The sequence below is a fragment of the Brassica napus genome, chromosome C1, assembly GCF_020379485.1.
Source record: "Brassica napus cultivar Da-Ae chromosome C1, Da-Ae, whole genome shotgun sequence".
NCBI lineage: Eukaryota > Viridiplantae > Streptophyta > Magnoliopsida > Brassicales > Brassicaceae > Brassica > Brassica napus.
In genome coordinates, this window is record NC_063444.1 from 6,640,286 (window position 1) to 6,784,464 (window position 144,179).

At 35.7% G+C, this 144,179-nt stretch overlaps 10 protein-coding genes, 1 non-coding gene and 1 pseudogene across 13 annotated transcripts; 6 read left to right on the forward strand and 6 right to left on the reverse strand.

Annotated features, from left to right (window-relative positions):
* The first annotated feature begins 2,335 nt into the window (after positions 1 to 2,335).
* Positions 2,336 to 4,313, forward strand: LOC125579759. The gene is made up of 3 exons (XM_048743600.1): positions 2,336 to 2,650; positions 2,851 to 3,183; positions 4,173 to 4,313. The coding sequence occupies exons 1-3, from the start codon at positions 2,336 to 2,338 to the stop codon at positions 4,311 to 4,313; spliced, it is 789 nt and encodes a 262-aa protein (XP_048599557.1).
* A 29,098-nt stretch (positions 4,314 to 33,411) lies between these two features.
* LOC106427253 (peroxidase 41-like) lies at positions 33,412 to 34,882 on the forward strand. The gene has a single exon (XM_013867982.3). It carries the CDS (start codon positions 33,518 to 33,520, stop codon positions 34,559 to 34,561), a length of 1,044 nt encoding a protein of 347 aa, XP_013723436.2. The 5' UTR covers positions 33,412 to 33,517; the 3' UTR covers positions 34,562 to 34,882.
* A 723-nt stretch (positions 34,883 to 35,605) lies between these two features.
* On the reverse strand, positions 35,606 to 38,689 carry LOC106427214 (probable transcription factor KAN3). Its single transcript, XM_048745450.1, has 6 exons — positions 37,896 to 38,689; positions 37,675 to 37,751; positions 36,791 to 36,836; positions 36,589 to 36,682; positions 36,307 to 36,364; positions 35,606 to 35,946 (listed from the first exon to the last, which is right to left on the reverse strand). The coding sequence occupies exons 1-6, from the start codon at positions 38,428 to 38,430 to the stop codon at positions 35,818 to 35,820; spliced, it is 939 nt and encodes a 312-aa protein (XP_048601407.1). The 5' UTR covers positions 38,431 to 38,689; the 3' UTR covers positions 35,606 to 35,817.
* A 22,660-nt stretch (positions 38,690 to 61,349) lies between these two features.
* On the forward strand, positions 61,350 to 61,445 carry LOC125581185. The gene has a single exon (XR_007318892.1). It is a non-coding gene; the product is annotated as a small nucleolar RNA R20 (small nucleolar RNA).
* Positions 61,446 to 63,804: 2,359 nt separating this feature from the next.
* Positions 63,805 to 65,681, reverse strand: LOC106427203 (binding partner of ACD11 1-like). Its single transcript, XM_048745455.1, has 4 exons — positions 65,536 to 65,681; positions 64,844 to 65,023; positions 64,699 to 64,779; positions 63,805 to 64,632 (listed from the first exon to the last, which is right to left on the reverse strand). Exons 1-4 carry the CDS (start codon positions 65,539 to 65,541, stop codon positions 63,982 to 63,984), a joined length of 918 nt encoding a protein of 305 aa, XP_048601412.1. The 5' UTR covers positions 65,542 to 65,681; the 3' UTR covers positions 63,805 to 63,981.
* Positions 65,682 to 66,409: 728 nt separating this feature from the next.
* On the forward strand, positions 66,410 to 68,140 carry LOC106427267 (syntaxin-23-like). Its single transcript, XM_048745456.1, has 7 exons — positions 66,410 to 66,793; positions 66,855 to 66,921; positions 67,000 to 67,139; positions 67,224 to 67,298; positions 67,367 to 67,524; positions 67,601 to 67,701; positions 67,825 to 68,140. The coding sequence occupies exons 1-7, from the start codon at positions 66,579 to 66,581 to the stop codon at positions 67,888 to 67,890; spliced, it is 822 nt and encodes a 273-aa protein (XP_048601413.1). The 5' UTR covers positions 66,410 to 66,578; the 3' UTR covers positions 67,891 to 68,140.
* Positions 68,141 to 68,256: 116 nt separating this feature from the next.
* On the reverse strand, positions 68,257 to 70,012 carry LOC106427266 (heat stress transcription factor A-1a). The gene is made up of 2 exons (XM_013867997.3): positions 69,575 to 70,012; positions 68,257 to 69,449 (listed from the first exon to the last, which is right to left on the reverse strand). The coding sequence occupies exons 1-2, from the start codon at positions 69,863 to 69,865 to the stop codon at positions 68,427 to 68,429; spliced, it is 1,314 nt and encodes a 437-aa protein (XP_013723451.2). The 5' UTR covers positions 69,866 to 70,012; the 3' UTR covers positions 68,257 to 68,426.
* A 4,169-nt stretch (positions 70,013 to 74,181) lies between these two features.
* On the reverse strand, positions 74,182 to 83,089 carry LOC106388281. 3 transcript variants are annotated; one of them, XM_048745452.1, is made up of 5 exons: positions 81,887 to 83,089; positions 81,235 to 81,290; positions 76,521 to 80,650; positions 75,869 to 76,424; positions 74,182 to 75,284 (listed from the first exon to the last, which is right to left on the reverse strand). In XM_048745452.1, the coding sequence occupies exon 1, from the start codon at positions 83,080 to 83,082 to the stop codon at positions 82,027 to 82,029; it is 1,056 nt and encodes a 351-aa protein (XP_048601409.1). In that variant the 5' UTR covers positions 83,083 to 83,089; the 3' UTR covers positions 74,182 to 75,284; positions 75,869 to 76,424; positions 76,521 to 80,650; positions 81,235 to 81,290; positions 81,887 to 82,026. The 3 variants fall into 3 exon arrangements, with proteins under 3 accessions (XP_048601409.1, XP_048601408.1, XP_048601410.1); XM_048745451.1 differs by having other exon boundaries at positions 81,235 to 81,790; XM_048745453.1 differs by lacking the exon at positions 81,235 to 81,290.
* An 18,558-nt stretch (positions 83,090 to 101,647) lies between these two features.
* Positions 101,648 to 103,281, forward strand: LOC106427254 (annotated as a pseudogene).
* A 218-nt stretch (positions 103,282 to 103,499) lies between these two features.
* Positions 103,500 to 105,768, reverse strand: LOC106427247 (transcription factor MYB39-like). The gene is made up of 3 exons (XM_013867977.3): positions 104,972 to 105,768; positions 103,818 to 104,564; positions 103,500 to 103,701 (listed from the first exon to the last, which is right to left on the reverse strand). The coding sequence occupies exons 1-3, from the start codon at positions 105,235 to 105,237 to the stop codon at positions 103,665 to 103,667; spliced, it is 1,050 nt and encodes a 349-aa protein (XP_013723431.2). The 5' UTR covers positions 105,238 to 105,768; the 3' UTR covers positions 103,500 to 103,664.
* A 19,176-nt stretch (positions 105,769 to 124,944) lies between these two features.
* Positions 124,945 to 126,406, forward strand: BNAANNG13520D (uncharacterized membrane protein At4g09580). Its single transcript, XM_013867946.3, has 3 exons — positions 124,945 to 125,355; positions 125,524 to 125,965; positions 126,055 to 126,406. Exons 1-3 carry the CDS (start codon positions 125,150 to 125,152, stop codon positions 126,178 to 126,180), a joined length of 774 nt encoding a protein of 257 aa, XP_013723400.1. The 5' UTR covers positions 124,945 to 125,149; the 3' UTR covers positions 126,181 to 126,406.
* A 4,028-nt stretch (positions 126,407 to 130,434) lies between these two features.
* LOC106427252 (AT-hook motif nuclear-localized protein 23) lies at positions 130,435 to 131,976 on the reverse strand. Its single transcript, XM_048745457.1, has one exon. The coding sequence runs from the start codon at positions 131,602 to 131,604 to the stop codon at positions 130,726 to 130,728; it is 879 nt and encodes a 292-aa protein (XP_048601414.1). The 5' UTR covers positions 131,605 to 131,976; the 3' UTR covers positions 130,435 to 130,725.
* Positions 131,977 to 144,179: the final 12,203 nt, after the last annotated feature.

Sequence of the window (144,179 nt, forward strand, 5' to 3'; positions counted from 1 at the left end):
CTTTCCATATAACCTATCTTCTGCAGAAACAGAGTTTCCAGCCTTGAACTAAGAAAAAGATAAACAAGTGCCAAGAGTGACCAAATGACCATGTTACAACAAACTCTTAGACTGTACCTTTTTCAGGTTATTAACTTCTGATCGCAGATCTGCTTCTCTTTTTTTTTCCATTGAGCGTCTTTGCTACTCCAACGAGCAGTCTACAAGACATTTAAGAATAGAGTGTAAATACTATACTAGTATAAAGTGCTACACACATACGTTACTATCGAATGACAGAAGCCATAACCAACATAGATGATATAATGAAGCAAAAACATAAAGAGGTAGCAACATTAATGTGTTTTGCCTTCTGCTCGATTGAATTCAATTTGGCCTCGAGGAATAAGATTCTCTGTGAGAAAATAAAATAAATAAATGTACATCCGGAAGGAGGAGTGTAAGACCATCTTTAACCGGGGTGCTTAAGCCCAATACTTAGCTAATTAATGATTTAAAAAAAAGAAAAATGTGATTAATTAGAAAACACGGTGCTTAAAGAGGGAGTAGAAGAATCGGTGCTAAACGGACATGTGTTGGGCATTGGTTAAATCTCTCTCTCTCTCTCGCACAAAACGCATCGGCTTCTCTCTCTCCTTCCCGTAGACGAAACCGCGTCTCTCCACCTCTCCTCGTCGAATCCGCCGGTGTTTCTCGTTTTCTCACCGACGGTTGGAGCCGTCAGCATCTGTCTCGGTGGAAAGCTCGTATCTGTCGGTGGTCTCGCCGATCGTGTCCTATTTGATCGCCGCCGACGCATCTCTCTAGCTTTCCTACACCACACCACCTCTCTTTCTTCATCTCTCCTCGGCGACGAATCGCGGCGTCTCCCACGGTGGCTCAATCTCTCTCCACGGCTGAAATCGACGAAGCGAAAGGTAAAGTAGAGTAATTATCTGTTTATGTCTTAATCTGTCAATTGATGCATGTGTTAGATTGTGGTCTTAGACTGTCTTAATCTGTGAATTGATGCATGTCTTAGATTGTGGTCTTATTACACTGTCTCTATTTAGTTCTACTTGATTTGTTTGCTTCATATAACCGGTCACCTCTGATCCATTTTGATTTGGCTTTTTTCTTTGTGTGCTGAGATGGTTCGGATGAAGAGGACATATGTTCAATGAAGATGGTTCGGGTCAAGAGACATAAAGGTGTGACTACAATGGCAATAAAGGTAACACACAGCTTATGTATATAAGTTTACATTGATTCACAGAATGATAAAAAATTTATTAGTCTCAGATTGATGTTGATTTCGTTTGTGTGTGTGAACTGCTTGTGCATTTGGTTTGAATTGAATAGATTGAACTCGATTTTATGCTTTTAAATTGAACTGATTGTGCTTTTGGTCTGAATTGAATTGATTTAACTCAGTATTATGCTTTTGGATTGAACTGATTGTGTTTTTGATGTTGATCTCGTCTGTGCATGTGAACTGATTACTTTTGCGGTTTGAATTGAATAGAGTTAACTCGGTTTTATTGCCATTGTAGTAATAAATAGATGTGTTAGATAAATGTGTTAGTTGATGTGTGATTAATGCGTTAGATAAATGCCATGTTCGGGAACTCGCTAGGCGCTGTACGTACGCTCGGGTAGCGCCTAGCGATTTATGAAATAATCGGAGATTAATCGGGAATTAATCGGGGATTAATTTTATGTGTTTTTATTAGATATAATTAATGTGTAAAATTTTCAAGAATTTACCATATTCTAGTGATTAGGGAGAATTTATTTCACCTAGATCAAGCGGGTTCGAGTTGGTTGGGGGGGGAGTTTTGTTATGTTTTTTACATTTTTCTTTAATAAACGTTAATTTACGAAACTACCTCCGTCTTCTTCCTTTTACTTGTCGAGAACAAACCTTCATTTTGATGTTCTCTGCCTTTTTTTTCACGATTCTTACGCGTTTTCACTGTTATTTCTTATGTTTATGCTCAGTTATGATGGATTTGCAAAGAAAACTATAATTTTGAGCTTCCAATTTAGAAAAAAATCGAACTTTTGCGAAGGATCCGAGTTTTAAGGCGAATTGGGGCAAAACGCCACAGTGGTTCCCCGATTTACATTTATTCGCCGAGTAATCGGTCCCAGGCGGCACGTTTTAGAACAAGGGATAAATGTGTTAGTTAAGGGTCTACTCGACATGGTTGGGTGTTGAATTCGTTGATCAAAGGTGATCAATGCTTCTTTCCTTCTTCTCTTCTATAAAAATATATCCTTCTTCTACTTCTTTTTCTCATAGCTTTCTTCTACTTCTACTTCTCATTACTTTCTTCTCTTCCATCTACCAAATATGGATTCCAATTCATATATACCGGTCTCAAACTTTGTAGACCTTCTGAATAGTCAGCAAGAGACTGTCTTTGGCTTTGTTCAAGACAGTGGTGAAGTTTCTTCCTCCCAAGTCCCTCTCTTTAGCAGTCAAGTAACGGAAGCAGAGACTCCTGGAGAGCGTAAGGAAAGGAGGTCTTGGACGCCTGTAGATGATGTTGCTCTCATTAGCGCTTGGCTTAACACAAGCAAAGACCCGGTTGTAGGTAATGAGCAAAGAGCCGGTGCGTTCTGGAAAGGGTTGCTGCATACTTTGCGGCTAGTCCCAAGGTTGCAGGTTATGAACCGAGAGAGTCATCGCATTGTAAGAACCAATGGCAGAAGATCAATGACCAAGTGAACAAATTTTGTGGGGCTTATGACTCTGCAACAAGAGAGAAGAGTAGTGGCCAAAATGAGAACGATGTTCTCAAACTTGCGCATGAGATCTTCTACAACAACCACAAAAAGAAGTTCAGTCTTGAGCATGCATGAAAGGAGTTGCGGAATGACCAGAAATGGTGTGAATTGCCAGCAGCTAAAACCGCAGGAAGCAGTAAAAAGAGGAAGTGTGATGAGAGTGCACAATCATCGAGCTCTTACGTATTTGAAACCACCACTGGTGAAGAAGAGCAGACCACCATTCGCCCACCGGGTGTTAAGGCTTCAAAGGGCTTTGGTAAGAAGACGATGGTAGAGGGTAAGAGATTAACTGAGTTTCACAGTCTGTGGAGTATCAGGAAGGAGGATATCGCTGCAAAAGAGAGGCTGACAAAGATGAAGCTATTTGAGTCATTAGTAGCAAAACAAGAACTAGCTGACTATGAGTCGGTATTTATCCGAAATGGACAACTTTTATCCAATCTATTCCAATACCACAAGGGCCGAAAGCGAGATTATTTGCTCAACATCAAGAAGTTGTACGAAAAGATGTCGAGCATGCTTTTGGAGTCTTGCAAGCTCGCTTTGCCATTGTTAAAAATCCAATGCTTTTTGGGATAAAGTCAAGATCGGAAAGATTATGAGAGCATTATCATACTCCATAATATGATCGTGGAAGACGAACGAGATGGATACACTCAGTATGATGTTTCAGAGTTCCAACAAGGAGAAGACACCGGAACTTCACATGTTGATCTCGATTTTTCTACGGACATGCCTACAAATATCGCCAATATGATGGGTGTTTGAACAAGAATTCGTGATAGACAAATGCATCAACAACTCAAACATGATTTGGTCGAACATTTATGGAAGATAACAACTGAGTTGGGCATGTTTCTTTAAAATTACTCGGCTCGTTTATTTTATTAATCCTTGTTTTTTTTAAATATTTTATGTTTAAAATGTTCTATTTTATTATGTTTTATTTTAATTTTATTTTTAAAGAAAAAAAAATTTAAGAACTCCTTATTAAGATCCTTCCATTGGAGGACACATCGTAATGAAATCTTAACTAAAGTGATTAGGTACAATCAAAGTTCAATTAATTAATTAAATACTCATTAAGCAACCCATATGGGATTTATGGTTAATCATCCTCTAAGGAGGTCCATTGATAGTATTACCGAATGGATTGCGGAGGAGGACACGAGGACGATTGACGGTAATGCCCTTCTTCCTAAGGAAGAGAAGGCGCAGTAGTATGAAGAACGGCGTCGTTTGGGTTTTATATCCCGACATCAAAATCTAGTCCGATGCAAGGCTACGGAGAGAGAGAGAGAGCGAGAGGCAAGGCCTTGGGAAAAAAAACACCAGACCGTTTTTCTTTTTTAAAGAATCAACTATGTGTAGTTTTCGAGTCGTCAAACGGTATGCAGTGTAAATGTTACGGCGTTGAGGCGGCAGAGCTTGATAGTGACAGTGTGGGGTCCAGCTACGGTAAACGGAACTCGATTACTCTAGCGTCACGTGCGGTTATTTATAAGCTGCGTGTTGATTATGAGCAATTTGGTGGATAACACTTTCTTGGCTGAGTTATGTTATACACAAGACTTGAGAAGAAAGCACAAGACTTGAGGAAAGCACAAGACTTGAGAAGCTAAGTTATGGGAAATCTGTTTATGACTTGTTGGGCTTTATTATGGTCGAAAGTCCATTAGTGATTAGGTTTAGGGAGACACTAAATATAGTCTCTAAACCTAATTTCTTGCCTACTAACACTCATTGAACATAAGGAGAGATTAGAGAAGGAGAGAGGCAAGAAGCAAGAGTAAAGAGAAGAGTTAGAAGGAGTATCTACAAGGAGAAGCCAAAAGGGAGATCTGGTCAAGAGTCTCAGGCTGTTTCTTCTCCAGTGAGTGTGGGTTTCATCTCTTATACACACAGGTTCAGTGAGCTTAGGTCTTTAGCTCATTGTTGTGTTGTCTCTAGGTGAATAGAGAGACACAGAGGTTGTTGTGTAAAGAAAGCTCTTGTAAACACTTGATACTAGTGAATCGTTGAGAGTGCCGTCCTCTCCCCAGATGTACCGAAAGGGAACTGGGTCAAAAATTCTCTTGTGTCTTTAACAAACTCAAACAACATCAGGAAATGTGCTAGGTTAAATTAGTCAAGTGAGATATAAACCGGTTAATTGGTTTAAGGAGAAATATCTCAACAAGTGGTATCAGAGCATCAGGTTCAGCAGAGGAGAGGTTGTGGTTTTCAGTTTCTGATCTGCTATTGGTGTTTGGCTGCACATGTTCAGGGGTTTCTGGTTCTGTTCAGTGTTTGGAGTTGTTTGAAGAAGTTACGGATTTCTGGTCTGAGTGTTCAGTTTTTTTTTAGCAGAAGTTAAAGTCTTGAGTCATGGAGCCAGCTCAAGGTAAATTTGAGGTGGAGAAGTTTGACGGTCAAGGAGACTTTGGGTTATGGAAGTTTAAAATGCTTATGCAGCTTGAGCTTCAGGGTTTGGATTTTGTTCTTGAAGAAGATGGATCCAGCAGTTCTGTTAAAGGGAAAGAAAAGGAAGGTGAGGTCACAGAAGCTATGAGTTCTCCGGTTGATCCGCTGAAAAAGGAGAAGGATAAGAGAGCAAAGAATCTGATATGCTCTGCTCTTAGCAATATGATCTTACGGAAGGTTATGAAGGAGACAACAGCTCTAGGAGTGTGGAAGGCTCTGGAAAGGGATTATCAAACCAAGTCCTTACCTAACCGAATTTATTTGAAGCAGAGGTTTGCCAGCTTTAAGATGGAAGAGCACAAAAGCGTAGAGGAGAATCTTGATGTGTTTCCGAAACTGGTAGACGATTTGGCGAGTTTGAACATTAATGTGAGTGATGAGGACCAAGCTATCCAGGTCCTGTCGAGTCTCCCAAGGCAGTTCGACTCACTGGTTCATACACTTAAATACGGTAATGGGAAGGAAACACTGACTCTGAATGAAGTAACCAGTTCTGCATATGCCAAGGAAGTTGAGCTAAAGGAAAAGGGGCTCATTGGAAAGGTTAAGTCAAATGCAGAAGGTTTGGTTGTGTCCAGGGGTAGACCTGAGAGGAAGAGTTCTGGTCAGTCGAGTGGAAGATCCAAGAGCAGGGATTCAAGGTCTAAATCTAGACCAAGGAATCAACAGAAAGCTAGAGAGTGTTGGGTATGTGGGAAGGAAGGACACTTCAAGAAAGATTGTCCTGAAAGGAAGAATGGGAGAGCAACTGATTCTGCAAATGTTGCTCAGGAAAAGGAGTTTCCTATGATCTTGACAGCAAGTGAAAAGGACCCCAAGAGTGAGTGGGTCATGGATTCTGGTTGTACATTACACATTACACCAGATAGAGATGCTTTATTTGATTTCAAGGAGTTTGAAGGTGGAAAGGTATTGATGGGTAACAATACTTCAAGTGAAGTCAAAGGTATGGGCAAGCTGAAGATCATAAACTCAGAAGGAGCTACAGTTATCTTGACTGAGGTGAGATATATGCCAACCATGAGCAGGAATCTCATATCTTATGGCCAGTTAGAAAAGAGCGGTTGCAAGTATGAAGGGGAAGACTTCATGGTTACTTTCTACAAGAATGGTCAAAAGGTGATTTCTGGGAAATATCAAGATGGGCTTTATTATTTGCAAGGGTCGGTGGTGAAGGGAGAAGCATCTGTAGTCAGAGCTGAAGTGAACTTGACAAACAGATGGCACTCAAGGTTAGGACACATGAGTCTAAAGAACATGAATCTACTGGTCAAAGGAGGTTATCTAGACTCAAAGGAGGTCCACACATTAGATTTTTGTGAGGAGTGTGTACTTGGAAAGTCCCACAAGCAAAGCTTTCCAGAGGGGAAACACACTACTAAAGGTATTCTTGAATACATTCACAGTGATCTATGGGGCTCGGTTTCAAATGAGCCAACTCTGTCGGGATGTAGATACTTTCTTACATTCATCGATGATTACTCAAGGAAGGTCTGGATCAGATTCTTAAGGAGTAAAGATGAGGTGTTTGAGAATTTTTCAGAGTGGAAGGCACTTGTGGAAAATCAAACAAAGAAGAAGATCAAGTGTCTAAGGACAGATAATGGATTGGAGTTCTGCAACAATCAGATGGATAAGCTTTGTCAAGACTCAGGGATTAAACGGCACAGGACTTGCGTTTATACTCCACAGCAGAATGGAGTGGCTGAAAGGATGAACAGGACAATAGCGGATAAGATCAGGTGTATGTTGGCAGAAACGGGGTTAGAGAAGAAGTTCTGGGCTGAGGCAACGTCGACTGCGGTTTATCTGATAAACAGGTCTCCTAGTGAATCTTTGAGGTTTCAGATTCCAGAGGAAGTATGGTCAGGGTCAAAGGTTGATTACAGTCATCTCAGGCGGTTTGGTTGTGTTGCTTATGTACACAGAACAGAGGACAAGCTAAGTCCAAGAGCTGTTAAGGGATTCTTCATGGGTTATCCACATGGTACTAAAGGTTACAGGGTGTGGTTACAAGATGAGGAAATGTGTACTATCAGCAGGAATGTAGTCTTTGATGAGGAGAAGCTGTATAAAGATCGAGATCAGAAGGAAGCGACTAAATCTAAGAAGAAGAAGAAAGTCACTTTTAGCACTGATCTGATCCAAGGACCGACTACAACTGGTTCAGTTCAAGAGTCTACCGGTCAAGGTGGAGAAGCTTCAGGAAGTGGAGAATCTACTGGTCAAGGTGGAGATACTTCGGGAAGTTCACAATTAGAAACTGAATCAGAAGAGGAAGAGGAATCTGAGGAAGAAGAGGAGGAAAATCAGAGCCACGTGGAGTCTTTTGATGATTATCTGTTAGCAAGAGACAGAGAAAGGAGAGTCATCAGACCACCATCGAGGTTTGAAGGATCTTATTTTGTAGCTTATGCTTTGGCAACAGCAGAAAGCTTGGAGATAGATGAACCAAAGTCACTAGCAGAAGCTAGAAGGAGTAGAGACTGGGACAAGTGGTACAAGTCTATGGGAGAGGAGAAGCAATCTCTGGATGAGAATGATACTTATGAGCTCGTCCCAAAGCCGGAAAACCAAAGGATAATCGGGTGTAAATGGATTCACAAGATTAAAGAAGGTATTCCAGGAGTGGAAGATCGCAGGTATAAGTCGAGACTTGTTGCTAAAAGGTATACACAAGTTGAGGGAGTGGTCTACAATGAGATATTTGCTCCGGTGGTCAAGCATGCTTCTATTCGAATCATGTTATCAATTGTGGTGAACTTCAACCTGGAGTTGGAGCAACTGGATGTCAAGACTGCTTTCTTACACGGTACACTTGATGAAGTCATCTACATGGAGCAGCCAGAAGGTTTCATAGAGAAAGGAAATGAAGACAAGGTTTGTCTTCTGAAGAAGTCTCTCTATGGTTTAAAGCAGTCACCTAGGCAGTGGAACAAGAAGTTTGATGATTTTATGAAGTCTCAAAAGTTCCAGAGGTGCAGGAAGGATCCATGTGTTTACACTAAGGGATCAAGTATTGATGATATGGTATATCTCTTACTATATGTTGATGACATGCTTATAGCTGCAAGGGATATGGAGAAGATCAAAGCGCTGAAAGCAAGTTTGAAGGAAAAGTTTGAGATGAAGGATCTAGGGCCAGCATCTAGAATCCTAGGGATTGATATCATCAGGGATAGAAACAAGGGTATTCTGAAGCTATCACAGGAAAGGTATCTTAAGCAGGTGCTGAGAACTTTTAACATGGAGGATTGCAAGGCTGTTGTAACTCCATCTAATTCACAGTTCAAGCTTAAGAGTTTGACTCCTGAGGAGTTGGTTGTGGAGACACGGATGATGAGTTCAGTTCCTTATGCAAGTGCAGTGGGAAGTCTGATGTATGGCATGATTGGTACTCGTCCAGATTTAGCGTATGCGGTCAGTTTGGTCAGTAGATTCATGGCAAATCCAGGAAGATGTCATTGGTCTGCGGTTAAGTGGATTTTTAGATATCTTAAGGGAGCTTCAGATGTGTGTCTAAACTTCAAGAGGTCAGACAAGTTTGAGATTGAAGGGTTTTGTGATTCAGATTACTCTGCAGATCTTGACAGGAGAAGGTCAATATCTGGTTATGTCTTCAAGGTTGGTGGTAATACTGTGAGTTGGAGGTCTACTCTTCAGCATGTTGTGGCTCTTTCAACTACTGAGGCAGAGTACATGGCACTCACAGAGGCAGCTAGAGAGGGAATTTGGTTGAAGATTTTCTGCAGGGAATTGGGGTTAAAGTCAGAGAGTTTCAAGTTAAATTGTGACTCGCAGAGTGCAATTTGTTTGGCGAAGAATCCAGTTCATCATGACAGGACCAAGCACTTTGAGAATAAAGTGCATTTCATCAGGGACAAGGTGGAGGATGGTTCAGCTAAGGTGCAGAAGATTCATACTTCTCTAAATCTTGCAGATATGTTGACAAAGAGTTTACCAGGCAACAACTTTGAGAGGTGCCTGGTGACACTCAATGTCACCAACTGAGTTGAGACAGGGGAAGCGCGAGATGGTTTGTCGGTTATCACCTCGCAGAAGCAAGAAGTTCAGATAGTCAAGTCTGGAAAATCGACAAAGGGTTCAGATGGTCAATTCTGAAAAGGAAGCCAAGGGCAGTTTAAATAAGTTGAACAAGAGGTTGTGTCGAAAGTCTTCCTAGCAGTGAGTTAGGCGGCGTGTTCCATTATTACTGATGGCGGTACATGTTGAGTTCAAGGATTGATCTGTTAGTGCTGTGGGTCATCGGTAAAGGTGATATGACTGTTTATTTCTGGTGGTGGAGCTGGAAGGGTTGCAGGAATGATTCACTAGTTTGAGACTATGACGGAAGTCTCAGGTTCATCTTACGTTGAGGAAAATCGACATAGAGATGATATTTCAGTTACAGATTTCGTAAGCACAGGTGACCAAAAGCTCAAGGTGGAGATTTGTTGATTATGAGCAATTTGGTGGATAACACTTTCTTGGCTGAGTTATGTTATACACAAGACTTGAGGAAAGCACAAGACTTGAGGAAAGCACAAGACTTGAGAAGCTAAGTTATGGGAAATCTGTTTATGACTTGTTGGGCTTTATTATGGTCGAAAGTCCATTAGTGATTAGGTTTAGGGAGACACTAAATATAGTCTCTAAACCTAATTTCTTGCCTACTAACACTCATTGAACATAAGGAGAGATTAGAGAAGGAGAGAGGCAAGAAGCAAGAGCAAAGAGAAGAGTTAGAAGGAGTATCTACAAGGAGAAGCCAAAAGGGAGATCTGGTCAAGAGTCTCAGGCTGTTTCTTCTCCAGTGAGTGTGGGTTTCATCTCTTATACACACAGGTTCAGTGAGCTTAGGTCTTTAGCTCATTGTTGTGTTGTCTCTAGGTGAATAGAGAGACACAGAGGTTGTTGTGTAAAGAAAGCTCTTGTAAACACTTGATACTAGTGAATCGTTGAGAGTGCCGTCCTCTCCCCAGATGTACCGAAAGGGAACTGGGTCAAAAATTCTCTTGTGTCTTTAACAAACTCAAACAACATCAGGAAGTGTGCTAGGTTAAATTAGTCAAGTGAGATATAAACCGGTTAATTGGTTTAAGGAGAAATATCTCAACACTGCGTACATGTCGAATTATGAGAGGGTTAAAGTGTAACTTTTGTCACTGCGGGGTATCGTTAGCAGCGCTCCTTGCACACTCCCTCTCCCTCGATCACTGTGAGCTTTTAACCTTCTCCATGCTCTCATGGCGTGTTAATAAAAAGAGCTCTAAACATATTGTAAACGCTTTTCTTCTTCAGATTCCAGAAACGCAGACGAGTCGATTCTCTGTGTATGTGGGGGAGGAGCTGAAAAATGTCTTACTCTCATCAGAAACGCGGCGGAAAAGCTCGGTTAGAGTAGATATGGTGAGTCAAGCTTCAATCGCTACTTTTATTTGAAATTTCTGTGTTCACCAGTGAGATACAAAGATTGTAATCACAATCTGGTTTGTTTTTGTAATGCTGTAGCGAATCTTCGAGGAAGGCGGCTGCGTTGCACGCGAAGATCAATGGGAAGGAACTGGATAGGCCCGATATCACTCAAATCTGGTGAGCAAACATCTATTATTTTTATGTTTATTCAAAACTATCGATGAATGCTATTGTTTTCTCTCAACCCGTCGGTTCCAGTGGCTCTCAGTCTCACTGAGATTCTGATGGGTAAACAATTTAGAATCTCTTGGTTAGGTGGGATCGTTGACGAGAGGAAAGTAGTAAAGCAGCATCTATTAGGTAATTTTCGGATTCAAATCATATTTTCGATTCAACTTGTCTTCTCCTCTAACAGGGTTTTCTTTGATTGGTTTTCAGAGGACGTAACTAGCCTTGGGGGTAATCAAACTAATTTCTTTTGGTTTCTGTTATAAATCATGGAGTGGATTGCCATTAACCAAGCCCGGCCCAAGACCGGTCCAATATATAGAAGATAGAGAGAGGTTCGGAAACCCTAGAGAGAGGAGAGAGAGAGCCGACTTCAGGAGAGAGAGAGGCGGCAACAAGATTAGGAGAAAAAGAAACCCTATTTCTTTTTCCTTATAAGTTTATGTTTTATTAGTTTTCCTAAATCTAGATGGATTATGATATGTACTCTTTTCATTTATCTTTATCTTGTAATCTTTATATAAAGGAACCCCTATTGATCATTAATTAACACAGAAATATTCAGTCTCTAAACTCTCTAATTACAACACGTTATCAGCACGATAGACTCCAAAACCCTGAGACAAAACCTAACCTAAAATCCGTCACAAATAAACCCTAAACCAGGCGCAACTTAAAATCGATCTATCTCTCAAACCCTGATGAACCAGACAACGAGCCACATATCATCTTGAAGCTCTTGATGAGACGAATCCATCAGTGCAAACCGTTTGTCGATCCGATCTCAGACGCGCCGTCACTCACAGAAACAATACGCGGCGCCGTCTTGGTCTTTTGGAACCCTAATCCGAACCAACAAGATTTTCTAGCCAAATTCAAATCCTGTGAAAGATAAGTTTATCATACCTTAGTTGTTTGATGATATCTTGTTCAGATTATGGTGTTCATGTAATCTAATACTCCTTGTTTTTATTTTATGAGCTGAGAGGAGTTGGTGCAAAGATCTAATCCCGAAGAACCCTAACTTGTTCTTGCTTCCGTTCCGGCTTGCAAACATCCGATCAGCTAAAGCCCTTAAGCATTCCTGATCCTAGACATTCGCAGCTTCCTGTTCACAACAGAGCTAGTCCAGTTTGCATCACAGCCAGCTTGAGTTCCCAATCAACCAACTCGCGAACTAGATAAGAAGAAGACGCGTCCCGATCGCGTCCGACGACCTCAGCACACATCCGTGACCAGACGCAAGACCGTTCCAGACAGCTCGCGTCTCGTCCCATCTTGCGACCCGATAAAGGAGCCAGCTCGCGTCCGTGTGCAACTAGAGGTTCATCTGACTTTGGTGGTCCGGTTCAACCCTACAAAATAAAGGTAATTCGAAATCTGAAAACAAGAATCGAATTTGGTTGTTTTGTAAAGATTGAAACCATAAAAGATAATCTCTAAAACTAAAAACCATAGGTTAGATCAATCCCCTATGAGTAAATCGAAGCTCTATAAGTTCGATCTAAACCTAAAAACGAGATTGATCCATTGATCAATTAAAATCAGAACCTTAAAGGTTTTTGAATCTCAAATCAAATCCCCTTGATCAAAGATCAAAGTTTTCGAAATCCCCTAAAACCCTAATTTTGGAAAATCGGTTTTAATTTTGATTTGAAACTTGAGTGTTTGATTGATCGCCTAGAGCTATGATTAGGATTGTTTTAAAACTTGAATTTGAATCTTGTTTAAAATGAAACCCTAATCTCGAATTTAAAATCCTAAAGGCCTTGAAACCTTAAACTTTAAAGATTGAAAGTTTAATATTGTTTTGAATGAGAGTTAGGTTGCTAGAGTGCTTGATTCTAAAATATAATATTACCAACCTTGAAATTGGTAAAACTTAATAGATATGCAACTAAGAAATAGAATTGAATGCATCTAGATCCCGTTTTGTATATGGCCATGTGGCCTAATACATTGTTCATACTTGCGGCCTTGTGTCCTTGATTGATTAAAAGCCGTGTGGCTTAGTGAATATCAAAGTGACCGTGTGGCCTAGTATCTGGATGGTTATATAAACCGGATTGCATCATGATCCGATCCTTAAGATCGTTGTATCACATAATAGCCGTGAGGTATAAGCATCACAATGCAAAGCCGTGTGGCCTAAGCATCAAAGATAGACTTATGAAATCATATGCACTGATTATTTAAATTGGTTGCAAGAATTCTAAATCAGAAATTGATAATATGATTTCAGATGCCGAGATTTAATCCCATGGATTATGCCATTCTAAATCTCTCTGGAGATAATTATCTAGAATAGGCAATGAACACTTCAGTTATCCTAAAATCAAGAGGACTCGGAAGGAGTATCATTCAGGGTGATTATGCAACTGAAAGTGAAAAGTTAAGAGCCATTACAATAATGTGTCATCATCTCACTGAGGAACTGAGAAATCAGTATATACATATAAAGAATCCTCGTGACCTTTGGACAGAATTAAAGTCCAGATACACTATTGTGTTATTACCAAAGGTCAAACATGAATGGATGAGTCTTAGATTCCAAGACTTTGAGACAGTGGCCGAGTTTCACTTTGCCTTGTCCAGGGTCGTGTACCAACTGAGATTATGAGGAGAAGAGGTAACAGATAATGATTGTCTATTCAAGACATACTCCACATTCCATCCAGAAGATTTGTTGTCAAAACATATCTACATAGAAAGAGGTTCTACCACTTACAATGACCTGATCTCTTGCCTAACGGTGATTGAGAATGACAAGGTACTAAAGAGGAGCAGTGAGATGAGATACCCTAATACAAATAAGACCGATATAGATCAGGATGAATCCAAGGGAGCCGTGTCCAATATAACTCAAGGAGTGGCCGGCATGTCTATTGACTAAGGGGATCTCGACATTTTATTTTTAAAGTCCTTGTTTTGTGATTTTCTTTTAACCTACTTGATGGTTCACGATTTTTATATATAAAAGAGTTTGTTTTGATTATATCTTGCCTGATCTTACTTGAACATATAAATGATTTTGAAGAGTTGCCTAAAGGGCATAAAACCAAGTAAGAAATCATGAATGAGTATAGTAAGCATAGTAAAGAAACTATGGCAAAGGCATTGCCTTAAAAGGCAGTATACACACCCAAAAGAACATGTGACCCATTGAAGTTATAATGTATGGTTTCCAAGTAGAAACAATGGGTAAGGAAGGAAACAAGTTCCTTTAGATTTTAAGAAGAAAAACGCCTAAGACCTTGAAAGAAAGTGGTCGAGACTATACCTATGATCTCTACTGATTTAAAACTATGCTATAAGATCAGTATGATAAAGAGGCAAGAGATGTGGTAACCATATTGAGATAATACCACGAAATTTTACACTATATGGCATGATAGGATTAGCCATCATAAAGTCTAAACCTGATGCAAAGATTGAAAAGGCACAGAGTTATCCCGTAAAAGATCTCACGTTATGAAACATGTACACAAAGGGAAACTCATTAGGCTTAATCGTCCCAAGCACCACGACCTTATAGTATGGTCATGAGGGGGGAGAGAGGATAAACCCATGATCAATACTACAAGTTCGTGTACCACTATGGTCTAAGACCATGTTATATGGCTCGGTCATTACCCGGCCATAAAGGACCATTCCTCGGCCGTAGAGGCCATGATACAAACAGCCAAACCAAAGAGGCCATTACCCAGCTGAAGAGACCATGAGAATAAACGGCTCGGCCATGACTTGGTCGTGACTTGGCCGCACACGTTCCATTACCTATAAAGGTTCGGCCAAGTAAGTCATTACCTATAAAAGGTTCGGCCATGTAAGCCATTATCTATAAGACTAAGATTCTAAAGTCTATAAGCTTGGAGACATTATGAATTGACATGTATAAGAATGATAATATGCATCAGGCCATATAAGTGAGCATAGATATTCCCATCTCAGATTGAATATGGGTCATAAAACCAGACATACACCATCTTAAGAGATTTTGAATAAACCACCACATACATACATGTGCCGTCTAAGATGGAACCTCAGAAGAGGATTGGGAATATATAAGAATAAGATCTTCTCCACGAAATCAAAAGGACCGAGAGCCAAAACATGGGTGATCAAATAGTGGCCAGGTACGGATTACATGAAACAAATGAATCCGTATATTAAAGGAGAAAGATTATAAGCTGGACAAAGAAAGATTAAAAGAATGATAAGAATGGTTTTAACTATCATTGTCTTGGCAAAGATCCTCGGACTAGAGATTATAATTTAAGACGTCCAAAGAAAGATTATATAAAGCTAGCTGATTGAGAAGCTAATCGAAATACCAGAGACTGGCCCGAGAAATGACTAACCAGCTTAGCACCAAATGAATGTCCTAGAAGAGACATAATCAAGTTGCTATAGAGTCTATACAAGATAGACCAAGTGTTCCATAAGATAAAGGAATCTCAGATAGAAAAATGGTGCATAGAATACATATCCGAGATTATAAGAGAAACCATACCAGACATTGAGAAAAGGCTGCGCAGCTACACATCTAAGGTACCAAACCATGTAGTCTTGGGACGCCAAGCTACTAGGTAACAAAGGTCCTAGATAACAAAATCTCAAAGTGATTAGATCATGTGTGGAACATAATGGAACCACATGAAAGTGTCGACACACACACACACATTTGTATAAAAATACATAAAGTTATAGCACTTGAACATAAAGAGATGAACGAAGGTCATGAACCCACGAAAGAGTACTCATACAATCATAAAAGATCATAGAGATTAGAAAAGATAAAACGTGGAGGTTCAAAGTATCTAAAAGAGAGATGGGCGTATTGGCCATATACATATACATAAACGCCATCTGATAAACCAGTGAAATAGATGGATCTTGTGAGATAAAGAAACCGTGAGAGAAGGCACATGATCACGAGGTCTAAGAGTGTTCATGTCTTCCTACTTAACATCATTAGATCATAGCTTGTTACACAAGGTACTCACATAAATCAAAGGAACAGATTATAAGGAGATAAACTCCTATGTGGTGGATGCTGCTACAGATTTTCGAAATTGAAAATGGTCTGGTCATAAGAAAAGAAATTAGATACAAATGATGTAGTAAGCAGCATATGGATCACTGGATAAGATGAAAAAACAACTTCGTTCCTAAGCTGATTCATGGACTGAAACATAAATCAGCTGCATATAGTATGTAAAAGAAAGTGATCACACATGATCATTGATCTTGGAGTTGTATAAAAGACAATCCAATATAGTCCATATATTTGAAATTCCTTGTGATTATACTAAACCTAAAAGAGGTTAGTAGGCATAGAATAAATCTATGTGGGTGTCCGACCAAAAGCGTCTGGCCCCGGCCCTTCAAACTAAAGATGTCCGACTCTGTCCGTCTAAGGGCGTCCGGCTCTTCAGAAAAGAACGTCTGGCTCTTCTACTAGACGCGTCCGACTTTTAAGTCTAAAAGGCGTCTAGCACTTCTTCTTGATCACGGGCTAGTAGAGACAAAAGATCAACCGGATACAAATGTATTGTAGTCCATAAGCTTGTGAGAGCCGAGATCTATGACCTAATAATATATATTTTACTGTGTGATATAATCCACAGCAACAGAGGTCATGAGACACCATCAAGAGATGGATAAAGGACTACAATGTCCGAGATAGATATGGTACTGCCTAAAGCACGGAAATATCGATGTCCACATGTGAGATACATGAGAGTGTTCGGCCACAGAGCCATAATGAGAGATTATAAAACTCACAGCAATGATCATTGATCTTGAACACTCATGAGACAAATAGTGGACATGTATAGACGAGGTCTATGACCCATACATGAATCGGCCAGATCGAGACATAGGTTCATGATACCCATGTCTAGTACATTGTCCATAAGTACTTATTTTGTCCGACCAAAGTAAAGAGTTAAGAGTAGACGATCACGTCTAGACTATGGACATATGCAAACACGATTTGCAAAGACCCAATAAGTGATCTCCGAGGACAATGTGATTCACATTGCTTAGCACATATGCTTTACCGGGACACTCGATGTCAAAGGACATGAGAAACGACCTAAGAGGTCGAAGTGGTCTAGTTACGGCTTAGTAATAAAACTGGCCGATTACTTCCCATCCTATACATACAGGAAATATCACGCACAAGATGCGTAGAATGTAGAACCTACACTGAGGTTCACATCAGTGGGAGTAGTGCGTGTTGTACTCTTTTTTCATCATCATAGTTTTGTCCCACTGGGTTTTCCTGATAAGGTTTTAATGAGGCAACATGAAGCGTACTACAGATCCTGTATGGTTATGCCATCCAAGGGGGAGTGTTATAAATCATGGAGTGGATTGCCATTAACCAAGCCCTGCCCAAGACCGGTCCAATACATAGAAGATAGAGAGAGGTTCGGAAACCCTAGAGAGAGGAGAGAGAGAGAGCCGACTTCAGGAGAGAGAGAGACGGCAACAAAATTAGGAGAAAAGGAAACCCTATTTCCTTTTCCTTATAAGTTTATGTTTTAGTAGTTTTCCTAAATCTAGATGGATTAGGATATGTATTCTTTCCATTTATCTTTATCTTGTAATCCTTATATAAAGGAACCCCTATGATCATTAATAAACACATAAATATTCGGTTTCTAAACTCTCTAATTACAATAGTTTCATATTTTTTACTTGGATTTGTGTGCTCTCTCACACGTGTTTGTCTTTTCTCAGGTAGAAGAAACTAATGGAGCTTGGCGCACAAAAGCTATTCCCGATCCCACTTTGATGCCTCAAGGAAGAACCTATGCGAGGTATCTTCTTCTTTTTGCCTTTCTCTGGTACGTAATGCTACCCTTCGGTTCCAATGAGATTCTGATGGGTAAATAGTTTAGCTCATCATTGTTCCCTTAATATTTCAGCTCCTCACATCCTTCCTTGTTTTGATGATTCTCAGTGTCTTGGTTAGGCGTGGTTTACGTTGGTTAGGTTAGTGCTACCATTGCAGAAAAGATAAGCAAGCTTGGTTTTTGCTTATTTGTAGGAAAGAAGCTGTTACGTTGCTTAAGAAAGCGGATTTTGGGAATTTTGATAAAAAAGTGGCAGCAAGCAGGTTCAGGAGGAGGTGGGCAATACAGGTGCTTGGTAAGTCCAAAAGTTTTTGTTTTTGTTTTGGCCAATGAGAAGACTATAAGTTAAATATTGTTGTGATTTTGACTCTCCCTTCTTCTTCTTTTGCGAGTTTTCTTTGTCACCTCATGACTGGTTTTCTTCGCCTCTTCCTCTCTTTTTTTCTTTCTCGTGAGACTCTGTCACCCTTTCTCACTTAGGTAAGCAAGTCTCATTCATTTTTATAGGTAGCAACTTGTAGTCTCTCACTTAGCTGACGTGTCCTGTTGATAGCAATCCCTGTATCATAATCCTCCCTCTCAAACAACCTTGTCCACAAGGTTTAAAAGATGGGAACCCTTTCTACATATGAGAGATGGTTAGAGTGCTAATCAGTTCGTGCATTATAGTCAGCTTCTCAAACTCACAGCCTGTAGTATGATCTCTGATGATGCAGCTTCTCTGCTCTTTCTTCTACTGACTGTAAAATTTTGACTCTTTATTTATATTCTCAGTCTTGCGCTTCCATCTATGCCACACTTCTGTAGTGACCTGCAACATTTCCTTGAATTTGTATTTAAAGTGCCAAGTCTTGGAACACTTCCTTTTATGCTCAATCTGTCTCCATTCTACACACTTCATCCAATGAGAGAACTCCATTAAAGAGTATCAAGAACTCAGAACAAAGATGAACAAGACTCTAACAAACTCTCAATCTATTTTCTGCTTAATCCTAAGAGGAAAGGAGCTCTTGTTTTTATAAGTAGCAACTTAATTGTAGTCTCTCACTTAGCTGACGTGTCGGTTGATAGCAATCACCATACCTAACTCTTGAGAATCTCCTTCATCATCAACTTCTTTGCCTTCTTCTCACCATAACCGATTATGCTCATGAGCTTCTTGTGCTTCACGCCTCATCTCTTGTTTTTGAGGCATCTCCTCTTATGGTTCCTTTTCCTTCTCCTTGAGCCCTGGGCTCCATCTTCTTGTTCACCACGTGAGCTTGTGTGGCTTCTTTGTCTTTGTTGTTTCTTGTTCATCTGTTTGGTTCTACTTCGATCATTGCTTATCCAACCGGTTCGTGCTCCCTTTCGTTCTTAGGTGAGCTTCATTTGTTCTCGCTTAAGTTTTGCTTTGATCATTGCTTCTCAACCAGCTTCTTCTTTCACCATCATGTGCCCTCTAATTCTTCAAATCACCACCTCGGCTTCTTTAGCCTTAGAATATTTGATTCTTTGAACCTTCACCTTGATTTCTGACCAAGGCTCTCTCCCATCTTCAGCTTTGAACATCTCTGGTTCTTCAGCTTCAAACATTGATTTAGACTTCATTGGCTTCATTGTTCAGTTGCTGTTTATCTCCTCCATATCTCTGATGGTTGAGAATATCCAGCAACTCCCACAGCTTCCTATCATCTTTGATCTCCACCATTGTCTTCTTCCTTCTTCTTTATGTTTCCCTCTGGGAGACAACTTTCTTCTTTGTTCATGTGCCTCAGGTTCTTCTCTTGTAGCCTTATTTACTCCAGCACCATGTGAAACCACTGTTCTTCTCAAGCCGCCTTTTTCTCACGTTCTCAGCTGCATGAAGAGCTCCATTATGGTTGGCTTCATCTCATTCTTCTTATCTTGTTTAGCTTTCTTCTTCTCCACCTTGACAGGGGTTCTCTGTCCCCTAATCAATATCCAGAAACACCTTTTCTTCTTCTCGCACACCTTCTTCTTCTTCTTTTTTGTAGCTTCTTGTAAGCTACTCTTCTTTGTTCTTCTTTTCTTGGATATTTAATAAGGTTTAGTCTCAACAATTATGAATTTTTTAACATGGAAGCAAACAGGACATAGGCAGCTCAAGCACCACCAAGAGTTATGTTGATTCCAAAGGGAGATTTGTTGATCAATCAGGATTTACTTGGATTGGAGCACCTGTAAGCGATGACGAATCTACACCTCCTGGCGTTAAGGAAACATAAATAGATGTCGAATCTACACCTCCTGGCGTTAAGGAAACAGAAATAGACGCTTTTGTGGATATGGAGACCTTGAAATTTACAAGTCCTGAGAAGGTTTTTCTTCTACAGCCTGAGATCTCCAGGATACTAGACGCTATGGGAGATGATACGGTCAAGTACAAGCTTGAAGTTATCCTTGCTAAAGATGACAAAATATGAATTTCATGAACAAAATATCACCAAATGCAGTTTGTATTTCCATAAAACTCAGCTTGACAAGCCATGGTTTCTTTGATGGTAGATACATTTTTGTTACCGTGCTCGTTGATTCCGAGGTTTGGACCATCTAGCACAAATCTTGTGCAGAATGAAATATTTAATAAACGTAGATTGAAAAGGTATCAAGTTATAATCATTTTGTTAAAAGATATGTAGTTTATTGATAATGACTTTTTACAATCCTATGTCAAAGTAGCAAAGATAGATGTCAATCCAATCCTAAGCGATCATAAAACAAGAGAATGCAAGTAATTCTTAATCTAAGTACAATCAAGGTAGTTAAGTGATTTCAATTCAAGAACCAAACAAACAAGAACAATATCTAAAGGTTTCAATCAAATGATAATATAGAACCCATGGGCTTAAGGCAATTGATTTAAGGCAATTAATTTCCAAGTCAATATGTTAACTTTAAGCAATCAAAAGTTCTTATAGGTCTAGAAAACAAATAAAGATCAATTATTTCCCAAGGTAAAGATCTCTATGCAATCATGAATCAAACATCAATTCCCATTGGTTCAAATCATTCAAGCATGCATTATATTCAAGTTTACTAACCATCTAGCAATCCTAACATCAAACCCCTTTGGTTATTCAAGCTAGAACAATATTAAGTTCAATCAAACATTTTAACAAATACCTTCCGGTTTAAAATGGCTTATTATCAAGATGAGAATGATCAAATCAAATCAAGCATTAAGAACACTTAATATGTATAGAAGCAAATAAATTTAATCATTAAACACCTTAACTCTTCACTAATCACCATAAATCTACCTAACCCATAGATTCAAAAGATAACTACTCACTAGTCACCATGATAGACTTTAAACCATTTAAGACTAATCATGATTAGTGATCAAGATAATCCAACAAACACAAAAGAATAAGAGAAAAAGAGACTAAAGATTGAATCTTTCACCCAAAATATCAATGTGTTTAGATAGAAAATGAGATAATCTCTAAGATTAGACTTACAATGTATTTATAGTAGCTTAGAAACACATGGGTAAAATGGTAAAATGCTCTGTTACGAACCACAGCCGCGACCTCCATTTGCCTGCGAATATAGCCCGCGAAATACACCCACAGGCCGCGACCTACTCATCCCGCGATTGTCCCGTGTGAAATCAACCGGAAGGTTTGTCGACACCTTGCCGCGACCATCACTCGTCTGCGAAGGTTGCCTGCGATCGAGAGCATGGATTCGCCGTGGCTTAGCCGCGGCTGGCTTCATCCGGCGAAGGTCGTCCGCAGTAACACCTTCTCTTTGCAGCCACCATCTGGTCGCGGTTCTCGCCTGCTACCACGCCAATCTTCATCATCTTGAACGTTTTAAGACCTCTTAAGCTCCAAAGCTTGACTAGCACTTCTCCAAACCTGCAAAACATACAAATGCAATGCAATGCAGTCTAAACAATCTTTAAATGCATCCATATGAACTAGAATGATGCTTAGAACATGTAAGTATACATGGTATCAATTATATTTACACGACGTAACAAAACTTTAGAACGATTATTTTCATTTTGAGTTGAACATTTATATCTATGTCTACATTTGATCAAAAAAGTAACTGATTGTATATCATATACAGGAATTGGTGTTCAAAAAGAAAAAAAGAATATAAACATGCAGATGAGAAACAAAGTTGGTTCAAATCATTAAGTCTTCACCAAAACTTGGGATTGAAAGAAAGTGAGTGATGGAGTTGAAGAGGAAGAGTGAGTAACGAGACACACCAAATAGAGCACTCCAATGATTTCTTTGGACACAAGTTACTGATATGTGTTGGGAATGTACACTATCCTTAGCCATTTTATTGCCATCGGTAGTGAAGTAAACACCTCACTGTTTCTACTTTCACCATTATTTCCTATATCTTCTTCTCATTCTGCGTTCCAAGAATCGAAAAAAGAGAGACTAAGTTGAGATATGGAATCAGAAAGATATAAGATTTAAGGCATTTTGTTTCTACTATTTACCTCTTTCATTACTGTCGACAAGGCGGTCTCGCACTTTCTGAAGTGTCAACTGCCATGTCAAGCAACATGTGGATCATTCTCTGGCAAATCGGCCGCTGTGTATACACTGACAATGTTTGGCTATTACAAAAAAATGCCTTCTTGAAATGGGGACACCTACACATTAATCCACTATTCAGCTGCATTTGTGTCTTTTGAAGAATCCTGTTTCTGAAAGTTTGTTTCCACATGGGCACACTAAGGCTCAAAAGATTACCATAAATTTAGATGTGGAAGCAGCAGATTTGAAAAGCAATTGAATAGCAATATCTGCAAAGCAACCAGATGGTGTCGTTCAGATATTTCCAAAGCTGGTAGAGGAAAACATGTATAGACATGTGAAGAAAAAGATAACTATTTCATTGAATCTATATATAATTAACAATTCCAAGACGAAAACAAGAACCCCTCATCCCCTTACCTGTTGGCTGTTTTCTTCTCCTGACCATTTATCATTGAGAGGAGCCATTAACCAAATGTTCTGAACGCTCTGACTGGTTGTCTCCCTTAACCGTCAAGGAAGAAAAAAAAAGTCATTTGGCGCATACTCCCATGCTTGCTGGACTGTGAGCTCCGTCCAGATAAAATACTGCATCCAAAGAAGAATGTTGGAAAGAGGATCACTTCAGAAACGAGAGAAGGTCTTAGATGCAGCCTAGAAAAAAGTTCAACAAAGGCGAGAAAGAGCAGCTTACCATCTGAGTCAGTCTGGGAACTTCAAGTTTACCAATTTGCTGAAGCCAGGTAGAGGCAAGCGAAACTTAACTGCCTTGCAGTTAGTGGTTGCACCACTTCGAGATTCACCTGTCAATACGATGTTAAAAGCTTATCCAAAAACTAATTGGTTGACGCATACAAGAATGATAAAAGTAAAACCTAAATTACTACAATCAACCAAGCAGCACAAACATTTTCTGCCAAATTTGATGTAGAGTTCAATTATTAAAAATTGGGCGTACATCTAATTCGAAAGCTTTCCCTTCAAGGACACGCATGGCTTCATCAGGTTGTTTGGGGGTACTTCGGAAGCTGGAACTCCAAGCTGAAATATGAACAAGGAAGGAAAGATTAGGCAAACCATGATGAATATTACTAAGTTACAAAAAAAGGAAGGATCCATTTTAAAGATACAAAAGTTATATTTTGTTCAAAACGGGTTTGTAACGGATCTGATTGCCCGATTTCTCGGTTAAATAAATATATAAATATATTAAAAAAAGAAAGTTATAGCCACCTTGAAACTTCCAGCCTTACTCACCACCAATTTTGCTATCCAAAGAGAGGAAAGAAGTCATGGCATAATATTAAAGAGGAAATAAAACTAAACTATGCTTGCCATTTTCATAGCAGCATTGGTATGCTATCATGCATAAGAGGCTTCCAAATTAGAAACCTAGAATTTCCATGTTGCCATCATATCCAAGTGAAGAAATACCACATGCCACCAGTGAGTCAACCTTTTATTTTGATTTAAGAAAATAAGTTGCATCTTCATTTGGATCTATGCACACTGACGACGCTACTTATCATGAAATTCTTGTAGACGCCGGTAAACCGGAATGACATAAACGATAAAATAAAAACGACGTTAAGGAAAATAGATGAATGTAAGAACGAATACAAGAACGATAAGAAATCGTATTCGCAAACAGACATGGAGTCGAGATATGATCTCTTTCCTTAACTCAAAATATTCGCTCCGTTAGTGAGACGAGACTGTACGAATATAGAGTCCCAGGATACAACCATGGCAGACGAATCACGCCTCACTCGTGATCGCCCTATCGAACTATAAACTCTACGAAACATCTCGTATTTATGACTTACGGTAAGGGATTTTTGCTGTTGATTTCGATGTGAAAAATTTGAGAAATGAAGGAAGAGGAGAGACGATATTTAAAGAGACAGAGAAGACCCACTTCTTGCAACAGCTACTGCACGTGGACGAGAACCTCGCGGAGATCGAGGGAAGTTGAGTTCCGAAACTTCTTCCTCAAGACTCTCTCTTATCTCGTTTAAAACTTTCGAGAGGATAAAAGCATGACGTTTTTATTTTCTAGACAAACTACTTGTCGTTTTAAATAAAATTGCATGCTGTTTTTTCCCGAAATAAATGGCAAAACGTTGAGCTTAACTTAGTCCAAAAAGAATAATTCTTATTGGGCCGGAGGCCCTCCACCAAGACCCAAGACCCAAGACCCAAGCCTAAGCCCACGCCGAGCCGACCGGACGGCGGCGGCGGTGCGCGCGTGGGGAGCCTTCTGTTCCTCCAAGCTGTTTAAACCAAGGAGAGTCTGATAACATATATATGCATCACAACTTCACCTTGTTTAGTCGATGTGGGACTTTGTCCATTCTCATCATTTCCATTGGCTTATCTGGGCTTTTTCATTCAACAGCCCATCTCATTTCTTTTCATAATTTTCTAATTATTGTTTAAGCCATTGGGCTAAACTAATTGGTCCAACAATCCCCCACATGAATAGAAATGACTCTAAACATATGCAAACTAAATGCAGACTCGATAGACTCTAAAAAACTATACTTATTCTAATCCTGACTAGACTAGACAGACTTATCGAGAGTGTTTGCGAAAAATTCACTGTGTTTGAGTTGGTGGCATTTTTAAGCCTTTAACCACTCATAGTTAATATCTGTCGGGTTTACTTTACCAGGAGGTGAACATGATGCCTTGAACCAACCAGTGTTTTATGTAGACCGAGACAACATGCATAACGCAGCTTCATTTTCTCGTAGAACTTAGTTCTCTATTGTGTTCATTGTGGCCCTGAACTATTCCTGGTTTTCATGAGTGAACTTAGAGAATATAGCCTTGCATTCATTCTCCTAGAAAAGGTCCCATTTCACACTCATTAGGTGATTGACCATGAAAAGTATTGTGTAATACTCCGCTTAAGAAGCTTTGGAATCATTAAAAGCTTATGCTTATCCTTCTCATATTTGTTAGCACTTTTATCATCTTAGGAGCTGTGAAGAGACTACTTGTCTCAAGTACTTTGGTTAGATTCTGTTTGATTTTGTTTTCCCTTTGAACCTACGTCTTGGGATCTCCAGTCATGATAGGTAGGGTTGCAATCAATCATCCTCATTCATTATAGGCTTTAAACCCATTCCTTTTGATGATTTAGCAACAACATCTCGTGGCAAACCTTTAGTAAATGGATCCGCTAGGTTGTCAGCCGATTTGATGTATTCTATTGTGATTACACCAGTTGAGATAAGTTGTCTAATGGTTTTATGTCGTCTTCTGATGTGACGAGATTTACCATTGTAGAGATTACTCTAAGCCCGAGCTATGGCTGATTGACTATCACAATGTATGCGTATAGTTGGCACTGGTTTCTCCTACATAGGAATATCTTCCAAAAAATTTCTAAGCCATTCCGCTTCTTCTGCTGCTTTGTCTAAGGCTATGAACTCAGATTCCATGGTTGATCTAGCTAACACTGTTTGTTTGGTAGATTTCCATGATATTGCTGCTCCTCCTAGTGTAAAGGCATATCCACTCGTGGATTTTGAGTTTTTAGAATCTGATATCCAGTTAGCATCACTGTATCCTTCTAAAACTGATGGTTCTTTACCATAGTGAAGCCCAAAATCTTTGGTGTAGCGCAAGTAATTGAGTACCCTCGTTATAGCTTTCCAGTGTGTATGACCTGGATTACTTGTATATCGACTAAGTATGTTTACTGCATGCGCTAGATCTGGTCTAGTACAATTGGTCAAGTACATGAGACTTCCGATCACACGTGCATACTCGTTTTGTGAAACCGCTTCACCTGAATTCTTTGTCAAGTGCATTTGGGGATCTAACAGAGTTTTTGCCGTACTATTAGAGTAATTTCTAAATCTCTCTAATATTGTTTGAGCATAATGAGATTGAGTTAAGATAATTCTGTTCGAATTTCTTGTGACTTTAACCCCGAGAATTACATCTGCTAATCCCAAGTCTTTCATCTCAAATGTCCTTTTGAGCATGTTCTTTGTTTGATTGATAATGTCTTTATTGCTTCCAATAATGAGCATATCATCTACATATAGACAAAGCAAAACATACGCATTTTTGGTAGTTTTGTAATATATACATTTGTGACATTCATTTATTTTGAAACCATTTTACATCATTGTATTGTCAAATTTTTCGTGCCATTGTTTAGGAGGTTGCTTAAGCCCATAAAGTGACTTTACAAGTTGACATACTTTGTCTTCCTGTCCGGGAACGACAAAACCTTCAGGTTGTTTCATGTAAATTTTCTCTTCTAAATCACCATTTAGAAAAGCGGTTTTTACATCCATTTGATGGATTTCTAGGTCTCTTAAGGCTGCGATTGCTATCATCAGTCTCATTGATGTTATTCTCGTTACTGGAGAATATATATATCAAAATAGTCAGCGCCTTCCTTTTGTCGGAATCCTTGAACTACAAGCCTAGATTTGTATTTTTCACCAGGTTTTCGTGTCATTATCCATTTATTTCCTAATGCTTTGCAGCCAGGTGGTAAATTTGTTATGTACCATGTATAATTTTGCATGATAGAATCAAATTCACTTCTGACAGCTTCGTTCCAAAATGGAGCTTCTGGTGAAGCCATGGCTTCTGCCAGAGTTTTTGGAACATTTTCGACTAAAAATGCCATTAGGAAATCTTCACCAAAAGATTTTTCCTTGCGAGCTCTTTTGCTTCTTCGAGGTTCATCTTTTTCTTCATTTTCTGAAATATCATTTATAGAAATCTCGACGTTTGTCTCAGTTTCTGAGTTTTTGTCATTGTCTCTTTCTTCTCGAGTTAGTTTTGAACCTTGTTTTTCCTTATATGGAAAAATATTTTCGAAGAAAGATGCATTTCTTGATTCCATGACTATATTTTCATGAATGTCTGATATTGTAGATTTATGTACCAGATCAATCGATAAGCATTACTGTTATGTGCATATCCGATGAAGATGCAATCTACTGTTTTAGGTCCAATAGTGACATTCTTTGGTGGCGGGATCGCAAATTTTGCCAAGCACCCCCACACTTTGAGGTATTTATACGAAGGTAAATTACCTTTCCATAATTCATATGGAGTTCTTCCAGTTACTTTGTGTGGAATTTTGTTGATGATATAATTAGTGGTAAGCAACGCTTCCCCCCACATGTTCTGGGGTAACCCAGATTCCTGCAACATTGCATTCATCATCTCTTTTAGAGTTTGATTTTTGCGTTCAGCAACTCCATTAGATTCTGGTGAGTAAGGAACTGTAGTTTGATGGATTATTCCATGTTCTTTACAAAATGCATTGAATGAACCATCATACTCGCTTCCTCAGTCACTTCTAACTATTTTAATAGTTGTTTTAAGCTGATTTTCTACCTCGAGCTTAAATTCTTTGAATTTTTCTAAGGTTTCATCGTTGCTATGTAATAAATATACATAACAATATTTTGTGCAGTCATCTATGAAGGTCACAAAGTACTTTTTACCACCTCTAGATTGTATGTATTTTAAATCACATAAATCGGTGTGAATTAAATCTAGAGGTTTGTTAGTTCTTTCAACACGAGGTGATGGCATTTTTGTGAGCTTAGCCTGTACGCATACTTCACATTTTTGTTTACTTGTTTTGCATTTAGGAATTAGATTTAAATTCATTAATCTTTGTATAGATTTGTAGTTTACATGGCCTAATCGTTCATGCCATTTATTAAAAGACTCAACCAAATAAGCAACTGCCTATTTCTTATTCATTGAAACTTTTGGAGCTACAACTTTCGGAGGAACTGTCATTACATTCAACTTGACAAGTCCACCCTTAACATACCCCTTTCCCAAATACATCCCATTCTTCCTAATCACGAGCTTGTCTGCCTCAAAACTTGTGGCGAATCCATTCTTGCTGAGCAAGGTTCCCGAGACCAGGTTCTTCCTCATGTCAGGCACATACTTCACATTCGTCAGAGTGACATCACGTCCAGATGTCATCTTCAAAATCACATTGCCGTGTCCTTCAATCTTGAAGACTACAGTGTTTCCCATCCTGAGCTTCTCCTGAATCTCGCTTTTCTGATAGGTGTTGAACATCGCCCTATCGGTGCAAATGTGGGTGGTTGCACCAGTGTCATACCACCATTCCTTGGGGTTGTTGCTTTCAACCATGTTGGCTTCAGTCACCACAGCAACGAGATCCTCCTCAGTGAGATTTGCATGAGCCTTCTCATCCTTGATCTTTTTGCGACACTCAACAGTCTTGTGCCCCACTTTGTGGCAGTAGTGACATTTTCCCTTGAACTTCTCCACAATCGCATTGATCTTAATGCATTTGTTCTTGAAGTTTTTTCCAGAAGCCTTCAGGGCTGCAACAGTTTTGGAAGGCTTGGCAGGAGAATTAGCGTGTGCCTTTCTTTTGCCTTTGTGCTCAGCTATGTTGACATTGTGCTCCTTAGAAGTGACCTTGTCAGCAGTTCGGTTTCTGGATTCCATCTGAAGCCTCGTGATGAGCTCCTCGAGCCCCATCTTCTTCTTCTTGTGCTTCAAGTAGTTCTTGAAATCCGCATAGCTTGGAGGAAGCTTTTCAATGAAGCTGAGAGTTGTGAATGTCTCACAGATGGACATTCCTTCAGCAGTGATTTCATGGCAAATGAGCTGAAACGCTTCCACCTGATCCATGATGGGTTTTGAATCCACCATTTTGAAGTCATGGAACTTTGCAACCACATACTTCTGGCAGCCAGCGTCCTCACCTCTGTACTTCTTGTCTAGTGATCTCCGTAGCTCTTTCGCCGTGGGGATCTCACAGTAGACACGGTACAATGGATCAATGAGACGACCCAAAATGTACCCTTTGCAGATGAAGTCGGAATGCACCCATATGTCAAAAGTTGCAAGACTGTGAACATCATCAATCCCATAAGGAATAAGGGGCTTGTCCTCCTGGATGAACTTGTCCAGCTTCATCGTTGTCAGGAAGAACATCTTCTTCTTCTGCCACGTTTTGAAGCCTTTGCCATCAAACTTGTCTGGCATCAGTCCTTGAGTGAACACACTAGGGACAGCCGGAGGAGTTTGAACTGCCACCGGACCACTTGCAGTTTCTGAAACTGAATCCGTCTGATAAAGACCAGCACCGAATAGACTACGGCGAGTGGTTTCATCAGCAGCATTTCCCGCAGGGAGGATAATGCTTGTTGTTGCTGCAGCGGTTGACGCTGTGATTTTTCCAGCGGTTGTCACAGTTGCATCAGTGGCTGCAACGTTGAGTGGAGTTGTTGTGACATCAGTGGTGTCAATGGGGGTGTTGTTATCGTTCGTCATTTTTCTATAGAGAAAACATGAAGACAGATTAGTACTCCAATCAACAAATAACATATTATTTTGAAGGAAAAAAATAATGGTCTAAAATCGATTTTCATTTTTGGTGTTTGAACCAAATCATATCGATATAAGTCTCGAGAAAAACGTTTTGCAAACTCGCTTAAAAGCGTTCACAGAAATCGTTTTGTATAGACTTAGAATGTTTCACAAACTCGCTTAAGAAATCGGTTATTGAAACGATTCATGTAAATAACATTTTGATAATGTATCAAAAACGTTTCGCGATAATGCTAGAAAGCAATCCGCAAAGCGTTATGAAACAAATAAGAAACGTTTCGCGGAAGGGCTATAAAGCAAATCGCAAACTCGTTTTCAAAGGAACATATAAACGTTTCGCGGAAGTTCTAGAAAGCAAATCGCAAACCCGATTATAAGATAAGAACAAATGTTTCGCGGAAGTGCTAGAAAGTAAATCGCAAACACGGTTCCAAAATCCGTTTTTATTAATCGTTTTTTCAACCCGATTAGAGCTTTAAACGTAAAGCGATTTTGAGTTAAGATTGTAGACGCCGGTAAACCGGAAAGACATAAATGATAAAATAAAAGCGATATTAAGGAAAACAGACGAATGTAAGAACGAAAATAAGAACGATAAGAAATCGTATTCGCAAACAGACATGGAGTCGAGATATGATATCTTTTCTTAACTCAAAATATTCGCTCCGTTAGTGAGACGAGACTGTACGAATATAGAGTCCCAGGATACAACCATGGCAGACGAATCACGCCTCACTCGTGATCGCCCTATCGAACTATAAACTCTACGAAACACTCTCGTATTTATGACTTACGCTAAGGGATTTTTGCTGTTGGTTCGATGTGAAAAAAGTTGAGAAATGAAGGAAGAGCAGAGACGATATTTAATGAGACGGAGAAGCCCCACTTCTTGCAACAGCTGCTGCACGTGGGCGAGAATCTCGCGGAGATCGAGGGAAGTTGAGTTCCGAAACTTCTTCCTCAAGACTCTCTCTTATCTAGTTTAAAACTTTCGAGAGGATAAAAGCATGACGTTTTTATTTTCTAGACAAACTACTTGTCGTTTTAAATAAAATTGCATGCTGTTTTTTCCCGAAATAAATGGCAAAACGTTGAGCTTAACTTGGTCTAACAAGAATATATTCTTATTGGGCCGTGGGCCCTCCACCCAAGACCCAAGACCAAGCCCACGCCCACCGAACGGCGGCGGCGGCGCGCGCGTGGGGAGCCTTCTGTTCCTCCAAGCGGTTTAAACCAAGGAGAGACTAATAACATATATATGCATCACAACTTCACCTTGTTTAGTTGATGTGGGACTTTGTCCATTCTCATCATTTCACATTGGCTTATTTGGGCTTTTTCATTCAACAGTCCGTCTCATTTCTTTTCATAATTTTCCAATTATTGTTTAAGCCATTGGGCTAAACTAATTGGTCCAACAATTCTCAGAACCCGCAACAACCAAAGGCTGATTTTGGATCTATGAACGTTACATCTAGAACTGAAAACAGAGTAATATGTTTCAACAGACAATAATAAATTAGGCTCTGAAAAACGTATTATGCTAACGAAGTATTGTTTGCAATCAGGTTCCTGTTTCTATAAAAGCACATATATATATATATATATATATATATATTTTTTCCTTTCTCAAAATTTAGATAAAATACTTACCCATCCAAACGAAATCTTTCCAGTTCGGAAGCCATAGATAGCTTCGTACAATAGACTCAGTAAAGGCACATACGGATCCCTTCAGGCCAGATAATAAGAAAGAGAATTAACATTATCTGTTGGATCAGAAAGTAATCAACCGTGTAGTAACCGTGCTACTGCTACCATGATCTAGAATATTAGGTCGGTTCACTTTATTATGGTTTGGTTCGGTGGCTCGGTGCTCTATATGCTCGCAGGAACACACGCGCACGCATCTATACAAATTAAAACTTTGAGAAAGCTTTCTTCGTCACTAGTATGAGAAAGCGACAGCTCATGGCCCGTGTATTATTGGGATTTCAATTTGGGCTCAATCGGCTTTGAGCTTATATTAAAATCCTGAGAATAGTAGCTTATAAAATGTACATTGCCAGAACCAATTTGAGTATTTGTGTTAACAAATTTGAGTGCTGTAGAAACGAAAACAAAAGAGAAACAATAAGGTAAGCATTACAATGCTAATATGGGATTTTACTTCACCAATTCATGATATGCTAATAATGTAGTCCAAACCACTTAAGGACAAAAAAAAAAGAGAGAAACTAGTTCCATCTTGCGTGATACAAATATGCATTCTTTTGTGGGTTTTTTTTTTTCATTTTAATTGGTTGTCGTTAGTTAGCTGTTTTTTTTCTTCTCCTTACCATAAAGCTTGTGCTTGAGTCGTTTGTCTCACCATGTTACTAGACCGACGCAGCAATCAGTTGATCATCCTTTATCTCATCTCAATATATTGTACATTTTTTCTTTCTAAAATAGGAAAATTCCATCGTAAGTTAATAATAGCTATTCCAAAGTATTTGTCTAAATACCAATTTTTAATATATAGTTAAAATGGCGAAATATTGTTTTCTATATATAGAGTAAATTAGATGTAGATTAAAATAGTTTTGTTTGTAAATTCTATTATAAATGCAAATATATAGATAGGTTGAAAACATGATAATGCTTTAAATATCAATCTCTTCGTCATTATTGTTATCATCCTCATCATCCCACTACCATTCTTTTGGTACACGACGTTATTAATTTTCAAAAATTGATTTAGTCATGGAATTATCACAATTAACTTTAGTTTTCATCATAAGATTTAAAAGCGTAGTAAAAGAATATGTAGTCTCATTCCGTAATGTTTGTGATTTGCATAGTGCAAAAACTAACTTTGAAAATGAAGCTAATCAAATGTACCAATATGTTAAATAATGTATCATTGGATATTTAAATATATATGTGAAATAGTTTTGATGGTGTTACAAATATTATGTAGGGATATATCACTAAACGATCATTGTTTTTTTTCTAAACGCCTGATTAGTTATGCATTACATCGATGAGAAATATTACATAGACGATTATACAGCCGAAAATTTTATATAGTATTTATATTTCTGTAAATTTACCATATTTAATATTGATTTATTTTATTTTTTGAAATAAATATTTTTTGGAGACATTGACATTTTTAGAAATAAAAATTAAAATATGATATTTTCAATAGTATATAACCTAAACTTTGAAAATCATGAGTTTAAATTTAATTTATATAATTATAATTGTTTGAAAATCTTCTATTTTAAATTAATTATTTTTGTTATTTATTTGTTAGTTTTTGAAAAAAAACTATTACACATTATGTTAACTTAATATAGTATTTATATTTTGTAAAATTACCTTATTTGATATTGATTTTTATTTTGTTATGAAATAAATGACTTTTGGAAACATTGATATTTTCGATAATAAATTAAAAATCTGATTTTTCGTATTATGATTGGTCGTTTAACATCCTACGTGGACGCCCTGAATGATTTATAACTTCAATTTTTATATAGTATATATTACAATTTTTTATTAAAGTTTTTCAACACAGTTTTTAAAAAGATTACAAATTTGACACTTTGTTGTTTGAAATAGCGCAGTCTGGCGTGCATTTTCATCGGTAAAAAATCTTCATTTGAGTTCTACCAATAAGGTTGCTATAATTACAATATAATATACTATATATAGAGCGAATACAAATATAGAAAGTAGAAAGAAAAAGGAAAGTCCAACCACACGAACACGCTTCTACTTTTCCTCGATAACAGTCAAATAGAGAGTCTACCTTGTAGATATCTCTTAATATAAATTCTATTTTAATATTCGACGAAAGTATCGTAATCGTAAATCGATATTCGTCTCACGTTATTCACAATGTCATCGTTTCCTCCCGTTATCTTCCTCGTCCTAGTCTTTGTCCCCTCCATATTATCAGCACCGGTGACAAGTTTAACCAAAGCCTATTACCAAGAAACGTGTCCTGATTTCAGTAAAATTGTTCGTGAAACCGTTACGACCACGCAAGGCCCGCAGGGGAGAACAGCTGCTGGAATACTCCGTCTCTTTTTCCACGATTGTTTCTTAGAAGGATGTGACGCGTCCGTACTAATCGCTAAAAATGCTTTAAACAAATCTGAACGCGATGATGAACTCAACCATTCTCTTACGGAAGAGACGTTTGATATCGTGACTCGCATCAAAGCAGCTCTTGAAGAGTCTTGTCCCGGTGTTGTGTCTTGCGCAGACATCTTGGCTCAGTCCACGCATGACGTTGTCACAATGATTGGTGGGCCTTCCTACGAAGTCAAGTTAGGTCGTAAAGATGGGTTTGAGTCGAAAGCTTATAAAGTTGGAGAAAACTTACCATTACCAAACCACACGGTCCACGACATGATGTCGTTATTTCAAAAGAAGGGTTTCACTCTAAAGGAGATGGTTGCACTAAGCGGCGCACACACTATCGGAATTTCTCATTGCAAAGATTTCATCAGCCGGGTCATTGGGCCACAGCCTGATCCAGATATCGAAGCACGATATGCTGAAGTTCTTAAAACTCTATGCAAGGATTACACAGTGAATGAAACGAGGGGCTCTTTTCTTGATCCGGTGACGCCAGACAAATTCGATAATATGTATTACAAGAACTTGGAAAAAGGGATGGGACTGTTAGCTTCCGACCACATCTTGTTTAAAGATAATAGTACGAGACCGTTCGTGGAGTTGTATGCGAATGACCAGACGGTTTTTTTCGAGGATTTTGCACGTGCCATGGAGAAACTAGGCATGGTCGGTGTTAAAGGCGACAAAGATGGAGAGGTGAGACGCAGATGTGATAACTTAAACAAACCTAACGGTTCAGTGGCGGAGCCAGACAAAAGTTTTACCGGGGACAATATAAGTTTTGAACTTAATTTATAAGGGGCAATAGTAGAAATTTTACCATCTAAACCATATAAATTTTGAATAATCAATGAAAATGCACAAAGAATCAATATTTTATAAGGGGAAACTGCCCCCCCTTCCTCTCTACCTCCCTCCCTCTGCCACTGACCTAACGTATAACTAACGTTAAGAGTAAAATTGAGTTCAGTTTTTGTTTTGTTTTGAATAATGTATATATAAGTTAACGTAACAGTTCCCATAGTGTAATGATATATATGTTTTGTTTTGGACTATGAATTTTTGTATGTTAATTGAAATTTCTTAGTTATTACTTTGCGGAGGAATATAAAAATTCAAGTTTCTTGACTTACCTCGCCATATATCTTTCAAATGGCTTCACGGGTTGGAGCCTTTTTTTAACACGACTACAAGAGACAACGAGTGTCCCTTCAAACTATTGCTGGGCCAAGCTTAACCCGTTAGAAATCAGGTCAGGTTTACACAGGTATTTTAAACAAGTCTTCGACCAAAAAAAAAAAAAAACAAGTCAACTTATGACTTTATATGTAGAGGCCTTCTTTAGGTCTGATCAAGTTTTCTAATTAATTTCCTTCTGGCGAAAGAACTATCAAACTTTTGTTCAACGAATGGTCTTTCACTTTATTTATCTAAAATATTATTTTTCGTCTAATAAAGTTTTCGTAAATAATTAAGAATGTATATTGATGTGTATATCATCCCTTCATTGGTAACATATTATTCGTTTATTTAAGCTATTCTGTTTGCCAAAATCCCTCTGATTATCAGGTTATTAGCATTTGGAGTTGTGGATGGATTTTATTCTCTTTCTTTGTCTTTACATAATATCGAATATATGTAAAAGTCTTTGGTGCGTCAACGTCCAAACCATCTGACACTTGTCAGACAACCATGTGTTCAGTAATAAAGCAGACCGATCTAGACACGTGAAGCAGTCGAAGCTTTGCATCGCTGTAATGATGACCAAATAATTTTATTCCATATTTTCTCTTATTATTCCATATTTTTTGGCACACGAAAACTGCCAATGCCGACAAAAAGAAGAAGAAGAAGTCTGCATATCTATATAAGCATCTCAAATTAACGACCCCGTAAACAAAAAGGCTTCTCAAGTTTACAGGAAAAAAAGAACAAATATCTAGTCGGAGAAGCAAACATCATTTCATATTTTTTTCATAACGCAGGCATAACTTTAAAGTTTAAATTTGTATATTTTAACAGTTTTTTTTTGTTTTTATTGTATATATAGTAAACTAGGGAGGAAGGTTTGGTATAGCTAAAGTGAACTCGAGATTGGGAGTTTCAATCTCTGGTCTTGTCCCTGTGAGACTTGACGAATCCGACGACAATCGTTCGTAGCTTGGACATCTTTGATCCACATTCTGATAAAAAAATTTAATCAAACAAAAATATGATAAGAGATCATATAATAAAATCTTATATACATTTGCAAATTTACAACCCCCCCCCCCCCCCCCCCCCTCCTGATTTGTGCTTGGCCATATCAAATTATTTTTGAAGATTTTAAGATCTTTTTATAAAAGCAAAGTATATATCTCCCCAAAGTCTTTCTTTTCTCTTCTTTTGAGACATAAAAGTACACTTTTTAATTGCCTAAATGAAAGACAAAAGGTAAATTAAAAGTTCTTTATACTAACTTTTTTTTTTTCCTTTTCACCCTCGAATTTTGCAGTCCCATTTCATTTCAATGCTCTTTTGTTTAAGTTTTGAATGTTTGATACCTTATTGGATGACATGTCTAGACCTGATGCTTTTGCCTTTAAGTGGAACCGAGCTTCACTGTTATACAGACAGACATCACAGTTTTATTACATTTGTAAAGAAGGAATAATGTTAAATATTTTGGACTAAACTAACAAAACAAAATATATGTTACATTTCTCATATGATGCAAATATAGAAAATAGCTTAATAGTTGTAGCGATCTGTCCGACGAAAACAAAATAACACCATAAAATAAAACGAATATAATTGAATAATATTAAGACAGATACATAACATACCTTGAGGAGTTACTCCACAGACCTTGGAGATCTCTGGCTTGTCTCTCCCTGTTTACTTTTAATTCATTCTCGCAAGTATCTGATTGCCCTATATCTACATTTATACACACACACACACACACACACACACACACTTATCATATATTTAATAATGTTTAAGAGAGAAATTAATTTAAAATCAAAACATAATTAATCAAATAACCTGATGATGTTGTAGGCTTCTCAGTAGATTTGATGGTCCGATACATCTGAAACATTATATTTGATTACAAGCCTACTAATATATATTAATGATAGTTATAAGAATAAGTTATGTCGATCTTGTGACAAAAAAAAAAGGTTATGTCGATCAATACATATACTATGCGCGCATGTATGTAACTTATTCTATTCACGTGTGTGTATACTTCTCTCTCTATATATGTGTGTGTATGCACGCACACAGAGATGAATAAAGTAAGAAAAAAGAGAGCAGAGTAAATAAGAAAGCATTTACGATTCATGAAAATGTGCAGCCATACACAGAGATGGGGTATGTGCATGGGTCTACGTGTCTTTTTCTAACCATAGTCAAAATATGCAGAAAAGTAATTTATATATTATCACTGAATAGTCATATGCATATACATATATGTGTACATATATGAATCTTGAGAAAGACATATATATCATCATTGACGAATTATGCCTTCTTTGTACTTTACTTTTTCTTCAACATCTCTTACTAACAATGTAACATATGAAAGGACCCCCTTTCTCCAAAAAAAAACATATGAAAGGACTCACTCTTGGTCTCTCGGCTATATCTAGGTTTTGATTCCTTTTCCTATGTTTTGTTGTTGTTAGTTTTAATTGTTTCACCTGCTATATATTTTCTCTATGGTAGAGACCAAACGATTTATCACAGAAAATGTTTAGTCAATTCATTAATAGTGCAGTGGGTTCGGTTCATTTGCACATACAAATACAATACAACGAAATCATGTGGTAGATTGTTGTTCTATCTACACATTTTAAAGGTTTAACTAATTAAATTAGACTAACTAGTATACATTGTATAAGCTAGGAACTAATGGATAAAATTACCTGTAGATGAGATTTAACATGAGCCAATGTGAGATCTTGAACATCCATCAACTCAAGTACTGATTTTGGAGTGGCTCCTGGATATTATTCAAAAGCACAAAATCCATAAAAATATAATCATATATTGAGATCCCATACAATAATTAGATAAAAAGGAGAGAGATATATAGTATTCACTAAAAAGGAAAAAAGAACAGGAAATAGTAAAAAAAGGACAATACTTTCATGACCACCCAATAATTGAACAGCATGAACGAAATGGGCATGGAGGGTCGTCGTCCACCGCATCCTCGGAGCCCTTACTCCTCGTTTTGCCGTTAATCTTTGCGCCTGCGGCTGAGCTTGACGATGATGACGGTGGTGAAGATTATAACTATAACTAGGGTTTGCGTGTTGACCGTTGACTTCACTGAAGAAGAAAGGAGGAGTGGGAGAATAGTAGTAGTGGTCAAGGATTTGATTTTGGTGAAGAGGGATTCCTCTTATTGGTCTCACCATAAAATTCGATCTCAAATCTTGATCTAGAGATTCCATGCGTTCTTGATTATGATCAATCTTGGTGGGTTCATTGTTTGATGTGAATTGGAGGGTGTGGATGAGATGATCAGAAGCCTTTCTGTCTGAATCTGAGGCTTTACTACCAAAGAGTAATCTCCTTTGGACTTCTTCTTGTTCCTTATAATCTTCTTCTTCTTGTTCTTCTCTTCTTCTGTTTATCTTCAAGTACAAGTCAGGTTGTGAAGGGAAAAGCTCCATAACAAGAGAGAATTGGGAATGAATCAGAGATAATATTGATGAATTTGGGGAAAGGGGAGGTGGGTGTAATCTTATTTAATTCAGAAAGTTATTTTTTCTTCCTTAATGAATGTTTGTTCTTGGTGAGAGGAGAAAATCAGTTGCAAAGGCTTAGAGAGAGAAATAGAGAGAGATAGAGGTGGCAAAAGGTATGAGGAGAATGATAAGTCTCTTTCGTCTCTGTTCCCTTTGAGAAAATGACACTGTGAGAGTCTAATAAAGAAGTTGGGTGAAACATGAATTTTCATTCTATTTTTTCTTCGTATATACAGGAAAATATTAATTTTAGTGGCATACTTTGTTACAATGTATATATCATCTATCACATATCAATATTTAATGAGGGTATAACAATAATGTATGAAAATATTCCATTATTTGTGTTCAGATTTACATGTGAAAATGACACTTAGGTTTGAAACTGAAATATGTGCGTGTTATTATTGTTATTTTTTAAATAATTATTCATGAGAATGAAAAATAAAATGTATCAAATGCTGATATTTATATAAAAACCCGCACTTAGCTACTTATTTAGTTGTCGATAAAATGGTACAATATAAATGGGAAAAAGCTATTAGGAATTCAAAAAGATGGAGAGAATTTTTTTTTGGACAAAATAAAAAGATGGAGAGAATAAGTCTCGTCTTTACTTGTTTATTTGTTTTTCTTTCAATTGTTACTTCTCTGAAGTTAGAGTTTGGAATTATACCGAACATTTCTTGCTTTACCGTATTGTGGCTGGGCCTAAGAATTTATTGATTCTTATAAAACTTGGAAATATTTATTTTCTATTGTTTGGAGTGAAGTTGATTTTGTTGTGAAACATGAGAATAGAATCAGTATATTTCTGTATTCATAAATATAAGAAACCATTTATATATAGAAAATTACACCGTCATAGAATAATGGAAAGACTAAAGAAAGAAAATACAAATATGGAAAGAGTACAAATCATAATCTAATAAAGAAAATGCAAGATGCTGATTCTTTCTCTCTCTCTCTCCTCACGGTCGACTCTCTCTCTCTCTCTAGCATTGGGCCGGTTATGAACCGGGCCGGTTAAGGATCCACAATATGATTTATAACACTCTCCCTTGGATGCCATAACCATACAGGGATTGTAATACGCTTTAGATGTTGCCTCATTAAAACTTTACCAGGAAAACCCAGTGGGACAAAACCATGGTGAAGGAAAAAGAGTACAACACGTATTACTCCCCCTGTTCTGAACAACTCGCGGCTGGCCTCATGAACGGCTAAGATCTCCGAATGGTTTGAAGATGTGGCCGCGATCGTCTGCTTCATGGAACGCCATGATATGGCCGTTCCACCATGTGTGAAAACATAGCATGTCTGTGATCGAGCATTGTGTGGATCCGAAAGATAACCTGCATCAGCAAAATCAACTAAACCTTCTTTGTTTTGGTTAGTATAAAATAAACCCAAGTCTTTCGTTCCTTGCAGGTAACGAAGAACATGTTTAATCCTATTCCAGTGCCTTTGGGTTGGGCAAGAGCTAAATCTAGACAATAGATTCACGGCAAAACATATATTTGGTCGTGTGACTAGCCAGATACATCAAAGCTCCTATGGCACTGAGATATGGCACTTCGGGACCAAGGACATCTTCATCGTTCATCTTAGGACGGAACGGATCAGTGTCCAGGCCGAGGGACCTCACGACTATGGGGCTAGATAATGGGTGAGACTCGGCCATATTAAATCTCTTGAGTACTTTTTCTGTATATGTCATTTGATGCACAAGGATTCCATCATTAATGTACTCAAGCTGTAATCCCAAACATAACTTTGTTTTTTCAAGATCTTTCATCTTGAATTCTTTCTTAAGATATTCAACTGTTTGGGAGATTTCTCCAAAGGTTCCTTGGATATTCAAATCATCAACATACACTGCTATAATCACAAAGCCATGGCCGAATTTCTTTATAAAGATACAAGGGCTGATCGGATCATTCTGGTATCCTTCTCTCTCTAAGTATTCACTTAGTCTATTGTACCACATTCGGCCTGATTGTTTCAATCCATAAAGTGACTTATTCAACTTTATACAGTGTTGTTCTCGAGTACTCGATTTGTTTTTCAATTCTATACCCTCTGGTACTCTCATATATATCTCATTATCCAGTGGCCCATATAAGTATGCAGTTACAACATCCATTAACCGCAAGTCTAATTTCTCTCTTATAGCCAGACTTATTAGGAATCTAAAAGTAGTAGCATCCACCACAGGGGAGTATGTCTCCTCATAATCTATTCCTGGTCTCTGTGAGAATCCTTGTTCAACAAGCCGTGCTTTATATCTAACGACATTACCATGTTCGTTTCTCTTTCTCACAAAGACCCACTTATAGGCGACTGGTTTAACATCATATGGTGTTCGGACTATTGGTCCAAATACATCTCTTTTCTTTAAAGAGTTTAACTCCACGTTTATACCTTCTTTCCATTTGATCCAATTTGATCGTTGAGTGCACTCTAAGATAGACGTGGGTTCATGATCCTCATTATCATCCATGATTTCAAGTGCTACATTGCATGCAAATATATCATCAATGTCGACATTCTTTCTGTTCCATTGTATCCCAGACAAGACATAATTTATTGAGATCTCATTATTATCAGGGTCTTCAGTACCTTGAAGCTTGGCGTCCCAAGCATCAGTATTAGGTACATCAGGTCCGGCCGCATCTAAGGTTTTATGATCGGCCGCGATCGCTATTAGGGTTTTGGGATCGGCCGCGGCTACGACTCGGGATTTCGGTTCGGCCACGGTCGTGTCTAGGGTTTTAACAACCTCGGTTTCATTCTCTGCACCTTTCTTAGTTTTCCGAGGGTTCTTATCTTTGGAACCTATTGGTCTACCATCTTTCAAAAGTTGTCTAGACTCTGTAGCAACTTGGTTGTGTCCCTCCTGAACATCAATTTGAATTGGTGCATTAGCAGCTGGTATATATGACTTTGTCACTCTTTTCGGATCAGCAAAGGAATCTGGCAATTGATTAACTAGCTTTTGTAAATGTATTATCTTTTGGACTTCTAAATCACATTCCTGAGTCTGGGGATCTTGCCAAGATAAGGAAGTTTGATTCCATATAATTTCTTTTACCAGCTTACTATTCTCTCCCCCTAATGTTGGATATTCAGATTCATCAAAGTGACAATCCGCATACCTGGCCTTAAATAAATCACCCGTAGTTGGCTCAAGGTATTTAATAATCGTGGGAGAATTATGTCCAACATATATCCCCATCCTCCTCTAAGGTCCCATCTTTGTTCTTTGTGGTGGTGCAATTGGCACATAGACGGCACAGCCAAATGTCTTAAGATGGGATATGTCTGGCTCATGACCCGTAGGCAATTGTAATGGGGAATATCTATGTTCACTAGACGGTCTTATACGAATCAGTTCGGCCGTGTGCAAGACTGCGTGTCCCCAAGCTGTGGCCGGAAGCTTAGACCTCATAAGCAATGGTCTGTCTATCATCTGAATTTGTTTTATGAATGATTCGGCCAAGCCGTTCTGTGTATGTACATGTGCCACGGAGTGTTCCATACTTACCCCCATGGACATACAATAATCATTAAACGCTTGGGACGTGAACTCATAATCAAGACTTTTATATCAAAAACTTTCATTCATTAATCTTTAAATAAGAAAACAAGTTCAAAGCAATCAAAACATAGAAAACACAAAGCAAAGAACACAAAGAACATAGATGGCCGAAATCAACTTTGATCTTTTAAACAATCTGAAGTTTCATAATCCATAAGATTGTCTCGTTCATGATTAAAATCTTCTTCACCATCTTGATAAGTCATATGAGCTTCAGGATTCTTCCCTTTCAAACTCTCTTGGTAGAGGTCAACGAGATGTTTGGGAGTCCTACATGTCTTAGCCCAATGATTATCCATACCACATCTATGACAAAACGGATTTGGTCGAGTTTTGTGGCTTAAATGATGTACCACGGCCTCGGCCATGTCCCGGCCTCCATAGGAGCCACGGCCATATGAGTTGCCTCGGCCTCGACAAAACGAGTTTCGGCCTCGACCACCACGTCCATGCCATTTTCCACGACCACGGCCGTGTTGGCTATCACTCTGGACATGGTTCGATTCTTTCTTAGGCTCTACGGCCGCATGTGCCTCAGGTAGTGGGGTTGTTCCAGGAGGTCTCAATTCACTGTTTCTCATCAACAGTTCATTGTTCTGCTCAGCGAGCAAGAGACAAGAGATCATATTAGCATAAGTAGAGAAGCCCTTCTCACGGTATTGTTGTTGTAACAACACATTACTTGTGTGGAAGGTGGAAAAGGTTTTCTCAAGCATATCTTTATCCGTTATATCCTCACCAGTCACCACACAGTTTCAACTTTGAAACTATTTTAAACAGGGCCGAGTTATACTCGTCCACGGACTTAAAGTCCTGGATTTTGAGATTCCTCCAATCATACATAGCCTTTGGTAATAACACCGTTCTCTGGTGATCTTATCTCGTTTTCAACTCTGTCCAAAGGTCTAGAGGATTCTCAATAGTCAAATACTGATCTTTGAGACTCTCAATAAGATGATGGCGTATAATTAATATAGCACTGTATCTATCTTTCTCACTTGAATTATTGTCCTCGGTGATACATTCACCAAGTCCCTTGGATTTTAAGATGATCTTAGCATCAAGTGTCCATTGCAAGTAATTATCTCCAGAGAGATTTAGGGCAGCAAAATCCAAATTGTTGATTTTCGACATCTGAAATCATACATTTCATAATTTAGATTTAAAAGTGTTCAAGCGAATGCAATCAATATGCTCAAGCAATCCGGATTCTAGGTATGATGCAAATAGGTCATTCATATATGATGCATACATGTTCAATGTTAGCATTCGGATTCTATATGCAATCAGTTCGTACTATTATGCATGCATGATGCAAACAAGGTGCACGTCTACAATCTTAGCAAACGGTTTCAATGCAATCAATACAATGGTCATTCGTTTTAAATCTTAGCAAACGGTTTTCTAAGAGTTCAATGTGTAATTGCAATCAAACAGTCGAGCAATGCATCAATTAGGGTTCATTCGAGATTGTATGAAAACTATCAATACTAGCCAGATCATTATCAAGACGAGAATGCATAAATCATTTAACCTAGCAAGCGATTTCTATTTCAATTCAAGCATTCGGTTTTATTCAATCAAACAAGATAGTATTCGATTTTAATTTCAAGACATTAGGGTTATCAAACAATCAATATGACTTCAATTTGAAAACCATTCAATCGGTTTTATCAATTCAAACAACCAAATTCAAGAATGAGATTATCAATCCTAGCAATCGATTTCTATGTGATCAAATTCAATACGGTTTTAATTAATCAAGGCTAGCATACTATATCCAAACATACAATTTCGATCTCAAAGATTAATTAGGGTTTGGATAAAATCGATTATGCATTAGCTTTAGGGTTTTAATCGATTTCATGCATAGCATGCATTATGCATGTATGCGGCTAAGGGTATTAGGAAACGATTTTGATCGTTAGATCAATTGGGGTTTAGGGAATCGAACTTATGATTATGAGCTTCGATTTACTCATTGGGGTTTTGATCTATTACCCTAGGGTTTCGATTAGGGTTTAAGGCTTACCTTAACCTTAAGTAGGGTTGAATGGACCACCAATGAGATGAGGATCGCGAGCTGAACGTTGAGATTGATACGCGAACAAGCTGAGGTCGTCTAGAGCTGGAACGTATCGCGAGTTGTCCTTGCTGGTATCGGGAACGCAAGCTGAAGCTGAGATCGTCTGATCACGAATGGAAACAAGATGAGTATTAGGTTTAGGGTTCGTGATCGGGAGTTCTCAACGGTTAGGGTTTATCGTCGAGGGGATTATCGATTCGCCGGCTAGGGTTTGTTTAGCTTAGGTTTTTAGAGTAATCGTGCTGATAACGTGTTGTGAAACAAGATAATAGAATATGTATATTTCTGTATTCATAAACATAAGGAGCCATTTATATGTAGGGAATTACACCGTCATAAAATAATGGAAAGACTAAAGAAAGGAAATACAAATATGGAAAGAGTACAAATCATTATCTAATAAGGAAAATGCAAGATTTCGATTCTTTCTCTCTCTCTCCTCACGGTCGACTCTCTCTCTCTCTAGCATTGGGCCGATTATGAACCGGACCGGTTATAGACATCCACAATATGATTTATAACAGATTTTAGTTTGTTTACGTGATAAATGCAGGAGCTTAGAAAAATAAAAACTGGAAACATAATATTACCTTGATTTTTTTTTTTATCTAATCATAAAATTCATGATAGAGGTCCATATATCTCGTCTGTGAATCCAGAATTAGATGATTGAAAATATCATAATACAATGCAATCCTCTTTCCTAAAAGAGAAGAAACAATCATTGACATAAAAAATACATATACGGACTATAATCTATTCTATTAATTTTTTTTGTCGACTACCCGTATAAACTAAATCAAGTGGAATCTATTATAGAATAAAATAGAAAATCCATTCTATTAATTTAAAATCCTATTTTTATCTACTATTAACAAGTCATAGAAGAATTTGTTAATATGCCACATTTGATTATTTACATTAATAAAAATCAACTATAAATTTGATTCTTTAATTATAACAAAATATATTGAAAAAAATCTAACAAAATCTTACTTAAAAATTTAAATATTTTTATAAATAACACATTAATTAATTTCTTAAATAGTAATATGATATTATTATAAATAAATGTCAACTAAAATTTTATATAGAACAGGAAAATAAAAATTATATACTATTTTTATAAATTATATAATTATATTCTATATTATATAAAAATAGAAGTGCTATATGAATTAAATATGACAAAATTACATTAAATAGTAAATTAACATATTTTCATTTAAAATTCGTAAACTATATAATATTTTATACAAAAGTAAATTTATTAACATAGGGTCACCTTTAATATCTACAACTATATATTATCTTTTTATTTATTTTGAAATTCTCAACTAGGCCTAGGCACGTGTCAAGTACCCGGCATTTTTTAGGTACTTGTTACCCGACTTTGTTTGTATAGTTGTATTTGTTACATGTATTTGACTTGTTCTGAACGAGTATTCGTTGTTTCAAGTATTCACAAATATTTTTAATACTTGTAAATTACTTGACTTGGTTTATTACTTGATTTTATCTTTTACTTGACTTGATTTGATACTTGATCTTTTCAATTACTTAACCTATTTTCCTTGACTACTTGAAGTTAAAACACAGAGTTTTACTTTTACGGCTCTGTATATAAACGTCAGATTTCTGTTTGGCTAAATCAGTTAGTACTAGCCCAATAGTTTAGTAATGTTGGGTATTGATATTTAAACACACATTCTTTTAGTGGATTTATTGGTTGTTGTATTTTAATAGATTTGAAAATCTGAACTAAATCTAGTGTTATTGGTTGTATAATTTTTAAATATGTATTAAAATCATGTGTTATTGGTTTAATGATTCATAAAATCTATATCAAATCAAGTGTTATTCAATCGTACGGATTTACTAATAAATTTGATGTTATACTGGATTTGAATGAATTTGTTTAGATTTTTTTGTTAAAAATACAAAGCTCAAATCTGAGGGAAAACCTCCGAATTTGTAAATACTAATCTATTTTTTTTTTTTAAACTGCATATTTTACTTGGATTCATAAATACTACATGGATTTCTAAGTTAATCAAAATATATAAACCAATAACATCTATTTAGTTTTGATAGACATATAATATATCAAATTTTAATTAACTAATAAACTAGATACCAAATATTTAATAAAATAAATAATATATAACAAGTAAAAGAACAAGTAAAAGATACTAAGTAACAAGCCAAGTAGCTAAAAAAAAAAAAATATACTTGTTACTTGACTTGTACTTATGAGTAATAGAATCTGTTTACTTGTTACTCGACTTGATTGTAGCAAGTACTTGTTTTTTCAAACCGAGCCGAGTCAAGTAGCAAGTATAAGCCGGGTATCAAGTAATAGTGCTCATGCCTACTCTCAACAATATATTGGTTAAAAATGTGCATATACAAAATATAATAGTATATAATAACCTTTAGTTCATATACTATTTAAAAATATGTTATTAGAAAACAATAAAATTTTAATAATTCATTAAAAATATTATTGATAAATAAAATTTTAATAGTAAATTTATTTTTATTTTTTTATTTTAATTATAACAAAATATGTTGAGAAAATTTAGAAAATATTAACAAAATTTAAATATTTTAATAAAACAATACATAAATGTGGTAACAAAAACAAATTCAAAATTCATGTAATCTTCCAAACTCAAAAAGGTAGTATAATTTTCTAAAGTTTTCTTGACAAAATATAAAATTTTGAAAATAAATATTCAAATTCAAAATGATGATATTTCAAATTTTACAAAAGATATAATTATAGATAATAAAGAATAACTTTTTGAAATGCACCACGAAAAAACAAACTATATATGTTGTAAAAATTAAAGCAATCTAATCTTTTGAAATATTAATTAAGAAAATGAAAACTTAATATCATAACATCCAAAAAATATCATGTATTAATAAAATTTACTAAAATAATATGATAGATGCTACTATGTATTAACTTTACTAAAATATTAGGGCTTTATTTAAACAAAATAGTGTTGTACTTATAAATCCCGTAAATTACTAAAATTATATATGTTAAAGCATTTTTTAAATACAACATGTAAATGATTATCTTAAACATATTTCATTCTATATTTTAAATAAATAAAATTTAAAAATGTATTATATATAAAATGTATAAACTAAGGAAAAAAATATTTTGAAAGAGAATCTCTATTTGATTATTTCAGGTTGTTATTTTATTGTACCTAATTCGAAAATATATTAGTAAGTAATAAAAATTAGTAACAAAGTAAAATATATTAAACAAATCACTACATATTAATAGTGCTGAATATGAAATATAAATAATAATATTATAGAGTTACACAATAAATAATACTAAAATTGAAATTATATATTTAAAACATTTTTAATAATATCAAATACATTTATAAAATGAAAAATATCTGCACGGACATGCGGGTTAAAATCTAATTTTTATTAAAATCGTGTATTTATATTGTTATCATGTTTCTAGGGGAATGATGATCTTTAACATACATATTAATTCTGAAATATCTTTCATTTCTGTGTGCAAGTAAAAAGGTTAGTATTTGTTGGGCCGGATATACTGTTCATGAAAGATAAATTTTATTAAAAGTTGACATCTAAGAGGTGTAGGGACCAAAAACCCCTGCAGTACCACTATGCTTTTTAAGTTTAGAAGTTTTTTACTTTTTTCATATTAAGATATTTTTCTAAACACGAAAATAAATTAAGTTTTGAGACTTCTATAAACAAGGGTTTAGGGAATTGTAATTTTATTCATTCACATAATCAATATGTAAATCCTAAACGGGTATTTACCTCAATTATTTTAGTTTTTTTTTCAAACTTAATTCGCATTTGTTCACAACAATCAATTTTTTCGCAAACTGGAGTTAAAAAGTACAACTATCAACTAAGTAATATTCAGTTTCCTCTCCGAGATGCAGTTATCAAGGCAAGACTATAACTCTTGTTTCTCGATGTCGGCGACGGCGTAGCTTGCCAACATCGCCTATGATATTTGTCAATCAAGTTCTTCTCCAATTGTTATCTCTATTTTGGCTCACATGCTACTCTTTTTGAAATATCTGATTTGTATCTCTACTCTTCCAGTCGAGTTAGCATGGTAAACTGTAGTTGTTGTCTGCTCCTCTCTGGATTTTGGATCTCCGGCTTGACTCCCCATTATTATCTCTTCTTTTCTAATTCCATTATGCCTCACAAAAGCTTGCGTTCTGTCTCGCTGGTCTTCCCCATGATGACCACTCACCATTGCTTACCGTCGTCGTGTCTCGGTAGATCTGTCAGTATTGCCGTTGGTTTTAAGTTCATTTTTAGTGTGTTCTTCCGAACATCTGCTCTAGGATTTCAAGTGGAGTTCACCAGGTCTTTTCTTTCTTTTGCCATTTTTGCCATTTTTACCATTCTTCATATCATAATGTTTTTCTTTTATCGCTTTGTCGTTATGTATCTCTGGTTGTACTCATGTATCTCTGGTTGTACTCCTCTAAACTTTTAAAACCTTTCATTTTAATATAAGAACTAACATGATGGATAGGAATTTTCAGTTTTTAATTATTTATTTTATTAAATGATGTATTTCTAATATACGTTCATATTATATTCATTAAGTAAATTTTTTTTTTACATCTTAAACTATCTATTTTTTTACGAATATGTGATATCATATAAAAAATATAAAAAAATGAGTATAGAGTTAATTAGATAATTTTAAAAACAGAAATTTTTCTTTGGTGTGCGATATCATATAAAAAATGATCCGCCCAGTTAACAAAAATCATGATTATTTTAAGTGTATTTTTTTTTATTTTGACCATTTCCTAAAACTATATTAAATTTTACATATTTTAATTAGAATATTTTTAATATCTTTACCTTTTTATTTGAAATGCAATTCAATATTTTTTAACAATTATAACAAAATATTTAAAAAATATTTTTAGAATTTGTTTGAAAAATATGAAAATTACATTTTAAATTAAAATTATCCTAAAATATGATAAGTTTTGATGTAAACGAAAACTCAAATTATGTCAAAATAATGATATTCAATGATAATAACAATTTTAACTGATTATTTTTAAAAAAATACATTTACAAAAATATTGTTTGAAAGAAAATTCATTTATCTTTCAAATATAAAATGAAAATATTTTAATTAAATAAGAAAAAATATAAATAAAAACCATAAATTTAGCAAATGACAACTGAGTTATATTATGCTAAAATTTTCTTTCTAACAATTTATCAAATGACAAATGAGTTATGAGCAAATAATACCATATAATTTTTAAAAACATAGCCATTCTTAAATATTTTTTGAATAAATAATTATTTTTAAATTTAATCAACTGAAAATAATATCCGTACAATTGTGTGAGTCAAATTCTAGTTTTTTTGATGCATGTTATATATTAGTGTTGCATGTTTTAGGTAACATTTTAATGATGCACGTTTTTAAAAATCTCCATTATTAATTAAAATTATGTACATAAGGATAACTCATGAGTTTTTTTGGTTGATTAAATGACATTATGTCCAAATTTATTTAAAGATATTTCATTAAGATAATTGAAAAAGACAAACAATAAAATATGAAGTTTAAATTCATTTAAGCATATTTCATTAATGTAACTGAAAAGACAAGTAATAAATTAGACAATTTTATTCGTTTTAGGATATTTCATAAATGCAATTGAAAAAGACAATAAAAAAAAAAGTTTAATTAATGAAGTAAGAACATTTTTAAATGGATACTTCTCTTTTAATAATATAGATTTAGGATTCGAAAAGGATTTAAAAGTCCAAGTTACCAAAAATAACAGATACAATAGTATCTACTATCTAGTTTTTGTTTTTGGAATAAACTACATATATAGATTTGAGTGTAAAAGCGAGGTGTATTTTCTTTTTACAAATAGGTATATTGTTTATTAGATAATTTCTACAGCAAGTTAACATTCAAGTTTCTTATTCAGCTCTACTACGCATTAACTCCATTTTATCAAAAACACCATACGACATCAATTTAAATTTTGGCCCTATGCCAACGATGGACAGTCCAAGATTTGATTCCCGAAATACCCTTTGATAATTCATGTCCCCTTAGCCCATACATCGACAGATAATGTTGGGGACGATCCATTGATTTGTTTAATTTTTCACCCACATATTTAATAAAACTTACTCAGAAAATCGTATAAGACAAGATATGCATATATGTAATCCAAAAATATTCGATCGTCCAGGTTAGTGCGGCACGAGGAACGATATAGATAAAGAGAAAGGAATTTTAATTAAAATCTAAAAGAAAATAAAAAGATTAAAGAGTTTAAAATGCATATCGTTACTTTATTGGAGTTGCTACCGACCGACGATGCATAAGACAAAGTTAGAAGAATTATCGATTTAAGTATTACTACTTATTCGTGTCTTCGCAGAGAAAACTAAAACAATTATAAAAAGAATTTAAAATCAAATTTATTGGTTGTTTCCAGGAATCAGCGATTGATTATTTTTATCTTTATGAATACTTCTGACTTATGATCTACTACGGATTTACTCCATTTTACTCCGCTGGGGACTAAAGGTTTTGATTGTATGGTATCTATAGCGCAACAAGGAAAGGTGGAAAATTTATTACTCCATATTACGCCGAGTTTTTGTCAATAAAGTAAAATACTTTATTCTTTATTTACTTATCCATGGATTCACCCTCTAAGGTGAACCTTTAGATTTACCAACCAATAGTATTGTGTTATTTCATATTCGATATATTTTATAAAAAACAAAATATTGTCAAGTTATATTATGTTTTTAAAATAAAAATATAAAATAAATAAATAAGAAAATAGTAATAATTACAAAAAAAAATATTTTTAACGTCGTCAGCAAAACATTAATCCCTAAATCATAATCCCTAAACCCTTGGGTAAACTCCCTGTTCTAAAAATCGGCCGCCTAGCCGCCTAGGCCCTACGCGTCACTCTTTCACTCCGATTTATGCCAAATCGGTTTAAAAAATCGGATATCCGATTTTTTCCGCCTAGACCGCCTAAATGACTGCCTAGCCGCCTAATCTATTTTTTTATTTTTTTTTATTTTTTATTTTTTTATTTTTTAAATAATATTTTTATTTGTTTATTTGATCTAAAATTTTATAAATATCATTTATATTCATAATTTTGATGAAAATTACACTATATTAAGTTTATATATTCTATTTGTGTGTTTTATACAATCTTAAACATGAAAATGTATTAATATTATACACAATTAAAGATTAACATGTTTTATAATATAGTAAACCATCTAAAAATTCCGCCCCGCATAATTTCCGATTAATCCCAGATTTTCTCTTTAGGCGCTAGGCCCAACCCGACCGCCCGACTAGCGCCTAGCACGTTCCCGAACAGAAGGTAAACCCTAAACCCTTAGATAAATCCTAAACTCTAAATAAAAAACACTAAACACTAAAACACTCATGAGTTTAGGGTTTTATGGTTTTACTGTTTAATGTTTTTGATTTAGAGTTTATGATTTATCCAAGGGTTTAGGGTTTAGGATTTAGGATTTAGAATTTAGGGTTTGGTGTTTTGCCGACAAAATTTTTTTTTCTTCTGTAACTACTATTTTTTTTATCTTTTTATTTTAAAAACATAATATAATTTGACAATATTTTGTTTTTTTTTTCTAAAAGATATCGAATTTGATATAATAAAATCCTATTGGTTGGTGAACCTAGGAGGTGAACCCAACTCTTCTTTATTTAATCTGGTTACTATTGAAACAGCAAAAAACATACTCACATTAGAGAAACCTCTAGATTCACCAACCAATAGTGTTTCAGTATTTGATATTTGATATCTTTTAAAAAAGGAAACAAAATTGAATTTCCAAATAAGATTATATTTTTAAAATAAAACAATAAAAATACATAAAATAGTTACAAAAAATAAATAAATAAATATTGTTAAACCGTTAGCAAAATACTAAATCTTATACCCTAAATCCTAAACTCCAAACCCTAAATTATAAACCTTAAATCTTGGATAAACCGTAAACCATTGGAAAATTTTAAACCCTAAATCATACATTAAAATCTAAATCTTAATAACATTAAACCCTAAACCTTAATCACTAAAACCTAAACCCTTGGATAAACCCTGAACCCTTGGATAAATCATAAACTTTAAATCAAAAATATTTAAAATTAAACCTTAGAGTTTATGATTTATCCAAGGGTTCAGAGTTTACCTAAGAGTTTAGGGTTTAGTGATTAGGATTTAGGGTTTAGTGTTATTAAGGTTTAAGATTTTCCAACGGTTTAGAGTTTATCCAAAGTTTAAGATTTAACGTTTAGGGTTTAGGATTTAGGGTATACGGTTTAGTATTTTGCTGAAGACTTAACAATATTAATTTATTTATTTTTTGTAACTATTTTTATATATTTTTATTATTTTATTTTAAAAATATAATCTAAATTAGATATTTAATTTAATTTTATTTTTTAAAAGATATTAAATATCAAATATTCAAACACTATTGGATGGTGAACCCTAGGGGTGAACCCAAGAATTTCTCCTCACATTATTACGCTCAGTTTAGTAAGCCACCTCTCTGCAAAAACAAACACAATAGTGTTATCTCCCATTGCATATAACATCACAATATCAGAGGAAACGCCATGTTACCTTCTGCACACTCTCAGTGAATCCCTCTTCTAACCATTTGTGATCTGTAATAACCTCCTTCACCGGGCGGCCATTGATTCTGGCATTCAAGAAGTCTGGCACCTGATTCACCTCTAAAAGATAAGAGAAACATCCCAAAATGTAGAGAAACAACAAATGACACTAGAGCAAGTTAAGGCAAACCTGAGTTGCGGAGTGATTTCCCCATATGTTCACCCTCCTGGGGTGACCCTCTCTAGATTCACCAACCAATAGTATTGTGTTAATTCATATTCGATATCTATTATAAAAAGAAACAAAATATTGTCAAGTTATATTATGTTTTTAAAATAAAAAAAATAAAAATAAAAAAATAAGAAAATAGTAGTAATTACAAAAAAAAATATTTTTAACGTCGTCAGCAAAACATTAAACCCTAAATCCTAAACCCTAAACTCTAGAGTCAATATGAGTATGTGCATTGTTTGCTGTCAAAAAAAAAACACCAAACTCTAAATTCTAATCCCTAAACCCTAAATCCTAAACCCTAAACTCTTGGATAAATCATAAACTCAAAAATCAAAAACATTAAACAGTAAAACCATAAAATCCTAAACTCATGAGTGTTTTAGTTTTTAGCGTTTTTTATTTAGAGTTTAGGATTTATCTAAGAGTTTAGGATTTACCCAAGGGTTTAGGGTTTAGGGATTACTACTATTTTTTTATCTTTTTATTTTAAAAACTAATATAATTTGACAATATTTTGTTTCTTTTTTAAAAAAATATCGAATTTGAAGTAATGAAATCCTATTGGTTGGTGAATCTAGGGGATAACCCAACTCTTCTTTACTATCGAAACAGCAAAAAACATACTCACATTATTACGCTCAGTTTCATTAGCGTAACTCATTTATTTCACTTTTCCTCCTTTTCTCATTTTTATATTTCTTCTCATTTCCACCTTTTCTATTTCTCACATTTACTCCAAAAGTAACCAATCACACTCAAAGAGTGAAAGAACATGCTGTCTGCTTCACGTGTAAAACTTGTAAGACATTGAAGGCCAAAATTAGTTGTACTTGTATATGCTAGTTTCTTATAATGCATTTACGTATCAGTGTTTCTCATGTATATAACAATCAATTTAATTTTGTTGCGGTTGAAGTCTATCTCTCGATGGTAGTTATTGTTAAAGAAAAACTGTGATCAAATACAGGAAACATAATTGTAACGAACATATAATTAACCAGTAGTAAAATACGCAAAGCCGCAAAGATAGAGATACGACTAACAAATACTTATATGAGTTTTAATCTATCAATCCAACATACTGTCCTAATCGCACGTTAATATCCTTACTTCTATCATAAACTACCCCGCAGCACTTGGACACAAAAAGAAACTCCACTAAAATGTGAAAAGAAGAAGTACAAACAGGAAACAGAGTGATTGTAACGAAAAGGTAGGAAGCACACTGGATCTTTTACTATAAAGGAGTAGATGAAGAAAGATTTAGAGCTTGTTAGAATAACTGGCCCCATGAATCTTTTTTGGGAGATTTGTAAGCACATCTAAACTTCGGGGGGGGGGGGTTAATCAAGACAAATGAGTTGCTTTCAAACTTTAACTCGAAATATGAGCTAACGCTACATGAAAGAAAAAGGTAAAAACCCCAATATAACTGGTTTTATACGTGTCATTAAATTTGACTGTTATAGGGATGTAAATTCGTAACCTATTTCTACAATTTTAAAATTGTATTATTATGAATTGTTATATTTTTAGTGATTTCATCTGTTATTGGTTTGGTGATTTTTTAATTTTATCAACTTTTTGTTACTGTAACTATTTTCTATATATTTTGGTAATTTTACTAAATGTAGTGGTGCCGAGATATATATTTTATACTGTTTTGTTTATACAACACAATTTTGAAATTCTAAAAATGTTATAACTAAACAAAAACAAATATTTGATAGTATTGTTAAACATAACTTTTTTCTTCATAATTCCTAAAACCAACCGACGAACTATTTTCAGTTAAATCTAGACACCATTTAACCGATACTAATCGTCCATATTTAGTTTGGCAATTGAGAGAATAAACGCAATATACAAACCCTTCTCATTCTATTCGTGTTATTACTAAAAATGAATTCAATTGGACTTGAATACGTTTTGTGAGTTGTAATTGCGTCCAACCTAGGTTTTGGCAGATAAAAGTTCAGTTTTAGAACCTAGGTAAACCAGAATCGTACTACTAGCCAAACTCGCAAAACTATTACGTAAACACAAAAAAATTCAAGTCGTGTACTTAATATCGTCTACAAAATAATTTGAAAAAAAGAACGGGATCGAACTTGTGATATAAACATATATAGAAGCTTTCTCTCTAATATACCAATATGCTATACCAGATTTTTAGACACTCGGTTTTAGCTTCTCTTTATCTAAATCTTTCTCTTGTGTTTAAAGCTTGATAGAATATCCAGCGGGAGACTTTTTCAAAAAAAAAAAAAAAAAAAAAAATATCCAGCGGGAGAGGAGCGGAGGAGATATGTTACAATTTAGACTATGTTGAAACACAAGTTAATAAGAAGTCCTTCTCTTATTCAATCAAATCAAACTCACAAGATCACAAATCACCAAAGCTCTTATGTTATGTCACAAGCTTGACATCTCCATATATATAAAATATAAAGTCCTAAACACATTCAATATAGGATAACAAGATAACTCCTAATCATCATAGACTTTCCTATTTTATATATGTAGTTTTATCTTCGAGCTATTCCAAGCTTATCCCAACATTCTCCCCTTTAAGCTTTGAATCATTTTCTCCAACATTTTGAACTCCAATCAAACTTCTCATCTCTCCAAACTTAAGTCTTCCAAGAGACTTAGTCAATATGCCAGCTCGCTGTTCATTCCCCGGAACATGCTCAACTTCTATTTGATCCTTCTCAACACATTCACGTATGAAGTGGAACCTTCTATGTATATGTTTAGAGCGTCCATGAAAGATTGGATTTTTAGTCAATGCGATCGCTGATTTTTTGTCAACTCGAATGGTTACTTGAACAATGTTTCGACCAACAACTTCACTCAGCAACTCTTGAAGCCACACGGCTTGTTCGGCTGCTTCTGTCGCCGCCATAAACTCCGCTTCACATGACGAAAGTGCAACGATCTTCTGCTTTTGTGAACACCAAGTTATGGGACTGTCATCAAGGTAGAATACGTGACCATGTGTGCTTCTACCGTCATCTTCGTCAACATTATGTGAGCTGTCGCTATAGCCTTTTATCTCACGCTTCAATGATCGAGAATACACAAGACCGAGAGAGCACGTTCCTTGTAAGTACCTAAGCACTTGCTTTAAAGCTGCTCCATGTGATTCCTTCGGTTCCTGCATGTATCTACTGAGAATCCCAACGCTGTATGAAAGATCCGGACGAGTGTGCAACAAGTAACGAAGACAACCTATACTTCTTCTGTAATCACGCTCGTTGATGCCTCTCTCGTGTGTTGCCTTTGAAAGTTTCACATTGATATCCATGGGAACAGACGTCGAGTTGCAAGAACTCATTCCAGCTTCCTCGAGAATCTTAGCAGCATATCTATCTTGCCTCAAAGAGATTCCTGTCTCATGTTGATGAACTTCAATGCCCAAGTAATAGGTTAGCTTCCCTAGATCGCTCATCTCAAATCTCTTTGACATATCTTTTTTAAACTCAAGAATGTCTTGATATGACGATCCCGTAACAAGTAAATCATCGACGTACACAACCACGATCAGAACATGCTTCTTCTTATCTTTTCGGTAGAGAGATGGCTCTTTAGAACATCTCTTAAAGCCAAGCTCTTGAAGTATTCCATTAAGCTTTACGTTCCAAGCACGAGGTGCTTGTCTTAAACCATACAACGCCTTCTTAAGTTTATATACCTTTCTTTCCTTTCCCGTGATCAAAAACCCTTCAGGCTGCGTGACGTATACGTCTTCTTTCAACTCACCATGGAGGAATGCAGTTTTTACGTCGAGATGGTGTATCTCCCAAGCATTTGAGGCTGCTATTGCTATAACAAGTCGAATGGTTTCAATCCGAGCAACCAGCGCAAACACCTCATCATAATCAACTCCGTGTCTTTGTACATAGCCCTTTGCGACCAACCGTGCCTTAAACTTACTGATGCTACCATCTGCGTTCCTCTTTATTTTAAAAACCCACTTCAATCCGATTGGCTTCACACCTAAGGGAAGATCAACAAGTATCCACGTATTATTTTTCTCAATAGAACCAATCTCATCCTTGCATGCTTCTACCCAAACCTCATGCTCCTTTGCTTCATTGTAATCCTAAGGCTCATCATTCAGAACCATTAGCAATATCTCTCCCTCTGCTTCGGCGAGAAGAACGTAATCATCAAGGTACGCCGGCTTTGAACTAACTCTCGTTGATCTTCTCAACTGAGTTTGTCCTTCATTCTCATCAATAAGTTCTTCTTCTGTTTCTTGTTCTTCTTCATCAACTTCGACTGTTTCTGTAATCTCTCGTACGTCTTGAGGCTCGGTATTTGCTTCGTCACTCTCGAAACTTTGCATATCAATAGAGAAGCTGTCGTTATTAGACCCTCTGTTTGTCTCGTTAGAGCTCCATATCCACTTCTTATCTTCCTCAAATACAACATCTCTACTCACTACAATTCTTTTGCTTGTTGGATCGAGTAATCGATAAGCTTTAGACCCGGGTTCTGTTCCTAGATGGACAAGAGCACGCGATCGATCGTCAAGTTTCTTTCTCCCTGCGGTTTCGGTTCTAGCATGACATACGCAGCCAAAAACTCTTAAGTGTCTTAGGTTAGGTTTCTTGCTGCGTAAGGTTTCATATGGGGTTCCTCCAGATAGGGATCTTGTGGAAATTTGGTTGATCAGATAAGTAGTGTGCCTCGTTGCTTCGCCCCATAGCCAACTTGGTACATCCATATGCTTTAGTATGCTCCGTGTCATCTCAAGTAACGTTCGATTTCACCGTTCAACAACACCATTCTATTGTGGAGAGTATGGAGCCGTTAGATGTCGAGTGATTCCATTCTTATTGCAGTAGAGATTGAACTCGTGTGAACCAAATTCACCGCCTCTATCGGTTCTGAATGTCTTTATTGTAGCTCCAGTTTCGAGTTCCACAACATTTTTAAAGCATTTGAACTTATCAAAAGCTTCTCTCTTCTCTTTTAGTAGTATTATCCACATGTATCGGGAGAAGTCATCAATGAGTACAAACACATACCGTTTATGTGCTGGCGTGGCAGGAGTGATTGGCCCGCAGAGATCCCCATGAACCAGTTCGAGAGGCTGAGTAGCTCAGTGTAGCGTCGCTTTTGGAAACGGAGCTCGAGCTTGCTTCCCGCGCAAGCAAGACACCATGTTTCTGTTTTGATGTCGAGATGAGGTATGCCAGTCACGAGTTCCTTGCTGATCATCAACTTCATTGTATTTAGGTTTACATGGCCGAGACGAGAGTGCCATTTGTATGACTCTGTAGTTTCAGAGATTTGAAGAACTTGAACTGTATCTGCTTCAAGGATGACTTTGTATAAGCGGTTTGGAGAGCGTGTGGTCTTGACCATTAGGTGCCCCATACGGTCATGAAGGTGTAGTTCCTTGTCCTTCATTCTTACTTCGCATCCAGCCTCTGTAGCTTGTCCTAAGCTGATTATATTGCTCCGTAGTCCAGGTATATAATAAACATCTTTTAGTATTTTCTTCTCATCACCATCAAATATGAACCGAATGGAACCTCTTCCTTTGATGTCAATTCGAGAGTCATCACCAAAACGGACTCTTCCGGTTATTCTTTCATCGAGTGTTGCAAAAAAGGTTCGGTTTCCGCTCATGTGATTGCTTACTCCGTTATCAAGGAACCATATGTTCGTTGTATCTTGTTCAGAATCAAAGACACTAGGTTTTACCTTTTGCTCATTAAGATAAACCACTTCATGCATCATTAGTTCATCGGCGTCCTGAGTGTCTTCGTCCTTCTTCTCCATTGTTTTTTGTAGCTTAAGCAACTTATCAGGACAGTCCTGTGTGTAGTGACCGAGCTTATCACACTTAAAACAAGTAATATGTGATATATCTCAGGTCTGTCCTTGTCTGTATGCTTCTCGCTGAGCATGGAAGTTGCCAAATTTTCCTCTACTTCTTCCTCTCCAATTGGATCGTCCTCCGCGTCCTCTGCCTATATTACCGCCAAAATTCTCTTGTTGAGACTCCATATTTGAGCTAGCATACATGAGCTTGTCTTGATCATCGCCATGCTGCTCATCTTCTTCTTCACATATCCTCTCTTCATATGCTTTTAGCCTACCAACAATGTCTTCAAAACTTGTGGTATTCAAGTCAAGTACATGTTCAAGTGATGCCACGATATGAATATTTTTTTTTCTTGGCAAGCTTTTCAGAAATTTCTTCACGAGTTTCGGTTCCTCAATGATTTCTGCTAATGACACAGATTTTGAGGAGATTTCGGATAACTTTCCGGAGAAGATATCAATTGTATCTGAATCTTTCATCTTGAGTCTATCGAACTCTGCCATCAAAGTTTGTAGTCTCGCTTTTTTCACACGTTCAGCTCCCACGTGTCGGGCTTTAACGGCGTCCCAAACCGATTTTGCCGTATCAAGGTCACCAACCTGCAATATCAAAGCCTCGGGAATTGATTGAAACAACAAAGCTATTGCCATGTTATTTTTCTCTTCGTGTTTGTTCCCGGGGTCAATTGTTTCCCAAACTTTGTTAACCTTGAGTGCAATCTTCATCCTCATTGCCCAGACCGTGTAGTTGGAAGCATTCAACATCGGAAGTTTTATGGAGGAAGGTCCGGTTTCCTTGGATGATGTCTCGACCTCATCCTTTACGTCACTCATGATTGATGTTTGTAGTTTCTCAAACGTTTGCTCTGTTTCTTGTAGAATGCTCTGATACCAAGTGTTGAAACACAAGTTAATAAGAAGTCTTTCTCTTATTTAATCAAATCAAACTCACAAGATCACAAATCACCAAAGCTCTTATGTTATGTCACAAGCTTGACATCTCCATATATATAAAATATAAAGTCCTAAACACATTCAATATAGGATAACAAGATAACTCCTAATCATCATAGACTTTTCTATTTTATATATGTAGCTTTATCTTCAAGCTATTCCAAGCTTATCCCAACAGACGAAGATAGCTGGATAATACTGAATTGATTCTTGATTGTTTATAAAACAAGAATCCACAACTCAGATAACTAAAGTTTAACTCGAAAATGGACAATCCAAACATAAATGAGGAACAATGAGTAATTTTCAAAATACAAAGAAAAAGAAGATACAGACGAGAGCAAGTGTCAACTATATATACTTTCATTTTGACTTTTCTTTTGATGACGTGGTTGTGGTCGACTTGGCATACTCTTTTTTTTTTTTTATGTATCGAGATACGGTTGACAAGTGTAAAATTAAGCCCCCATTGTCGGCTGGAGGCTGGAGGCTGGAGGCTGGAGCAGATGACGGGGTGCTCACTAAGACAATCAAGATAATTTCATAGTTTAAAGAGCAAGTTTAGGGATAGCAAATTTCAGAGCCTGATGCCCAATCACCAGTTAACAAAAGAGTTTCGACATTTGAAGGAACTTGATAGTTTATTTATAATAATATATAATGGAAATTATTTGTAAAATCTACATAGGAAGTTTGCGACAGTAACAATGGTTAAAAAGACAAGCATAAGCTACTTCGCCTTTTGCCTTGCAATAGTCAATGCAAGCAGCCACACCACAGTTGGAGTTGGTATCATCCGATAACACCGCTCGTCTTTTAGAGGGGCACTGACAAACACCCCTTATACACTGGACGTATTCTGTTCGTATTATTGCCTTTGGACACCGGATTCCATTGCAATCAGCGTTCGTCTTGCAAGTTTTTTCATCTCGTGCCATACTCGGTGTACCCAGGGCGGACCTAGGTGAGAAGGGGGTGTGGTACAGGCCCCACACTGATTTTTACTCTCTCAGGTTAAAAACACGCATATTAAAAAAATCATTGTTTTGTCTAGAAAATATCATTAAAAATATAAATTAATGTTATTCAACCAATTACAAAATAGATTATCAAATATGATTGGTTGCACAGTTTTTAATAAAGTAAAAAGATGCCTAGAAAAATAAAAATATCTTATATATTAGAACATCAAAATTCTTTAAAACATCTTACATTTAGGAACATAGATAGTAATTTTTTGTTTAATAACTAACCTAAATTTATTAACAAACCCCTAATCTATATATAAGTTACACTATGTGCTCCATACTATGTAAATTTCTCAGTCCGCCCCTGCATGTACCTGTACACAATTATGTATATTATCGATATATATATATATATATATATATATACATTTGTGGATGATGAGGAATATGAAGATAACCGAAAAGTAGAAAATATTAATTTTGTTTAACTCACATGTTGAAACAAGTAGAATAGCTATGACTATCAAAGTTGGTTCCTCCATTTTTGTTGTGTTTAGGTTATTTTCTTGTTGTAAAATTAAAATGATGTGTTTGGAGAGTATTTATAATTGTGAAAATACAAGTCATTTTTTTTACCATTAACTTTTTTTTTTCACTTGACAACAATATACATTATTTAGTAGCTCAAGCTTTCTTCTGTGAGAGGCCGAAATTTACATTTATTCTTAGCTATTTTTTTAAAAAAATATTACATCAATCTTAATTTAAAGAAGCTTTAATGTTTAAATCATATCCTTTGGAAAGAGTATCAATATACAATATATATTATTTTGAGATTATTTCTTAAGAATATCCTATATATTAATTGAGAAACATTTGAAAAGTTGTAACCTCAAGTTTGTATTAATTAAAAAAGAGTCTTTCTTATGTGTCACTTAATTAAAATGTCAATTTTGCTTACTTGGCGGTTTGAGAATCAATTGAGAATTTTGTTAGTCCAAAATTAAATTGCTAGAAAATGTTATATTATATAGTATGTTCATTATGGATTATTTATTGATAAAATTGAAATTTATTATATATTATTTCCTTAAATAAAACATACGGAATTACCTAATGTGATTAAGATATATATGAAAATTAATGATTTTAAATAATAAAGATTTGCTTACAATCTAATTACTTTTTTAATATTTTTGTTTAATTATTTATTATTAAATAAATTACACAATTACATTAATCATATAATAAAAATTTAGATTTTTTGTATATGTTGTATTTTGAATTTTTCAAAACGAGTATAAACTGCTAAAACTGTTAAAAGTCTCACATAAATTTTGTGATCAAAGTTAAAAAAAAATTTTCTATAATAATATACAATGATTATAAAATCATATGAACAAATAATTTTTATTTAATAGGTGTTTATGTTAATATATATTTCATATCGTATAAATTAAATTATACATCATATGGAAATACATACTTATATTTTGATATTTTCATTGAACATATATTGAAAAATTAATATTTAATTTTGAAATCTTCATTGTTTTTTTTTAAATGATTATAAATTATTGAAACCACTAAACATTTCACATTAAAAAAAATTCTCTTTTCTTTTTTTGAAAAAGGGCTTTTACATTAAAAAAAATTCTTTAGTGTTAAATTTGGTTAAAAAAATATGCAAATAATCATATAATCATCTGAGTAGAAACCTCATTTAATAAATATCCATATTAAAAATATATTATATATCTATGTTAATATCATTTAAATTTAATTATATATTATATACGATATATAATATTAATTGTTTTGATTTATTTACCCTAAAATTGTAAATAAATAAGAGCGGTCGTTTGATTTATATGTGTACACCAATTTATTACATAATAGTAACTTATTTCTTAGTTATTTGATATATAATTATTATTTTATTATTTTATAATATGCAAAATACATAAAAGTAATAAATATAAAATATTTCTCCTTCACAAGGCACATATCTTAATCTAATTATATATCTCTTTAATAATTTTAAATCTTAAATATTTTTTAAATCTCATGCCAAAACAAAAGAACGAAATGAGAATAAACTCAAAAATTAATATTTATATCGAGCAATAATCAAAATGAAAAAACAATATAAAAATAAAAAAATATTGAAGATAGATAGTATTGGCACGTGAACGTGAACGTAAACTTCTTATAACCATAATTAACTTTTAAATTGGTAAATAATGATATAACACCAAGTTGACATAGTTTCATTGTAACCAAATAGTATGCCTGAGATTCTTTGGCCTAAACGTTAGGTTCTTATGCGATAAATAATTTTTGACATAAAATATTTTTAAAAATGGAATCAGTTCACCAGTAAACAAATTATGTAATTAACAAAAAAAAATTTAAATTGTTTAAGGGTCAAAAATATTAATTCGATCAAAAATATAAATTTTATTTTTCCATACGATATTTCTTAAATAACTTTCAAATAAATTTACCTTTTGCGCATGTCTTTTCCTAGTAAATAAATAATTCGTTGTAAATTTGATTTAATTAATTCGGTAACCAAATTATCGTAAAAAAAAAAAAATATCGGTTACCAAATAATTAATTCTTGTGGCGACTACTGGTAGAGCTCACAGTTTCTTGAGTGGCATGTGGAGCGCTGTAACAAATTTCATTCGCTTTTCTTTAGACCTTTTTACTTGAGGTATTAAGTTTGTGTTTCTCGTATTATGGCAGAACACTGGAGATGTCGGTTAAAAAAAACAGATCGATTGTTATATTGGTTGACTTCAATTTTAATTTTATTTCGGTTTAAGTCTCAACCCTTGTTTCTTCACCAGTTCTTTTTTTGCACTAAGGAAAACTTTTAAGAAAAACAAGGACTACAAAATTGTTTTTTTTTTCCCAGGTCTAAGTACCAAACCAAACCATGAATCCAATGTTGCAAGAACACATGTCTTGGTCCTAAATAACAAGTTCCATCTCCAGGAGGGATTTGGCTCCAAGTATTACAGTATACAACAAGAATCGGAAAGGTCCTTCACTTGCCTGCATAGCTTAAGGTAGAGCCGGAGCCACAGGTGGAGGAGGAGCTTGCTGCACCTGCGGGGACTCCTGATGTTCAGAATTTTTCTTTGCTTCAGGAGATTCAGAGAATTTCGATTCTTCTCCCTCTGATGACGCCGCCGCCGCCTTTGGTGACTCAGACAAGTGAACTCTAGCAAACTCATCAACCACTTTCCTCTTGTCTTCTTCCTCAGCCAACCCAACTTTCTCTTTCGCCATCTGTCCAACTTCCTCCGCGGCTTTAGCCACTTTGCTGAAAGCTCCGGTGACCCACGTGGCTCCCGTGAGAACGTACCTGTTCTTCATGATAGCCGAACCTGCGTTGCTCACCGTCTGCTCCGCTGCGGCGATGGCTGATTTGGTTTTCTCGGAGACTTGGTACTTGTGATCGACTTCCCTGACTTTCTCCCCCACCGCGACGGTTCCCGTGTTGATCTTGTCGGTGAAACCGATCTTCTTGTCGAGAGACGCGACTCTGGCTGACGCAGTGGATGTTAGCTGGTGCTTCTCGTCGACGCTCTTGGCTTTGGCGATGGCGTCTTTGCCGAGGATGAATCCCTTTGCGAGCATGCTGCTGACAACGTCTTCGGCTTTTCGAAACACGGATGCACGGGGAGATTTGCTGCTGTCCTCCTTGGGTTCCTATAGAGGGAGAGGTAAGTGTCTGCATCTCAAGAGATGATGATGATGATGAAGTAAAGAGATTACCAAGGAAGATAAAGCCTCAGGGGATAGTTGGTAATCAGGGGCCATAGTGACAATGACTGAAGAATCAACGATCGTTGCTCCCTGAAAGAATCTCATAAATACTTAAAAGGAAGTGATAGAGGGTGAGAAATGAGTAAAGAAATACCGAGAGAAGAACAGCAGTTTCAGCTCCTTGTAGATCCTTGAAAGTGACATATGCCAGCTTAGACCTTTCTGTCTCGCTGTGCATCTCAAGGTAGAGAATGTCGCCGGAAAAGGAAAAGAACTCCTTGAGGTCTCGCTCGGTGGCTCCTAGAGATACATTGCTCACTTTTACACTCGTCATCTGCAATAAGAAAAGATGCAATCTCGTGAGACTTAACAGCTAAATCACAACATAGGCTTTAAATCATTACTAGTTCGATTCCACATTTTGTCATTCCTTATCGCCTAAACAAAGACTACACTACACAACTCTTTCTTCACAATTGGCATTATCGTATTATCAATAAAAGTAAGTCAAAGTTTAAAACTTTGAGCACACTGAAACAATACCCTTTTCAAATGCTGCTCAAATCATATAAAACTAAGGACTAATAATAAATCTCGTTAAAAAAAGCTAATCTTTCTGTCTCACACTAATCCTTTGACATGAATCGCGTTCTCAAGATAATGACTGCAAATCGAAATGATCTAACACCATTTTCGCACAAATATTTACGGGATAATGATCACAAACAGATCTGTACGAATCATCTTCCTTAACAGCAAAAGTAACCATCGATCTTGTCGGGAGAAAATTAAACGAAAAGCAACTCGTTTCGAACAGAGAGAGACGGGAGGGTAAGAGAGACTTACGGACATGGTGGAAATCGATCGACGCGGTCCGAGACGGAACTTTTTGCTGTTTCACCTCACGAACAAAGTTTGAAACAAAGACGAAAATTCAAAGGAAAGGAAAAAAAATCTTTGGAAGCGGATTTGTGGAGAAAGGAAAGCGGTCCCCACCTAGGAAAAACGGACGAGAAGTCTTCGGATTTGCCACGTGCTTTTGTCGGGATGCAATGCAGTTTCCCACGTGGCAAGGTAAATTACGTTTGAAAATAATCAGATTCGCTTGAAGACGTGTGAATGAATTGCACACAACGAAATACAGATTTATTTTTGTTTAAACTTAAATAAATATCAACAGTTTAGTTATTACGTATAAAACTTATTTTACTGTTTGACCCATTTTTGCACGTAAAGGTGAGATTTAATTTAATGAATTAATTAATTATATTGAGATTTAATTAATTAATTAAATAATTTTTGATCCTAACCTTAAATTTAGACTCAAATGAAGCTTTTCTTGTAAAAATATTGTATGAAATTATTATTTTATAGTTTAGTCCTCTAATTGCTGCATTAATAATTAGTAATGGACAAAATCAACTAACAACGTGGCGAAATCACTCTTTTCACCAGTGTGTATTATCCACGCGTCTCGAGCTCAGAGTATCCTTCACATCGTAAGAGCATCTTGTATTCGAGAGTAGACTATAAGATAAGATTCTTATCATAAACACACCCGTACTTTTGCCCCTAACATTCATACCCTCTTTCATAATAAACCTGGAGGAGGATATACTTGTAAGATTCTAAACTAACAAGTCACTTTCAGAATATTACAGAAAAAAGTAAGGATTAAAACTGAGATTACAAAAAAGAAAGGTAATACACTTTTTCATTCATACAGCTAATGTGACACCCACACGCTTTTCTCAATCTCTCTCTCTCTCCGGGATTCACGCTTTTCTCAATCTCACTGTCGGAGAGAGAGAGAGAGAATCTCGCCGCCGAATCGATAATCACCGTCGAAAAAGGAAGAGACTTTCGTGGAGAGAGAGAGAGAGAGAGAGATGAGTTTTCAAGATTTAGAGGCGGGGAGAGGAAGATCATTAGCTTCTTCAAGGAACACCAATGGTGGAGGAGAAGGAGGAGGAGGAGGTAGACAAGACACGACGCAAGCCGTAGCTTCCGGTATTTTTCAGATCAACACGAGCGTCTCCAGCTTCCAACGACTCGTCAACACTCTCGGTACTCCCAAAGACACCCCCGAGCTCCGAGATAAGCTGTAAGATGATTACTCTAAAGTTGTCTCCTTTTGTCTGAGTTGGCATTGTTTCTAAATTCAGTTGTGTGAAAGACACAGCAGCTAAACTTAAAGAAGCTAGTGAAACTGATCATCAGAGAGGTGTCAATGTGAGTGACTTTATGCTTTCTTCTGATGTTGGTATCTGAATTTTGATTGGTTTGTTTTATACTTTTTGGTGTGTTTAGCAAAAGAAGAAGATTGTTGATGCTAAGCTTGCAAAAGACTTTCAATCTGTATTGAAAGAGTTTCAAAAGGCTCAGCGTCTCGCTGCTGAAAGAGAAACCGTTTATGCTCCTCTTGTCACCAGACCATCTCCTCCATCTAGGTAAAAAATACTCATCGTGAAGAATCCAAAATGGTTTGTGTTTGTGGTTTTTTATATTCTGATTACTTGGCTTTGTAAATATAGCTATACAGCCAGTGAGATAGATGTGAATGCAGATAAGCATCAAGAGCAGCGTGCGCTTCTTGTGGAATCAAAAAGGTAATGTTTATACAGACAAAAGTATGAGATGGTTTATCTTTTGATTGGTTTTGTTGTTGTTGTTGCAGACAAGAACTTGTACTGTTGGACAATGAGATTGCGTTTAATGATGCTGTTATAGAGGAAAGAGAGCAAGGGATAGAAGAAATCCAGCAGCAGATTGGCGAGGTGCATGAGATCTTCAAAGACTTGGCAGTGTTGGTACATGATCAAGGAACCATGATTGGTAAAACTGATTCATACTAAAACTTTCACTTGTGTCCTCATATTTTTAAATCTAACACCTCTTCTTTTGTACGCAGATGATATCAGTACTCACATCGATAACTCCCACGCTGCAACTGCACTAGGAAAATCTCATCTCGCAAAAGCCTCAAAGACACAAAGATCGAATTCTTCCCTGGTAAAAAAACTATCCAAGCTTTTGATCATATACCATAAATGTGTTTTTTTTTTTTTTGAGGATATAGGATGATGATAAGAGCAAACCTATAAACTTCTTCTTGCCATTTGTTTTCCCTTGCAGACGTGCTTGCTCTTGGTGATTTTTGGTATCGTGCTCCTGATTGTTATTATAGTGCTCGCGGTTTGATTTTCCAGAACTCTTGAAAGCATGAAAAGAGTGCTTCATCATCATTCAACAAACTGTTGGATTGTTGGTCTTTTGTCTCTTGTTATTGAGTATATAGAGTAGTTCCCTTTGGTTTGGTTTGTGGGTGTTGGGTTTTGTAAGAAAGTGTTACTGCTTTGTTGTCTCTTCTGTTGAAGACCAGAGTGAATCATAAAACTGAAATCTTCTATTTGTGTTTTTTTCTTTAAGATGAAATTCTTAGTTTCGATTAGCTGACCATGAAGCTAAGTGAATCGTATAACCAACGACAAAGGTCGTGCAGAACGAAGTATGCACAATTAAAATTCATCTCAGTTGCTGTAGCATTGCTTCCATCAGTATCATATATATCCACAAAGTTCTGTTCACTTTCTATTATGTAAATGAAGATTTCTGCACAAAGTTTAAAACTTTTTTTATACAAAAGAGACTTAATAAAATAAAATAAAACCTCTTAGTCCCAAGCATCAAGTTAGTAGAGAAAGCCTATACAATTTTTGACACTAAAACATAATCCTTCACAGTTGCTTTGTCTCTGAAGTGAGATGACCCAACTCCTCTATAAGCTTATCCACATGCCCACCATTTGCGTCGCTGCTCTCTAGTGTTGTCTCATCTCCAAAAACTGGGCTTTGTGCCAGATACTCTTCAAAGATATCACAGTTACTCATCAGTTCATCAATATCAAGGTCTTGAGGTAATCCCTCAAGCTGATTCGGTACTGAACCACCGTCAAGGAAAGGGCTAGGAGAGATGAATGCCTCTGAAACATCCTTCTCTGCATTCATGTAGTTTTCTGTAGGTGAGTCACTGATGCTCTCTTGTGGCATGGGAGGAATCATTGGCATTAAGGAAGTTGAAGCAGAGGATATGGGTGCATATGCTTGTGATTGTCCTGAAGTTGTGGGCAGTAATACCTCTTGAAAAGTGACTCCAGAGTCCCGGTTTGGCGAAAACGGGAACTTCTCATCAGTGTTCATCATGTTCCACATCATAGACATTGTTGAATCACTTCTAATAGGCTGATACTTAACTATCTGTCCATCAGAAGCAGCAGCAGCAGCAGTGGTACCATCCTCAGTGAGTCTCCGCTTCTTACTAGCCTCGGTCACATGCATATTACCACTATCCGTCTGCTTCTGTATAAACTGAGAGAGGAAAGTTGGATTCTGAACAGCTTTAGCAAGGAAAGACATGATCTGCTGCTGCCTCTGCTCCATCGTCTGGAGACTCTTGACCATAGACTGAAGCTTGCTGTCCGTTGATTGTTGCTGCTGGCGTAACTTCACTAGCTCCTGCATCAGCACGTTCTTGTCTCTTTTAAGCTGTTCAACCTCTTCCTCGAGACCAAACTTCCCAACCTCAACGCATGAAGATAACGAAGCCATGTGACCCTGATGAGATTGTGGATTACTACTACTACTACTACCATGTCCCTGAGTAGATTTTCTCCGGCTTATCGTCTTCAAGAGATGCTTTTGACCTCTCAAGAAACCTTCGTTCGCAAACTCCCACCGATCTGGATCCACTTTCCTGAAACCCTGAATCATAAAAAAGTTTGAAACTTTCTGAAAATTGAGATCATACGAATCTTGAAAAATTGAAACTTTGTAAGATAATCAAAGAATATGAATCTAGGGTTTTTGAGAAGATGTTAACCACTTACATAGGTGTTCAACTGACGAACGAAGCTGGAGAAATTGTTGTGTTTGAAGTATCTGGGGAGAAGGGAGCGAGAAAACTCCGGCGGATCCCACACGACGAAGCTATTGTTCGCCGGGCTCCACGAGACGATCGCGTCGCTCGCCGGATCTTCCACCATGTCGTACGTCTTGCTGAGGAACGGAGGAGGTAAAGCGTTCGTGCCAAGCAACGTCGCCGGATGCGGATTTCGGAGCGGCGGCGCCGTCGTAGCCTCGCCGCTTTTTGAGTCTCCGCCGGTAACACCATCCATCATCTTGTACGGAGAGGGAGAGAGGGAGGGGGAGAGGAAGAAAAAAGAGGGTGAAAATGACTTGAGATTTACGATACTACCCTTTTTTATTTTGACCTCCTGCGATAGCCCGACGGGACACGTGTCGTTGTTTTCTGGTCAATTTCTTTTATAAAGAACTGGGCCTAACCTATGATTGAAATAATTGGAGGTGGTTGTAGATAAGACAAATTGTTTAATCGATTTAATTTAAGTAATTAACTAAAACCAGTGTTTTAACCAGACCGACGGTTGAACCAGGATAAGCCGTGAACCGAGAATATATCCAGATTAGGTAAATATAAATAATTAAAAAAATCAGTTAAAAAGTAGAAAACCCGTATCAAACTGCAAAAAAATACTGAACCAGATAACGGATGTCGAGATTAAGAATGCCTTGGATCGTATTAGAACAGATAGAGCTCCAGGTCCAGACGGATTCTCAGCTGCCTTCTACAAACAGCTTTGGGATATTATAGGAACTGATGTATGCTTGATGGTACATCGATTCTTCTAGACGGGTGAAATGGAACCGGATCCCAACCATACTAATATTTGCCTAATTCCTAAGTTTCCAGAAGCAAATGCTATGAGTGATTTTAGACCTATAAGCTTATGCTCAGTAGCTTATAAACTAATATCAAAGATCCTTTGTCTGCGATTACAAGGATGCTTGAATGGAATCATATCAGAGGCACAAGTTGCTTTTGTACCTGGGAGACAAATCTCTGATAATATTCTAGTGGCTCATGAACTGATGCACGCATTGAAGACGAAAAAGGATTGTGCAGAGAAGTATATGGCTATAAAGACTGATATAAGCAAGGCTTATGATAGAGTAGAGTGGAAATTTCTTGAAGATATTATGAGGAAACTTGGATTTCACCCACTCTGGAGTAGAATGATAATGTCTTGTGTGACATCGGTATTATATTCAGTATTGGTTAATGGTGTGTCTTATGGATATTTCAAACCTGAGCGGGGAATAAGATAGGGAGATACTCTCTCTCCATATTTGTTCCTCCTTTGTGTTGAAGTCCTGAGTCAGATGATGGATAGTGCTCAAACCATGAATCGGTATCAAGGAATGAAGTTGGTCAGAGCTTGCCCTTCAGTCTCTCATTTATTATTTGCCGACGATTCCATGTTCTTCTGTAGAGCTACAACGGAAGATGCAAGATGTATGGCAATGATTCTTAATGATTATGAAGGCATCTCGGGGCAGAAAGTAAACTTAACTAAGTCTGCATTAACTTTTGGTAAGAAAATTCCATCTCAAACACAAAGTCAAGTTCATAATATTATACAGATTTAGAACATAGGAGGATGTGGTAAATATTTGGGTCTACCTGAGCAGCTCAGCCAGAGTAAGGTGAATGATTTTCAATATGTGATCGAACAAGTTAAATCGCAGTTAAAGCCTTGGTACAATCAATTTTTATCTCAAGCGGGAAAGGAGGTTATTTCTGTTTTACAAGCTAAGTCGGTCTTCTCAATGAGTTGTTTCTTGCTTCCTAAAACAACATGTGATGAGATTAACTCACTACTCTCTGAATTCTGGTGGGGTAGGAATGATGGAAAGAGGAAAATATCATGGGTTTCATGGAGTAAGCTTTGTCTACCTAAGAGTGAAGGAGGTATGAGTTTTAGGGATTTACTTGCATTCAATAAAGCTCTTCTGGGAAAACAAGTTTGGAGGATTCTTCAAAATCCTAATTCTCTGATTAGTAGACTATACAGGGGAAGATATCATTGGTCGACGGCATTCTTACAGTCGTCGAGCTCAACTCATGCCTCTTATGGATGGAAATCCAATCATGTAGGTAAAGAGTTATTGAAAAAGGGTATTACAACCCTTATTGGTGATGGTAAATTAACTAATGTTTGGTTGGATCAATGGGTCCCTGAGCTTCCTCCGAGAACATTAGGCTATACTTCTAAAGACCCTGAGATGAAGGTTAGTGATTTGATTTGTCAGGACACTAAAACATCGAATGTTCCTGTACTTGAACAAGTTCTAGACCCAAGTGTTGTTGAACAAGTTCATGATATATTGGTTTGGTCTTATTCTAGAGATATGAAGTACTCGGTGAAGTCAGGTTATTGGGCTGCAACTCATGATCTACGAGAAGGAAACCTGATTGAACCTCCTTTGGGTTCTGTTGATTTGAAAAAGCAGTGTTGGAAGATCAATATTATCCCTAAGATCAAAGCATTTATCTGGAAAGTGCTCTCAGGAGCTTTAGCGACATATGTCCAGCTATGTACGTGAGGTATCAACGTAGATCCTACTTGCCAACATTGTTGTCTAGCAGAAGAGACTATCAACTATGTTCTATTTCAGTGTCCCCATGCTTTTGCTATATGGAGATGTTCGAATCTTCCTATAGAAAATATGTTTACACAGGATTTGGAGGAAAATATTCAAACATTGCTGCAGTTTGGGGAAACTCATAAAGATGATACGAAGATCGGACTCATGCCTTTCTGGATGATTTGGTTTGTGTGGAAAGCAAGAAATGAATTCCTATTTAATAAACGCAATGTACAACCGATTGAAGATTGGAGAAGGGCCTGGAATTCAAATGAAGAATGACATCAACATGTTCAGTCAGAAGAGTAGAAACTCAGTAAGGAGATTAAGATCAAGCCGATGGCAACCTCCCCCTGCTGGCTGGTTAAAATGCAATTTTGATTGTAGTTTTTCTACTAATAATGAATTTGCTGGAATAGGCTGGATTGTAAGAGATGAGAAAGGATCTTTTATCACTGCTGGATCTGCAAAAATCAGAGGAGTAAAGTCAAGTTTGGATGGTGAAGCACACACTTTTCTGTATGCTTTACAAAATATTTGGATAAAAAGATGGAAACAAGTCTGGTTTGAAGGTGATAGTATGGCTTTAACTTCATTGATCAACACTTCTGGAAATAACATGGAATTGGGAAATCTTTTAGTAGATATCAGACATTGGATGAGCTTGTTACCAGAGTGCTCGTTAGATCAAGTTAACCGGGAAAGAAATCAAGCAGCTGATATCTTGGCTAAGAAGGCAAATGAAGATGAAAATCTTTCCGTAATTTTTTCTATTCCTTCTGTTTGGTTGATTATGTTTCTGTATGAACCTTTTACAATCTAATAAATAATAGTTTGGTTGAAAAAAAAAACCTACTGAACCAAATCAGGCTTGTTGATAATATTCCACTATAGATCAGTTTGATGTGGAAAATGCTTCTGCACCTGAATATCTAGGTTTCAATTCTCGGAGAAAGCAAATTATGCAGAACATTAAAAAAAAGGTTTACAAAAGATTTTTAACATGACGCAAAAATTACTGTTTTTAATATTTCTCATAGAGTTTGTAGTGATATAATAAATCAATGTTAAAAAAATTTAATTGTTGATTATTCATTTTTCTTTTAAACTAATACGATAAAGTTTTCAAAAAAGAACATTGATACAAATGATTTTTAAATATTCTTAATATATTTTTGAATTTTTAAAATTTTCAATTACAAATCACCAGTGTTAAAATATTGATTTCTATATTTTTATTTAAATTGTATTTCATGACTATTTATATTGAAAATTTTAATAATAAGTTTATATAAAAAATTTAGAAGATAATAACAACTATTTAGTTTTAAATTTTATTTTGTATTTAATCACAATCGAACATGTTGAACACAATCAAAGTCTATTAACATATATGTATATAAGTAAAAACTTTTCCGATCTGATTATCAGCCTGATTTTAAAAACATTGACTACTCTAAACATATGCAGTTAAGATGCAGAATCAGCCTCTTCGTTTTCATTTTTGGTTTTGTTGCAAGCTTTTGAGAATATTCAATACTCACCAAAGATAAGAAAGAAAAATTAGCTTGTGATGCTTTTATATATTAGATCTGTTCATACCCTAAATCCATGCATTTACTTTGAGATAACAAAGCGAATCTCAGAGACCAGAGAATGAGACTACAACTTTGAGCATGCAGGAAATGTGTCACTAACTTTTACAGTAAAGGTTACATACACTACAGTAATATGTATCAGTCATGCAGTGTTGAAAGAAGTAGTAGATGATCTTGAATGGCATGGATCAAGCGTAAAGATTAGCTTCCAAACTTCCCTACTTATGGTATCTTTAGAGGAGAAGAACACGAATCCATGTTGGTCTTGTGTTTCTCATTTGATAATTTATTGGTCATGTATATTTCTTTCTTTGAAAGAATCACATTCAATGTAATCCTCTCTAGCATATTGAATGATTGATTTCTTCTTCTTAATTTTTGTTTGTGCCCTAAGAAAATAAAGTTTGCAAAGAAACCATATCCAACATAAGAAGTACACATTCAAGTTTGATTTAACTTATGTAAACAAACATCTTATAAACATTGAAATTTTACAACTATTAATATTTTGAGGTAGACAAGGATACTTTTTTGTAAACCCACTTTGATAAATCACTAACGACCTACTACACTTTTAAAACACTGTAAAGAACATAATATATATTTCTTATATTTCAGGATAAATGGGTATTGACAACGAGAATCACACCCGTTACAAACTGGCCGACTTGTATAATTATTGGGAATAACCATATATATGGACTCAGCCTCGCCTCCGGGATTAATCCATATGAAATCTCCAAACGTACATTTGATATGAAGAGTGACGCCACAATGATCACATGAATAAAACCATTTTTCTGGGTTTAGATCTTCTTCGCATACCTCGCACCAATACTGCTCCCTCGTTTTTTCTCCGTAACATAGAGTCAGAAAATGATCTTTATCATTTTTGTGTTTTACCATTTTTGGCAAAATAGAACATTTGACGTCTAAAACAAAGTCGCATTCCTCACAACTGAAAACCATACATGCCTTATCTCCACAAGCATTGCATAATTTGTCTTTTTTTGAGTAATTGATGTATAACGAATGATGAGGATGACCTTCATGGACAAAGGGCTCAGATATAGAACCACATCGCACATCAAGGTTGATAATACCATTATCACTTATGTACATGAAACCTTCAAAATAATTTTGACAAGCATCACATAAATTTAACTCGTTAGAATTTGAGACTAAAGTCATGGACATCTTGTAGAAGGAATCTATTTTCTTTTTTGGAAGATCAGCACATTTCTGATGAATGATGAAGTAATCTGTGACACCCGTCACCTCCTATATGGAGGACAGCGTGTCACCCCCGACGCGTCATCATACAACAATGTGACACCCGTCTCCCTGACACTAAGGACGACGGGCCACCAACAATATCCCGTAATATAAAAGCCCATAAACCCGACAACTCTCACCCATGCCCAAATAAAATCCGAAAGAAAAGTCCAATAGCACCAAGTCCGTCCAAATATCACATACTTGTTTGTCTCACCTGAAAGGGGGAAGAGTGAGGGGTGAGCGACAGGGGAATCGCTCAGTGAGGTATGGGATGCTACCCCGAAGTCCATGGACCCGGACATAGCACTCCGAATAAATATAATTTAATTCTAATGCATGTCAAGCACAGTACCTAAAGTACTCAAGCAACAAACAATGGTCCTAGCGAGGTGCGCACTCGCCGCCCACTAACAGGCCAAAACACTACCGAAAAGGTGCTCGGTTCATACACACACCGAAAAAGTGCTCGGTAACACACGCCCGTAGACGATTTATCGACACTTCCAGTCTACGGCTCAACCGGTCGACTAAAGTTGGCCGTGACCTCCATACAATCCGGCATACAGCAGTCCGACTCTGTATCCGTCTCCAAACAAAAACAATCCTAGCTAAGAATTTACATTAAGTGAAACAATCAATGTTGAATCCTCTAACCCCCTAGTTCCGGTTTATGCAAAGAACCTAAAACTAAACAAACAATGACAGACTCGATTTCACACAGACGAAACACATTAGAAATAAATTATACTTATTCGAGGTCCTAAGCCGAATAAGAGGAGTTTGGGAATAGACCCTCACCTTAGCAATAGAAAAGTGTTGTCTATGAACTCCAGCTGCTCAAATAGACTCCATATCTGAAATCAGATCGAAATTCTGAGTCAGAACGCCTTTCGAACGGTCGAAAACGGAACTGGTCAAGGTTTTCGGAAAAGTCAACCCGCTGGTCAAAGTCAACCCGGTCAAAGTCAAACCAGAAATCGATTTGACTAAACCGACCGGTTTACCCTAACCGAACCGAAATCAATTTAAACCGGCTAACCGATCGGTTAACCGAGTCAACCGAGTTGACTCCCTGAGTTGACTCGGCCGAGTTGACCGAGTCGCCGGCGAGTCACCGGTGTCGGTCACCGGCGGCGACGGCGGTATTCCGGCGGCGGTTGTCGGCGGCGACGGCGGTATTCCGGCGGCGGGGGACGGTGGTCCGGCGGTGGCGACGTTTTCCGGCGGCGGCGCGTGTACTTCACGCGCGCGCAGAGGCGAAACTTCCGGAGGCGCGTGAGGCTTCGTCCGGGCTCCGATTGAGGCGTGGTTGGTGTCTACGGCTTCGTCTCGACGAGAGGAACACGATGGTGGTCTTGAATGCACGAGATGATCAATAGTTAGGAAGTTATGGGCGATTTACTAAACGGAAACGAAACTGAGCTTAAGGAATGCGGTTTCCGGCGATTACCTAGGGTGTTTATCGGTGGTGGCAAGCTGAACGTGGTCATGGCGCACGGTTGCTACGGCGACGAGTTCAAAGTGAGCTTTCTCCCTTCTTCTCCTTCTTCTCTCTCTCTTTCTCTCTCTCTCTCTCTCTCTCTTTCTCAAGCTTTAAAGAAGATGGAGATGGTGGGGAAGAAGGTGGAGATGGTGGAGAAGAAGGTGGAAGTGGTGGGGTTGGAGAAAGAAGTGGAGATGGTGGGAGTGGTGGGTCATTACAATTCTCCCCCACTTATAAGGAATTCGTCCCCGAATTCAAGTCATAAGCTGACATGCCCAATGTTATCATAGCAGAACCTCCAAAACCTCGAATACTAATCCTCGCTCGGCCTTTCAGGTCTCCTCCTGAGTCTTATCTCCCTCCCAACGAACTCGGACAAGCACGGTCGACATTCTCCGAACTGTTTTCTCTTGATGATCCAAAATCTTCAATAGATGATAAGGTCCATAAAATCTTTATGAACTCACTTGATGTCAACTGCAAAATAATTATAGCGCCTTCTCAACTTTTGCAATACTGTCATATGAACTAAGTCCTAGAAGGCTGATATACTGCTGATAAAGTAACTGCAAGCAACTAATCCAATCCACTCCAGTGCAGGATACAATTCCATGTGTCTCGGTTTAAGCTCCTATATCTTCTGAGTCTTAGGCTCCTCCTAAAATGTCCTTAATTTCAGGTATATTAGGTGTCCATATGTAGCTCCAAATCCTTACGGCGCTTAGCTGCATAAATCTTTTGACGTCATGGGCTTCCGAAAGCCAATCCTTGAGTATGTCCTTTGCTCTACTGTCTCTTGAACCATTAATAGTTCTAACTCATATTGCTCCCCCACTTTGGTCCAACAAAGTGGTATACTATAAGGTCTACCATAAATCTTCTGAAATTCCATCCCACGCAATCTCTGAACATATCCTTTAAGTTCTGAGTAGTCCTCTCTGACTGACAATATGTCAACGGGTGATAAGATGTATTGTCCCAAGTGCCTTCCGAAAGGCTCTCTGAAATGTAGATGTGAACTTCGATTCCCAATCCGATACAATGTTGACATCAATGAAACTTCCCAAACTCAATAATGTAGGTCTGCTCCAATTAATTAGCTCTGATTGTCTTCTTAATTACTTAGGAAATGGGCTGACTTGGTAAGTCTATCCATGACTACCCATGTGGCATCCTTTCCACATATGGTGATTTATAATCCAATAACAATGTCCATAATCACCATGCCTCATTTCTACTCCGGCAAAAGCAAGCTCAAAAATAACATAATAGATAACTGATCCTCTGTCATTGCCATATAACATGTCTGGCACCGCGACGTAATGTAGTTACAAACATCTTCATACTACACCAATTATAGTTAACTCTTCATATCTTTGTACCCTTTGGTGTTCCCGCTGCGTAGAGAAACACGAGTGATATGTTTGTTGTAAGATTCCTTTTCTTAACAACTTATCGTCCAACACACAAACTCGGTTTCGGTACAAGTATATCCTGCTCAGAGTTGTATGATATCCAATACTCCCAATCTCGATCTGTTCAACCAATCCAGAATGCTAACTTGTGCTTGTGTATCCTCCAAAGCAAATCTGCCTGCTCCAAAGTCCCAAGGACATCTGTCTCTCCATTGATAGTAATGGCACCCAACCTGAGACTAGCAAATCTCCAACTCATGAACCTTCTTGGTTCCTGAGATACAGCTCATACGCCTACCCAAGGCATTTATCACCTGGTTGTCCTTATCAGGTAGTATGCGATATCCAAACTATAGTCTGCTACAAACTCAATCCAACTGCACTGCCCAAGTGCAATTTTTAATCAGTGAAGATAAATATCATACTCTAATGATCCCATAGAATCTGGACTTCCTTCCCGTACAATCACGATCTCCAAAACTATAACGCAAATACCACTACAGCCTCTCTGGCGTGATGCATATGAATGACTTAATCCTCATACCTCAATTTAAATCCAATCCAGTATCTGACACATCACAGTAAGCCTCAGCCTCAGTAGAACCCAAAATTGGTGTCTTCATTAGTTGTGCTTCAATTCAGTGAAACTCCTCGAACAAAAATCTATCCAACCACACTTAACGTCTTTACATGTAGACCGCGTCTTTAACATTACTATACCGATGAAACCCTTGATGAACTTCCAGTAGTAAACTATCAACCCAAAAAGAACGGCTGATCTTTGTAGCACTCTTAGGTTCCGACCTTCCCGAAACGGTATTAATCTTCTTTGGATCCATCAAAATTCTGCTTCCAAAACCATGTTACCCAAAAATACAACATTCCTCTGCCAGAAGCTACACTTCCTCAACTTAGCGAACAACTGATGCTCTCCAGGCTTATCCAACGCAATCCGCTAAATGCTCACAAATCTCCTTTCTATTCCAAAATAATCAGGATGTCGTTGGTGAATACAATCGCACACCTATCCAAATGTTCACGAAAACGTCATTCATATCTTCATGAATGCAACAGTGCCTTTGTCGACCCAAATGGTATCACTACGAACTCGTAATATCCATAACGGAAATCTGCATTCCGTACATACTCCTCAGCTATAGCAATCTGATGGTTTCTTTGATGCCAAGACAAACTTCGAGAACGATGAACCTCCATTAAGCTCTTCTAACAACTCGTCAATACGATGGTTACCATGTTCAAGTTTATGTAGTCAATATAAAATCTGAAACTCCCACCTTTCTTATTTACAACAACAATGATGCTCCCCATGGGGAAGAACTCGATCTGATAAATCCCTTATCAAAGAGTTCCTCCAATCGCTTTCTCAACTCAGTCATCCATGCTGGTGATAGACGATAAGAAACTCGTGAAACCAGTGCTGTTTGCTCCAAAATAAAATAAAATTGCAAGAGCGTCTCATGTGTCTTGTGGTGGCCTTTCCAAAGGTCACAAATATATCCTCATACTCTGCAATAACCGGAAGATCCTGCAGCCCATGCTGTCCATCATCCTTAACCATTGAAATGGTAGCCAAAAATCTCTCTGTTCTTATATCCCATAACTCCTCAGTATGTAGCATGCATGCACTAACAACTTCCATCTGCTCCAGCAATCGAAACTCTTGCCCTCAGGCAATCCAACACTACTTGATGCCGTGACAGTCAATCCATCCCAAGGATAACATCGTAAAAACGTAGCTCCATCTCTGATGAATATCCGAACAAATCGGCCCTCCAAGCATAACTGGTACACTGCGATGGATATAAATAGCTCCCAATGTCCTATGTCAGTTGTCCAAACTGACACATTTCTGAAACGATCAACACTGCCAAAATTGGTAAACATACCAAAGTGTAACTCCAACACCCACACAACGCAAGCTGCTGCACCCCAATTCAAAAGCGATCTCCACGAGTTCACAAAACAAATATATCTCCAAAATAGTCAATATACTCGTACACACAACAACACATGCCAACCAATGGCTCATACCACACACCACATAGTCTCCAGTAACAAAACTCGTGGAACGATTGCTTGAAGTGGGCTGGTGGCAGAAACGTCACATATCCACTCCTGGATAGCCTCGAAATCATGACCGAAGAACTGATAACTCCCGAGAAAACTGACGAACTTGGACTTCACGCAACTGCTGAACATCTGTCGAGAACCTTGTTAGTCGAAGGACGAATGACGATGATTTTTACTCATCGTCATTGAAAGAGACAATTGAGTTAGTAATTACTGGACATAATGGTGCTAAAAGAATTTCCAAATATATAAATAAATATATATTTTTTAAAACAAAAAGAACTTTGAAAACCGATGAAAACCGAATCCCCTGACCGCCATCCCGGGACAGAACCGGGATGGAACCCGCTCTGATACCAAATTGTGACACCCGTCACCTCCTATATGGAGGACAGCGTGTCACCCCCGACGCGTCATCATACAACAATGTGACACCCGTCTCCCTGACACTAAGGACGACGGGCCACCAACAATATCCCGTAATATAAAAGCCCATAAACCCGACAACTCTCACCCATGCCCAAATAAAATCCGAAAGAAAAGTCCAATAGCACCAAGTCCGTCCAAATATCACATACTTGTTTGTCTCACCTGAAAGGGGGAAGAGTGAGGGGTGAGCGACAGGGGAATCGCTCAGTGAGGTATGGGATGCTACCCCGAAGTCCATGGACCCGGACATAGCACTCCGAATAAATATAATTTAATTCTAATGCATGTCAAACACAGTACCTAAAGTACTCAAGCAACAAACAATGGTCCTAGCGAGGTGCGCACTCGCCGCCCACTAACAGGCCAAAACACTACCGAAAAGGTGCTCGGTTCATACACACACCGAAAAAGTGCTCGGTAACACACGCCCGTAGACGATTTATCGACACTTCCAGTCTACGGCTCAACCGGTCGACTAAAGTTGGCCGTGACCTCCATACAATCCGGCATACAGCAGTCCGACTCTGTATCCGTCTCCAAACAAAAACAATCCTAGCTAAGAATTTACATTAAGTGAAACAATCAATGTTGAATCCTCTAACCCCCTAGTTCCGGTTTATGCAAAGAACCTAAAACTAAACAAACAATGACAGACTCGATTTCACACAGACGGAACACATTAGAAATAAATTATACTTATTCGAGGTCCTAAGCCGAATAAGAGGAGTTTGGGAATAGACCCTCACCTTAGCAATAGAAAAGTGTTGTCTATGAACTCCAGCTTCTCAAATAGACTCCATATCTGAAATCAGATCGAAATTCTGAGTCAGAACGCCTTTCGAACGGTCGAAAACGGAACTGGTCAAGGTTTTCGGAAAAGTCAACCCGCTGGTCAAAGTCAACCCGGTCAAAGTCAAACCAGAAATCGATTTGACTAAACCGACCGGTTTACCCTAACCGAACCGAAATCAATTTAAACCGGCTAACCGATCGGTTAACCGAGTCAACCGAGTTGACTCCCTGAGTTGACTCGGCCGAGTTGACCGAGTCGCCGGCGAGTCACCGGTGTCGGTCACCGGCGGCGACGGCGGTATTCCGGTGGCGGTTGTCGGCGGCGACGGCGGTATTCCGGCGGCGGGGGACGGTGGTCCGGCGGTGGCGACGTTTTCCGGCGGCGGCGCGTGTACTTCACGCGCGCGCAGAGGCGAAACTTCCGGAGGCGCGTGAGGCTTCGTCCGGGCTCCGATTGAGGCGTGGTTGGTGTCTACGGCTTCGTCTCGACGAGAGGAACACGATGGTGGTCTTGAATGCACGAGATGATCAATAGTTAGGAAGTTATGGGCGATTTACTAAACGGAAACGAAACTGAGCTTAAGGAATGCGGTTTCCGGCGATTACCTAGGGTGTTTATCGGTGGTGGCAAGCTGAACGTGGTCATGGCGCACGGTTGCTACGGCGACGAGTTCAAGTGAGCTTTCTCCCTTCTTCTCCTTCTTCTCTCTCTCTTTCTCTCTCTCTCTCTCTCTCTTTCTCAAGCTTTAAAGAAGATGGAGATGGTGGGGAAGAAGGTGGAGATGGTGGAGAAGAAGGTGGAAGTGGTGGGGTTGGAGAAAGAAGTGGAGATGGTGGGAGTGGTGGGTCATTACATAATCACATACCGTGCAATCATAGAATAGAGTAGAAAATATGGGATATGTGCATGCTGTACAACGCCTACTTTTACCATTAGCATCACTCCCTTCTTTGAGCTTTAATGTATGATTCTTATGAATGAAATGCTTTATTACTCCTTCTTCGATCACTTCATATGCTTTAGAGTTTGTGGTATCTTCTAATATGCTTTCAAGTTCAATACCATCCCAGATCCCAAACCTTGTGGCACATCTCACATGAATTGCAAAATCAGGACATTTTGAGCAAGAATAAGCTCCACATGTCCAATTTATCTCTTTCAGACAGACTTCACATTTCCAATCACCGGCCTCGAGGCAATCATTGTAGGATATACGATGAACATGACGACTAATTTTTATAATGTGTGGTATGTCTATACAACTCCTATGGACCATGAAATTGCACTGAAGACATATATAAGGATTTGGATCATCATCCATTCCACAAGCATTACAAACAAAAATTCGTTGCGGCAAAAGAGTGAGTTGATGTTCATGCGCTTTGGGGTGGTCAAGAGTTAAAGGAGGTGGATTCTTTGCACATTCGACATCCACGCTGAAATTGCAAATAGAACAATGATAAAACAGAATATGAAGCTTGCTTTTGCACAAGCAACATTTTCCATTGGTGTAACTTGGAACACGAGTGAGACGCTTGAGAGGGTGTTTAGGATGACATGAGTAGCTGAGTTCTGGTGTAGATTCAGCACAATCTTTATGGAAATTCAAACCACATATATCGCATGCATAAGGGAACCGATCATCAACTAGTTGACATATATGACATGAAAACATAATCATCTTTGGAACAAGGGATAAACGATGCTTGTGTGTATTTGGAAAATCGATATTTTTGACAACTTCTTTTCTTGCACATATCAAATCGATTGCAAAATCACATATTGAACAATAATAATACATTTTTGGCAACTTACCTCTACAAATCTTGCATTCACCATGGACATCTTCGAAGTTTGAAACTACCTTGATTTTTAACATATGTTGTGGATGATAGGCGTTGCAAACATCTTGATTAGATGTAGCGCACTCCTTGTGAAAGAATAGTCCAGAACGAATGCAACGATAGCCATCACTGTAGCAGTCTTCACCAAGATTGCAGCCATCACATTTGTGCCCGCGTGTTGAGTATAGTGAATAAATTTTTTTGAGTATTTCCATTGAAAAGATAAATATAAGCTTCTAATGTTTTTATGTTTTGGTTTCACATAATGATGAGAACTTTCCTTGTATATATACACAATATGATATAAAATCACTATAACAAGTTATTCTTCTTTTAAATGAACAAGACACTCTTAGAATTATGCTTTTCGTAATATTGGTGAAATGAAGAAGGCAAGTTATTCTTTGTTTAATTAAGGGAGAGGATATTCTAATTTCAAATGGGTTTCTGACATACGAAAACAAATTTTTGCTGCAAGAAAAGAATTCATGATAAATCAATAGACAAGTTAATGTCAAATTTAAAAATGTTAATTTTTCACCTAATTGAAAAATATCATTTTTCAATTAGGTGAAATATAAGCCTCAAATACATCATTGAACAACAAGCGCGTAGGCTGTAAAATCCCAAATAGAGTTCATTCAGCTCTAAACTGCCAGAATTAATTGGCAAGAGGTCAATTATTGCGTGACTTACTGAAAAAAATCGCAATCAGCCACGATTGAACTCACAAAAAGGATATAGGATATATGGGAAAATCAAGCTAACGACACTAACAACAAATTTGTCGTGACCACGATCTTTACAGCGACATTACCATGATTTCGTCGTTAATTCATAGTAATCATAACAACCCACTAACGACGAATTTATTGTTAATTAATAATTACTTTTATTATTCATTATCAATTGCAAAGTTTTGATATTATATATATATATATATATATATATATATATATATATATATATATATATATATATATATATATATATTTATAGATGTCAAAATTACAACGATTTTGTTGTTAGTGGGTTGTTAATTTACTACGAATTAACAACACCCACAAACTTCATATCCTCGTATCCTTTCTTTTGCCTAACTCATTCTTCTTTTAGAGTATTTCCAAAAAAATTCTTGTAACTTCAAATATATGTTTTTTTGCACTCTAAAAGCAAATTGAAATTAAGTTTTTGTATAGTAAAACTTCAAATATAAAGTTTCACTGTACAAAACATTATATTTAAAATTTATTACATTTTTAATCCTTTTATTTGTGTAACTTTCAAATAATTTTACTAAACTTTGTTTAATTATTTTAGTAATTTTTAATGCAAATATTTAATTAAAATTACAAAAAATATTATAAAAAATAATATTACATCAAACAAATAAAAAATACAAAACCTGAAAAAGGAAAAATAAATAAATAAAGAAGCTTATTGACCACTTCAAAATACCTTAATTGATCATATATGTGATCATTATGGATGTAATTAAAATGAATAGTTATGTAACTTATTTAAATTTAATGACTTAGTTTGTATGTTTTTAACATTAAATATTTTACTATAATATAATATTTTATTTATTGATTTTGTTTCTGATAACTTTGTTGTATATTTTATAGTTATCGTAAAAAAATTATGATTTAGTTAAGTTTTGTTAAACATAAAGATGTTATGTAAAATATAAAAAATTTAAGGTTTTATATAAGGTTTTACTTTTGGAAAGAAACACTCTCGAATATAATTTTGTCAAACCTTAAGATAATCAGATTTTTGGAGATGCTCGTATTGTCTTTTCTGCTCACATGTCTTTCTCTCTTTCTCTCCTCGGTTCTACCTAAAAAGTTAGTTAAAAATTAGTTATATCAGTTAGAAAATAGTTAAGTTCAAAAATATGTAAGTATATTTTATTTTATTTTATTTTATGAAATATAAAAATTTTATATAAATGTATTTATTTTAATTTTAAATTAATTAAAATGATTTAGTAAAAAATTATTAGTTAGATAATTATTAAAACAAATTAGTTTTGAATTCATTGTTATTCAAACTGTTTGTTAATTTGCTGTCACTCTAACAACGAGTTCATGCATTTTTGTAACAACTACGTAACAACGATTTGACATGTCATCTCTCACAGTGGATTATTTCCTAGCAAAGTTTACAACGAATAGTGTGATTCATCTTTAATTCATCGTAAACCTTAGATAACGACGAATTAACAACAGAAATCATTGTCGTTAATACTATATTTTATTGTAGTTACTCAACAAATTTGCTTTTGTTTAACTGAATTTGTTGTTTTTTACAAGAAATTTTTAGGTTCAAATCACCAGTGTTACGTTCAGTTTCTGAAAAAAAAAAAGAAAAATAATTAGTATTTATAGCCAAAAAAGGAAAAAAAAGAAGAACTAGAAAACGTTTACGTCGGCGTTGTTACGTTGTTTCTTCTGATTCATCAATGGCTTCTATTCTTTTTTCCATGACTTTTCTTTTTCTTCTTCTTTCCATGGCTTTACCAAAATTGATTTTGTTTCTCTCCTTCTATATTAAACCAAACATAAAGGCTAAGAAAATACTGCGATCTCCCAAGTGTGCTAGAGTGTCTGATGATTGAAGAAGATACGAAACAGAAAAGAAGAAGCATACCTGAGAGTGAGCAACAGCTGGTTGAAAAACCAATTATAGGAGATGTGAAGAAAGCTAATGGGAAGCTGGTTGTAGATATGGAGAAAACTCAGAAGAAAATAAAACAAATCAGTGAACAAAAAGATTCTGAGAATCAAGCAAGAGGAAGTCTCAGCAAGAGGGAGTCTCATGATTTCAAAGGGAACTCACCATATAAGATTGTACATGAAGAAGAGATTCAATGCTAAGCTAAAATTATACAAGATCAGAATGAAGTCAAGGAAGGAAGCAAGAAAGGAATCATTCCAAGGTTGAACAATCAGAACAAGTTGCACGCTGCAAAAGCAAATATATCAGTGAGTTCTGTTAATGTAGTCAAAGGGATTGGTCCAGGGAATAAGAAGATTCCCAACAAAGATCGAGGAATAACAAGGATCAAACTCCTAGACTGAACTTTGGCTATTAATAAATAGATTTGTGAGGAGTCTTGGAATTTCATCTTTGATTAATCTTGAAATGCAGAAAACATAACAAAAAAAGTGGGAAAAGAAGAGCAACAAGTCAAGGAAAAAAAACGTGTGAGTTTGCTTGTTGTAGTAGGCAAAGTATAAGTCAAAAGTATGTGCTATATATGAATATTAGTACTCCCAAAGAATAAGTTAAAATAAGGCTATAGAGAAGATCGAGAGTACTGTTCTGTTTTCTCTATAAATATATAGTGGCCAATGGTGTGTAATGTAATTGAAAAGAATCAGTTTTCTCTATAAATATGTAGTGGCCAGTATTGTTGTGTAATGTAAGTGAAAGTAAGTTAAAATTAGTACTCTGTAATAAAAGCTCAAGGAATATGCAGAGTTCAAAAATGGCCACATGTATGCATTCGTCAAAAACGTAATATTCCATGGCTGGTTTTTCCAAAACATCTTTTATTCAAATACAAAAAACAAATCAATAAAAATATGGGACCCTATGAACCATCGCCATAATTTTTGTCGAAGTCTTTTGATGAACCATTACCATAATTCTTGTCGAAGTTCTGCAAAATAAAAAAAGATATATATAATTTTAACAAAATAACATGTAACTTAATTATAAATAACCAATAGAATCAAATATATACCTGGAGTAATTGCGAGATAAATGACCCACTATGTAATGTCAGATTGGTGGCAGCAACAGATACATGGGTATCGTGAGTAAGAGTTGTTTCCTGAATCATTTATCAAAATTTTAAATATTGACATATAACTAAATTATAATTACTAGATATATGAAAGTTTTTACCTGGGGTACTTGAGAGAAAAATGGCTCATTATGTAAAATCGGACCGGTGGTAGCAAAGGATAACTGGGTATCACGAGTAGGAGTTGATTCCTGAATCATTTATCAACTTTTAAATACTGACATAGAACTCTTTTAACTGAAACACTAATATTGACATATAACTAAATTATAAATACTAGGCAAATTAAATTTTTACCTGGGGTACTTGAGAGAAAAATGGCTCATTATGTAAGATCGGACCGATGGTAGCAAAGGATAACTGGGTATCACGAGTAGGAGTTGATTCCTGAATCATTTATCAACTTTTAAATACTGACATAGGACTCTTTTAACTGAAACACTAATATTGACATATAACTAAATTATAAATACTAGACAAATGAAATTTTTACCTGGGGTACTTGAGAGAAAAATGGCTCATTATGTAAGATCGGACCGCTGGTAGCAAAAGATAACTGGGTATCCGGAGTAGGAGTTGATTCCTAAATCATTTATCAATTTATTCAATGATTAGTATATACATATATTCATTAGTCACATTTTGATGAAAACTGACATAAACCAAGAACTAATAATATATATCAATACCTGAAATGATAACTTTTTCTTTGCTCTAGCCTTACTTGATGATTTTGATGTACCAAAATTTTTCTTTTCGGAAACACTTTTAAATCGACTATTGGATCCGTCTTTTTGGTTCTTTGGTCGCCCACAGGAATTTTTCCTTTTAATTCCACGTACGTTTGGAACATCCTCTTCTTCTTTTTTTTCTTCTTCGTCCACACATTTATCCTCTAAACTATCACTACAAAAAAACACGCCGAATTCCGACGGAGGTTCCGACGGACACCAATGTCGTCGGACATTTCTGACGGATTTGTGACGGATTACCGACCAAATCCAAAAAAATAAAGTCGTCGGAATTCCGTCGGCCATTTCCAACGGAATTCCGACGAAACAAGGGTCGTCAGAATATTCCGACGACTTTTCGACGACATTCCGATAAAAAATGTAACCGTTGTAGTCGTCGAAAGTTCGTCGGTATATTCCGACGAATTTCCGACGACATTCCGATTAACAGTAAAGTCGTCGGAATTCCGTCGGTATTTTCCGACGGAATTCCGACGAAACATGTGACCGTTGCCGACAAATATATATGACCGTTGTATAGCCGTTTGAAATTGGACAATACCGACGGAATTCCGACGGACTGCTTTACATCCGTCGGAAAGTCGTCGGAGGTCCGTAAGCAATTTCCTATAAATACAACCCTCCTCATTCAACTCATTCACACTTCATTCTCTCTTCATTCTCTTTAGTCATAACAATTCCGTGAAAATCATGTCTTCAGAAGTTTATTATCGTTCGTGGATGGATAAACCTCATTTGGATCCGAACACCAATTTGCTTACGGAAGAATACGTTCAAGGGATTGGAGAATTCATGAGGCTTGTTCAACAGCAACCGGATGCAAAAAGTGGTATGTTAAGATGTCCCTGCTCTTCTTGCAATAATAATAAGGTTATAAAAGAATTTGATGTTTGGACTCATTTGTATATGAAAGGGTTTTCACGTAATTATAAAGTTTGGTACCTTCATGGGGAAACTGGTTATGAATATGGTAGTACTAGCGAACCTCAGCCTGTTAGTGAACCTCAGCCTGATATTAGGTTAGAAGAATCTAGAACGGATATAGATTATGGTGTAGGTACTGAGCAGATGGTACATGATCATTATAGAGGGGAAGAACCAAACCCCGAATCTAGGAGATTTTTTGACATGTTGGATGCAGGAAAACAACTTTGTATCAAAATTGTAGAGATGATCATTCAGTCTTATCATTTGCAACTAGATTAATGGGTATTAAGACAGACTAAAATTTGGCTGAAGAATGTATGGATGCGATTACTGATTTTGTCAAAGGTATTCTACCTGAGGATAACCTTGCACCGGGTTCATACTACGAGGTTCAGAAACTTGTTGCAGGTCTTCAACTACCGTATGAAGTGATAGATGTATGTATTGACAACTGCATGATCTACTGGAGAGCGGATGAGACACGGAATGTATGCAAATTTTGTGGGAAACCTCGTTATCAGGAGACGAGGGGAAGAGTTCCGATCCCATTCAAAAGAATGTGGTATTTGCCTTTGACGGAAAGATTGAAGAGGTTGTATCAGTGTGAGCGCACAGCAAAAGCAATGAGATGGCATGCAGAGCATTCCACAAATGGTGAGATTAGACATCCTTCAGATGCAAAGGCTTGGAAACATTTCCAGTCAACATATCCAGAATTTGCGGAAGAGAGAAGAAATGTTTATCTTGGATTATCTACTGATGGTTTCAGCCCATTTGGAAAGCATGGAAGACAGTATTCTCTATGGCCAGTTATTGTGACACCGTACAACTTACGGCCGAGCTTGTGCATGCGACGAGAGTTTTTGTTTCTCTCAATTCTCGTCCCCGGGCCAGATCATCCTAAAAGATCACTAGATGTGTTTCTTCAACCACTAATATATGAGTTGCAACAACTATGGGCGCATGGTTTTGAGACATACGATGTTTCGCGCAAAGAAAACTTTCAGATGCGGGCAGTACTTATGTGGACAATAAGTGACTTTCCAGCATATGGTATGTTATCTGGATGGACAACACATGGGAAGCTATCATGTCCATATTGTCAAGATGACACAGATGCTTTCCAACTAAAGAACGGAAGGAAAACGTGTTGGTTTGACTGTCACAGACGATTTCTACCACCTGATCATCCATACCGCAGGAGTAAGACTTCGTTTACGAAGAACAAGCAGGTGTTTGATGGTCCACCTGAGGAAGTTAGTGGGAAAGATTTGTTGAAGCAGTTTAGGTATTTTGATGCAGAAAGGACGCCAGATGTAGGTGGACATGAAAACATTCGAGTCAATGCGGTTGGAGAGCTACATAACTGGCACAAAAAGAGTATTTTCTGGGATCTGCCATATTGGGAGAGTCATCTATTGCGGCATAATTTAGATGTCATGCATATTGAGAAGAACTTCTTCGATAATCTGATGAACACAGTCCTTAACATCCAAGGTAAAACGAAGGATAATTTGAAGTCAAGGTTGGATTTAGTCGATATTTGTGATCGTTCTGAACTTCACGTTGATGAGAACGGTACGGCCCCTTTTCCCATTTATCGGCTGGATGGTGCTAGAAAAGAAGAGTTCTTTGATTGGATTACAGATAAAGTGAAATTTCCTGACGGATATGCATCAAATTTGGGGAACTGCGTTGATAGAAGCGAAGGAAAGTTTACTGGCTTGAAGAGTCATGATTGTCATGTAATTATGCAGCGCCTCCTTCCGTTTGCTTTTTCAGCATTATTGCCACGTAATGTTCATGAAGCAATTGCAGGTATATTATATTTTTACAATTTAATTTATTTTTATATTTAACAATTATGCTTATAAAAACTTAATACTTACGAAAATTATGTCTTTTATCTATGTAGGGATTAGTGTTTTCTTCCGCGACTTATGCAGCAGAGTAGTGACTGAAGAGGGTATTAATAATTTGAAGACAAACGCACCAGTCAGCATGTGCAACCTTGAGAAGATATTTCCTCCATCATTCTTTGATGTAATGGAACATCTTGCTATTCATCTCGCAAGAGAATTGGAACTTGGTGGTCCTGTGCAGTACAGATGGATGTATATTTTTGAGCGTTATATGCATCATCTGAAGAAGATGGTCAAAAATCAAAGCAGGGTGGAAGGATCTATAGTGGCACAGGTGATCAATGAAGAAACTGCAATCTTTGCTGAAAATTATTTTCCACCAGAAGTGCATACAAAACACCGAAGACCTGCTCGGCATGATGATAGAGGGGAGAGAGCAACATATCATGTTACTGTCCCAAGCATGTTCAAGGAAATAGGACGACTTAGTGGAAAATTCACGAAGCGGAGACTTACGGACACTGAGCACGCTCATTTGCAAACATATTTGCTCACCAACTGTGAAGATGTTCTACAATATGAGAGGTAAAAATATTTATTCATTTATTGTTAGATTAATATTCAATAAATTTATTTCATATTGATAATATTTTTGTATATAGTGTATATATGGCGGAGTTGCGTATGACTCACAGGCATGCAACAGAAGATGAGCTTCGACAACTTAGAGATAACGGATTTGCTGCGTGGCTTCGTAGTTATGTGAGTCATATATCATATTACCCTATGCAAATGATTAGTTTAAATTTAATATATATAAACTAATTAACTTTTCAATCATATATGTTTTTAATTTATAGGTGAATGATGGTTTGGCCAGAGGTCTTGTGTTCGATGATTGGATACGCGAATTTGTGCAGGGACCAAACTATGTGGTCAAATCATATCCTAAATTTTGTACGCGAGGATATGCATTCACAAGGAAAGGTCATTCTAAGACAACATATGATGCTGGTGTTTCATCTTCTTCTGGTGACGATGTCTACTACGGCAACATAAAAGAAATATTGGAAATCCAATTTCCTGGAATGGTTGGATTGCGTTGTGTAGTATTCTATTGTGATTGGTATGACACCACCCCAGATAGAGGAGTGAAGATTGATGCGTTTGGTGTTACATCAGTTCATTCGCGGCGGAAACTTCAATATTATGATCCCTTCATTCTTGGTTCGCAAGCTGATCAGGTATGTCAATCTATTCATAATTTTTTACCAATATAATTAATTAATGTTATATATTTTACTAATACTTGTATAATTGATATGTATAGGTGTGCTACATCAGTTACCCTCGGGTGACGTACAGAGACGATCCATGGGTTACTGTAACGCAAATCAACCCAAGAGGACGAGTGGATGGAACTTCTGATGATGATGAACCATTGCAACCAGAGTCTACCAGCAACGCCCAGGCAGTTGAAGATTTGGAAAATGTTCAACTCGTTGAGAATTTGACTGTGTTTGGACATGATGCTGTCGTACATTCAGAGCCGGAGCCGAGGTTGGGGAGTTTGATGAAGATTCAGAAGATTCTGATTAGTTTTTTTTTTTTTTTTTTATTGGTCCGTCGGAAATCCCTCGCAATATACCGACGACATAGCGACGACAATGGGTTTCATTGAAATTTGGAAAGGTCGTCGGTATTTCGTCGGAAATACCGACGACATTCCGACGAACTTGTCCAGTTCGTCGGAATGTCGTCGGTATTTTCCGACGAAATACCGACGACATGTGTTTCTATAAAGTTTCAATCATAAAAATCTATAAATTTAGATGCCAAAACTATGAAAATAACACATAATAAGTGTTTAGTATAGTATTAGATCGCAACCGTTCAAATATAACAACTCATTAAAATATTTATGTATGCATATCATTGTTTTCATAACATCTCATCTTAACATTATATACTTATACAATCATATTTATATAAGCTTACACTACAAAAAATGTTGTTGTGTAAAATCGTGTTATAAAACATTTTTATTGTTAAATCTTTATGCAAATACTATATATATTATCAAAGATTTGGATTTTGCATTTAGAAACTTGAAATCAACACCCTAAACACTAAGTCGTCGGAATTCCGTCGGAATATACCGACGGAATGTGTCCGTCGGAATATACTGACGGACACATTCCGTCGGAATTTCAATTTGCCCGGGAGAACCAAACCGCTTGAAAATTTTCGCGAATTGGCATTTGGTATATTTTAATTATACCGACGGAATACCGACGAACCCGTGTCCGTCGGAATCTTCTGATATAATAACCCTCCTCCTTCTTCTTTCTTCGTTATCTCCGCATCTCTCTCTCTAAATTCCTCTCTCCACCGGCGATTCACCGGCGATTCCTCTCTCTACACCGGCGATTCCTCCCTCTACACCGGCGATTCCTCCCCCAAACCCTAAATCATGTAAGAATCATCCCAAACCTTCTTTAATCTCAATTGTTTAGGGTTTTGGAAGTTAGATCTCGGATTTTAGGTTGTTTGATTGATAGTTTAGTATATATAAGTTAGGATTGTTGTTTGGATTGTTGTTTTAGTTTTTTTTGGAATATTTTTTGATTTTTAAAAACATTTTTTGATTTTTTAAAACGTTTTTTGATTTTTTAAAACGTTTTTTTTTTATTTTTAAAACGTTTTTCAAGTTTCCAGTAATGAAATATATATAATAAAACGTTTTTAAAATTTTTTAAAAATATTTAACAACATTTTTCTATATTTATAAATTTTTTATAATTTTGTATACATATATATATATATAAATCATGTATAATAAAAATTTTAAAATTTTTTATAATTTTTTATAAGTTTCCACTAATAAACTATGTATAATAAAACGTTTTTTAAAAAAAATATAAATATTTAACAACATTTTTCTTCATTTATAAATTTTTAACAACATTTTTCTATATTTATAAATTTTTTATAATTTTGTATACATATATATATATATATATATATAAATCATGTATAATAAAACATTTTAAATTTTTTTATTATTTTTTATAAGTTTCTAGTAATAAACGATGTATGATAAAAGGTTTAATAGTTTTTTTAAAAACGTTTATAAAACCTTTTGTAAATATATAAATGAAAACATTAAAAATAGAAATGATTTGAAAATATGTTTGATGTATTAATTTTTTTTTTTAGGGCCGAGGATGAAGCCCGCCCCGCAGCCCGTCTTCGACGTAGTTCGGTGAGCAGTTCCCGTGCATCGGGATCGTCTCATGACTCGGTTCCCGCATATATTCCCGCTCCAGCTCCCGCTGCCCCTCACGCTGCTGCTCAACAGGATCCGGGGGTCATGCCGGTTCATCTATTGGTTCAACAACCAGGTCGAGAGCATCTCCCGTTTCTCCAACCCAACCCACGACGAGGCCATAGCACTTGGTTAGTATTTTTTTTATTTGTACCGTTATATTTTTTTCTTTAATTAACTTGCTAACTTGTATTTTTTTTAAAGGTTCACCAAGTCGAAAAATGGCATTAGCCGGAGCATCAACCAGATGATGTACTCCATGCTCCGTTTTGGATATCCAAAGTGGAGCGTGATCCCTTCCGACGAACGAGAGTTGTGGTTTCGTCAGTTTGCGGTATAGTAACTCTTCATTTTTTTAAAAGTTTTTACATTTTTTTTAATATATTTACTTATTAAATTGTGTTTGTTTTGTAGCAAGAGTTCAACTGGCACTCCGATCTTACGGAAACAGTCCGTAAGAAATTCAACGAAAAGGCCATGGACTCTTACACAAAGCAGATAAACGCGTGGAAGACAGTTTGGCAGAAGAACAAGAAGCCACGGTTCATCAACGGGACGGTGTGGGAGCAGTTGATAGCTCATTGGGAGAAGGAAGAAACTGCAGAGACGTCTTCTAGGAACTCCAGGAACCGGAAGAGCGATCGTGGCGGGAAAGGTATGTATGTGCACAACCTCGGCGCTTGCTCTATGTCTACTAAGGAGGATGAACTTGTAAGTTTTTTATTATTATTTATCTTTATATTTTTTAAATAAATATTTTATATATTTCTTGGCTAATAATGGCGGTTTTTTTAGATCGAAGCAAATGACGGTAATCCCGTTGATCGTCTCCAACTCATTAAGGTGGCTCACACTAACAAGACGACGGGTCAAATTCAGGACCCCGTGATCAAAGGTGTAGTTGATTTGGTGGAAGCTGAAATAGTTTCTCAATCTCAGCCTCTCTCTGATGACGGCGACTCTACGGGAGCTTCAACCAACCTGTCTCTATTGCAAATAAATGAGATGGTTGAAAAGGTAATTTTTTTTATTATATATTTTTTTTATAATGTCGATTACTTACTTGTCCCTATTTACTTACTTTAAATATTTTTGTAGGCGGTTCCTAAAAGGAAAGGAGGCCGTTTAGTTGGGTTGGCCCGTCGTGCTTCTTCGTATCCGGCATCTTCTTCGCAAGCTCCGTATGCCGATCCCATGATTCTCGAGGAGCTACATGACAAAGATGAACGGATTGGGGCATTGGAGGAGCAGAACACCACTATCCTTTCGGAGAATGCCACTATCCGTTCGGAGAATGCCACTATCCTTGCTGAGTTGGCATCCCAGAAGAAGTTCAACACCGAGATTATGCAGAAGCTAGATCGTTTGATGTCTTCGAGTTCATCTTAGTTTATTTCGGCTTTTTAAAACTTTCAGAATGTTTTTTTTTTCTATTTCGGTTTGTATGAATTTTAAACTTTCTGAATGTTTTTTTCCTATTTCGGTTTGTATGAATTTAAATTATATAATATTATTAGTTTTAAATTTTTGATTTTTTTAATTTATTAATATCAAAAAATATATAAAAATGCAAAATCAATTCGTTTTTAAAATTGGTATATACCGACGGACAGGGTCGTCGGAATATACCGACGAACCACATTTCGTCGGAAAATACCGACGAACAAGGTTCGTCGGTATACTCCGACGACCATTGTCCGTCGGTATATTCCGACGACCAATGTTCGTCGGAATACACCGAGGAACACGCTACGTCGGAATTATCCGAGGAACGTTCTCCGTCGGTACGTAGTTTTTCCGATGAACTCTGGTCTCGTGTGTCCGCATCGTAATATCGTCGGAAGTTCGTCAGAATGACGTTTCTCGGTATTCGTCAGAAAGTCGTCGGAAGTACTGACGAAATTCCGACGAATTTTTTTTTCCGACAAAACGATACCGACGGACGGGTTCGTCGGAAATTCGTCGGAATCGGTCTATTCCGACGAATTTCCGACGATTTTGGCCATCAGAATCCCCCTGTTTTCTTGTAGTGTATGGGGCATCCATTTATTAGCTCTCACAAGTTCTTTTTTCTTTTCCTCCAATTTTTTTAGCAACTCAATCGCATCTTTATCTGCACACAATGTCAGTTCTATATGCTCAGCAGCAACTGATGCAATCTCACGGAAAGTACGACAAATATGACTATATCGCTTTCCAATCGATTGCTTCACGGCTTCATTAGGTGTCTCTGAATGATAATACGATACTGTTCGTGCTTTTGCCTCTTTACTCCAACGATTCAGAAAGTAAGTACGTGGAATTCTTCTAACATTCTTTTTGTCCAACACTTTCAATGCATGACGACATAAGATCCCAGCAAATGAAAACTTCATGCAACTACAATGTATCGATTGGTCTGCATCATCATACTAAACAAATGCTCTCGTGCAACTCCACGATAAGATACATTGTATTCATACACCATCTCAGACTTACTAGTCTTTTTTACGACATAATCACCGATGACTGTGTATTCCTTTTGGAACAAGGTAAACACTTCTGGTGTATACACTTCTTCTGTATGCTGCAACATCTCTACAGATGCAACTAATACCGGCGAAGTATGCATCATACCAAAATCAGCAACTAATTCTTTATATCGCCTATCATCCAACACTTTCTCATAGTGTTTAAAAAAGGTCAACATGTCAAAATTGCGCTTCAAGTATCTTTTCAAAATACTATTCATACTTTCGCTACGCTGTGTGCTCACCATATCGGCTGTAAAAGTATGACGGCCATATACCATTGCCCATTTTTCTTTCACCTCAAACAAATTCTTCAACCATTTATTCTCTATCAGCTTATGCTTATTGAGCATATCACTCCATGCCAATAACGAATCTTCTTCTTCCTCATGGTCATATACACACTTTCCAAAATCCATGGCAAACTGGTCTGGTCCGTGAAACACACGACTCAAATTCTTTGCAGCATTTAGGTAAATATGCCAGACACATAACCTATGTTTTATTTCTGGAAACACTTTCACTATTGCATTCGCCATTGCTGCAGATTGGTCTGTAAGAATCAATTTGGTTGTTTTCCAGACATTGCTCCAAGAAAAGTCTCAAAAAGCCACTTAAAAGACTCAGTGGTTTCATCATATAAGAGGCCAGCTCCGAACACAACAGTCTGCTTATGATGATTTACCCCGACAAATGGAGCAAACGGTCTATCATATTCATTGGTCTTATAAGTTGTGTCAAAACAAACAACATTTCCAAAGAGATTGTAATCGCTTATAGACCGATCATCCACCCAGAAGATATTTGTGATCATATAGTCCTTATCAAGTTGCATTGAATAAAAAAAAGAGGAATTATCTTCTTTCTTTTTCTGCTGCATCTCCCTTTTTCATTTCTGCCATCCGTTTACGGCATATGTAATTGCGATAGCCTTTATCCAAAAAACCTAGATTTTCTCTCCCCCCCAACTTATCTGCTCATCATTTTAATGGTTGCTTTTGCTCAAATTCCTGACATCTCGGCATCATCAGCATGTTGTTTTTAAGAGACAGTGACTGCTCGATTTCCCTTCAGCAAATGCTTCATAGGTGTCCTCACTAAGTCATGGTTATGATTCTGGTCGAAAGACACAATCTTATATTTTCCGTTACTCTGAAGGTAGCAAGCCATATGAGCTTTACAACCCCCTCTTTTGACCTTAGGCTCCTTCCTAACCCCCTCTTTTGAGCATACATAAAGAATCCTTGCTACTTTTTCATCTTCTTTTTTTTGGTCCTCATTTGTTTTCTTACGTTGAAACCATGATTGCCTGCATACTTACTATAAGCCATATGCGCAGTATCTTCAGAACTAAACTCCATTCCAATACAAAGTTCATCTTTCTTCTCATTCTCATCGTTTGCTTCTAAAACATCAATTTCTTCAGTTTCAAGTAGATCCTCTTTGTTGGTTAGTTCATATTCTTCCTCAAATTTACGGAGTGAAGTTTCGTATTCCTCGGCAAAAAGCTCAACTGACTTTTGATTTATCAAACTGAGATCACCCGAGATTTGTAAACTAGATCCACACTGACCACCAAGATCAGCTTCTTGACCACTTAATTAATTATTCTCCATTGCAATCTGCACAAACAATTTTAATATTGCTATATTTACATTATAGAGCATATGTAACCTAAATCTTTACTATAATTACTATGTTATCTTGAGCCAATCTCATCTTTCAATAAAGAACATACGTAAAATATCTAGTAAAACACACAACATCAAAGCAATATAAAATTCTATAATCAAACCACTATAAATACTAAAAAAGGGCAAGGACGAATATGCAAGTCACATAGAAGGTTTATGGTGGTACACGTCTAATGCAAAAACATGACACTTTAAGATACATAAAACTTTTTTTTTTTGAACCCCAAGCTACATAAAACTAATGGTGCTTATTGAATAATCAACGAGACAGCAAAGATTCTTTTTTGGTTCACGTGTACAGGACTCACCGTACTGTGATTCCACACAAGAAGATGAAAAGAAGAATTTGAAGGCCTCCCAGAACAGCAACTGATCTAACCACGTACTGGAAGCTGAGGAAAAGGTCCTTAAAGAGTTGGTTAAGCTAAACTTTCAAGTAAACATTATAAAAAACTTTCAAGTAAACAAAAGACGTTGATCTCACCTTAGCAGTGGAGAATTCTAGACCCAATGTGTGGCACAGAAATACCACACCAAATTAGGCAAATGTTTCAACCTACGTACCAAAACGAAAGCATAATATGTAAAATGAAATCGAAAACATCTTTAAACAGAATTCATTAGTTAATTATTAAGAATTTGGCGTGATTAAACAATATCTAAGAATTGTAGACTTACGGCTATAGGGATGAATCAGGAGAAAGAACGTAACAACGAAGAATAGGGTTACAGTCATCCGACGTCGTCAACAACGTTTTCAATTTCTTTTTTTTTTTCCTTTTTTTGGCGATAAATACTAATTATATTTCTTTTTTTTTTCAGAAACTGAATGTGACTTGGCGAATGGTGATTGGACGGTGAACCTCTAGGGTGAATCTAAGAATTAACTACCTACCAAATTTTGAGAAATTCTTGGGTTCACCCGGTGAACCTAAGGTTCACCAACCAATAGTGTTTGAGTATTTGATATTTGATATCTTTTAAAAAAAAAAAAAATTGAATATCCAAATTAGATTATATTTTTAAAATAAAATAATAAAAATACATAAAAATAGTTACAAAAAATAAATAAATTAATATTGTTAAGTCTTCAGCAAAATACTAAACTCTATACCCTAAATCCTAAACCCTAAACCTTAAACGTTAAACCTTAAACTTTGGATAAACTCTAAACCGTTAGAAAATCTTAAACCCTAAATCATACATTAAAAATAAATTTTAATAACACTAAACCCTAAATCCTAATCACTAAACTCTAAACCCTTGGGTAAACTCTGAACCCTTGGATAAATCATAAACTTTAGGGTTTAATTTTAAATATTTTTGATTTAGAGTTTATGATTTATCCAAGGGTTCAGGGTTTATCCAAGGGTTTATGGTTTAGTGATTAGGGTTTAGTGTTATTAAGATTTAGTTTTTAATGTATGATTTAGGGTTTAAAATTTTCCAATGGTTTACGGTTTATCCAAGATTTAAGGTTTATAATTTAGGGTATAGGATTTAGTATTTTGCTAACGGCTTAACAATATTTATTTATTTTTTTTTTGTAACTATTTTTATGTATTTTTATTGTTTTATTTTAAAAATTATGTGTTTTTCTGCACCATGTGCAGTAAAATTTTTTTAAAAATCTAACTTATATTTAAAAGTAAATTTTATTAAATATTATAGATTTCACTATTTTTTTACTAATATTTGATATAGATTTGATATATATTAAATCAATTTGTATAAAACTAATAAAAATGTTATAAAATTGTATAATTATCAAAAAAATTAGCCTAAACAATATTTATAAAATTTGTAGATATATAAGAAACTAATGATATTACGATTAGATATTTAAATTTTTAAAAAATTGTAGAAATTTTTGAAAGCTTTAGTAATACAAATTGTATAATTATAAAAAAATAATAATATTTCAAAATTTGAAATGTTATATATGAATATATTTATTTATAGATGATGTATGAGCTATTACCATATCTTAAAAAATTACCATAAAAGAAATATCAATATTAAATGTAATATATGAATTATTACCATATTCTAATAAGTTTGCCAAAAATATAAATCAACATTAAATGAAATTATCCATGTCATATTTTTCCAAAAGTCATGTCATCAATTTTAGTAGCCATGTCATATTTGTTTTGTGAAATTGATTGTAGAAAAGGCATGGGGCAAAATCACTTCGCAAATATAGTCTAGGAGATATAATCATATTTGGAAATTCAATTTTGTTTTCTTTTTTAAAAGATATCAAATATCAAATACTCAAACACTATTGGTTGGTGAATCTAGAGGTTCACCCTAGGGGGTGAACCCAAGAATTTCTCTCAAATTTTCTAAGAAAAAACCAAATAGCATGAATTTTCGTATACCAAAGGCCCTGTTCGTTTGTACATCTAGAAGATGCATCCAGATGGTCCATCTAGATATCTTATCCAGATGCTTCATCTGGGTGTTGTTCGTTTCTTCATTTCGTCCATGCATCCAGATGAATCATCTGAATGCAGCTATGTTCGTTTTTTTAACTTGCATCTGCATCTGCATCCAGGTGGACTTGTTAATAAAAAGTGACTAAAATATATTTTTCTATGTTTCAGCAAAAAAAATAGCATTTTTACGGTTTTGGCGGAAAATACGTTTCTATGGGTTTGGCGGAAAATACGTTTTTTGCGGTTTTGGCGGGAAAAATAGGTTTTGTGGTTTTGGCGGAAAATGTGGTTTTGATGAGAAAATGCGTTTTGCGGGTTTGACAAGAAAAGTTTTTTTTCCGCGATTTTGGCGGGAAATGCATTTTGCGGTTTTGCCGGAAAATTGTATTTTTGCGTTTTTGGCGGAAAATATTTTTTGCGGTTTCGGTGGGAAAATGCGTTTTTCCGGTTTTGGCGGAAAAATACGTTTTTCCGGTTTGGCGGAAAAATGGGTTTTTCCGTTTTTGGCGGGACAATGCGTTTTTTGGTTTTGGCGGAAAATACGTTTTCCGGTTTTGGCGGGAAAATGGGTTTTTCGGTTTTGGCGGGAAATGCGTTTTTTCGGTTTCGGCGGAAACATGCGTTTTTACAGTTTCGGCAGGAAAATGCGTTTTTCCGGTTTCGACCGGAAAATGCGTTTTTCCGGTTTCGGCGGGAAAATTGCGTTTTTTCGGTTTTGACGAGAAGATGTTTTTTTCGGTTTTGGCCGAAAAATGTTTTTGGCGGTTTTGGCCGAAAATGCTTTTTGGGGGGTTTGGCGGGAGTATGCGTTTTTGGATTTTGGCGGGAAAATACATTATTTCGGTTTTGGCGGGAAAATGTGTTTTTCAGTTTTTGCGGAAAAATATATTTTTCGGTTCTGGCGGAAAAATGTATTTGCAAAAAAATAGAATTTACGGTTTGAAAATAATATTTTGATTTTAAAATGTCATTTTTGTCATTTATCATTTTGGACTAAACTAGATGCACCATCAAGACTCACATTCATTTGAGTGAGAATTTGAGATGAGTTTGTAAAAATTCTGCTGGGTGAGCTAACGAACAGCACCAAATTTGATTATCTTGTGCATTTTTTTCATTTGGAAAACTAATGACTACCTTCCACTACTTGATTATTAAACCTGATGTTCGACGTAGATTTGATCGTTCGTTATGGCAAGCTTATACCTTTCTGTTAACAAAATCTTTGCTGATAAAGTGATTAGTGCTGATGATGATTTTGTATGTGTTCATGTCTATCACTTAATGGTTTTGCCTACATTCTTGATAGAGTGAACCTTGGTTTCTTCCTCGATATCCCTTTCCCTTCTTCAGAGATTTACCGTCCTCTTCCAGTGAGAAACGAGCTAGCTCTTAGGGCTTCCACAACCGTGTTACTCATGGCTCGATAACCCAGGTAAGTCTTTTATATTATTTTATTATTTTTATTTTTTTCAGTTAAAAAAAAAAAAAAAAGAGCCAATCGCGGGTTCCCACGCGGCGATCCGCGCACAGTGACGAGCCCGGCAGCGAAATGGTCCTTACCTACGGACTGCAAAACACAATTATGGCACAAATTCCTAATTTTTTTGGTCCCCACGTATTATAAAAATAATTTGTTGCTAAGGATTTTTTTGTAAGGATCAGCGTTGCAGCTGCTCTTAAGAGCTCTCCTCAACGCTGATTTGATTGGCTTCCGTTCTTGGCAATGGAGCAGTTTCTCCAACAACATCCTGAGAGAGAGGTCATGTTGTGCTTGTACAGATCGTAAAACCTGCAAGGGGACGTGGGAAAGATGTTCAAGAGGTGCAGTCAGTCTGAAACTGAAACCACGGTTAAAAGGATAAACGAAATGTTTGGTAGACCGGTGCAAGTAGGGTAAATCCATGGAACATAGATGCAGTGACTGAAGCAATGAGCTATGCATTGATACTTTCAATAGTAGAGAAGCAAATGCGTCACGAGCAATACACAAGTATGTTGCGCATTGGGCTCGCAGCTTTATACAGAATCTTGAAAGGGCTTGTGGGGGATTAAGTGAAGAAGAGGTGTTGGGGGATAGGTTTTGGGTTTAGGCTTCAGAATTTTGGCACTTGATCCAAGCTTTAAAAAGCTTTCCGTTGAGCACACTGCATGTCTCTGCTTATAAGAGGACTAAGAACAGAGCCATTCTTGTGGATTATTATGGCATAATGGTGCAGCCAGGGTCCATTAGGACAACATCTAGCAATGAAACGATCCAAACCTTGAAAAGTCTGTTTAGTGATCCCAAGAATATAGTGTTTCTAGTCAATGGGAAAGACAGAAAGACACTAACCGAATGGTTTTCTTCATGTGATGATCTTGGTTTGGCTGCAGTGGCTGAGATATTTGCTTGCACCGTAGGACAAAAACCAAGAAAAGCTAAATACTATTTGGATGAAACGGCGGAGATTGTCAAAATGCTTGAAGGTCTAGCCACCTCCACCGCAGCTATATCTGATCAAACCGCTTCGACCACTGATGTTCCGACAAAGATCCTTTGAAGTATGAGTGAACTGAAATTTAATAATTTTGTTTTGATGACTTGTTAATGGTTTTCAAGTTAGAAAATGGCTTCTTTTTATGTGTTAGTACCAAAATTTTAAAATGGATTAAGGTAAGCAAATCTAATGTCATGTATATTTTATATTATAAAGAGGAATTCACTTCATATCAATTTAAATGATAATCAAGAGTGTAGAACAAAGGTGTTGTTATATTCGTAGATGACTTGTAGATCAATTAATGATTTTGTATAATTACTAATCCAGATCCTTAGTTTTATTATTTTCAATGGCATAATATGTGATCAAATAGAAATTTAAAGGGTTTTTTTTGGGCAATGTTCGTCAGTCAATATACTGTTACTGATTAGGGAATTTGATTTTGTTAGTATATAGTTAGACTCATCATATATATGTTTTAACCAAAATATCACTCGGAAATGTGATTAAATATAGAAATGCGATTACAATGTGTTTCTTTACGCAACAAACAAACCATATAGAAGAAATACAATACAACCATTTTTCCTATAAGAAAAGAGATACAAACATATAAATCAATAATTTTGTTACAAAAGAATAATAAATAATATTAGTCAAACGTTTCTGTGTATGAATTTTCTTTAAAACTAAAAGTATACGACTTGGAAGAAAAATATCCAGTTCTACCACGGGCCGGGTGACGATGTGGGCGACGTTAAGCTGCATATATCAAATAGCAACACTCTGTTAATATTATTAAAACTGAGATAGTATATTTTGTTAATATATATATAAATACTAGATATTGAATATAACTGTGGAGAAAAAAATCTTACTCTAAGAAACTTTTCCAGCAAGAGTCACTTGTTTCATCATCAAGGAACTTCTCCCAGTCCTCCAGGACATCCGAACCCGTTAAGTGTTGAGTCGTACCGGGATAATTGAAGCCGGATGTTTCAGGAGAAACCGATATCGAACCATTAGATGGGATCTCACTTAATTGATCACCATAATAACCCGGCATCATTCCGGTTCCTGAATTCAGATTTTTCTGAGAAACCGTAACCAAACCAGGAAGCTGGTTATCTTCAAAACCATCCCAAATATTTTCAAACGGTGGCATCATGAAATCTTCATTTGCACTTTGGTTTATAAAATCATGTGGTTCATTAGCATTCAGTTGTATAGCCGCCTGCTCCGGTTTAGGATTCACTGAATTGGTAGTGAAGCTATTGACTACTGAATCTAGTTTAGGATTCAATGAATTGGTAGTGAAGCTGGTGATGTTTGGTATGGCTTTGGGGGTTATGATTTGAAGCATCTTATGGATCAGTTGGAGTTTGAGAAGATCTTCCAAAGCAGTGTTGTTGTTGATGAGGTTACTGTTACCAAATTGGCCGTTGCCAATAGCCGCCGCGAGTATTTGAGAAACGTCGAGGATAGGGCTAAGATCGTTGGTTCTTGGCTCGTGCGTGATTGGATCAATACCCATTTGCAACATCTTCTTCCGCATATGAGTGTTCCAATAGTTTTTGATTTCGTTGTCAGTTCTTCCTGGAAGATGACTCGCAATCTTCGACCATCTATAAAATGAATTTTCAAGCGTTACAACAATAACCAAAAATTAACATTTTGCATGGTTGGAGATCTTAAGCTGAAGGTCATGAGTAGTCTTGAAAACTGCCTATATGAGCAAAAAGATAGTACAATGGAAGAGAATTATATATAGTCCTTTTGGGCCACAATTGTTTTTCTTTTGTTTTTTTGTTTTCGTTTATGTTTTCGTTTGTGTGTTTAGTTATATACATAATGTATGTGTATTTTTTCTAACTAAACCCACAAGGGCCACAAAATTTATTTGTTCATTGTAAGCACAAACACTAAACACACAAAATAATTTTTGAAATTCTTACAAACATTTTATATAACTGAAATGGTTTATCGTTCAAAAATGTTAAATATGTAACATTTAATTAACAAAAAGTCTTACTTGTTGCCAAGAAGGGCATGGAGTCTAACGATAGTACTCTCTTCTTCATCGGAGAACTCGCCTCGCCGGATATCAGGCCGTAGATAATTCATCCACCGGAGCCGGCAGCTCTTGCCGCAACGGTTAAGTCCAGCGAGCTTAGGAAGCGACCGCCAATTCCCATAACCATTCTTCTCTATATAAGCCGTGAGCTTATCATCTTCTTCGGGCACCCACGGTCCCTTCTTCACGCCTTTGTCTTGATCGCAACACGGTGATCTTCCCATTTTGGTTATATATCTTCTAATCAACAACCCTAATTTCTTGAAGATTATTGAAGATCTGGTAGCTCTCTACGTTCTAGTTTGTATGTATATATATACACAACATGTGTGCAAAGGAGCCATCACATTACTAAAGTTATATGCATTCGTCAGAATTTAATGTAAATATTATTTTTAATAGTGTGTGACAAGTATACAATATATGAGTCATACAACAAATAGGTTGAATAACCAAACCAAGATTAGGTATTGATAATATGATATATGTCATGGCGTTCGCAATTCGTGGTGAATGATGCTCAAAGAAAGAATGTTTATATAAAAAATTAAGAACCTATGTATATTTGTTATAGATTTCGTTGTGTGTTGACGTATAGGATATTTTGCCTAGGAGTTATTCTTGGGTTCACCCCCTAGAGTGAACCTTTAGGTTCACCAACCAAAAAAAAATTGTCATTTTAAATCTAGTATCTTTTAATTAAGTAAATCAAATAACTTGGCAAATTATATTATTTTTTCAAAATAAAATCTAAAAATAAATAAAAATAATATATAAAAAACGAATTCAAAAAAAAAAAATGTTGTCAACAAAACACTAAATCCTAAACTCTAATACTAAACCCTAAACTCAAATCTTAAACCCTAAATCCTTGGGTAAACCCTAAACCCTTGAAAAAACAGTTGTCAACAAAACACTAAACCCTAAACTCTAATCCTAAACCCTAAACCCTTGGGAAAACCTTAAACCCTTGGGTAAATCATGCTAAACCATTGGGTACACCCTAAACCCTTAAGTAAACCCTAAACCCTTGGAAAAATACTAAACATTTGGATAAATTCTAAATTATAAATCTTAAACACTAAACTCTAAATCTTAAAAATAAATATTTTTTTTAAATAATTTTTTTTAGAACTATTGTTATTTTTATTTATTTAATTTTTTATTTTTTATTTTAAAAGCATAATATAATTTGGCAAGTTATTTTGTTTCCTTAATTAAAAGATACTAGATCTAAAATGACAAATTTCTATTGGTTGGAGGTTCACCCTAGGGGGTGAACCCAAGAAAAAGTCTTTCCCTAGCGCTGCTAAAAACGGAAATGCATATATTTCCTTATAAGAACTCTAGCTGAATTGTTACCTACTTTTACATGTATAATGCAACTTATAGTATATAATTTTAAAATCTTATTAATCTTATCGAAATTATACTTTTTAAGAAAATTGCTAAAAAAAAGAGAATTAAAACCCACATTTTCAAATGACTATATGATAATTTTGAATATTTCCTATATATATATATGTTCTGCTATTTTGGTTAAAACCTATAGTTTGATATGAAAAAGGTTAAAACTTACAGTGAAATTTTTGCCTAATGATAATAAATTCAAAAGATTAACTACTTTTCTTGAGTAGTATATATAAGTAATATTTAATTGTATTATGCTAAATCATGTTCTCATTGCAATCTTCATCAAAATTGGAATCTTGTTCTTACCATTTTGTGATTTCTTCCACCGCATTCAAAGACGACTCTACCTGCTTCAATGTTTCATTGATGATCAAAGCCGACTCGTTCTCTCTCTGTCCTCCATTTGAATTCAAACGAATATTGCTCTTCTAAATTCTCCTAACCAAGCCATATAACCACTTGCGTAAATTCAACACTCCCAAAATAAATAAAGTCACAAATATTCATTTTGTCTTAAATCAAAATGATTAATGGAATTATCGTTATCTTTATATTGTTTTTTTGTTACGTAATAATGTAAACTCATGGAACTGTAATTTAGATGAAAGACAGATTAAATAATCTATGGAAGAAAAAAAACTAAGATTAATATACAAGAGACGGGAAATTCAAAAACATTGTACATGAACATATGAAAAGCAAAAACAAAAATAAAGAAATGATCAAATATGGTGCAAAGGAAATATTAAACTTTATTGATGAGACTCAGACTTATCTATCTCAAACAAACCATCTATTAAATATTAACAATATAAGCATATAAAGATAACATTCAAATAGATCAATTGACCCTCCTAATTGTGAACTAGCTCCGCAGTTAGATGATCATTTAATACAAGATCTGCAAAATAATGTACATTCTAACGTAATTCAATAGCTTTATTCAATTAATTCATTTCTCTGATCTTCTCTCGAGGTTTCAAAACATTTATTCGATAGCGTAAGGAACACATAAACTAGAAAGTGGATTATATTAGTGTAACCATAAAGTCGGTATTATATATTACGTTGAGTTATGCTATTGGACTTCTACAAAATCTTAATTACATGTAACAGAATCTTTGTTTGTCTTCAAAAGAATGAGGGGATATATCACGACAAATTAGAAGAAACATAAAACGAAGTTTCCTTCAGTTGGAGAAAACGTTTATTGTAATTTTAATAATGAGATTTCACTCTCACATAAGATCTCGATAATATACTTAATTACTAAACCGTTAATTACTATCATGGATAAAAGGGTCAATGTTCAGGCTTGATTCACACTGTCAAATTAAAACCAAACATTTACCAACTTTTTGTTTATCTCGTTGACTATATAAACAGTCGTATAAACTATAAGGTTTCCATATAAGTAGCAGCACATCGTATATAAAATTCATTCCTATATTTACGTGACATTGTCAACGAGTGAAGGAGATAAGACAAAGCTAAAAACTTCCATGTTACATTACTGTTTCGCCACATAGATATTTCGTAGATTGATGTAAAGAAAAATTAAAGAAGATATTCCGTAGTTAAATAGTTGTAAATTGAAATTCAATGCATGGTTTACTTCTATATCGGTCTTATATAAAATAATTCTTCGAATCCAAATTAACGCGACACATGCATATACTTCAAAACTACTTATATTATGCTGTTTAACTAAAAACAACTCCTAAGTTTCTTTTTATCGCATTTGAATTCATAGTTTACAATTTTTTTTTTTTGAAAGAATGTTAAATTAGATTCAAATAAAAAAAACTGCTTTACAATGACTGTGTCTCTGTTTTTAAATTTTTGATTCTGAAAACAAGAAAACTATTCTCTGATCTGAAATGGTTAAAGTTTATCTTGTGGAAAACCACCCTTCCATAGCTTTTGCATATCTCGTATTTCCATTTATCCGGCTTGAGGATATTTGATTCCGAATTTGCTTGTATATGGCCATTTGAAGTCGAGCTGAAGGGACACTCAGCTCTTCATGTCGCCTACCATTGCGGTCTCTCCACAAGTATTGTATAGTTGTCTGAAAAACTGAGCGAATGAGAAAAAGGACAGTCTTGTTCCTTGAACCATCTAGCATAAACCTTAGAATCTTGTTCCATTCGTTTGAGTAGTGTATATCCATAAGCTTCAGCGACAAGCCCTTCCATACTGCTGATGAGTAACTACACTCAAAGAAAATATGATTTCTGATTTCTATTGGAGCTCTGGAGAGAATGCATGACGTATCAGCTTGTGTGGACCCACTTGCCCATTTGGTCCTCAGTTGCTAGTCCGTTCAGAGCCGCCAACCAAGCCATAAGTGAATACTTAGGATAGTTTACAAAATTCTTTAGTCTTAACATTCAATAAATTATGTACTTTTTGGTATAATGATAATAATTATACTCTATTATATTAATTAAATAAATTGTCTACAAAAGATTTATTTTCTGGACCAAATCTTCTAAAAGCATTGAAAAATCTTTCATATGTAGTATATATCAAATTCAAATTATAAATTCGGATAGCTCAATACGTTTTTTTTTTTTTTTTGCTAAAAAGGATATATAGTTCAATACGTTAAAAGGCACAGTCCTATTTATTTATCTAAAGACATATTTCTTATCTGCTGCAACCTTAGGCTTGAGTGTGTAAGTCCGTATGTGAAAGAGAACTTAATACATGAACTGGGTCTCGTCAAGAAACAAAATGTATGTGCCAAATATTTTGTGTGACAATGTGGCTAGCACTGTGGTCGATAAAGTAAAATGAGATTTGGGATAAAATTTTAAGAAGCTCTTATCTCACTTTCTTGCCAAGGAGGTATATAATTTGGTAGATGGGAAAATCTTGGAAAAGTCAGTTAACTTGTAAAAGTATTTGAACGACCAATGGCCAATCTATACATAAAAATACAATACAAACAAATTTAAGACAATAAAATACACATAATTGCATAAAAATACCTATTTGCAAAAATTTCTACAGAGTTCTTATATATTCCCTCCGTTTCTAAAAGATTCATGTTTTAAAATTTTCACTTTTTAATAAAACATATTAAAGTTTAGCTATAAATGCATAGTTTTTTGTAATTTTATATTTTATATATATTTAAACCAATAAGATTTTAAAAAAATGTAATTAATGTTCTTGAACTTCACAATTTTTCATTATTAGTTGACCAAAATTACACTGAAAATATAAAATATGTATCTTTTTGAAACAAAAATTTTGTGTAGAATATGAATTTTTTAGGAACGGAGCGAAACAACCGTGATCGTGTCTCTTGGAAACGTGTATGTTTTGGTCATTTAAAGCAACACAAACATTAATTGTCATATTATAAGTTGTCGTTACATAACGAACCCATATCCTAATTTGACAATATACTAAAGTTATTTTTGGCCAATAAGTAGTTAAGGTTGTTTTTTTGTCAACAGTAGTTAAGGTATTTTAACCAAACAAAAATCACACATTCTAAAAAGAGTTCCAAATGTGAATGCGCGTTTCTACATACAAACGTATATTATTATTGTTATTATAAACTGTCAAATGAACATGGCCGATACTGTCTTTTTTTTTTTGTCACAGAAATTTTAATTAGAAACTAAGAAAGAGATTTGAGCCCAAAGATGGCCCAAACTCAAAGTCATTACACAAATAGATAGTCTTGAAGAGCCACTTTTACTAAGCCATCATCTTTTGAGTTTTCCGATCTAGAGAAATTCGAAAAAGAAACAGAAACAAACCCAGAGGAGATCGATCGGATTCCGCTAACGATACCGATGATTTCTTTTGACTGGAGGTTGCCGGAGATAGCTCTAGCGAGCGTTGAATTGTTGGAGAGAAACCTGAGTGATGAAAACTCAAGGGTTATCTCCATGAAGAGACGCATCAAGAATAAACTCTTCCAACGAATGAGATCAGCTCTAGAACCATCGATATTGATCCGGGAGACTAGATGAATCTCAAATGATCCGGAGAGCAACCCGATCGATAAGCAAGATGTGGAGGCTGTTGAAACTATTTTCTTCTCCGAAACCATTGGTGAATTTGGCACTGAACCGAACAGAATGGTTGACTTTGACGGAGGGAGTTTTCGGAGAGGGATGCTTGGCAAGATGGAGTCTAGTGATGTAGCATATGGTATAATCAAGTCAGAACCACACACCTCGACTACCGTGTCGGAGGCCGCTAGTAGTAACCGGAAGAGACCTCAGCCAACAATCAACAAACTCGTTAAAGATTAGAGAAAACGCAGGAAGCGAAGCCAACATTGTTATGAAATCCATTACCCAAATAGGATTTTTAAATCGGTAAAACTTAGGCCCACACCATAAACCAAAGCCCAAACCCAAAATACTCACAAAGACAATTAGGGTTTTGTCGTGTGATGAATCACGCGCGCCATCTCTCGATTTGCCGGAGCGAGCTGTAGCTAACATCCTCCTGAGTCCGGTGAGTCGCAATGAGGAGATGATGTGTTGTGGGTGCTGGGTTTTTGTCGTTAAAGGAGTGTTGGGTTTGACGAAGGAAACTTGGGAGAGACACAGATGCAGAGCCCACAGCGTGGTGGTGATAGCGGTTTTACCTCGTCGGAGTGAGAACAGGACGATAATCGGAGAGGCACGACGATGGGTTAACGGAGTGGGTGAGGGTGAGGGGAGTGAAAGCTCTGATTGATGCGGCTCAGGTTCATAGGGGTAGAGGTCTGCGGTTGAAACCCAAATATTGACGCTTTGTAAGCCGTATCAGGTAGCTGGAGTTGTTGAGTCGCGGTGGAAGAGGGTGGTGGTAGACGCTGCGGAAAGGGAATGCGTATCCCAGTAAGACGCAGATCCGGTGAGGTCAGAACCAGCAGGAGAAGCGAACATGGTGCCTTCTCTCACAGAACGAAACGGTCTCAAGGAGGAGCCGTCGTAGAGAGAGGAACCGAAGACGAAGCCGTTGAAACCGAGAACGAAGAAGAGACGAGATGTTGGAGAGTAGTAGCGGGAGCAGAGCGAGCGATGCCGACGGCCAAGGACACCGTCGACGTCGAGGAACGGGGGTTTCAGAACTGTCTCGATTATCGAGACATGGAGAGAGAAAAATATGATTTTTTCTGAAGTTTTTAAGTTTTAAACATAAAATATACTCCCTCTGTTCCTGAAAGTAAGATTTTCTAGAGTATGCACGCTTATTAATAATTTAATAAATATTTATAATTTAATTTATTTTTTACTTGATTATACACTTTCCAATAACTTTCCATCAATGAAATTTAATCAATTCAAATATTCTCAATTAATGTTCCTCAAAAGTATAAAAAAGTATCTTAACAATATAGAAAATCTATCTTTGTGGAACAAGAAAAAAATCTAAAACATCTTACTTTCAGGAACGGAGGTAGTACTGTTTTTTTTTAAAGGACAATTAATATGGCGATACTATTAATTAGTTTTTAACGTTAATTTTTACTTTCTGTTGATGAAAATTTGATAAATGTATATATACGCATTTTTCAATTTTACCATTTCAATTGTTTGGATATTAAACCTAGTATATGTTGCCATGCAAAAAGGAAAACGATATATTCATACAAAATAAAAAAAATATAGTTATATCATTATGTAATATATTAAAAAAAATTCAAGAAAATTTGATTCGTTTAAAACTAGTTTGGTTTATTCAGTTGTAGACAAATGGAACTGAACTGGTCACTTGCAAGTACATTATAGATTTATAGTTACTGATTTTGATCTTCGGTTTGGTTCAATTCTCTTTGGAAACAAAAGACACGCTACGCTGGTTTTGTCGAAATTTTAAACACAACTTTTTTTGTCAGAAAAAAACTCTTTAATTATAGAAAGCTAAAGGCAAAGTCGAAAGAGCCCACGACCCAAGGAAAAGGATTAAAGCTGTGAATTGCTTTAGGGACATATGCACTATTGAAACCTTTTTAATAGTAAAATAATGTGAAGCTCATTAAGCGAACAACAAACATTAAACGGTGACAAAAAATAAACATCAAACGTTATGTAATATTATGAGTTTATTATTATTTCTTTCAAGACTGTTCAAACTTGAGGATTGAAGTAAATACCGTATGAGTAATTAAATACACAACGTTTTTCGTACCCTTTAATTTTCTTTTGTGTATTTTTGGATGATTAAGATGACATCCGACTTGTGTGCTATACAAGAACCTTGCTCTACCAGCCTACTATTTGTGCTCAGCTTCATTTAAGAGAAACCATTTCATTGAAAGTTTGCCGGATTTTCAGTTGAGTGGTTTACAATTTAATCTCTTTGCAAATATAAAGGGACACTGCCATCCACCCCCGACTATCCAACATATAACAAGGGATGTTCTAGATGAGAATAAGAGGGAACTAACTAAATCACTCGACCACCATGCGTTGTACTACTTTTCAGGGGTTAATAATCCATAGAGGATTATACTAGTTTGAATGATCTAGAGCCAATATTCTCGGTTGAGGTGAGAATGTAGGTACATATATGGTGATGATGATTCATGGTCTATGGACTTTCTCTCTTTTCGTAGTATCTTGAATAATATGAAAATTATTAAACGTATCATCAAAAACGTAAAGTTGATCAGAACCACTTGCAAATGTATAAATTAGATGAAAGTAACCCTAAAGTCTTGCACGCTGTATCTGTCTCTTTATCACCTTTAACAAAAGAGAATCCATATTGATTTTTTGTTTTACAAAAGAGAATCCATATTGATTTATCTTATATTATCTATATATATAATAATCGTGTAAATAAATGAGCTCTCGCCACCACCAAAGCATTTTTCTCCTCTATATATTTGTGCCACCATTTATACACACGTCTCCAGAAATCCTTGACAAAGAATAACTCCATTTTTTCTCTGGTTCCATTTCTCCCACCCAAATGAAACTACACAAACATTTTTTTTTTCTATTGGAATCAAGACCGAACGACTATATAAGCCATCCATGATTCATTTTGGAAGTCTGGTATACACCACATATATATATATATATATATATGATACGAAGTCATGCCTGGCTCCCTGTATGCCACAAGTAAATACCGATCTCATTATGAAATCGGACACTAGTGGCGTACAGAGTAGTCAAGCATGACCACTGATATTCTTGATATATGAGTACTTTGTTTTTGTAACACAAGATATATACGTGTGGATGGTGGCTAGCTATAAGATATCTGTTATATGCATGGATTATGTCTAGAACTGTTATATGGTACTCAATTTCACTATTTTTAAGATCCTTTAATTTAGTAAGACCATATCTTACTCTATCTCTATATTCTTTTATAAATAAAGAAACTTTATTATAAAAATAATATTGTAGTAAAACTATTTATATGGTAAATGTTATCTATTTTAGAGAAACATAGAGAAAAATATAGAAGTGAATTGCATATATCTACTCTATTAAAATAGAATCCTAAATTTATCTACCATTAATATTGTCATTTAAGTCTTAGACTGTTTCAAGTTTGTTAGAAAGTTGCTTAATTTATGGATCATTTCAAAATTGTTACAATCTAATTATTATATAACACACTGATATTACAAATGGAACCAGACAACTTCCATTAAACCAACATTTAAATCTATTAAAAGTAAACCAATATATTGACACGATTTAATTTAATTATGGATGTACTCTATTATAAGTATAACAAACGAATTACGTTCTATGTAATCTATTAATGTAGACCGACTGTATATATACAATTATATTAGCAATACAATAACTTTGATTTGGACCTCTTTTACTAAAGATGATATTTTCTCTAAGTTGATTTATAAATTTCTCATCGACATAATATCATCATACAAAGAATATGTATGTGTTTGGTTCCTCTTTCATTAAGTAGATAGATTAGATACGATCTCTTTTTACACTTTATTTTCGTGCAATATGTTAATTTGCTCTAACTTGATTGAATCTTTGTTATACTTAGAGATACTTGTCATTATGAACACACTATGTCGTTAAATAAACTTCAATCTCATATAAACTTCAATCACATAATTTCATAAGTGCCAAACTTAAGAATATAACTTTTGCAAAATTTCTTTTTTTGAAATACAGAATAAGTTAGAAATTACATGTATTTTTAATTATTTCAAATTCTTATATCTAATCTATTAATTTAGGGTTCTATTTTATCTACTATTAACAAGTCATAGTAGAACCACTTAAAGAATTAGGTAATACAACATATTTGATTATTTACATTAATAATAAACCAACTATAAATTTGAATTTTTTTTAATTATAACAAAATCTGTTGAAAAAGATTCTAAAAAAATCTTACTAAAATTTTTTAATATTTTTATACAATAACATATTAATTAATTTTGTAATTAGTAATATAATATTGTTATAAATCAATGTTAACTAAACTTTTATTATAAAACAAGAAAATAAAAATTATATACTATTCTTTATAAATTCTATAATTATATCTATTTTTTAAATAGGAACATGACCTATTGATAAATGTTATGTCCGAAATGTGTATTTCTTTTTATCTAAGAGACCTATATATAAATATAAAGTGAATTGTATAACTATTTCCTTGTGCAACGCAGACTGTATAATGACAACTGCTTTTTTACTAATAAAATTATTTTGTAACCTCCACTTTCCCATATTTTCGGGATCCATTTCTCTCAAAATACATATATTTGGAGGACAGTTATAAATATTGAAAGAAATATTATTACTTTCTTTTGGTGAATACCTAATGCGGATCGTTGACCTATTATACTAAAGTAATCATTTAATCTGTGTCATTGGTATATTACTCCTCCTCCTCTTTAGTTATATAATTTTTCATATGTGAACATATTATAAATACATAAATTTAAGTATTTAACAAAAATCAGTTAAAATACAGAAAATTCAGTTCATCCAAAATCTATACAGTATATTTTTGGAAGTAAATTTAAGGTTACTAAAATTATTCAAGTTATTACTACCATGGCGAGTATCATTTATAAAAAGATATGATTCAATTTTATTAAAAAATATTTATTTTTACTTAAAAAATTATAAATAAAAATCAAAATATATTTACTTGGATAAAAAATATACTTGATAAAATTAAATACTAAAAATAACTTCAAGTTATTGATCAAAAATTACAATTGATGTTTTTACAATTAAAGTTTTTAATTACCGGTTATTCTATGTGACATAAAAATGATTATCAAATACAAAATAAATTGAATAAAAGTATTTGATTATTTTTATCATAAAATTTTAAAATAAGAATTAATTATTGTGAGAAAAATCAAAAAGATTAATTATACTTCATGTCGATTTTATCCTTTGAATATAAAATTGAAGCATATATACTATTTTATTTTCATATTATTATATGTACATGTATATTATTTCATGAAATAAAAACTATCAGTTAACGCAAAAAGATTCACAATATTGTTATACAAATTAACATATCACCCTTTTAAATTTAAGATTTTTTTGTTGTAATACAGGTCAACACCTTTTATAAATTAAAATAGTTTTTCTATAGTATGGGTTATAATTTTCTTTATAAAATAAAAATTTAACTTACCTAAAATCATGTGCACAAGTTGAATAGAATAGATTTGTAAAAATTGAAAACTAAAATAATCTCGCGCTTCGAAAGCGCGGGTTAAAATCTAGTATATATTCTATGGTGTCATTCATCTTTAACTATGCACGGCGTAATTCATGTATTGCTAAGATGTTACGAGTTTGTAATTTGAAGAAATGCTAAACGAGTTTGATATTCATATCGTTTAAAATTATTGTTAGCTCTGTTGGTTGAACAATAGTTGAGTTAATCACACGGGAGTGGTCTGGTGGTGTGAATTCCAGAGAAATCAAGGTTTGAAACGATTTCACGACATTAGATATGTGTAGTCACATAGATATGAAATTTGTAAGTCTCCTTTGAAAATTTAAAGAACATAGTGTTGATCAAAAATAAACAACGCATGCAAGTTGGTGATGGTGAGGAACACGTTCTTTTTTTTTGTTTTTGGTTGGTAAGTTTGGTTGTTACACCAACTCACCACCAACTCACAAATCCCTCTCCTATAAATACATGCATGAAGGAGTGGGGAAATTCATCCCAAAACAAAAAGAAAACAAGAGAAGAAGAGAGTGAGCAAGAGAGAAAAAAAAAATATTTCTTGTGAAAAAATCTTTCTCTATAAGAAATTAAATGTAATTTCTTGAGTGTATTTGGGGTCGGGTGTGAGTTGAGAGCTTGTAAAAATTTCCCGGGTTGATAATAAAAGATCTGTAGCAGGTCCGGAGACGTAGGCAAGATTGGCCGAACTCCGTTAACAATTGTGTGTGTGTTTTCCCGCTCCCATAAATTCGGTTTTCCGCGGAAATTTGACCGCATATTTCCTAACAACTGGTATCAGAGCCTGAGTTACGGTGATCGGTCAAATTTTTTGCGGGGTTGCTATTCACGTGAACAGTACTTTGTGAATAGTGAATTTTGTCGGTAACATCGGTTTGTCGACGAAGGTGTTCTAATACACGGTGGTTCCAGAAACGATGGGAGGCGAAGACGGTTTGGCGCACTGTATCCGGAAATTTGACGGTACAGATTATGCATTTTGGAGAATGCAAACTGAAGATTATCTGTACGGAAAGAAGCTTCATCAACCGCTGAGCAAGAAGCCTGAGAAGATGGATCAGGATGAGTGGGAGCTCCTTGACAGACAAGTTCTGGGTGTTATAAGGTTAACACTGTCGAAAAATGTTGCTCACAACGTTGCGAAGGAGAAGACCACGGAAGGGCTCATGAAAGTTCTCTCTGATATGTATGAGAAACCTTCGGCAAACAATAAGGTATTTCTCATGAAGAAACTCTTTCATTTGAAGATGGAAGAAGGTGGCCTGGTTGCCGCACATGTGAACGAGTTCAACACGATTGTCAACCAACTGTCATCGGTTGAAATCGAGTTTGATGATGAAGTGCAAGCACTGATTTTGTTGGCATCTCTATCAAATAGTTGGGAGCCGATGAGGGCAGCGGTTAGTAATTCTGTGGGCACTCAAAAGCTCAAATTCAATGATGTTAGAGATCGTATCCTTGGTGAGGAAGTTCGAAGGATAGACTCTGGGGAGGCATCAACGAGCTCTGCTTTCAACGTGGAAAACAGAGGGAGAAACCCAGATAGAAATAACCGGAGTAATGGCAGATCGAAGTCAAGGAATGGATGGGGCAAGTCCAAATTTAGACAGCCTGCAGAGTGCTGGAATTGTGGAAAGACAGGTCACATTAAGAAGAATTACCGAGCACCACCGAAGAAAGAAGACAACACTAGAGGCGGAGCCAATGCAGTGACACGTGAAATCGATGATGCATTGGTAGTGTCTGTTGATTCCCCGTGGAAAATTGAAGCTCGTGATGCAACTGCAAATACCACCAAAGCGTCAATCTCCTATGTCGATAGCCCAGTTGATTCATGGGTGCTTGACTCAGGAGCGTCGTTCCACACCACACCACACCATAACATCATGGAAAATTATGTTGCGGGAAATTACGGAAAGGTATATCTTGCTGATAGATTACCTTTGGACATAGTTGGTATTGGAGATATCAACCTGAAAATGTCAGACGGACGTGTGTGGAAGATTACCAAGGTCAGACATGTGCCAAAGTTGATGCGAAATCTGATTTCAGTAGGTCAACTTGATGATTTGGGGCACGATGTTAATTTTGGTGGTGGAGCCTGGAGAGTCAAGAAAGGTTCCATGGTGGTGGCTAGAGGTCATAAAAGAGGCACTCTTTATATGACGACGAGTTATCAAGACACTTTTGCTGTTGTCGAGAATGCCAAATATACCAAGTTGTGGCATTGTAGGTTGGGGCACATGAGTGAGAAAGGGATGAAACTCATGGTGGAAAATGGCGCTCTTCCGGATCAGAAGACGGTGGATCATCAGATGTGTGAAAGTTGCATCCTTGGGAAACAGAAACGAGTTAGTTTCTCTAAAGGAGGAAGAGAGCCAAAATCTGAGAAGTTAGAGCTGGTGCACACTTACGTGTGGGGACCCGCTCCTGTTGCATCGCTGGGAGGTTCATACTACTATGTGACCTTTATTGATGACTCCACAAGAAAAGTGTGGGTTTACTTCATGAAGAACAAGCATGAAGTGTTTTTGGTTTTCAAAATTTGGAAAGCCATGGTTGAGATTGAGACGAATCTCAAGTTGAAGTGTCTAAGGTCTGATAATGGTGGTGAGTACATCAGCGGCGAGTTCAAGAGATATTGCGCTGATAATGGGATCAAGATGGAGAAGACTATTCCTGGAATGCCTCAACAGAATGGAATAGCGGAAAGGATGAACCGAACCTTGAATGAGCGTGCAAGGAGATTGAGATTGCACTGTGGATTACCAAAGACGTTTTGGGCAGATGCAATCAATACCGCAGCCTTCTTAATAAACAGAGGACCGTCTGTACCATTGGAATTTATGATCCCTGAAGAAGTTTGGAGCGGAAAGAAAGTAAACCTTTCTTATCTAAAAGTGTTTGGTTGCTTAGCTTATGTTCACATTGACGATGCTGCAAGAAGTAAACTTGACTCGAAGTCTAAAAAGTGTTACTTCATCGGTTATGGTGACACGGAGTTTGGTTACCGGTTTTGGGATGGCGAAAATCGGAAGATCATCCGCAGCAAAAATGTTGTGTTCAACGAAGAAGCGTTGTACAAGGATAAGCTAAGAGAAGGCTCGGAGAAGAAAGAGCCTGGAGCTGTTGACTTAGAAGATATCCTGACACCGGAGTTGCCACAGGATACCGCAACAGCAGAAGAAGAAATCTCTCAAGACGAGAGTGGTGAGGCTGAAGAAAGTGATGATTCTGAAGTGGTCCCATATACACCAGTCACGGAGTTACGACGGTCAAGCAGAATCATCAGAAAGCCAGTAAGATTCTCTCCATCGCTCAACTACATTCTGCTCACAGACAGAGGCGAGCCTGAATGTTATGAGGAAGCTATTCAAGTTGATGAGTCGATCAAGTGGGAGCTTGCAATGAACGACGAGATGGACTCGTTGTTATCCAATCACACGTGGGAGTTAGCAGATTTGCCTAAGGAGAAAAAGGCATTGCATAACAAGTGAATCTACCGAATAAAAGAAGAACCTGATGGGAGTAAGCGCTATAAAGCGAGGCTTGTTGTGAAGGGATTCCAACAAAAAGAAGGCGTTGACTACACCAAAATCTTCTCTCATGTAGTCAAGATGGTGACCATTAGAACGGTTCTTGGGCTGGTAGCACAAGAAGATCTGCATCTTCAACAGATGGATGTGAAGACGACATTTCTTCACGGTGATTTGGATGAAGAAATTTATATGAAGCAACCCGAAGGCTTTGAGATCAAAGGGAAGGAAAGCCTTGTTTGCAAGCTGAAAAGGAGTTTGTACGGCTTAAAACAAGCTCCAAGACAGTGGTATAAACGGTTCGACAACTTTATTAAAGGCGTTGGTTTCTTGAGGTGTGAAGCTGACCACTGTTGTTACTTCAAGACGCTTGAAGAGTCCTACTTGATATTGCTCCTATATGTCGATGACATGCTGATAGTAGGAGCAGACTTGCACAAGATCAATAGCTTGAAGACGAAACTCTCAGAAGAATTTGCGATGAAAGACCTTGGAGAAGCAAGACATATTCTAGGGATGAGAATCAGTAGGAGCAAGGAAGGTCTTAAGCTATCACAATAGGAGTATGTGAAGAAAGTCCTCAAGAGGTTTAACATGGATGACGCGAAGCCAATTAGTACTCCCCTGGCAAGTCACTTTCGGTTATCCAGAGAACAGTCTCCAAAGACGGAAGACGAGATGACATGTATGGATAAAGTTCCATATGCTTCTGCTATAGGAAGCCTGATGTACGCGATGATATGTACAAGGCCAGACATTGCACATGCAGTGGGAGTCGTTAGCAGATTTATGAGCAATCCAGGGAAGGAACATTGGGAAACCGTTAAGTGGATTTTAAGATATCTAAACGGAAATCCAAGTTTATCGCTATGTTTCACGAAGTCTAAGACGGGATTGCATGGATATGTTGATGCTGACAATGGAGGTGACATTGACAGCACGAAGAGCACAACCAGGTATGTCTACACCTTTGGCGGTACTGCAATTTGTTGGGTTTCAAAGTTGCAGAAAATTGTATCTCTATCAAGCTGTGAAGCTGAGTATGTTGCGGTAACGGAGGCAACAAAAGAGATGATGTGGCTACAGTCTTTTCTAGAGGAGCTAGGCCATGGCCAAGAGAAAAGTGTGTTGTACTGTGATAGTAAGAGTGCCATCGACTTGGCAAAGAATCCAGTTTACCATGCTCGGACGAAGCACATACATCGTCGATATCATTTCATCAGATCAGCGTTGGAAGATGAAATGTTAGTGCTTGAGAAGATCCCAGGAAGCAAGAATCCGACAGACATGCTAACGAAGGTCGTGCCGTATGATAAGCTGAGGTTGTGTGTAACCTCAGTTGGCTTGTCAGAGTAACAAGCTGAGAAGACCTGCTACATTGATCAAGGTGTGAAGACAGATTGAAATCAGTCTTCAAGTGGGAGATTGTTGATCAAAAATAAACAACGCATGCAAGTTGGTGATGGTGAGGAACACGTTCTTTTTTTTTTTTGGTTGGTAAGTTTGGTTGTTACACCAACTCACCACCTACTCACAAATCCCCCTCCTATAAATACATGCATGAAGGAGAAGGGGAAATTCATCCCAAAACAAAAAGAAAACAAGAGAAAAAGAGAGTGAGCAAGAGAGAAAAAAAAAATCTTTCTTGTGAGAAAATTTTTCTCTATAAGAAATTAAATGTAATTTCTTGAGTGTATTTGGGGTCGGGTGTGAGTTGAGAGCTTGTAAAAATTTCTCGGGTTGATAATAAAAGATCTGTAGCAGGTCCGGAGACGTAGGCAAAATTGGCCGAACTCCGTTAACAATTGTGTGTGTGTTTTCCCGCTCCCATAAATTCGGTTTTTCGCAAAAATTTGACCGCATATTTCCTAACACATAGTCCATTTGTGGCAATATTAAACATACATTTTTATGAGTCTAAAATATCATATCATTAAACATGTGTAGTCACGACATTAAACACTAAATATTAGATATGCACTTTTCTTTTGAAGATTAGTGTAAACTTTTCTATAAGTCTAAGAGATATCTCCAAAATTAAAATTAAAAAAAACAATAGTAGACTGTGTCGGCAATAAAAGTAAATAAAATATAATTGTTAGCACATGAGAGAATTAATTATCACCCGCTGTGTTTTAGTTGCATAATATATATCATATATGCATACCTAACCTAAGCGTCCACTTATTTTTCCTTTTAGAAATTTAATCTCTTTAGATCTTATAATAAATGCATCCATAATCCTATGTAATCAACGTGAGTATTATTTTCTCTGTACCTGTGTGAAAATGGTGGCTAATTTAGTATCATATAAACGTGTGTATATATATTTTTTTTATCCGGTTAATTATGCTATTACAAATTTTGAGAAACATTACGATATTACAGCCGACAGAGGAAAGATTGAAACATTATATAGACGATATAAACGTGTATATATATATATATATATCTTTCATCACTCCGAAATTTCGTAAAAGTGTTTTTCTATAAAAAAGTGGTAAATATTGTATGTAACCATATCATGTTATGTCACTCAGTACTATTCACTAACTTTTCAGTTTTTATATTCAGATTGCCCAAAACTATGTAATAATTAATAGCCTTAGAAGGTGGATACATCGCCGGGACCTCGAAGCTCCTCAAGACTCAAGAGTACCACTCCAAGTCTCCAAGTTAGAGATTCTTGACAAAGTGAAAGCCTCTCTTATGCTATGCAGGATGTTTCTTGTGTGACAGAAAAACTACTGTAAAACACAAGACATTTGTCTCTCCTTTTCATGCATTTGCCCCTCCCAAAATTCCCAAGTTTGTTTAAATTTGTTGTGTTTTCTTTCCTCAAAATCATAGACACTGATTCAGAGGTACATATAGAGGGAAAATGAGTTTTTAATTCCTCAACTAATTGAAATCAGCACTTTTAATATCCAACTTTACATTGGGCAAATTTATTCCTAAAGTAATGTTTAATTTCACAAAATTGGACTAAAAAAAATTAAACGATGCAATACTAAACGGAGACGTTAAATCTAAAAAGCCAGAAGCATTATCATCAAACTCTATAGTTGCTTTTCTTCTTCATTCCTTATCTCTTCTTCAACCAATTTTTTTGTTTTTTTTTGGATTTATTATCTCTTCTTCTTCAAGCACATTCCTTGTTTCTTTTTCGTTCCTTATCAGTTTATCACTTTTAGTTGTTTCTTATTCAGCCAAGATAATTAGTCTTCTTCAAAAGTGTTCATCATTCCTCTTTCAACAACATTGCTTCTTCCTTCTTCTTTAGAAACAGTCCTAGAGCCAAATTAATGAAAAAGATTGTAACAAATATTAACCAGACACTACACAACTAAAGTAATGAAGAAGATTGAATTTACCTTTTATTCTCTGTTGATTTTGGAACTTCAGGTTCAACACAATTCAAGGGTGTTCTTCGAATTGGAAGCTTGTTTCGTCTTCCCTCACACGTTTCCGTGAAATTTTTCACCATCTCATCACCAAAATTTGTCTTTTTCTTTAAAAATCTTTCTAGCAATTGAAGAGAATTTAGGTTTATGAGTTTTCAAGGCAAAAGACAATTGGATTAACGTTTTAGAATTAACATTTCTGTCATTAATTTATGTTTAATTTTTTGTAGTCTAATTTTGCGCAATTAAACATTACGTCAGGAATAAATCTGCGCAACCTAAAATTGGGTATTAAAAGTGCTAATTTCAAATAGATGAAGAATTAAAAACTCATTTTCCCTACATATAGATATGTCAACATAGGTATTAATCTATATTAACTGTATGACTTAAATGGTAAAAACCTTTTAGATTGGAAATGGATCAACATAGACAGATTTATGATAACTAGTGATAACTTTATTGGCTTTTTAACGAAATGTTTTCTTTTGTGTGTGAAAAGCTAGTAATTTGGCAAATGACTGATTTTATTGGTGCGAACTTAGTTCTTTCAAACATAAACAAAACAAATAATCAAATGACGTTTCCGAACTTTTGTAAAAAGTCACCTTTGAGTACCATTTGTGCCCATTATAACACGAATGGACTACCATTTTGTTTATAGTTTTCCGCCGTATTTTGGCAGGAATATCATTTGCGTTCTTTTTCTTATTTTCTGTAGCAATAGATAGTTTTTTTTTTCCTTTGTGCAAACTTCTATTTAAATACTTAAGCATGGAATTCTCTTCACATGTCGATGCAATTTACTTTTGTCTTGAAGCAACATAGGCAATTATAAATTAATAAGGTCACATGTCGATGTAGCGTTTTAACGTGTCATCTGACATGTTCCGGGGCCAAAGCACCACACTATCAATTATCAAATTAAGATGATTATATATTTCTCTCACAACAGGTTTATATTTTAAAACTGCAATGTTGATCTTACTTACTGGAAATTAAGGTTAAGCGTAATCAAATTGTATAGTTCTTTTCTACTAGATATTCTTTTTTGTAGACTGCATCAGTCATTACATGTAAGATATTAAAATAACACATAAGAGCTAAGTTATTCTGTTTTTCCGTTACTCAACTAAGTATCGTCCTCTATATGAAAAGAAGCACTTTTACTTTCGAATTACATGGACTCCAAATCTAGTATATACTTATCAAAATGTATAGCTTGCGCAAATCTTTTTACTTTGGTTATAACTCATATTATCTGTATACTTATGCGTACCATTCATAAAACCTTTCCAATAATACAGACAAAGTTATACTCATCAATCATTTCTCGTTAGAGCTACTGGAGGTAACATGCAATATGAATATTATAGTGATAAAAGTGTTCATAAACCGATCACATTTTTTTTTTTGACGAAATAAACCGATCACATTAAAAAGAACATTATAAAACAAACAAAGAAAAAAAGATATATAAGAACCAAAAAATAAGTAAATGCTATAAATGGTTTTAATAGCGAATGTGTATTCATTTGATTATAGGCAAAGTTAAAATAAAAGAATTTTATTGCTTAACCGGGACGTCTCAAATTTCCAACCCTGGTTCAAGTTATGTGTCTGCCTAGTATTTACGTAATCTATCGTATAATCGTTATTTCATTGTCCAAGCAACACTTGTTTATTTCTTTTTTCAAAAAAAAAAAAAACACTTGTTTATTTCCAAAGTTTAATTGATTTTAAGGGAGTACGACCACAACTCTATAAATGTTGGGGCTACATTCGTAAACCACGAAAGATGAGGGCCATAAGTAGATTTTAAAGGTGCAAAATTAGTTTTTTTTTTGTTTTGTTGTTTTTAAGATATATATACAAAAAAACCAACAAATCTTCAAAATCATAATTCGAATATTCGTTTTATTTATTATTTTCTTCTTCTTCTTCTCCTCCTTCAAATCTTTCCTCCGTCATTCAGATTTGGAGAAGACAGAGACAGAGAGGAGAAGTATTCGTGTAAGCAAGCACAAAAAGTTTCCTTTCTTTTATCTCTCTCTCTGTCTTTTCGACCAGATTGTACACAGAAGATAAAGAAAATGGGGAGAGAAGGAGAAACAACAATCGGCGACGTTGCTCCGGCGACTCCGAGAAGATGTTCTCTGAGTTTCTGGGAGGTCACGACAGCTTCCGGCGTCGTTTTGGGGTTTCTTGTTGGCCTTCTTTGCGTTTATCTCACAATGCCTCAATCTGATTACAGCTTCCTCAAGCTCCCTCGTAATCTCCAAGATCTTCAGATTCTCAGGTCAATTTTCAATCTTTTCTTCTGGGTTTTTATAAAGTCTCAACCTTTACGAATCAGGATTCTGGAATCTATATGCTCTGATGAATCTAATGAATATGAAAGTTTTGATTTTTTTTACATGTTGATTGATTCCATTACTAAACCTGAGATGTGTTGTGTTTCTTGCAGAGACAATCTGGAGATTTACACAAGTGATTACACAGTTCAAGTTCTTGTCGGATATTGTCTGGTGTACGTTTTTATGCAGACATTCATGATTCCCGGAACTGTCTTCATGTCTTTGCTTGCTGGTGCTCTCTTTGGAGTTATCAAAGGAATGGCTCTCGTTGTCTCCACCGCAACAGCTGGTGCTTCCTCTTGCTTCTTCCTCTCGAAGCTCATCGGCAGACCTTTGATCTTCTCCCTTTGGCCCGACAAGCTCATCTTCTTCCAAGACCAGGTTGCGAGGAGGAAAGATGGGTTGCTGAACTATATGCTCTTCTTGAGACTAACACCGACATTGCCTAACACGTTCATTAATGTTGCTTCTCCTATTGTTGATGTTCCTTACCATATCTTCTTCCTCGCTACATTCATTGGTCTGATTCCTGCTGCTTATGTCACTGTCCGGGTATGAGAATTTCTGTCATCTTCATTGTTGTTCTGATCTTAACGGTTTCAGTGAGTATGAATGTAATGTGTTTGGTTTTGTGGTAACAGGCTGGGATCGCTCTTGGAGAGCTGAAATCATTGGGAGATCTCTATGACTTCAGCTCGATGGCCACTCTGTTTCTCATCGGTGTGCTCTCTGTGACTCCAACCCTAATTAGCAAGAAAAGGGTGTAGAAGAAGAAGTTCAATGGAATCATAAGACAAAAGCCTTCTCATGGATATGATGATGACGATGATTACAAAAGCCTCTTGTGTATATATATATAGAATGTTTAGGACCTATTTCAAAACCCACCTGTTCTCTACATGCTTTTAAACTTTTTTAAAAAATGTACTAGAATGCATCTCAAACGGGTTGCACTTGCATGGGCCTAGTTTATAATCAAAATTATCCATAAAAGTGGTCTGAGCTTGGGTCTAGTCCTATCAAAATCATACCTTCGGTAGTAATATGTAGATGTGTGAATGATACTTACCGCAAGCTTGATAAGAGATGCCGGGTTGGTAAAAGCTGATGAAGAATAGTCTATGTTGATCTCGATGAAAATTTATACTCAACACTTCAGGGTTCTATTGATCCTACAACTGGCCTAGATCCAAACTCTTTTAACTTATCATAGAAAGAATAAATGATAGGTTCATTCAGGTGGTTGCAAAGAGACAATTGGAGCAAACCATAGAAGCGCAAGCTAGGGTGAGGGAAAAAGGCCCAAGCTAGGTCTGGAGGCCCTACCCATTTTAAGGATTTTTTTGGTTTGAATATAAGGAGACTTAGGCTTTGAATGGTGACCAAGGAACGAAAGGGAACACTGAATTCCTTATCATTCCCAAAAAAAATCACCATTCACAAGGAATAGTTTTTCCTTCTTGTTCCTCCCAATTCCTTTTTTGTAGAGAAATATAGAACAAAAGCATTCCTTGTTAAATTTGATAAGGAACAAGCATTCTTTTTCATTCCTGCAATTTTATTCCTATATGTTCCTTTCCTATTCGTTCCTCGTGTTCCCGAAAAGGTCACCAGTTGGAGCCTTAATAATCTTGTAAACCAGATTGGTGTTAAGGAATGAATGAAGCCTAACCAACCTATTTTGGGGGTTTTATTGTGACTCGTACTGTCAATGAAATAAATTATCTGATTTGGAGAAATTTGGCTCCTTTGGCATTTACCAGTTCAAAGATTGACCAAAATTAAAAAATTAAATAAAATTTTGCTGTAAATGTCTAGACAGCAGTTGAAAGATCTTTCAGGCTAGAAAGAGGTTCTTTAATGCTGACAAAGGCAATTTGCCACCGGCATAAGGCCATCACACGAACAGAAAGCTTAAATCACTAATCGTGTGGAATTTGCTAGTGTTATACTGTCTTAATTCAAAATATGGATTTGGTGCAATGCAATCCTAAATGATGGATACCATGGACAATGCTGACGATTCAATCTCACTCTTATGAAATTAGGGTTTATAAACTACTTATAAAGAAAAAAAATTTAAAATAGAAATGAATACAAATAAACTAAGGGTGTATTCAACCGGGAGTTTGAAGTGATTTGTATTAAAATGACAAATTTACTGTTATTCAAACGTTGATTTTAAAAAACTTTAAAATCTAGTGTTATTTAACTTATCATTTTATAAAACACTCTGAAATTCATTGTTACTGAACAAAATTTAAATTGGAGATTTTTGAGTGTCTGAGAGATTTTTTTAGTTATAAAAATAAAAATCTAAATCTCATTGTTTTATACGAGATTCTAGAATTGTTTAATAAAAATCACCTCTAAATTCTTAGATTCACCTAAAATCTTCTAAAAACTGGCTAAATATCAAATCACTTAAAATATCAGATTCAATACACCCTCCTAGAAAACCTCAAGGGCTAATTTTCAACGCTTCTCGGAGATGGCAACTAAATCCATGCAACTAGTTTTAGTTTTACCAGTACATTGATTGCTGAGTGCTTCAAATTTTCCAAAGAAATTTTGTTTTGAAGTCTCTCAAGTACTTTATAAGCCTATAGCGTAATCGTCGGGAATGCTCTATATCTAGGTACAGAAGGGGTTTACCAAGTTTTCGAGTTTTGCCATCAACTTTTTATACAATCTAAGGAAGAAAGTTCCAACGTCTCTTTGTCCGTATAAGTGACTATCATAAACATGTGACAGATAGGAGTCCCAATTCTTGGACAAGACTTCTCACCTAATCCACACACCTCTCGATTAATTATACTAATCTCTGTAAAATATGCTTAATTTGGGCATTGGAAGGAAACTCTTTATTCTTTCTTCCAAAGGTTTTTGAGGTTGTTCTAACAAAACGCTGCATCTTAGTCTCTCAGAAAACGGCTCATACCTAGGGGTGAGCACTTTATCCGATATCCGAAGCGGCACCCGAACCCGATCCGAAAAACCCGAACCGAAATCCGAACCGAAGTAGCAAAATATCCGAACGGATATTGAATTAGGAGAAATTGGATATCCGAACCCGAACGGGTAATATCCGAACCCGAACGGGTAATATCCGAACCCGAATGGATATCTGAAGATAACCGAACATATGTATAATTAACCTTATATTTCTAGTTTACATCTCTCATTTTATATATAATATTTATATTGATACTACACATACTTTAAATTCATATGATATACATACAATTACGGAGAAAATGATTTGCTACTCACTTAAAATACATGTCAAAATTTTTATTTCAAGAATTAACAAAAAGTTACATCCAAAATTTAAAAACATTAACCAAATTAATGTCTTGTTAGTTTCAAAATATTATGTCCAAATCTATTAACCATTGAATCTATTAAAAATAAAAAAATAGTTAAGTGAAAGTTATATTTTTAAATACAAGAAATTTGAGAAATGAAAAATTTAATTTTTTTTTCAAAATCTAAATATCCGAACCCGATCCGAAATAACCGAATCCGAACTAAAAATACCCGAACCCGATCCGAAGTACAGAAATATCCGAACGGGTTCTACACCTCTATACCGAAATACCCGAAAATCCGAAATACCCGATCCGAACCCGAACGGGTACCCGAACGCCCACCCCTACTCATACCCTAAACTTATTCACTATTTCATATTCTCTATAGTTAAACACATTAGTTGACGCGAAAGTTACCCATAAAGAATATCTCCAGTTTTGTTCTGAACAATTTCTATTCTAATATACATATACATATACCGATCGATAAGAAAATAGGATAAAATGGGTTTTTATTTATAATAACTAAGTAAATATGTTATGTTTATATAGTATTGCTCAAAAATCAAGTATAACAGGAGGAATATATAAAAAAGAAGATAATTGAACTTTTTCAGAGAATATAATTTCCAAATAAAAGCTCAACTAACTAATCAAAAGAAAATTCTCTTACAGATAAGCATGCACCACAGCACATTGGTTTAATAACTTTATAAGCCTGCTTACAGTACGAGATTCCCATAAAATCATTGACAATTTAGTTAAACTATTATAAGCATATGAATCTTTATATATAGATTTTAACTAAACGAGAAGAAAACAATCATCAGCCGTACAAAATCAAACTTATTTTCATCCACACTTATGGGAAACGAATTAATATATAAAGAGGTTATGAAATTATGCAATGAACTAATAAAACCATATAATAGAAAATTTTCATACCACATCCAAAAACTAATATATACAAACAAATCCACATCCCAGAAATCGAAAAATTATATTTCGCTAAAGTGTGTTTTCTCAAAAGAATTTCACCCAAAGATATATAAAAAACATAGATATATTTTAAAGACACAAAGCAAGTATAGCTCTACAACTACAAGTATAATAAAACCTACAACATATAATTATATCTATATATAAAACCTATAACATGACTCCAATAAAATGGGAGAAATATTAATAATTAATAACAAACGAACAGGTTTCATTGTTTAATTAAATCCTAAAGATCAAAACAAAACAGAATTGGTAATTACATGTTAGGGCTTCAAGAAATTGAAAAGCAATGTTTAATTGACACCAGATCATAGACAGACATATGATGTATATATATTTATCACCATGCCACACCCTACACAATCACATGTATATAGAGATGAAGAGATCATATATAGCAGCAATTAAGAAGAATATCCATATGAGCAATGGTTTTTGGTTTGGTAATGTCACATTGTTCTATCTGAGAAAATATTAATGTCATATATTATATCACCAAATCCACTGATATATATATATGGGTTTGCTCTTAATAATTGTAATGGCCAAACACACAATAGGACCAGGATTTAATCTACACCTCAACAAACCTATATAAGAGCAACATACAAATGTAGAAATTTGATTCATAACCGATAACCTTAATCAAACTCTAATAGACTATATGGTCAATATGAAATTTTGTGATATACGAATTGTAGTTAGATATGAAGAAAGGCATGAGGATTTTTTTTCATCGCAGACGAGCACAAATAGAGTTTCACAGAAGGAATCAAAGGATTAAAACATAAAATTCTACAAAACGCAAAAAGAAAAGAAAAAAAAAGGAAAACCTAAACATAACATGATGAACGAGATAATGTCTGGAATAACGATTATAATGTGAAATTCATTAGTCCATTAGAAACTTCTCTAACCTTTCTTCAGTCTCTCAAATTCTTCGCCAGAAAAGCTCCTCCGCCGGTATATATATATAATGATTATCTCAATATATATACATCAGAAAGGACCTCTTCCACCTGAATTCCCCGGCCAACCTTCCACCGGCAGTTGCACATTCGATTGCATATTCATCGGTAAATTAAAGAAGGGAAGTCCTCCTCCTCCTCCGGCGGAAACCTCCGAAAACAAATTACCTCCGCCGTTAGATCCTCCCCCTCCTCCTAGATGTTGCTGCTCATCTTCTTCTAATGGAAGTCTCTCGTAAGCAACATTAGTAAACGAAGAAGCGATTACAATCACCGGTCCAGCTGCCGTAAGCTCACCGACAACGCTTCCTCCGACGACTTGTCCTTGTCCTCCGGCCACAAATATTGTCAAACTCGTAGCTCCAGGAGGAGCCGGAGGAGGAAGAAACGATCCGGAGAGAGAAAGAATCTCGAACGTTCCTTGTAGCGTCACGACCGCTCCAGCCGCAGATGGCTGACGTATGGTGACGTTGGTCACCGTTCCACTACCGCTCAGAACGCAGATCCCTCGCTGCCTTCGACGAGCGTAAGTCGCAACACAGTCAAAAACGTCGCAGCCGCTTGTTACTTCAAGAATATGAGCTCTCAGAGTGTTTGCGCTCTCGCGCGTGATTATCACCGGAGGTTTCGGTTTGTTTTTGGATCCAGGTGGTCTTCCACGTGGACGACGGCCAACGACGTTACCTCCTCCGCCTCCGTCACCTCCTCCACCTCCAGAGCTTCCTGATCCTCCACCAGAGGCTAAGTCAAGACCTTGATGGTTGTTGTCGTCGTCGTCGGCGGTGAAGTGACCAAGTCCGGCGCCTGGAGTGACGTCATCTGATGCGGAACTGTGGTGGAGATGGAGATCGGGACGATGGAGCTGGTGATTAACGTAACCAAAAGCTGTGCCTAGATCAAGACCAGCCATGCCCACATCAAAAGCAAAGTAGAGATTTTAATTTGTAAAAAAATTATATAAAAACACCCAACACACACACAACAAGATTAAAATAAAGCTTCTCTTCTTTGTAGATTTTCTATAACTTTTCTTTTAGAACAAGAAAAAAATAAACTAGAAAAATAATGAGAGGATTGAGAAGAAGTTTGGAAGACGAGAATGGGAAGAGAAATGATAAAAAAGTAGGAGGAGAAGGTGAGACTAAAATATAGGAGTAGCATTAAAGAAGAAGAAAATTATCATTGCGTACATATAGATTAGATATATATACATATACGTGCGTGTAAATGCAGTCACTTGTCTAACCTAAACTCTTACAGGTATATATTAATTAAATATTTTTTTCTTTTTGATAAGTATTTTATTTTGGTATCGACTTCAATTCCGATTTTCATCTCTTTGATCATTTTATGTCCTTTTTGTGTGTTTTGGACTCAACAGGTTTCACGATTTTTCTTCTAGGGCGTGAACCATACGCGAATACCATTAGCAAAAATATATTGGAAAAATTATTTTTTTAGAAAAAAAAATGATAATTATATCTTTTTAGACTAATTTCATATACTTTATGTTCTATTAGGCTAATTATTTTCAAAATGGCAATAATGTCTTTAAAATTGTAAATTTTAAATATAATAAATAATGTGTTCGATCAAGCGGGATTGATCGAACCGAAATTACAAGGTCGAACGGATCGATCGATCCTGATCATTATGCAGAATAAAAAAACGCGGAGCATATACTGATCGACTTGGACCATTTCACTCGATCGGCAAAGGTCGATTTCATACAGATCGACCGATCTCGAATTATAGACCGATCGATCCCGTGCCCAGGTAAGTGCTCCAAATCGATTTCCTGGTTTTCTTCGGTTATATCCGGTTTGATGCCCACTTGATTTGAACCGACCAAACACGATTTCAACTCTTTAAACTCGATTTCTTTGGGATGAAACCCATAATTTCTCATCTCCTTCACGAACAAAGGGGAAAAAATCAAAGTTTCAAGTTCATAAACTCTAACTCACTCAATTTCACACTGATTTGGACGATAATGTGAAAATTTTGTGAACAATCAATGGAATATAGAAAACGGCGTGAGAAGAAGGTTACCACGTTTTTTTTTTCGTTTTTGTTTTTGTTTTTTTTTTAAATCGATTTTTTCAAAATTTGAAAGTGAATGTTCCCAAATATTTTGTTTCCATATTTTTAGGAACTGATTTCTTATCCGTAGAATACAGCTAATCTGTAGAAATCGGTTTCTATAGGTTTTTAGAATTATAATAATGTGTAGAGTTGATTTCTACATGTTTTAAATTTACAGTAAATCTGTTGAAGTCGGTTTCTACGTGTTTTAGATTTATATTAATGTGTAGATTTTGATTTCTAAATATTTTAGATCGGTAAGTTAAGCGCGGAATGTGTATTCTAAATATTTTTAGAATACTCTTATTTACGTAGATCACGTATTCTAAACATTGCAGATTCAATGAGAAAAGTGGATTTCGTTTTCTACTTCGTAGAATGTCATTTATACTTTATTTAGAACATAATCTGAAAATTATTATTTAAACATTTTTAGAACTGAAAAAATACCACTAAGTTCATATAGGTATTTTATCAATAGTTACTATTTTTCTAATTTTTTTGTTTGTTTGTAAAAGTATTTATTTAATTTATTTTCAAAAATATTAAAGGGTATTATAAGTAAAAATGACACAAAATAGATATTAGTCTAAAAAGATATAGTTATCGTTTTTTGTTCTAAAAAACAATTTTCCCTAATGTATTAGGGGTTTCTGATTGGTGGTTTTCGTTATGCTCACAGATCTATATACCTTATATCATGGAAGGGGTTCACAAAGTATTTTTTTTTTTTCTGTTTGATTTTTGTTAAAAAAAAAAATTAATTAATCGGACCAATCGTGGGCCGCCACGTGCCGTGGGACCCGCGCTACAGTGAAGACCCGGGTTCAGTGCAGTGACCCTGCAAGAGACAGGTTCATTCATTTTGTTTATTTTATAAAAAAACTGAGTGAACTCCACTGGGAGTTCATTGATGCAGATGCTCAAGGAGTTTAAAGGAGGTAGTTTGCACGCGAAGATTAGGCGTGTGAGAGCAGATGCATGTGACTGAATGGAGGTGATATATAATTGGTATAATAAGTTACATATTTAGAGAAAATGAAAGTTATAATTAAAATGGATGAAGCCATCATGATAATATGTGGCTGGGGTTATCTTGTGGGTTTCATTAGATGTTTCCTCTTTTATGTCCTTCAAAAGTTCAAAACATTCTCCACCATCATTGCTTTGCCTCTGTTATTGATAATTTATTTAAAATTAATAAATGTTATGAATGTGCCTCGTATATTGCGATCATATTAGTTTCCTAAATTCAGATTTAAGCCATGTCAAATAATAACGATAATTTTAGCAAAAAAAATAATAATAATAATAACGATAATAGTAATAATCAAGATGTAACAGTAATTTAGAAAGAAAACAAAACTTAGGCCAACACATATGTCATCACTTGTACATAAAATTATTAATATTGGAAATAGAATAATTGTTCGCTAACCATGGTTAACTAAAAGTTGACCAAAATTAATCAGTGTTAAACTTCATAGAGAGAGAATATTAAGTGGGGCGAGGAGAGAAGCGGCCCGTGGGGTCCACGATTGTCTGAACCTGGATGGGTTTCTCTTCGGTCTCATGAAGAGCTGCAGATTTTACTTAGCTTTGACCGTGTTTGGCTGTAAATGAGTTGATATAATCATTTTAAACCAATAATTGCGTGCCTTTTTAATGTTGTTGCATTCAATTCATTATTTAAATTCGCATTTCTTAAATTTTATTATATGACTGTAGTTTAATTTTCACAAAATATGTATCGTTTAAAAGTAATTTTAATTGACAAAAATAGTTTTACATTTTTAGTGTCCTCTCAGACCGAATTATTAATTTACGAGTTATTCTTGGGTTCACCCCCTAGGGTGAACCTTTAGGTTCACCAACCAATAGAAAATTGTCATTTTAAATCTAGTATCTTTTAATTAAGGAAACCAAATAACTTGACAAATTATATTATATTTTCAAAATAAAATTTAAAAATAAATAAAAATAATATATAAAAAACGAATTAAAAAAAATAATGTTGTCAACAAAACAGTAAACCCTAAACTCTAATACTAAACCCTAAACTCAAATCCTAAACCCTAAATCCTTGGGTAAACCCCTAAACCCTTGGAAAAAGACTAAACATGTTGTCAACAAAACACTAAACCCTAAACTCTAATCCTAAACCCTAAACCCTTGGAAAAACCCTAAACCCTTGGGTAAACCCTAAACCCTTAGGTAAACCCTAAACCCTTGGAAAAACACTAAACATTTGGATAAATTCTAAATTATAAATCTTAAACACTAAACTCTAAATCTTAAAAATAAATTTTTTTTTTAAATAATCTTTTTTTAGAACTATTGTTATTTTTATTTATTTAATTTTTTAATTTTTTATTTTAAAAACATAATATAATTTGGCAAGTTATTTTGTTTCCTTAATTAAAAGATACTAGATCTAAAATGACAACTTTCTATTGGTTGGTGAACCTAAAGGTTCACCTAGGGGGTGAACCCAAGAAAAAGTCTTAATTTACCCCTTACGCAAACCTAATAGATTTTGAATTGATATTGTTGTTTAATTAGTACGTTACATATTGAACAAATACATAATAATCTACTTTGAAGAAAATCTATATGCAGTATTCAGCTCTACACAGAAATATAGCGGATGAAGTATATATATATATATACACACATATATGTGTGTGTGGTACATATCAAAGAAAATATCAATAAGGATAAACTCAGTTTAGTAAAGTTGTTTACATCAGAAATCACTTAATTTGGAGTCACGTGAATCATTTTGTCTAGAATTACTAGGAAAAGCTCATAATGACTTAGCTTCAATATAATGGTAACCAACTTTAGTTTCTTCTTTTTTTTTGGTAAAATGTTAAGATAACCAACTTTAATTTCATATGATAAAATATCATAACTGCGGGCTTACAACTGTTAAAAACTGTTAATTTTCAGAAAACAGTTCTAATTATTGTTGTCTAGTTCAGTCTTGACATATTCCAATGAATATAACGCGCCCAGCTTACTTGAACTATTGTTTCTTACTATAATTACTGTTTTGTCATCCAAAGCACAATACCAATTTTCTTATGTGTAAAGGGATATGCTAGACATAATCACAGATCGTGTTTAGAACGACGGTTAGATTGAATCCAAACAATAAATATTAACTGGCTGAGAGAGATATCAACATCTGGAGTTGCTTAATAATTTTGAAAAAAAAAATTGTTCACTCTAAATCATCTGATTTATATAGAATGAATTTATCGAATAATTCTATGGCAAAATGATTACAAGCAAATCAAACAACCTGTGTCTTTATAATTTGTTTAGTTGGCTTCAATATTTTAGGTTAATTGCACACTTCACGTGCAAAAGTTTTGTAGATCTTTTAACCCTTTAGAATTTATGTCTTCCACGTTATGACTTAGAATAATGTACAATCAAAAGAGCTTGCTTTTCCAGTGAAAATCGTTAGTTTTAAGTAAACAGTGTATGTTAGAAGATGCGTGAGTCGCTTCTATTTGTGTAAAATATAGTATCTAAGAATTTGTTTAAAACTTGATAAGTTGATATATTTGTAACCACTAAAATTGAAAAGCAAAACCTATTGGTAATGACGACTTTTGTAACGAATGTAGTGGTGTCTGACGAAGCCATATTAATATACACTGTTCATAGAATTATTTATGTATTTTATCTTTATGTGTTGTTTACCAGTATATATATTATATTTTAAGGATGTTTGTGGCTTATGGTTCCTTGTCCAATAGCATTTTTGTAGGCACATATAACTTTTTCTTTTACATGTATTATTGTAGAAAGTGGGTCTCTAAGTTGTTAAATTAAATTAGCCATAATGCCGTCCCTAAAATATGTTTAACAAAATAGGTAATCATATTTTATATACGTATAATATATCAAACATAAAACATACTTATGTTAGTCGGTAGATAAATTATAAAGTAACTTTTATATTATTTATTGGCCATGTAACATTGGAGTTGAATACTAATCGAATCAACACCGATCGGTTCATTTTATATTTTAAGATTCATAGCATGAAGTAATTATAATACAATACAAAGATAGTTTTGCTATAGTCTACATAAACTGCGAAACCAATACAAGCCGATAGCCGGTCCACCGGAGGGCCATATATAAAAAAAACAACCACTTCCATGTCAAGCCTGCATCCCTTTGAAACCCGAACCAACAAGTCTTTTCATTAATTGGAGAATAGTCCTCTACAGTGGATTTAGGAATGAAATCCGAGGAAAGTAGAGTCCACGCGTTAGATCCGATCTCTCAGTCGTGAAGCTAGAGCTACGGCCACACCACCAAAACCACCAGACTACCGCGTAAAACAACCACCACCTTGAAAGCTCCATCCTTAGAACCAGCACTCAAGATTCAATCCTTAGAACCAACACTGAAGATTACAAGCCTCACAAGAGACTAGACATGGGCGTTTTTACTTTAAACCAAAATTCTTACCTTAACTTGAACCGAAAAAACCGAAATCCGATTCAAACCGGTATACAAAAATATCCGAATGACACTTAAGAATTTGGAAGTTTAGGTATAACTATCAAAATCCGAATTAGGATCCGAAAAGTATGCTAAAGTTTTTATATATGTTAAAGTAATTTAGATGTTTCAGAGTATTTTAAATATTTTTGTAATTTGACTTATTTATTATTTTGAATACTTTTCAAGTTAGTTTAAATAGGTTAAGTAGTGTTTAAATATCTGACGTTAGTTAAACTGTTGCGTTTTTTTTTCTTTTCTTACTGCTGTAATGAAAATTTGGGAGATATGCGTCACTTCATGCAAAAAAAAAAAAAGGAGATATGCTTCAGTAGTATAAATATTAAATGGTCTTTACACTTTTCACAAAATGTTCTAAAACTTGAATTCATCTTATATATTAAAACAGAAGTCACAACTTTGATTCATGTGTGATTTTTTAAAAAATAGACCTAATGTACTTATTCCTAGAAAATCATATTACATTTAATCTCTAGTCTTATCATTTAAATTTTGGGCCTACCAGAAACTTTTATTGGGCTATCAATAATTAGATTTAAACAATAGATGATCTATTGGATTTATGGATAGTATAAATTAAATAGATATAATTTAATGTTATAATACTATACCTCCATATGTTAATTATTTAAATATTTGTCGATGTTAACTTTTAAAATTATAAAGATTATTTTTTAAATAACAAAAATCATATTATCTAACAATGATTAATATTTACTACATTAAACCAATGAAAACAAATTTAAAACTATATAGTTTATTTTAAAAATTAAACAAAAACTAAATGTTTAATTATTTACTCGATAATATAAATCTATGAAGCGAAAAATTTAATTTTTTAAAATTTTCTAAATTTGTGAAATGTTACAATATCTTTGAATATGATAATAAAACAATATTTTACTAATCTTTATATATATAGTTACGATTTTAATAATGAAATAATAATTCAAAAATATATATATAGAAAAAGATACAAATACATGTGAAAGTTTGAAAAAAATATATTCAATAAAAAAAATATACCGTAAACTTATTATCAGGGCTGACCCTATAAAATTAAAGGCCGGAAGCAAACAACAAAACTTTGGCCTATTAGTTAATAGATTTGAAAGAAAAAACATGAAAAACGTACAAAAAGGATGATAAAGGTTCGAACCTGTGAACTTTCACTTTCAAAAGACATGGATAAACCAATTATACTATTGAAGATTTTATGAATATAGAGCCGAAAATTTACATATTCTTGACAGGGTTGGAAGCAAGTGCTTCTAATGCTTGTACCCATGACCGATACTACTTATTATGTTTTAAAAATTGATATACACATATATATTATAATATATACCAATTTAGAATTGAAAAAAAAAAATTATATAAAAATAATTGAAACAAAAATCTGCGCGGTTGCGTGGGTTGAGATCTAGTATAAACTAAAAGCTAAACACGACAAAGAAACCAACTCTGGAATTGCTAAAGAAAAGTTCTTAATTTATATGGTAAAAGCACCATTGCGTAGCTAGAAATTTGCGTAACTTTTTTTTTCCGTCAAGGGAATTTCATTATAACTATAGATGGTCTTAAAACGACAAGAAAACATATTTTTTACGAGGGCAGTATTCATTGTAAATTCATCGTAAACGGGGTGTTACGACGAATTAACCTCGAAAGACGTTTCGTTGTTAAACGTCCGTCGTAACGAAGGTTTCATTGTAAACGACTCGTTACGTTTACGACGAAATATATTCCTCGTAAAGTGCAGGGAAAGAATTCGTCGTAAACGACACGTAAGATTTAGTGGTAAAGCCCACGTAATGATTTCGATGTAAAGCACACATAAATACTTTCGTTCTAAATCACTCGTAAACATTTCGATGTAAAACCCTCGTAAATCTTTCGATGTTAATCACTCGTAAACATTGGATGTAAACTCCATGTAATGTTTACGAGGAGTTTACATCGATTCTTATTATATTATTATTAATTAATATATAATAAATTTTAATTTATATTTAATATTCGGAATTTAAAATACTTTTAAATTTTAAAACGAAATATGAAAATGAAAAACATATTTTAAAAAGGCATTTAAAAGTCATACAATAATATTTAAATTCATAATACAAACAGAAATATAAAAATACTACATATCCTCGAAGTAGTCGGTGGGGTTGCTCGGCTGTTGACGGTTTGGATCGGACTCTTCGGGATCTCGTACTGGCAACCCAAGAGCGGCTCGTCTCTCACTCAACATTCTCTGCATAGTCGGGTTTCCCACCGCCATCACGTCTAGCAGATCCTCAAGAGAGTCTAAACGAACCTGCTGGCTATCCATTCGAGCTTTCATCTGAGAAGTCTCTTCATCCCGTCTCGAAGTGTATGACGAAGTTGTCCTTGCAACTTCGTTAACAGAGTCTATGCCGACTGTTCGTCCCTTCTTTTTAGGAGCCACCTATAAAATTAAAACATATATTAATTTAGTTAATAATGTTAAAATATTAAAAATAATGTAAACAAAAATTTTAAGTTGTTCCTCTTCGAAGATTCTGTCTGTAATTGGTAGGTACCACATCCTTTGGTACGGTACCCTATTCCTCCCACGGCCTTGCGGTTTGAATCGTGGTTTTTTGCAGAATCGACACTCTTTTAACTTGTCATCTTCTTTCCAGTAGATCATGCAGTTGTCGATGCAAACATCAATCATCTCCGAAGGCAACCCAAGACTATAAACCAATTTCTGAATCTCATAATAAGATTCAGCAGGGACGTTGTCTTCTGGAAAATACTCTTTAAACAACTCCGCCCATGCATCCATGCAATTCCCAGGTAAATTATGATCCGTTTTAATATTTATCATCCTAGCTGCTAGAGACAATTTAGAGAGACTTTCTCTGCAACCAGTGTAGATTGGTTGATTTGCAGCATCTAGCATTTCATAAAACATTTTTGCATCCAAATTAGGTTCTTCTACATTTTCAGTTCCATCAGCTATTGTTGTAGTTGTTTCTAAAAATGCATCACTAATCATATCTTGAACCCTATCATGATCTACCATCTGCTCCTCTTGATGATAATTATATTCATTATGCAAATGATTCTGTTATTCACTATGATGAGCATCCTCAAAATTATTATTACTACTACTAGCTTCATTTCCCCCATAAACCTCTCCATGTTGATACCAAATGTAGTACTGTGGTGTAAATCCTCTGTTTACTAAATGCTTCCATACAGTTTCACTACGTGCAAATTTTGAATTATTGCATTTCCGACAGGGGCAGAACATCTTACCGCTTTCCTGCGTGATCGTTGTACTGCCCGCCTGGTGCATGAATGTCTCTAGCCCGCTCAGAAATGCGTTCGTCACCCTCTCGTCGGAATCTTTGTGCAAATACATCCAACTCCGTAATTCGTAAATACTACCGCCACCGACCATCTTTTTCCTTAGATTTTTTTTTGAAATTTTTTTTTCTGATTTTTTTTTTTCCGTTTGTGTGTTGTGAAGAAGAGAGTTGTGGGAAATGACATATATATAGAGAAATTTTCGAGTTGGGTAGTTGAAATATAACAACGATTTTACAAGGAATGTTTTACATGGTTTTAACATAATATTTACAACGACTTTACGACGAAATTAGGTAAGTTAAAGCACATTGAATACACGTTTTCACCTAAATATAACGGTAACATGTTTCGTTGTAATGTCGATGTAACAATTACGACGTATTTCTCATTCCACGTACTTTCGTCGTAAACTTACATGGACTTTACGACGAAAATATTTCCTCGTAAATTTACATGGAGTTTACGACGAAATTTGGTCTCCTCGTAATTGCGTTGTAAACACCATGTAAATTTACGAGGAAATATTTTCATCGTAAATCTTCGTTGTTATGGGGACGTTTTCTTGTAGTGTAACACCATTACCAACATCAGAACTCCTACAAGTTGACCAAACCTCCTCATGAAGGACAAAAAACAGAGCTGAGCCTATTACAAAACAGAGCACAATAAAACAGAGGGCAAGTCCCAACTTTCATCAGCTCACTCCTTCCTTTAAACATGAACTTGTCCCATCACCTTCTTTCCTTCACCGAGACAGCAATCAGAGGGATCGGCTTTCATTAACAAAGAACTCAAACAGCCAAGATGGGTGGCCTCTAGCAACATAAGAGTTAACCAGCCCATACTTGATAACACTTTAGGCAATGAAAAAAGCTCCTCTATTTTCTTCTCTAGTCACCACCTTCAATTTCCAGTTGAGTATTCCTTCCAGTTCCTTTTCCATTAGGGAACTTTGCTGAAGGAAGGAAGGCCAAGCTTGTGGACGTTGAAGCGCGCCAAACAAATCCCCAAATTCACCCGCAAATATTATATTGGATTGTTTCTGGCTTCTCATATTCTCAAAAGCCCACAAAACAACCACTAACTTTGCATCATCTCTATTCTTTATTCCAGAGAAAGCTCTTCGACTATGACAAGTACCACCCCTCTATCATTTCTTAGCACCCATGCTCCTCCTACACATCCCTTACTTTTTGAATACTCCATTCCCACATTACACATCAGCCAGCCAGGTTCTGGTGGAGTCCATTTTCGCTGTGCGAGCGGAGAGGACGTTATTTCTGCTTTTGCTCACTCTGCCTCGGTCTCGTGCGCTACATACCACTTGTCAGTCTCGTGAATCGCTTTCTGGACCAGTTCCATACCTTGTCCAGGACATCCCTTGAGGTAACGAACGACCCGTAATGCAGCTTCCCCATGAGGTAAGTGAGGTTTCTGCATGAATGATGAAAGGATGTGAACTATGTAGCCAAGTTCTGGTCGTGTATGAGTCAAATAGATTAAGCGTCCAACAAGGCGACGATATTGATGCGCATTGGCGAGAGGGCCTTTAGCTGCGATGAGTTTGTGGTTGAGTTCCACGGGGACAGGTGATGGTGTGGCCCCCAGGAGTCCAGTCTCTGCTATAATATCCAGTGTGTATTTCCTTTGAGAAAGATAGAACCCAAACTCATTACAAGCCACCTCAATGCCTAGAAAATATTTTAGTTTGCCAAGATCCTTCATACGGAAGCAACGTTGTAGATATTCTTTGAATTCTTTAAGTGTGGTAGCATCATTGCAGGCAATGACGAAATCATCGACGTACACCAGAATATGAAGACAAATAGAACCTCAGACCTTAGAGAATAGTGACTGGTCAGCATAATCATGCGAGAATCTGAACTATTCTAGAGCAGAGGAGAGTTTGGCATACCAGCACCTTGGTGCCTGTTTTAACCCATATAGTAATTTCTTCAAACGACAAACCTTTGTAGGATCTGAAGCAGTAATGCTTTGAGGAAGTTTCATGTAGATTTCTTCTTGAAGATCCCCATGTAAGAAAGCATTGTGGAATATTATGAACTCCCCCTCCTTGAAATACCTGCTCTTCAAAAATCTCGCCAGCAGAGATTGAGGTTGGGTTAAGATTTTCCAGGCTTGTTTGGCTAATAAAGCGCGAACTTTCTCGTTTAATTAATTTGTAGGTTAGTTTAAAGAAAACACGAATCAGAAATGTCAAATCCAAGTTCTTGGATCAAAGCACGTAACCTCTAGGGTTTCTAACCAAAGGAAAACAAATTTATAAGCTAAATTATCTTCGTATAGGTTTCTACAAAAGTACATGATGAATATTGAAATTCCCAAATACGTAATTTTGTTTATGCAAACACAGACATGGAACAGTAATGTACGACCGTACGAGGTTGAAAACTACTGTTCGTAAGCAGAACTCATCATCGTTTTGACAAAATAAAAAAAGTCGTCATCATTTCGTTTCTTGCATACATGTACAGTATTTGAAGAAAATGTGAATAGGCACGTGCGAAGGAGAAAGAAGAAGACACGTGGGAAATTAAAGATGAGAGAGAGAGAGAGAGAGACCAACGTATTGCTGTCGGCCACGAAGCAGGCTGTCACTTCTCTCATGAAAAACATTGGGAATTGCTCTTTGTTTCTTTTCTCTCTCTGAAGCCCTTAAATCTCGGGGGGAGTTATGTAAGAACATCTATCTACTAGGCTCCTGCGTTTTCACCTGCCATAATTCACCGTTTTCTGTTGATATTCAAAATGTTTATGATACAAACAAAAGCTTATTTATAAGTATACTCTTAAGTAATTAATTATTAATTTTACCAAAAGAGAAGTCACGAGATAGTGTTTAGTCCGTCTGTTCTTTAGTACTCTCTCCGTTTCTTAATGATAGACTTTTTAGAAAAAATATTTATTTCAGAAAGATGTATTTTTTGTGTTTTCTATGGAAAAAATTATAAATTTCAAGAAAGTTAATTGACTTTATTGAATTACTATTGGTTAAAAGTTATTGAAAATTGAAAATTATAGAAAACAATACATTTATTATGGTAGTTTAATGTGTTTTCTTAATATGTGTGAAAATACTAAAAAATCTATATTTTAGAAACGGAGGGAGTACTATATAAGATGATTTGTTTGAATGCACGAGAATTGAGAAAATTATTTTTAAAAAGATAATATTATTAAATAATACCCCTTACGTTCCTAAATATAAAATGTTTAGGTAAAAACATGCGTATTAGGAAAATTATCTTTTTGTCTAGAAAACATCATTAAAACTATAAATTAATGTTATTCAACCAATTACAAAAAAAATATCAAATATGATTGGTTACACGGTTTTTAATAAAGTAAAAAGTTACATAGAAAAATAAAAATATTTTATATATTAAAACATCAAAATTCTTTAAAACATCATACATTTAGAAACATAGAGAGTATAAATTAAATATAAGTTAATCAATCATAAATAATACAGTAAATGGTAATTGG

Excerpts from the sequence above, each read along its gene's own strand:
- LOC106427253 (XM_013867982.3), top strand. The coding sequence starts at position 33,518 with ATGTCATCGTTTCCTCCCGTTATCTTCCTCGTCCTAGTCTTTGTCCCC.
- LOC106427247 (XM_013867977.3), bottom strand. The coding sequence starts at position 105,237 with ATGGGAAGATCACCGTGTTGCGATCAAGACAAAGGCGTGAAGAAGGGA. Across the intron at positions 104,565-104,971 it reads CATGCCCTTCTTGGCAACAA|ATGGTCGAAGATTGCGAGTC; the intron begins GTAAGACTTTTT and ends TTCATTTTATAG. Across the intron at positions 103,702-103,817 it reads TGCTGGAAAAGTTTCTTAGA|CTTAACGTCGCCCACATCGT; the intron begins GTAAGATTTTTT and ends TGATATATGCAG.
- LOC106427267 (XM_048745456.1), top strand. The coding sequence starts at position 66,579 with ATGAGTTTTCAAGATTTAGAGGCGGGGAGAGGAAGATCATTAGCTTCT. Across the intron at positions 67,299-67,366 it reads CTTCTTGTGGAATCAAAAAG|ACAAGAACTTGTACTGTTGG; the intron begins GTAATGTTTATA and ends TTGTTGTTGCAG. Across the intron at positions 67,702-67,824 it reads AAAGATCGAATTCTTCCCTG|ACGTGCTTGCTCTTGGTGAT; the intron begins GTAAAAAAACTA and ends TTTCCCTTGCAG.
- BNAANNG13520D (XM_013867946.3), top strand. The coding sequence starts at position 125,150 with ATGGGGAGAGAAGGAGAAACAACAATCGGCGACGTTGCTCCGGCGACT. Across the intron at positions 125,356-125,523 it reads CAAGATCTTCAGATTCTCAG|AGACAATCTGGAGATTTACA; the intron begins GTCAATTTTCAA and ends TGTTTCTTGCAG. Across the intron at positions 125,966-126,054 it reads CTGCTTATGTCACTGTCCGG|GCTGGGATCGCTCTTGGAGA; the intron begins GTATGAGAATTT and ends TTGTGGTAACAG.
- LOC106427266 (XM_013867997.3), bottom strand. The coding sequence starts at position 69,865 with ATGATGGATGGTGTTACCGGCGGAGACTCAAAAAGCGGCGAGGCTACG. Across the intron at positions 69,450-69,574 it reads TTCGTCAGTTGAACACCTAT|GGTTTCAGGAAAGTGGATCC; the intron begins GTAAGTGGTTAA and ends TTTATGATTCAG.
- LOC106427203 (XM_048745455.1), bottom strand. Across the intron at positions 64,780-64,843 it reads AAACTGCTGTTCTTCTCTCG|GGAGCAACGATCGTTGATTC; the intron begins GTATTTCTTTAC and ends AGATTCTTTCAG. Across the intron at positions 64,633-64,698 it reads CTGAGGCTTTATCTTCCTTG|GAACCCAAGGAGGACAGCAG; the intron begins GTAATCTCTTTA and ends CTCCCTCTATAG.
- LOC106427252 (XM_048745457.1), bottom strand. The coding sequence starts at position 131,604 with ATGGCTGGTCTTGATCTAGGCACAGCTTTTGGTTACGTTAATCACCAG.
- LOC106427214 (XM_048745450.1), bottom strand. The coding sequence starts at position 38,430 with ATGGAGCTTTTCCCTTCACAACCTGACTTGTACTTGAAGATAAACAGA. Across the intron at positions 36,837-37,674 it reads ATGTTAAATCTCATCTACAG|ATGTATCGGACCATCAAATC; the intron begins GTAATTTTATCC and ends ATAATGTTTCAG. Across the intron at positions 36,365-36,588 it reads CTGTGGAGTAACTCCTCAAG|TGAAGCTCGGTTCCACTTAA; the intron begins GTATGTTATGTA and ends TCTGTATAACAG.
- LOC106388281 (XM_048745453.1), bottom strand. The coding sequence starts at position 83,082 with ATGTATTATTATTGTTCAATATGTGATTTTGCAATCGATTTGATATGT.
- LOC125579759 (XM_048743600.1), top strand. The coding sequence starts at position 2,336 with ATGGATTCCAATTCATATATACCGGTCTCAAACTTTGTAGACCTTCTG. Across the intron at positions 2,651-2,850 it reads GGCTAGTCCCAAGGTTGCAG|GAGTTGCGGAATGACCAGAA; the intron begins GTTATGAACCGA and ends CATGCATGAAAG. Across the intron at positions 3,184-4,172 it reads AACTAGCTGACTATGAGTCG|TGTAAATGTTACGGCGTTGA; the intron begins GTATTTATCCGA and ends AACGGTATGCAG.